This window comes from Stegostoma tigrinum, chromosome 24, assembly GCF_030684315.1.
Source record: "Stegostoma tigrinum isolate sSteTig4 chromosome 24, sSteTig4.hap1, whole genome shotgun sequence".
Lineage (NCBI taxonomy): Eukaryota > Metazoa > Chordata > Chondrichthyes > Orectolobiformes > Stegostomatidae > Stegostoma > Stegostoma tigrinum.
In genome coordinates, this window is record NC_081377.1 from 7,105,001 (window position 1) to 7,229,231 (window position 124,231).

At 42.3% G+C, this 124,231-nt stretch overlaps 1 protein-coding gene across 2 annotated transcripts; it reads right to left on the reverse strand.

Moving 5' to 3' along the window:
- Positions 1 to 42,826: 42,826 nt before the first annotated feature.
- Positions 42,827 to 105,418, reverse strand: stk40 (serine/threonine kinase 40). Of its 2 annotated transcripts, none has more exons than XM_048558101.2 (11): positions 105,048 to 105,418; positions 86,174 to 86,300; positions 84,543 to 84,628; positions 82,393 to 82,533; positions 81,847 to 82,068; positions 81,076 to 81,128; positions 66,712 to 66,827; positions 56,461 to 56,605; positions 51,661 to 51,780; positions 50,340 to 50,424; positions 42,827 to 46,703 (listed from the first exon to the last, which is right to left on the reverse strand). In XM_048558101.2, exons 1-11 carry the CDS (start codon positions 105,048 to 105,050, stop codon positions 46,488 to 46,490), a joined length of 1,314 nt encoding a protein of 437 aa, XP_048414058.1. In that variant the 5' UTR covers positions 105,051 to 105,418; the 3' UTR covers positions 42,827 to 46,487. The 2 variants fall into 2 exon arrangements, with proteins under 2 accessions (XP_048414058.1, XP_048414059.1); XM_048558102.1 differs by lacking the exon at positions 105,048 to 105,418 and adding an exon at positions 103,441 to 103,787.
- Positions 105,419 to 124,231: the final 18,813 nt, after the last annotated feature.

The following is a 124,231-nucleotide window of genomic DNA, read 5'->3' on the forward strand; positions in this document are numbered from 1 at the left end:
TTACAGCACTTTCTGCTTTTATTTCAGATTTCCAGCATCTGTAGTATTTTACTTTGATTTAAGAAAATGGTGATTGCTTCAACAACAGGATGGAGTTTTTTCTAACTGCCAGAGAAAAATAGCTCTTAAAGGGGAAGTGCAGCCAGGTTAATGCTGAGGTATAATCAATGGGAAATGTGTTTTATGTTAGGCTGAGCATTCTGGACTAGGGAGAATGAGTGTGGGACTGAGATAGCAGCGGGGACATCAATGAACGCAGTATTTTAACAGAGACAGCCATAGAGTCTACAGCAGTGAAGTGTGTGGCCTGACTGTACAAGGCTCAATACAATCCTCCTATCACTGTACTTCATCTGTTGATCAGTATTTCTTTTCATTCCTTCCTTCCTCCCTCATGTACCTATTAAAGTTGCCTTTAAATGCAAATCTTGAGTGGAAGTGAAGCTAAAATCTGAGAATTAGTTTCCCTCTCTCTCGCTCTCTCTCTCTCTCTCTCTCTCACACACACACACACACACACACACACACACACAAATACACACATCGACACACACAAATACACACACCGACACAAATACACACATATACATAGACACAAATACACAGACAGACACACACAGATATATACACGGACATATACATACACAGACATACACACACACACAAAGACACACACAGACATATGCATACACAGACACACACAGACACATATACACACACATACAGATATATACACAGACATCTACACACACAGACATATACAAACACATATACACATATACAAACACAAAGGCAAACACGCACACCACCTTAGGTCTGTATCAGGAGAACTCTCCATTTTAATGTTTTAGCAAAAATCTGTGGCTGGGATTGTGACTGGAGTCAGCAGTGATTCAAGCAACACCACAGCTCATCACTCATCGAGTTATTTTTTTTTGAGTTTGCTTACACACGGAATTCACAATCCAGATGTTTAATTTTCCAAGCAATCGTCAACTTCTCAAAGGTCAGCAGCGAACAGCGAGAGCGGATTTACAGCAGGAAAGCGGGTCACAGATTGTTTTTGGAATTGAGGGAATGCATTCCTCTCTCTCGGCACGCACACAGATCACAGCCAGTGGACTCAAATGTTTTCATAAACCCTTGTCTACTTCCTGTAATACTGCTGCTAACAAGCTTCCTGCATTTGAGCAGCTTGACTGCATGAGAGGTTCCGCATTGCCCCACACATTACAACAGGCGTGTGGAAATACAGCACCCCGTTGCTGCCTGAAGACCTCACTGTAAGAGATAATGGGAGCTGCCGATGCCGGAGAATCTTAAATAACAAGGTGTAGAGCTGGATGAACATAGCAGGCCAAGCAGCATCAGAGGAGCAGGAAAGCTGATGTTTCGGGCCTGCTTCAGAAAAGCTTTCGCTCCATTTCTTTCAGGGGTGGGGGTCCAGGCCCGAAACATTAGCCTTCCTGCTCCTCTGATGCTGCTTGGCCTGTTATGTTCATCCAGCTCTACACCTTGTTATCTCAGACCTCACTATAACACTGATTTACGCTGAGGCACCCGACATCATCTTTACTGTAGAGACCCAAACTTACACAGGGCTGAACAAATGGAACTTAAAGGGTCCATTGCAGCACACAACCAATGAGATAAGGTTTGGAAAGATGGAGCTGGGAAAGAACCTCAGCCTCACGTCTAAAGAGAACCTTGCCCACTTCCCATGTCCCCAGCACACTGTATATGCTTCCCACTGGCATCACCTGGCAAGATTGATCACCGTCTTCCTCATCGACCTGAATGCCAATTCATTAGCTGCCCACCTTTTCCCATAGTGGCCTGATACTGAGTGGCTGATATCCCACCATGAAGGAGCAGGGGGCAGTCCTGATGCTTGCTCCCTGCCCAAAGTTAGATTTTACTGAATTTCTGGGACACTGTATCTGAGTGCCATCCACCTTAACTTATCTGTCATTAACAGGTCAGTAAACTAGAACACACCAACAGCAAATATCACCCTGGGTTTTGGAATCATTTAGCTAACCATAACTTTTTTTAAAAAATGAACGATAACTTTATAAATATATTTTCACAATGAGAGCCATGTGTCCCTTGTGGCTCCCTAGTTAACACAATCAGCTCGGGATCGCTGTTGTAACCTAAGGCAGACCAACAGTTGCAAAATAGAATGTGAGTACAGCACCTCTTACAAATGAAAGGCAGGACTCAAGTTTCTGTCATGCCTTTCACAGGATGCTGTAAAGCCAATGAAGTGCTTTCGAACAGCCTCTTAGTATCATAGAATCCCCACTTGTGTGGGAAGTGGCTATTCACTCCATCAAATCTGCACCCAGCCGTCCCACAAAGCATCCCGTCCAGACCCAGCCCCTTACCCTATCCTTGCTTTATCAATGGCTAATCCACCTAGCCTACACCTCCCTAGACATGATAGGGCAATTTAGCATGACCATCTGGACATCTTTGGGCTGTGAGGAGAAACCTCACCCAGAGGAAACCCACACAGATTCAGGGAGAGCATGCAAACTACACAGAGACAGTCATTCAAGGCTGAAATTCAACCCAGGTCCCTGGGCGCTGTGAGGCAGCAGTGCTAGCCAGTGAGCCACCATGTCACACCATCTTTGTTGTAATGTAGTAAAAAAAACAGACAATTCCCTTCCCCCACTGCATCCTAAAACCAGCCCAGCTTGCCCCCTCCCCCCACCGCATTCCAAAACCAGCCTAGCTCGTCCCCTCCTTCCTAACCTGTTCTTCCTCTCACCTATCCCCTCCTTCCACCTCAAGACACACCTCCATTTCCCACCTACTAACCTCATCCCACTTCCTTGACCTGTCTGTTCTCCCTGGACTGACCTATCCCCTCCCTATCTCCCCATCTATACTCTCCTCTCCACCTATCTTCTTTTCTCTCCATCTTCGGTCCACCTCCCCCTCTCTCCCTATTTATTTCAGAACCGTCTCCCCATCCCCCTCTCTGATGAAGGGTCTAGGCCAGAAACATCAGCTTTTGTGCTCCTGAGATGCTGCTCGGCCTGCTGTGTTCATCCAGCTCCACACTTTGTTATCTCGGATTCTCCAGCATCTGCAGTTCCCATCATCACTGGACGTTACATATATGGGTTAGGGATGAGCTCTCTGGGGGTGCCATGATCCCAGAGTGAGTGGGCCTGTGGAAGTGTGTTTTGTTGGCTGTAGTAGAGTCTGTGAAACTCAAAGGTGAAAGCTATCGCCAAAAAGGACTCCTGGTGTACCCTGTGTGACTTTTTTAGGATGTGGGCATTGTTAGCTAAGCTAGTATTTATCTCCCATCTCTTATGGCCCTGAGGACATTTAAGAGTCAACCACATGGCTGTAGGTCTGGAGTCTGGAGCGGTTGGTGAATCAATGGATTTTTTTTGTGACAGAGGAATGTTAAGGCTGGGTCATTCAGTACAGTCAAGGCTAGATAGAGAGGTTTTTAATCACTAAGGGAATCCAGGTTGATGAGGTAAAGGCAAGAAAGTGAAGTTGCAGATTATCAGATCAGTCATGACCTTGTTGAATGGCGGAAGAGACTTGATGGGCTGAATGGCCTACTCTGCTCCTAAGCATTATGGAGTCACATGTAGGCTGACCATGGCATAGTTCCTTCCCTAAAGAACATCAGTGAACCAGATGGCTTTTTATGACAATCAACATTGGTTATACAGTCATCATTAATAACTTATAATTCAAGACTTTATTGAATTCAAACTTTCGCAATCTGCCAAGGTTAGATTGATCTCCATGCCCAGAGTTCTGGGTTACTGTTCGAGTGACATTACAACCAACAACATCACCTCAAATTAAAGAATACAATACAGTAGATCCGTGCAACTTAATTCCAGTCATACTGAAGGGGATGTGTTTGATGGTGTGTGTAGTGTGCATGTATTTTAGTTATATAGGCTATTACATTGGGACTTACCTTTTTATCTGAAGTATTATTTTGCCTCAATTCATATATACACTGGGTAGGTTCTGATTCTTGTCAATGTAAACATCACAAAAAGTTAAGTCTTATTAGCAATTTCTTCATTTGGAGGTTGCTTGATAACTTTCGCTAACAGTTCTCAGGGAGATTTGATAACAACTTCAGGACTAAGATCAACAGATTTTTATTGGGTAAGGGAACTAGGAGTATGGAGCTGAGGTTGGCAAATGAGCCATAAACTCACAAACTGAGAGAGTAAAAGGGTGTGGGATTGAATACTCTACTCCCACTCTTTTGTCCCAATGAGGTTCTCCCCAGATTTTTGTTTAACTTATTCTTCTAATCAACTTGTTTGGAGATGATATTACATACCACTGGAGCAACAGGGAGGTGATGGCTGGTGGTATTATCATTGGACTGTTAATCCAGAGACCCACATGATGTTCTGAGGCCCGGAGTTAGAATCCCTCAATGGCAGATAGTGGAATTTAAATTCAATACAACAAAAAATCTGGGATTAAGAGTCTAATGGTGACCATGGAACCATCGTTTATTGTCAGGAAAAAGCCTATTTGTTTCATTAATGTCCTTTAAGGAAGGATTCTGCCATCCTTATTTGGCCTGATCTGCAAGTAATTCCAGGCCTACAGCAATGTAGTTGACTCAACTTTTCTTTATTCAATCACAGGATGAGAGTATCGCTGGCCAGGCAGCATTTATTACCCCATCCCTAATCGCCCAGAGGGCAGTTTAGGAGTCAAGCACATTGCTGTGGGGTTGGAGTCACATGTAGGCCAGACCAGGTAAGGATGGCAGTTTCCTTCCCTAAAGGAATTAATGAACAGCTGGGTTTTTCTGACCATCGACAATGGATTTGTGGTCATTATGAGATTTTTAATTCCAGATATTTTATTGAATTCAAATCCCACCATCTGCCACGGTAGGATTCGAACCTGAGTGATTATCTGGGTCCCTGGATTTAACAGTCCAGCGATAATACCAACTAGGCCATCACGCCCCTGTGGTGTGGGTGATAAATGCTGGCCTAGCTAGCAATGTCATCATCCGGCGAATGAATAAAACAAGTGAGCCTTGAATCTGGAGCTCCTAGTCCATGAGGTGCAGACACTACCACTGCACCATTTGTGCCTCTCCCTGGATTTTCAATTATACCTATATTTTCAATCAATCCATTCAGAGATGTTGTGACACACCTCTGGAGCAGGTGGGACTTGAATGCAGACCTCCTGGTCTAGGAGTAAGGACACTACCACTGTACCACAAGAGGGCTCCGGCTCTGTTTTATCTTAAATGTGGTCCCATTTCTCTATTTAATTTAATTTGTTTTTAATCAACCCATTCAGAGATGTTGTGACACATCTCTGGGGCAGGTGCGACTTGAGCCTGGGACTCCCCGTCCAGGGGTAGGGATGTTACCACTGTGTCACAAGAGGGCCCCTCCCAGGATTTTCAGTTGAGCGCCTCCCATTGTTTTTCAGGTGTCAGCAGCCGGTGAAGATCTTCCAAAACCTATAAACAAAATAAGCTAGTCAGCGTTTGTGAGCTCCTTTTTTCTATATCTGAGAGATGCTTTCGCTGCACTTTAAGCCCAAGAAGATTGTCACTGTGTTTTCTGACGCATTTCATTTCCTAACAATTAAAAAAAGTTTCTTCACAATATGATCCACTTCTTGGAATGTGCCAGCCTGCTTATTTACAGATGATGATGGCGATTGATAACTTTGGTATGCTTGATCCATTATCAGAGCGCGTCCTGTGCTGACGTCAAACTGCCTGTTGCAATGATTGGGTTTGAACATTCCTGCACCCAGAGAATTTTCACTACTGCAGCTAAAAATGTTCCAGAACAAATACCTAGCAGCAAGAGCAGAGTTTTTACAATTTTGCTCTTGTTGATTAGGAACAGGAGGCCATTAAATCTTTCAAACTTTTCCTAACACTTCAGTTGAATGACGTCTGTCTGCGTCCATAACCCTCCTTAGTCAAATCAACAGCTATTCATTTCAGCTTTGGCATTTTCAATTTGGTCACACACTTTCCCCAGCTTTTTGGAGAGTTCCACATTGCCAACAGCAACTGTGTGAAGAAGAGTTTCCTGAATAGCCCAGTTGGATTGTCCAATAATAGGAATTATTTTTTTCTCAACCTATTCAATCAAATTCTTTGATCAACTTCAATATATTGCTGATTAATCTTCAAAGTTCAAGCAAATACAAGCTCAGTCAATGTCATGATCATGGGTCATAACACACTTCAATTGTGAAAGAGGGCTGATGCAACCAAAATAACTGAGGATGTAATTTCAGTGGCTGCCTGGTGAAAAATTCTCAAATGTTACATCTGTACAGAGTCAGCGAAGTTTCAAAAGGATGGACTCAAAAGGGGATCAATAAATTTCAATCTCCCGTGAGTTTGTGAACAAGATGGCAAAAAAAACCAAGCAGTCTGGCTGAGAGAGATTGTAAGAACTGCCAATACTGGAGTCAGAGATAACACAGTGTGGAGCTGAAGGAACACAGCAGGCCAGACAGCATCAGAGGAGCAGGAAAGCCGACGTTTCAGGTCAGGACCCCTTTTCTGAAGCTCCTCTGTTGTTGCCTGGCCTGCTGTGCTTCTCCAACTTCACACTGTTTAGTCTGGGTGAGAGACATGTTTTGTGTCTTCCACTTTCAAGAATTTGCAAGAATGGAGGTTTAAAGCCAGTTCAAAACTGGTATGTTGTGGATAAACATGTGGTGGTGAGCTGACATACTCATGTGAACTAGCCTGCATACAAGCAGTGGTGCACTGGAAAGGCCATAGGTAAGAATCACTATTGAGTCATCCTTGCATTACAAGTAAAGAATTCTCTCGCTCCGATTGCTAGAAGGCAGTGAGTCAGCAACTCATTGTGGGAAGAACACATTGAAAGAATTTTGATTGATCTGAAAAACCAGGAATCTTAAAATTCACTACTCATCATCAACACTCCCGACAATATGCACTTTAATGACTGTAATATTCTTCCTTCTGCTCTTTGTGAGTGTTTATTTTAACTTTTAACTTTATTTGAACTCGCTTGTTATTCCTAATCCATGTGTACAAACGTTGTATTATGTCTTCTCAAGTTTAGTAGTGAACAAACTCACTCTCTTGTGAATTCAAGAAAGCTGGGTTATGTTGGTTCCTTTCCAAATGGTTCCTTTTAGCAGTGGCTTGCTGGTTGACCGGATTATGGGGTAATGCAGTCCAACCCGTCCATGCCAACCAAGTTTCTCAAACTAAACCAATCTGATTTGCCTGCATATACCTATAAACATTTCCTATTTATGTACCTATCCAAATGTCTTTTAAATGTTGTAATATTAAATGCTGCATCTATTACTTCCTCAGCCAGATCATTCCACACCACCCTCTGTGTGAAGAATTGCCCTTTAGGTCCCTTTTAAATCTTTCTCCTCTCAGCTTAAACATATTCTCTCTAACTTTGAACTCACCCACCCTAGGGGAAAGACTCTTGCTATTCATCTTGTCTATGCTCCTCATGGTTTTATAAATGTCTTTAAGGTCAACCTCCTACGCTGCAGTGAAAAAAGTCCCAGCTTATCCAGCTTCTCCTTATAACTCAAACCCTTCAGTCTCAGCAACATCCTCATAAATCTTTTCTAGACTCTCTCCAATTTAATAATATTCTTCCTGTAGCAGAGTGACCAGAACTGTACACAGTATTTCAAAAGTGACCTCATCAATGTCTTGTACAACCTGAAAATGATGCCCCAACTCCTCTTCTCAATGGATGTAAGCATGCTTAACATCTTCTTAGCCACCCAGTCTACCTGCGACACAACTTTCAAAGAACCATATCCCTGAACCCCTAGGTCTCTCTATTCAACAACACTACCAGAACATGACCATTAATGGCATAAGTCAAGCCCTTGTTAGTTCTACCAAAATGCATTTATTCAAATTAATCTCCATCTGTCACTCCTCAGTCTATTAGCCCAATTGATCAAGATCTCTTTCTACCCTTAGATAATCTTTTTCACTGTCGACTACACCACCAATTTTGGTGTCATCCGCAAACTTACTCACCATGTCTCTGAAATTGTCATCCAAATTGTTTATATCAGTCACAAACAACAGTGGACCCAGCAACGATCCCCATTGAACACAGCTGGCCACTGACCTCAGGTCTGAAAAATAAGCCTCAACCACCCTTAGTCTCCTAGTATCAAGGCAATTTTTATTCATTTGGCGAGCTCTCCCTGAACCTCATGTGATCTAACTTTACTAATTAGCCTACCATGCAGAAAGTTGTCAAAGGCCTTACTAAAGCTCATATAAACAACATCTACTGTTCTCCCTTTAATGTTTTTGGTTACATGGTCAAAAAACTCAATCAAATCAGTGAGACACAAATGCCCCCGCACACAGCCATGTTGATTATCCCTAATCATTCCTTGCCTCTCGAAATGTAAATCCTATATCTCAGAAACCCCTCCAACAACTTACCCACCACTGATATCAGACTCACCAGTCTATAGATTGCAGGCTTCTCCTTACAGCCTTTCTTAAATAAAGGGACAACATTAGCGACCTCCAGTCCTCCGACACCTCACCGTTGCTGTAGATGATTCAAATATCTCTGCTAGGGGTTCCACAATTTCTCTCCTAGTTTCCCACCTTTGTCCACTTCTCTGTTTTTAAGACTTCCAGCACCTCCTCCTCTGTAACGTGGGCTGTTTTTAAGGCATCAGTATTTATTTTCCTGAGTTTTCCAGCATTCACAGCTTTCTCCACAGTAAAACTGATGCAAAATATCAGTAGTATCTTGTTTGTTTGGCCATGATTTTGACGCACAGGCAAAACAAAAGAATTAGTGTCACTTCAAAGTCAAATTCTAAAAAAACAGCAAAACGCTTTTCTTGAGTTTGCTCTGCTAGAGTTTACAAATGTCTGTGTTCTAAGCCAGCAATTACCTCACAAAATTTGGGTAAGTTACTCTTAAGTAACTGAAATACTCCTCTGTCCATCAAACAGTTAAAAGATTTAGCGAGGCACTAGGGGTTAGAATTTCACTCAGAAGCCAGGAAACCCTGAAGTCTTCCAAGTGTAAAGCGAAAACCTGAAATGGATTGTTTTGTGATAGTGAGATCGCAATTGGAATAGCGAAAATCAGGACATTACGGAGAAAAGGAAATATAAGTGGAAGAGAGGAAAGAGAGAAAGACAAAGAAAAAATGAGAAAGACAGTGAAAAGGAAGAGAAAACAGAAGGAAGGTTCAGGAAAAAAAGAGGCAGAGTTTGAATAAAGATAGCTCAAACTGAAGAGCAAACATTCCACTGAGTTTCATGAAGACAGGGTTGGCTCATACTTAAAGTCACCACAGTGTTGCAAAGTTCAGTAGACCATTTGTGGATTAGGAGGCAGGACATTAGAATGTGGTGTTTGTAAAATATTGGTGTTTGTAAAATGCCAGTGGGGCGGGGGGGGGGGGGGTAGTATTGTGTGGTCCCTTTAAAAGATGATGTGCTTTCTCTTTGCTTAGAGTTTCAAAAAGGATGTCAGTGGAAGCAGCTTGTCGGTTTGCAGGTGCACAGAGCACTTGTGAAATTGAAACTTTTGTATTAGAAGGCCGTACAGTTAGTAAGCCAAGCATCAGTTTTGCTCTTTTTTTTAACCAAGACAACAAGGATTTGAATTTAACCAATCAATTTGAGCCAGGCACTTAGATACCAAAAATTAGTTAAATTTAAATCTGATGGTTTTGACAACATAGGACCAATCCTACTGTAAGAAATGTTGATATGTCATCAAGACTATATAATGAGGGGCAGTAGGGCAAAGACAGGAAAGCAAACAGCCAGCTGCCAGAGTTAACTGTTCTCAGCTCTCAAGAGAGAATTGCTGGCTCTCACAGTCTTCTTTAGCGAAAGCATCATCTAAATCAATAGTACTTATGGCACAAGTAGTTAATATTCCTGACAGAACTTTTGACAGAGAAGGCGCTCCTGACAGAATATTTCATGGAGAAGGCACAGAACATTCCAGAGACACGTCATCTGGCTGTAATTTCGAGAGACTAAATTCTTTTTCTTTATTTTGTTTTAAATAAGTGGGTCTTATATTTATTGGAACAGCATATTATTAGAATCTTGTTTTATTGGGAAATAGTTAGTAGTTACAAGGGGATTATGCAGTTTGTTAATAATTTAGTTAATATGTTCATTGTTAGAGTTAGAGAAATAAATTGTTATTTGTTAATTGTAAAGTGAGTATCAAATTATTTTATTTAACCACTAGAAGTTTCTGAAAGGCAGGTTACACCACTTTTCTCCCTCCTTTTTAACAGATAATGGGGCAAGGTGCTTCTCTTTGGGTGTTTCAGTTTTAGTTCTCAGAGTGGAGTCAACCTCTGCTTTATAATAGTAACCTTACCAGACCCTCAGGCCTGCTCTTCCATTAGAGAGTTGACTGGTGATGGTTTAACTTGAGGATCACTACACGTCAGGCAAGAGAAGAGGTTGACAGGGAGTGTCCTTCATCATAACCTCAGCCAGTGTGAGAATTGAACCCACACTTTTGGTGTCACTCTGTATCATAAAGCAGGTAGGTGCCTGTCCAACTCGGCTAAGAGACTTAAGGGTGAAGTTAACATGATGTGTTCACTTGATTCCTATTGGGAGCAGAGGTGGAAGCTTTCTTTGGGGTGGGTAGCATAGCAGTTAAAGAGGCCAGTCCAACATTAGCCCTTATTAGTACAGATCAAGCATCTAGGGAAAACACACAAGATTTGTGAAAGCTCACAAAATCATAAGGGGAGGTGACAGCACAGGAATATTATCACTGGGGTATTAATCCAAACTTTTAGGTATTGTGTTGGTGACCTGGGTTCAAATCCTGCCACGGCAGATGGTGGAATTCAAATGCAATACAAATCTGGAATTAAGAGTCTAATGATTGACCATGAATCCATTATTGATTGTCAGGAAAAACCCATTTGGTTCACTAACATCCTTTAGGAAAGGATATTTCCATCCTTAGCTGTTCTGGCCTACATGTGACTCCAGACCCACAGCAATGTGGTTGACACTTAACTGCCTCCTGGACAATAAATACTCGTCTAGCCAGCAATGTCCGTTTCCCAGGAATAAATAAAAAGAAAGTTTTTGTCCCTCTCCACTGAAGGAAATGCCACTGATTCCGAGGTAAGTTAAACATTTCATGTACCCATATGCAAGTTTCGAATTCCCATGAGCAGCACATGCTGGTCAACATTGATCTTGCTGAACTGGCTCTCTACAAACCAATGAAGGCACCACCTTCAATCCTGTATCTCACAGCTGTACTGAGGGGCCATATATTAGAGGACTTGTGCAGTGAGGCAGTGTGGCTAGAACTCAGGAATGGGAAAGGTGAAATCACTGCACTGGGGGTATACTACAGGCCTGCCAACAGCCAGCGGGAGATAGAGGAGGGAAAACATGTGGACAGATTTTGGAAAGATGTAATAACAGCAGGGCTGTTGTGGTGGGTGATTTTAACTTCCCCCACATCGACTGGGACTCACTTTGTGCTAGGGGATCAGATGGGGCAGAATTTATAAGGACCATTCAGGAGAGATTCTTGGATATGTAAACAGTCCAATCACAGAAGGAGCTGTACTGGACCTGGTTTTGGGAAATGGCCCTGGCCAGGTGTGAGAAGTTTCAGCGGGAGAGCATTTCAGGAGTAGTGACCATAATACCATGAGTTTTAGGTTATTCATCGATAGCGATAACAGCAGTCCTTGGGTGAAGGTGTTAAACAGGGGGAAGATGAACTATGGTAATATTAGGCAGGAATTGGAGTGTGTTCATTGGAGGCAGCTATTTGAGAGTAAATCCACATCGGACATGTGGGAGTATTTCAAACAGCTATTGATATGAGTTCAAGAGCTGCATACTCCTTTGAGAATGAAGGATGGGTATGGCAAGTTACATGGACTTTAGATGACCAGGGATGTTGTGACCTTGGTCAAAAAGAAAAAAAGAAGCATATGTAGGAGGATAGAAACCTAGAAATATATAAGGGAATTAGGAAAGAAATTAAACAAGAAATTAGAAGGGCTAAAAGGGTCATGAAAAGTCATTAGCAAACAGGATTAAGGAAAATCCCAAGGCATTTTATACACTTATAAAAAGCAAGAGGGTAGCCAGTGAAAGGGTTGGCCCACTCAAGGACAAAGGAGGGAATCTATATGTAGAACCTGAAAAGGTAGGTGAAGTACTAATGAATACTTTGTGTCAGTATTCACCAAAGAGAAAGGATTGGTGAAGGATGATCTCAGGAAAGGGAGGGTCAAGTTTCTAAGCCAAGCTGCTATTAAAAAGGAAGTGAAGTTGTGCATCTTAAAAAGTATTAAGATAGATAAGACCCCAGGTCCTGACGAGATCTATCCCAGAAAAAATATTGAAGGACGCAAGAGTACAAATTGCTGGAGAATTAACAAACATCTTTGTATCCTCTCTGGTCACAGGTGAGGTTCCAGATGACTGGAGAATAGCCAATGTTGTCCCATTGTTTAAATAGGGGGACAGGGACAATCCAGGAAATTACAGGCCTGTGAGTCTCACATCGGTGGTAAGTAATTTACTGGAAAAGATTCTCAGGGACCAGACCTATATGCATTTAAAAGCAAATGGACTGATTAACAATAAACAGTATGGTTTTATATGGGAGAGGTCGTGCGTCACTAATTTGATTGAGTATTTTGAGGACGTGACAAAGGTGATTGATGAGGCAAAAGCAGTTGATGTCGTCTACGTGGACTTCAATAAAGCCTTTGACAGGGCCCCTCATGCCAGGGTGATACACAAGGTTAAGTCAATGGTATTGGGATGATGGTTACAGAACTAGCTTAGTCATAGGAGACAGATAGTAGTGATGGAAGGATGCTGTTCGGAAGGGAGGGCTGTCACCCGTGACGTTCATGGTCTACATAACTGATTTGGACAGAACCGTAGCTGGTCTAATTAGTAAGTTTGCGGATGACACAAAGATTGGTTGAATTGCGGGTGGTGAGGAGGCTTGTCAAAGGACACAGCAAGATATAAATCAGTTGGAGGCAAGAGCAGAAAAATGGCAGATGGAGTTTAATCCAGTCAAATGTGAGGTGATGCATTTTGGAAAGTCAAGTACAGGTGGAAATTATACAGTGAACGGCAGAACCATTGGGAGTATTGATATACAGAAGGGTCTGGATGTGCAGGTCCACAGATGACTGAAGGTGGCAGCGCAGGTAAATGAGTTAGTAAAAACGGCCTATGGCATGCTTGCCTTCATTGGAAGGGGTATTGAGTATAAGGATAGGCAAGTTATGCTGCAGCTTTATCAAACTTTAGTTAGGTCACACTTGGAGTATTGTGTATAGTTCTGGTCATCACAGAAAAATGTGGATGCTTTGGAGAGGTTTACCAAGATGTTGCCTGGTTTGGGGAATTTTTGCCATGAAGGAAGGTTGGATAGACTAGATTTGTTTTCATCGGAATGCAGGAGATTGAGAGGCAACCTGGTAGAAGTTTATAAGGTATTGAATGGCATGGATAGAGTGGAAAGTATGAGGTTTTTTCCCAGGGTGGAGGGGTCAATTGCTGGGGGACACAGGTTCAAGGTGTGGGGGGCAGTTTAAAAGAGATGTGCGAGGCAGGTTTTTCTCACTAAGGCTGGTGAGTTCCTGGAACGTGCTGACAGAAGAGGCAGTGGAAGCAGACACAATAGCAAAATTTAAGAAGCACCTGGATAAATAAATGCATAGGAAAGGAATAGAGGGATACAGATCCTGTAAGTGAAGGCAGTTTTAGTATGGAAGAGCAAAATCAGTCGACACAGGCTTGAGGGCCTGTACTTGCGCTGTATTTTTCTTGTTCTTTGTTTGCTCTGTCGTGTGCTGATTGCCGAAGTAATTAAGGCATTACAATTGGCTTCAGCATTCCTGAGTTAGGGATGCAGTGAGTCAGTGTGGGCAGGATTGTACTTGCCATTGCTGGGTGACAATGGAAATTCAGTTGCTGATAAGTCACAGCATGGGCCAGGACCTCTTGGGAATAGAGGAAAGAATATTTCAACAATGGAAGCATAACACTGCTGAAGTTCCACGCAAGGGGATGGAGGGCAAAGTTCATTTCACCATCCGTTCTATTTTTAGCAAAACATTCTGCAAAAATAGCAAGAATGGTCAACACTCCAGGATATCTATTGTTTCTCTGCCAATTAAGGTAACATGGAAATATCTTCGCCCAAACAATCATGAATCTTTGGAATTCCCCACTCCAGAGGGTCATGGTTGGCTAAAAATATTTAAGATTGTGACATTAAGACTCTTATCCCTTGGCGAATCCAGAGAAATGGAGAGCGGGCAGGAAAATGGAGTTAAAAATCAACCATAATCATATTGAATGGTAGAAGACACTCAAAGACCTGAATTGTTTTCTCCTGCTCGTACGTCTTATTAACTGATCCAGACAACTCTGCTTCCCCGCACCCCGCACCCCCCTGCCAAACTCCCACCCCTCCACCCACTGACCCAGATACCTGTCTGCCTGTTGTGAGGAGACATGGGCACAGGGGAACCCAACAGCTCTGCTGTAGATTTTCTATTTCATGTTGCCTAGTTGATTATACAACCACTTTGCCAGCGAGAAAAGACAGTGAATAAGATATCAACAGGCTACTGAAATTGCAACGTCACCAACTGCAGAATGTTTGGATGACATCTCCCTGCTGCGCAGATTCTGAGGACCCAACTTGTTTAGAGGTTGAGGCAACACCACCATTATTCCTCATTACTGTAGAGTAAGCATTTGTCACAGGGTTTCCTCTGTCTTGCCTGGGGAAAGAGCCACTGATTTCAAGTTGCCAATGAGCACAGTTTGAGATTAATCCAGTGCCCACAATAAAGGTTCACTCTAACCTACCAGGAGTTGTTATTACATTCGCAATAACGTGGTAACTTTAAAAGGGTGGCCTGTACAGGAAGTGGAAATTGGTCAAATAAAACTCAGTCAAGAGCACACTTACAGGTGGTTGGTGTCAAGTACAGGGAGTTCAAACCCACAAGTAGCTGAGAAATGCTTGATACTAATAACAAAGGCAAAAATTCTACTCTCCTAACAGATGTCTCCTGTGAATTTCCTGCAAGTCCTCAACACTGTTCAATGTCATATTTTCCAAAACCAGCAGCTTGGACCTAGAGGTGAAAAAAAATCAACAAAATTAAACTAATTGGTTTTCATTTGCTTTGTGAGAGAGGAAAAAGGGACTGGCTTGTTTACAATGGAGATGGGCATTGTGTGAGCATGTGAGGTAGCCTCTCAAAACAAAAATATCACTTGCTCATGGCAAGATGGTGTATGCAGAGGCTTTTAACATGAGAGACTGTTTTGCTGCAGCTAAACATTGTTCTGACTGACCAGGAAGGCCTCTCAATCTTACTGCCTCTCATCAGTGTACCAGGAGGAATTGCAGATAGATCATCAATCTGTCTCAGAGATAATGGGAACTGCAGATGCTGGAGATTCCAAGATAATAAAATGTGAGGCTGGATGAACACAGCAGGCCAAGCAGCATCTCAGGAGCACAAAAGCTGACGTTTCGGGCCTAGACCCTTCATCAGAGAGGGGGATGGGGGGAGGGAACTGGAATAAATAGGGAGAGAGGGGGAGGCGGACCGAAGATGGAGAGTAAAGAAGATAGGTGGAGAGGGTGTAGGTGGGGAGGTAGGGAGGGGATAGGTCAGTCCAGGGAAGACGGACAGGTCAAGGAGGTGGGATGAGGTTAGTAGGTAGCTGGGGGTGCGGCTTGGGGTGGGAGGAAGGGATGGGTGAGAGGAAGAACCGGTTAGGGAGGCAGAGACAGGTTGGCCGCGACAAGGGCTTGACCGCGTCTCCCGCATTTCCCGCGACACATCCCTCACACCCCGCCCCCGCCACAACCACCCCAAGAGGATCCCCCTCGTTCTCACACACCACCCCACCAACCTCCGGATACAACGCATTATCCTCCGACACTTCCGCCATTTACAATCCGACCCCACCACCCAAGACATTTTTCCATCCCCTCCCCTGTCTGCTTTCCGGAGAGACCACTCTCTCCGTGACTCCCTTGTTCGCTCCACACTGCCCTCCAACCCCACCACACCCGGCACCTTCCCCTGCAACCGCAGGAAATGCTACACTTGTCCCCACACCTCCTCCCTCACCCCCATCCCAGGCCCCAAGATGACATTCCACATTAAGCAGAGATTCACCTGCACATCTGCCAATGTGGTATACTGCATCCACTGTACCCGGTGCGGCTTCCTCTACATTGGGGAAACCAAGCGGAGGCTTGGGGACCGCTTTGCAGAACACCTCCGCTCAGTTCGCAACAAACAACTGCACCTCCCAGTCGCAAACCATTTCCACTCCCCCTCCCACTCTCTTGATGACATGTCCATCATGGGCCTCCTGCACTGCCACAATGATGCCACCCGAAGGTTGCAGGAACAGCAACTCATATTCCGCCTGGGAACCCTGCAGCCATATGGTATCAATGTGGACTTCACCAGTTTCAAAATCTCCCCTTCCCCTACTGCATCCCTAAACCAGCCCAGTGCATCCCCTCCCCCCACTGCACCACACAACCAGCCCAGCTCTTCCCCCCCACCCACCGCATCCCAAAACCAGTCCAACCTGTCTCTGCCTCCCTAACCGGTTCTTCCTCTCACCCATCCCTTCCTCCCACCCCAAGCCGCACCCCCAGCTACCTACTAACCTCATCCCACCTCCTTGACCTGTCCGTCTTCCCTGGACTGACCTATCCCCTCCCTACCTCCCCACCTACACCCTCTCCACCTATCTTCTTTACTCTCCATCTTCGGTCCGCCTCCCCCTCTCTCCCTATTTATTCCAGTTCCCTCCCCCCATCCCCCTCTCTGATGAAGGGTCTAGGCCCGAAACGTCAGCTTTTGTGCTCCTGAGATGCTGCTTGGCCTGCTGTGTTCATCCAGCCTCACATTTTATTATCATCAATCTGTCTGACTGCTTTGGGACACCTTTCACTGCTCTCATGTCCTGAAGTGGGACCTGAACCTGGAGCTTCTGGTATCCAGTTAGGAACACTACCAACTGCAAAACAAAGCCTTCAAGTGAGACTCTCACCCCTTGTTTTAAAAGGGAAACCATTGTAATGATTGACAAAGAAGCAAAGCATTGTTCTTTAGTTGGATAAGTGACATATCAATCAGTCTCATCTCTGAGGGCCCACATCAGCATCTCATACAGTGATATTGGGAACTGCAGATGCTGGAGAATCCAAGATAATAAAATGTGAGGCTGGATGAACACAGCAGGCCAAGCAGCATCTCAGGAGCACAAAAGCTGACGTTTCGGGACTAGACCCTTCATCAGAAAAGGGGGAGGGGGAGAGGGAACTGAAATAAATAGGGAGAGAGGGGGAGGCGGATCAAAGATGGATAGAGGAGAAGATAGGTGGAGAGGAGAGTATAGGTGATAGGTCAGTCCAGGGAAGATGGACAGGTCAAGGAGGTGGGATGAGGTTAGTAGGTAGGAGATGGGGGTGTGGCTTGGGGTGGGAGGAAAGGATGGGTGAGAGGAAGAACAGCTTAGGGAGGCAGAGACAGGTTGGACTGGTTTTGGGATGCAGTGGGTGGAGGGGAAGAGCTGGGCTGGTTGTGTGGTGCCAATGTGGTATACTGTATCCATTGTACCCGGTGTGGCTTCCTCTACACTGGGGAAACCAAGCGGAGGCTTGGGGACCGCTTTGCAGAACACCTCCACTCGGTTCGCAATAAACAACTGCACCTCCCAGTCGCAAACCATTTCCACTCCCCCTCCCATTCTTTAGCTGACATGTCCATCATGGGCCTCCTGCTGAGCCACAATGATGCCACCCGAAGGTTGCAGGAACAGCAACTCATATTCCGCTTGGGAACCCTGCAGCCCAATGGCATCAATGTGGACTTCACCAGCTTCAAAATCTCCCCTTCCCCCACCGCATCCCAAGACCAGCTCAGTTCGTCTCCTCCGCCCACTGCACCACACAACCAGCCCAGCTCTTCCCCTCCACCCACTGCATCCCAAAACCAGTCCAATCTGTCTCTGCCTCCCTAATCTGTTCTTCCTCTCACCCATCCCTTCCTCCCACCTCAAGCCGCACCTCCATCTCCTACCTACTAACCTCATCCCACCTCCTTGACCTGTCCGTCTTCCCTGGACTGACCTATCCCCTCCCTACCTCCCCACCTATACTCTCCTCTCCACCTATCTTCTTTTCCCTCCATCTTCGGTCTGCCTCCCCCTCTCTCCCTATTTATTCCAAAACCCTCACCCCATCCCCCTCTCTGATGAAGGGTCTAGGCCCGAAACGTCAGCTTTTGTGCTCCTGAGACGCTGCTTGGCCTGCTGTGTTCATCCAGCCTCACATTTTATTATCTTAGCATCTCATACAGTCTTGTGTTGTACTGAGGGAGTACAATATTGCAATCGGGCTGCTCTTCACATGAGGCATTAGAAATTCAGAGTCACCGGAACGGCAACCGGTGACGAGTGGTGTCCCGCAGGGTTCAGTGTTGGGGCCACAGTGTTCACTTTATATATTAATGATCTGGATGAAGGGACTGGGGGCATTCTGGCGAAGTTTGCCGATGATACGAAGATAGGTGGACAGACAGGTAGTACTGAGGAGGTGGGGAAGCTGCAGAAAGATTTAGGCAGTTTAGGAGAGTGGTCCAGGAAATGGCTGATGAAATTCAATGTGAGTAAATGTGAGGTTTTGCACTTTGGAAAAAAGAATACAGGCATGGACTATTTTCTAAACAGTGAGAAAATTCGCAAATCAGAAGTGCAAAGGGATCTGGGAGTGTTGGTCCGGGATTCTCTAAAGGTTAACTTGCAGGCAGAGTCCGTAATTAAGAAAGCGAATGTAATGTTATTGTTTATCTCAAGAGGGTTGGAATATAAAAGCAGCGATGTGCTTCTGAGGCTTTATAAAGCTCTAGTTAGTCCCCTTTTAGAATACAGTGTCCAATTTTGGGACCCACACCTCAGGAGGACATACTAGTCCTGGAGCGTGTCCAGCGGAGATTCACACGGATGATCCCTGGAATGGTAGGTTTAACGTATGATGAACGGCTAAGGATCCTGGGATTGTACTCATTAGAGTTTAGAAGGTTGAGGGGGGATCTAATAGAAACTTACAAGATAATGTACGGTTTAGAAGGGGTGGACGCTAGGAAGTTGTTTCCGTTAAGCGGGGAGAGTAGGACACGTGGGCAAAGCCTTAAAATTGGAGGGGGTAAATTTAAAACTAAAATGAGATGACATTTCTTCAGCCAGAGAGTGGTGGGCTTGTGGAATTCATTGCCGCAGAGTGCAGTGGAGGCCGGGACATTGGATGCCTTCAAGGCAGAGATCGACAAATTCTTGATCTCAGAAGGAATCAAGGGCTACGGGGAGAGTGCAGGGAAGTGGTATTGAAATGCCCATCAGCCATGATTTAAATGGCGGAGTGGACTTGATGAGCCGAATGGCCTTACTTCCACTCCTATGTCATATGGTCATATGGTCTAAAAATGGGACATTCTTCAACAAACAGTTTCCTATCATGTTCTGAGAGATAATACAGTGTGAAGCTGGATGAACACAGCAGGCTAGGCAGCATCAGAGGAGCAGGAAAGCTTGACGTTTCGGGTCGAGACCCTTCTTCAGAAAATTTGTCAGATTCTCCAGCATCGGCAGCTCCTACTATCTCGTATCGTGTTCTCCTGTCTTCACAGACCCATGTTTTTTAAACATTTAGAGGAAGTATGGTGTCATTACATTCCTTAACTAAATTCTTCAACTGTTGAAAAGTTTTAGTCTGTGAAGCTACTTGCTTAACATTTCAAATGATCTGAGGGCTAGCCCAATCCTGTTGCCCCATAATAAACCTTCTGGCTGCAATTGAGCCACTCACTTGTAATTATGACTGAGAGACACTGAGTGTTTGACATGGATCTGTATAACTTGTCTCCTGGGGCAGGTTTTATACTGAGCACTTAATGTGCCCTTGTTAAACTTGACCTATACAGGTTTGTATCGGTTCTTTGAACCTCAGGGGAAGGTGTATTTCCAGAATGTTGAATGAAGGGATCACCTGCACCAAGCTGCTGGCTTATCCAATCTAATTTTACAAGCTGCCACGAGCCACAAGCTAAATGCCTTGCTTTGCAGAAGGCTGTACAGTCCTGACCCAGCTTCCGCAATAGCTTGCTCACAGTTAGCTCGCATGACCAGAGGATTAAAGCTAATCAACTGTGTGTATCATGTTTTACTTAATCCTCCTGAAATAAATATGATCAATTCTTCAAGAGATTCAATAGGAAAGAAGTGCTGCCCCTGATAAAAATGACACCAATGCTCTTTGCTGTGAGTTAGTGTCGACGTCATTTGGAATTGCAGTATATTTTACAAACGGCTTTCTCACACTATAACTGCCAACAAGCAGGCCTCACCTCCTAGGATCTGTGTGGCTTAACTTGTACACAGTACTTCCACGGTAGGTGTACATTATCCTGGCATTAACTAGCTCTCAGTCTGCAGTCATCTGAATATTACATGGTCTCTTACACACACAAGACCAGAAAACTCTTGAACATATGGGGCAGCACAGTGGCTCAGTGGTTAGCACTGCAGCCTCACAGCACCAGGGACCCGGGTTCGATTCCACCCTTGGGCGACTGTCTGTGTGGAGTTTGCACATTCTCCCTGTGTCTGTGTGGGCTTCCTTCAGGTGCTCCGGTTTCCTTCCACAGTCCAAAGATGTGCAGGCTAGGTGGATTGGCCATGGGAAATTGCCTGTAGTGTACAGGGATGTATAGCTTAGGTGGGTTAAAGGGGGATGGGTCTGGGTGGGATGCTCACAGAGTTGGTGTGGACTGGCAGGGCCAAAGTCCCTGTTTCCACACTGTAGGGATTCTATGATGATAACGAAATACTCATTATGTTGTGTAAACTTGTCAAGGGATTTTTTAACATGTCAAGCCAACTGATATCTACATTGATGCATGCCTACAACCTCATCCACAACGCAAACTACAAATATTCTCAAAAACTTGATATTGACATTAACAAATAACAAGTAAAATGAAACAATTTCTGCCAATGGGTGAAAATGTTAAAGAGAGATTAGATAGAGGTATTTGACATGAAAAAGGGGATTTAGCAGAGTAAGTAAGGAGAAGAAGCTTCTGCTAGCAGGAAGATTAGTAATTAGACACAAATTGGCAAGAACAAGAGCTACTGGGAATTGGGAAGAATTGTTTTAAGCAATAGGTTGCAGTGCGGAATGCACTGCCTGAGAAAGAGGTGTAAACAGACTTAGTAGCAACTTGCTAAAGGATACATTTTCTCAAAAGACTTTTTGGAAAGAGTGGCAAAGAGGCACGAGTTAACTTGTGCTGTCAAAAAGCAATGAACAATTGGAAAAAATGTCTCCTTCTGCACTGCCTAAATCCAAGTTCCATAACAACTAACTTCATAAACAGAACTGGAATGCTTTTAGTGAGTTGAAGTATGAACAGACCATGAATACTAGGCCCTAAGTTGTCTGTATAACAGAAGCAGCGCAGTCGAATCTAACCGATATATCATGTATCTACATCATCTTTCAATCGTAATTCACAATCTAAGCTTTTTCACTAAACCAAAGCAGATGATCAAACATTGTGTTACAATTGCTTTCAGTGTCACTGACTGAAGGAGTAGAAAAATAGAGCAACAGAATTCCCCATTTTTTCCCTGGCAGATCCAGTTCTAAAATATACACCAGGTGAGAATGGCAGTGCCATTGAAAGAACCCAGTACGTAGTACTTTTCCATTGATTCAGAGATCACATATTCAAATCAAACTTCAGAAAATCTGGATTGATAGCTGAGGGAGCGCTGCCCTGCTGGAGTTATTGCCTTATGTTTGATTTGTTAAATCAAGGCCTTTTCATCTTCGCTAAATGTAAAGACCCTAATCCTGATTAACATTTCTCAATCAATATTCTTAAAACTGATTAGTTATTATCACACTTTTGTTTGTGGGAACTTGCTTTGTACAAAGTTGCGCAAACTGCACCGTCGACTTTCCACGGCAGTGACTAAGCCTAAAAGCTTATTCATAGGTCGCAAACATTTGGAATGCAATTCAAGTCTTTCTCTCTAATAACACTAATTGGTTTCAGTTTTGAAGGATCAGCAAAGTCACCTAGCTCCCCTCACATTCTGCTAGTGAAGAAGTAAGACAAACCAGGGCAGGACCTACACAATTAATGGTAGGGCCCTTGAGAGTGTTGCTGAACAGACAGACTTAGGGGTTCAGGTACTCAATTCCTTGAAAGTGGAGTTGCAGATAGACAGGTTGGTGAAGAAGATAACAAAGTGTGTAGCTGGATGAACACAGCAGGCCAAGCAGCATCTCAGGAGCACAAAAGCTGACATTTCGGGCCTAGACCCTTCATCAGAGAGGGGGATGGGGAGAGGGTTCTGGAATAAATAGGGAGACAGGGGGAGGCGGACTGAAGATGGAGAGAAAAGAAGATATGTAGAGAGGAGAGTATAGGTGGGGAGGTAGGGAGGGGATAGGTCAGTCCAGGGAAGATGGACAGGTCAAGGAGGTGGGATGAGGTTAGTAGGTAGGAAATGGAGGTGAGGCTTGAGGTGAGAGGAAGGGATAGGTGAGAGAAAGAACAGGTTAGGGAGGCGGGGACCGGCTGGGCTGGTTTTGGGATGCAGTGTGGGGAGGAGACAAGCTGGGCTGGTTTTGGGATGCAGTGGGGGGAGGGGACGAACTGGGTTTTGGGATGCAGTAGGTGGAGGGGAGGTTTTGAAGCTGGCGAAGTCCACATTGATGCCATTAGGCTGCAGGGTTCCCAAGCAGAATATGAGTTACTGTTCCTGCAACCTTCGGGTGGCATCATTGTGGCACTGCAGGAGGCCCATGATGGATATGTCGTCTGAGGAATGGGAGGGGGAGTTGAAATGGTTCATGACTGGGAGGTGCAGTTCTGCAAAGCGGTCCCCAAGCCTAGTCTTGGTTTCCCCAATGTAGAGGAAGCCACACCGGGTGCAGTGGATACAGTATACTACATTGGCAGATGTGCAGGTGAATATCTGCTTAATGTGAAAAGTCATCTTGGGGCCTGGGATGGGGTGAGGGAGGAGGTGTGGTGGCAAGTGTAACACTTCCTGTGGTTGCAGGGGAAGGTGCCGGGTGTGGTGGGGTTGGAGGGGAGTGTGGAGCGGACAAGGGAGTCATGGAGACAGTGGTCTGCACATCTGCCAATGTGGTACACTGTATCCGTTGTACCCGGTGTGGCTTCCTCTACATTGGGGAAACCAATCGGAGGCTTGGGGATCGCTTTGCAGAACACCTATGCTCGGTTCACAATAAACAACTACACCTCCCAGTCGCAAACCATTTCAACTCCCCCTCCCATTCCTCAGACGACATGTCCATCCTGGGCCTCCTGCAGTGCCACAATGATGCCACCCGAAGGTTGCAGGAACAGCAACTCATATTCTGCTTGGGAACCCTGCAGCCTAATGGTATCAATGTAGACTTCACAAGCTTCAAAATCTCCCCTTCCCCCATTGCATCCCAAAACCAGCCCAGCTCGTCCCCTCCCCCTACTGCATCCCAAACCCAGTTCAGCCTGTCTCTGCCTCCCTAACCTGTTCTTTCTCTCACCCATCCCTTCCTCCCACCTCAGCCGCACCTCCATATCCTACCTACTAACCTCATCCCACCTCCTTGACCTGTCCATCTTCCCTGGACTGATCTATCCCCTCCCTACCGCCCCACCTATACTCTCCTCTCCACCTATCTTCTTTTCTCTCCATCTTTGGCCCGCCCTCCCCCTGTCTCCCTATTTATTTCAGAACCCTCTCCCCATCCCCGTCTCTGATGAAGGGTCTAAGCCTGAAACGTCAGCTTTTGTGCTCCTGAGATGCTGCTTGGCCTGCTGTGTTCATCCAGCTCCACACTTTGTCATCTTGGATTCTACAGCATCTGCAGTTCCCTTTATTTCTGGTGAAGATGATGTTTGGTATGATTGCCTTCATCGGTCAGAGCATTGGGTATAGGAGTTGGGATGTCATGTTGCAGCTGTACAGTACATTGGGGAGGCCTGTTTTGGAGCAATGCGCACAATGCTGGACACCTGCTATAGGAAGGATATTATGAAATTGAAAAGATTTACAAGGCTGTTACCGGGACTGGAAGATTTGAGTTGTAAGTGGAGAGGCTGGATTGGCTGGGACTTTTTTGCCTAGAGTGTTAGAGCTTGACAGGTGAATTTACAGAGGTTTTTCAACATCATGAGGGCCACAGGGTGAACAGCAAAGTTCCTTTTCCATGAGTAGCAGAGCTCAAAACTAGATGGCACAAAGTGAGAGGGGAAAGATTTTAAAGGGACCTGAGTGGCAACATTTTCACACAGAGAGTGGTGAGTGTATGGAATGACCTGCCAGACGAGGTGGTAGATGCAGATACTGTTACGTCATTTAAAAAAGAAATCATTTGGACAGGTACATGAATAGGAAAGGTTTAGAAGGATTTGAATCAAATGCAGGCATATGGGATTAGTTTAGTTTCGGCAACCTGGTCAGCATGGATGAGATGGGCTGAAAGGTCTCTTTTCGAGCTGTATGGTTCTATGGTTCTGAGTTCTTTGTGACCTTCAGGCCTCAATCTTATTCAAATGTGGTCGGCCAGCGGCCAAAACTGAAATGGCAGTGGGGGTCCCATTTACAGAACAGGAGTCTGACATCAGTATTCAATGGGATCCTGTTTCCTGAAACAGAGAGCACTTTGGACATTTGGCAGTAAGCCAGGTGAGGTGACTCAACACCAAACCCATTGTCTTGAATCAAAGTCCAGTATTTGGGTGAGATCCTGCAAATGAACTCTCCAGGGGAGAGTACATTTGCAAAAGGAGGGTGGGGGTGGAATAAAGAATGACATTCAGGTCTGAGAAAAGTTGAACAGTAAAACAGCCATGGTGGAGCAATTGCTGTACAAATAAATATTTCCCAATCCCGCACAGAAGAGGGAAGTGTCCCTTCAAGGGGAAAGAGAAAGCCAAGTCCAAACAAGTCAGCCATTCAGCGTGTACTGAGTTCAAGGTGCAGTTTGTTTTGGCAAAATAAAATTTGAAAGCGGTAGGCTTTTGAGATCTCCCTGCTCCTGTCCTGACCAGGAGTACAGCAGGTTAAAATAAATTGTTTGTGCACAGTCAGCAGAGACCACTCAGTGAACCTTTTCCCTTGAGTTAGAGTCCAAGAGCCAGAGAGCTGAATTACTTTCAACTCAGATACATATCGGGAAATCCATACGTTATATTTTCTGAGCAATTGAGATCAGAATTACAGGTTGCTGCTGTTCATGCGACATGGGAGGCACAGGTTTGTGGGCATGGCTTGGGGAAAGAATGGGTTTAAATTAATCAGGTCTAAAGGATAAGTCACTGAGGCTTCTGGCTGACTGAACGTTGTAACCTCAATTTACTTCCCCCTTCCCAGAGGGGCAAAAGCATAAAACAAAAAGGGTAATACTTGGAAATGTAGGTTCTGCTCGATATGGACACCATTTTGAAGTATGTGAGTCAGAACAATGGGCAGAATCTTATAACGGGTGTGTGCTTTGGCGAGATGTGTGGCAGAATTGGACAAAAAGTACAGCAAAGCCGAACCCATCTGGACATTGAGATTGTCTCACTTCATGTTTTACTCATTTCGCAAACAGTGAGGTAAGGTAGGAAGTGGTAAGATGCAGAGCTGTTAAAACACTTTGTTAACTCCACACAGCCGAAGTCCTCCCAAATTCTGATTCCAGCCTGAGTCAGCCAATCACGATTGGGCAGGGACTTTCCCGCCACTTTTACCCCATGTCTGCAGACAGTGGGGCCTAACTGCACTGCTGGGACTAACTAACTCGGTGTAGGCTGCTGATGAAGCCTCAAACATTCTGGGTCCATATAACTTGTTGCCAAATTTATTTTTAAACTAAAACGAAGGAAATTTGTTTACCTAATAAATTCCTCCATCAATTTACCACAAAAACAGTGAAGTCTATGTCCAGTCTCAACCTGTAAAAGTATTGACAGTGAATTCATTTTGAGTGTTGTGGGGTCAAACTAAACAAGCTTACTTATGGTAACTGAAGGTAAAGTAATCCTGTGGCCAGTGATGATATCTTCTAGTTCTAATGCATTAGTGTTTCCACCATTTTCTTTTCTCCTGAAACAGATGAAATTGAGCAAAAACCTATCAGTTGGATAAAACCTATCCAGAACTAGGGGTCACAATCTAAATAAGGAGTAAGACATTCAGGACTGAGATGACGAAGAATTTCTTCACTCAGAGAGTTGTGAACCTGCAAATCCTCTCCCACAGGAAGCTGTTAGGTCCAGTTCAAGAGGGAGCCGGACGTGGTCCTTGTGGCTAAAGGGATTAAGGAGGGTGGGGAGAAGGCGGGAATGAGATACTGAAATTGCATGGTCAGCCACATTGAATTGTAGTGCAAGCTCAAAGGCCAAAGGGCCTACTTCTGCACCTATTTTCTATGTTTCTATAATGTGGAAATGTAAGGTTATACACTTTGGCAGAACGAATAAGGAGCTGAATATTATATCAATAGAGAAAGATGGCAGAAAGATGCAGGACAGAGGGATTTGGGCACACTCGTGAGTAAATTGCCATAAGCTAGCATCCAAGTTCAGTAGGTAACAGAAAAGGCTAATGGAATATTTGTGTTTATTTCAATCAGAAAAGACTAGAGAAGTGGAGCAATTTTGCTCAAACTGCACAAGGCTGTAGTCAGACCACAACTGGAATACCGAAAACAGTTTTGGACCCATTGTCTGAAGAAAGATAAATTAGAATCGGAAGCAGATCGGAGAAAGTTCACTCGACTGAGCTGAGGTATGAAGGAACTGTCTTACAAGTAGAGGTTGATTGTGTTGGGCTTGTGCTTGTTGGAGTTTATGAGAGGTGACCATATTGAAATCCATAATGTTCCTGATGAGCTTGGCATGTAAATGCGTTCCCCTAGTGATAAAGTCGAGGAGCAGAGGGTATAGTCTCAGGTTAAGGGGTTACCTTTCTTCCCTCACACGCATTGAATCTGTGGGATTCATGATCATAGAGGACTATAGATGCTGAGTCATTGAGCATATTCAAGGCTGAGATGGGCAGATTTTTAATCAGGAAGGGAATCAAGGGAATATGGAGAAAAGGCAGGAAAATGAAGTGGAGGATTATTGGATCATTTGTGATTTCATTGAGTGATGGAGCAGGCCCAATAAGCTGAATGGCCTATTTCTTCTCCCGTGTCTGTGGTCTTAAACTATCAACATGCCCATCACTGCCAGCATTGACTGCTGAGGCTCACATGTAAATAATGACCTTTTTGGGGGGTGGAGGGGGATGTTCAACTGGAGTCAAAAAAAACAACAGCAAAAATCTTCTAGAAAGTGCTAAGGGAAAATCACTGGGGAAACAAATATAAAAAAGGTGTCTTTCTGAAGAGGGATCTTTCAGAGAAACAAAATTTGTGTGTCATCGAACAGTAATCCTGTTATGTTAGTGCAGATTCAACAGGATATTATGAATCTGGCTTTTCAAAGCCTGTACAATCCATCTCAGAATGGGGACATTTGGTTCACATATGGCACAAACCTCCTGATTCAATAGAGCATTCATTGAAGCAACAAATTTCAGGATGGTGGAAGCCTCTGCTACAGCAACCAGGGAGCGTTTGTGTTGAGGGTGAGCACAGTTCCCAAGGTGAAAGCAGGAAAAGTAAATAAAATGGTGGGCAGTCCGTCCTGTTCATTATAGATTCTCTGTGTTGGACACGTGGAAAGGAAGTGCAGTCACATGTAGTGAGGGAACACCACTATATGCAGATAACACCTCACTCTTAGATTGTGTTTTGGGCAATAAGTCTTTCACAATACCGAAATAGTGTCCAGGGATGTGCAGGCTAGGTGCATTAGCCGTGGGTAATACAGGATAGCATAATGGCGTAGGACTGGGTGAGGTGCTTTTTGGAGGGTCGGTGTGGACTCAGTGGGCCGAATCGTCTCCGTCCACACTGAAGGGATTTTAAGATTCCACGAGTGTGGTAGAAGAATGGGTGGCACAGTGGCTCACTGGTTAGCACTGCGGCCTCACGGTGCCAGGGACCGGGGTCCAATTCCATCCTCAGGTGACTGTCTGTGTGGAGTTTGCACGTTCTCCCCGTGTCTGTGTGGGTTTCCTCCGGGTGCTCCGGTTTCCTTCCACAGCCCCTTTGTGCAGGTTGAGTGGGTTGGCCATGGTAAATTGCCCAGAATGTTTCAGGGATGCGCAGGCTTGGCGGATTAGCCATGGGAAACACAGAATAACAGGTATAGGGTGGGATACCCTTCACAGGGTTGGTGTGGACTTGATGGGCTGAATGGCCTGCTTTCACTCTGTAGAGATTCTATGAAATGAATAACAGAGACATAGATTAATATAAACAGAGGATCCTTGGAGTCTATAGACTCACTGACATTTACAGCACAGAATGAAGCCACTCAATCTATCATTCCCCAGCACTCAAAGATTTAACTACACTAAGAGATAGTAAGAACTGCTGATGCTGGAGTCTGAGATATCACAATGTGGAGTCCTGCTCCTCTGATACTGCCTGGCCTGCTGTGCTCCTCCAGCCGCACACTGTGTTATCTCTGACTCCACTAATCTCATTTGCCAGCTCTCGGCCATAACCCTGGAGGCTATGGCAACGTAAGTGAATTTCTAAAGACTGTCTGGATGTACGAGAGTTTCTGACTTAACTACTCTTTCAAGTAATGTGTTCCACACTCCCAACACCCTCTGGGTGAAAGACACTTCTCCTCAATTCTCACCTTGATCTTCTTTCTCTTACTCCCTGGGTGTGACCCATCAACCAACAGTACGAGTGCTTTAATATCCATCCTACTTATGCCCCTCTAAACCAAAACACCTCGATCAGGCCCCTTCTCAACCTTCACTGCTCCAAGGAAAAGAGCCCCATCCTATCCAATCTTCCCTCATAGCTCAGACCCTCCAGTCCAGGCAGCTTCGTGGTACATCTCCTCTGTGCCCTCTCCACTGCTATCACATTCCGTACACAGTACTCCAGTTGCTTCCGAACATTTTACATAGTTCCAACAAAACTTCCCCACGCTTATTTTTGCCTTGGCTAATAAAGTCAAGTAGCCCATATACCTTCTTAGCCACCTTATCTACCTGCCTTCCTACCTTCAGGGATTCATGGATATACACAACAAGGTCCCTCTGATTTTCAGTTCATTCTAGCCCCTATCATCTATGGTGTAATCCTTGCCTTGTTAATCCTTGCCCAAGTGCAGTGCCTCTCACATTTCCTGGTTTTCAGACTTTATCTTTTGATTTCAATTTCTTGCGGTATTCTGGGACTTCTCCATTCTTTATATCATTTGTTCACTCATGCAATGTGGGCATCGCTGGCTGGGTCAGCAGCTATTGACCTGGAGGAGATGGTTGCTTTGTTCAAGTCAATTTGGTGTATGTATACTTGCGATACTCTTAGGGAGGGAGCTCCAGGATTCAGACCCAGTGAGACTGAGGGAACGGCAATATCTTTCCAATTCAGTAGAGTGAGTGGCTTGGAGGGCAACTTGTAGATGATGGTGTTGCCATATATCTGTTGCGTTTTTCTTTCCAAATGGTAGGGGTTATGGGTTTGGAAGATGCTGTTGAAGGAGCCTTGATAATTTATTGCAATGCATTCAGTAGCTGGTATGCACTGCTGCCACTGAGCGCTGATGGTGAAGAGGGTGTGTGGCTGGGCTGGTTCAGTCCTGACTGATTATCTGCCACCATCAATAAGAATCTGTGCTACATTGTGGTCCAATCCAGTTATTAAGAACTGACCAGTGAGCTCCTCAGCAAATCACAGGCCTCCTGCCTCATCAGAAACTGCCCACCAATCAGACACCATCAGATTTTGGGTTGTAGTGACCATTCTTGAAGTCTAATCTTCAGAGAATCAACGATTGGAAGGTGAGCCATTTGCTATTGGGACAGGTTGTGGAGAAAAGGTGGTCAGGGGTCAGAAGCAAATGTAAGGGAGGTGGCTTCCAATGGTCACGTCAAGCCCAACATCCCAGTTGGTGCCACAGCAGGGCAAATAGGAAGGCAAGCCCAGCCAATCCAGTCCCATCAACAACTGACATATGTTCATCCGACCAAATCTGGCTTCTTCATAACTGTCAATGCCATTCATCTCTCACTATTAATGGCTGAGTCTTCATTTACCGAAAGCTCTAGAAACCCTTACACAAACCTCCTTATCTCTCTCCATTGCTCTAAAACTTACTTCTAATCTCATTTTATATTGTTCAGTGTCAAATTGTGCTTGGTAACTCTTCTGTGAAGCACCTTGGGATGTTCGCTGTGTTAAAGGTTCTTTACAAATACAAATTGATGGTATTTATTTAGGTGGGTTGTAACTTAGTTTAGCACCACTTCTTTCTCATTTCTGGAATTCTGCTCTGTTGTCCAATCTTGGAGAAAGAATGTAATGAGATTAGTTGCCAAGTGGCCTTGAACAAAACCCAAAATGAGCGTCATTGAACAAGTTATGTGTGAGTAGGTGATGCGCGGTCAAGAATACGCCCATCACATGGTTAATGACTGAGAGTGATTGATGGGACAGCTGTTGATTTGTCCTTTTGCTTTGTGGACAGGACATACCTGGGCAATTCTCTACGTCTCTGAACTGGAGCAGCTTTTGCTAGAGGTTGCCTCGAACTGCAGAACGAGTCTTTACATTGTCATGCTTTTGATTCATCCCGTGCCTTCAGCCAATACTTGATGTCACGTGAAGTTAAACATTCTGCAAGTTGACATCTGTGAAGCTGGGATCCTCCTGAGGAGACCAAGATAGGTCATTTACATTGCCACATCTGGCTGACGATGATTGTAAATGCTTCAAGCTTGTCTTTTGCCCTTGTGTGCTGGTCTTCCACCCCCAGCATAGAGAATGAAAATAAGTGTGGAGCATCTTTCTCCTGTTAATGGTTTAATTGTCTGCCCTCATCCAGGAGGTGGCAGGACTGTAGAGGTTAGATCTTATTGGTTGGTTGTGGGGTTACTCAGCTCCGCTCCTACCCTTTAGGCTGCATGCTGTCCTGATTTATGGCTTCAGTGTGATTTCACCTGGTGCTGTCCTGGGAATGCTCCAGTGAAACCTACGTTGAACCAGAGGTGTGTGAGAGTGATGGAGGCCTGAGTGAAATGCAGGGCTAGCAGGTTTAACATTCTGCTGTAATGGTTCACAGCATTACATCAACCCTCGAGGGTAAATTGCTCAATCGAATCTGAATATCTAGCAATAAAGGTGACGCTAAATAACTCAAGCATAAGGATAGATCTTCATCTTCACAAAAACTGTGAGGTTGTCACCTCTACCAACACTCTCAGGCATAGAGTGTCTGTGACATGTAAGTTGGAGAGGACAAATCAAGCAGTTTATTTTTTCATATTGGTTCTCTCACAACCTGCAAATTCAATTTGATAGCCATGTCCATCAATTCAAGCCACTCTTGGCAATGGACATCGACATCTCCCACCAAAGTATATTCTGTTCCCTTCCTAACCTCAATGCTTCTTCCACGTGATTTAAAAGCTCAAGGTAAGTGTGAAATGTGTTTCGCCAGAAGCCACAGAGACCCATCATTGTTGTGGATTCCCAGAGACAGTACCATCAGACCGTAAGTATCCCACCCTCTCCTTTAGGGAGGGCAGGACATATTCATAGAATCCCTAGTGTTGAAGCAGGCCATTCAGCCCATTAAGACTGTACCAACCACCAAAAATCATTGCATCCACAACAAACCCCCTACCCTATTCCTATAGCCCTGCATTTCCCATGGCTAATCCACACATCCCTGGACACTATGGGCAATTTACCTAATCTGCACATCTTTGGTCTGTGGGAGGAAACTGGAGGAAACCCACGGAGACACGAAGAGAACGTGCAAACTCCGCACAGACTGTGACCTGAGGGTAGAATTGAACCTGGGTCCTTGGAATTGGAAGGCAGCAGTACTAACCACTGGGCCATTGTACCACCCAGTAACTGGGCATAGTGATGGAGATGTTTGGGATGCCAGTTAATATATGGCTCAGGAAGTATGATTATGTCAAGCTGTTAGTTAACTGACTGGTATAAGTTCTATCAATGGAAATACTAGGTCAGTCTCCAGATGTTAGTGAGGAGGACTTTGCAATATCAACTGAGCCTAAAGTGCATCTGTTGTGTCCAAGTCAACACCTGGGTTGCAGCTGAGTGCTCCAACCCAATTTTATTCTGGTGTCTTTAGAGCAATTTGATACAACTGAGTGATATGATGGTAGTTAAGAGATAATCGTATTGATCCGAGATTCCTTACACTTACAACCCTTGTCCCTGTTACAGAATGGTTTTATGCATCAGTATTTTAGAAGAACAAGGACAGCAAACACGTGGGAGCACCACCATCCGCAAACTCCCCTCCAAACCACTTACCATTCTGACGTGAAAATATATTGCCGTTCTTTCACTGTTGCTGGGTTAAAATCCTGGTGCTCCCTCCCTAACACATGGACTACAGCAGTTCAAGTAGATGACTTACCACCATCTTCTCAGTGGCAATTAGGAGATGGGCAATAAATGCTGATTTTGGCCAGAATGTCTACATCCCAAATTTGAATTGAAAGAAAATGATCTATAACTGTGTAATGAGAACTTTTATACATAAGTACAACGTAGAATGATTATAAATGCCTCGTCCACATCTATTTTGTGGAAATGCTGGCTTTCCATATGTATTCGTGTTGCCAAACAAATGTATGATGCAAAACAAGGCATTTCAGCTATTTTTTCCCTAATCAACCTGTTCAGAGATGTTATTACACACCTCTGGAGCACATGGGGCTTGAACCTCGAACCTCCCAGTCAGGGGTGAGGACAGAACCACTATACCACATAACTGTTGGCTAATTGAAGTGAATGGCCCAGGCCAGTTGTGCGCTATTCTGGTTTTTTATCCCCCATTTGTTGACGAGGTGTGGGCATCACTGGCTAGGCTAGCACTTACTTCCAAACTCTAATTCCCCAGGGGCAGTTATGAGCCTACCCTATTGCTGTGGGTCTGGAGTCACGTGTATGTCAGACTGCGTGAGGATGGTACATTAACAACACTAAAGGTCATTGTGAAGCAGATGGGTTTTTTTTAAATGACAGTCAGCAGTGGTTACAGATAATATCCCTGAACAGGTTGATTCAGAGAAGTATGACACACTTCTGGAATAGGTGGAACTTGAACACCAGACCACCTGGCACAGAGATAGGAACACTGCCACTGTGCCACAAGTGTCATTTTGATAAAGGTTACACAGTTTCGATTAGGTCAGCTTTTTACTGAATTCAAACTTCACCATCTGCCGGGGTCCAATAGTTACCCGGAGTTTTTAACCACTCCTGTGCAGCTTTTAATCCTATACGAGTTGGAAGCTTTCGAATTCTACTATTTTAGGATTTTACTGAGGGTTCCAGACCCAGGGAATTCCCTATCAGAATTATCAACTTCCCAGGTAATTTTCAAGGACTGTGCTGCATTAGGAATTCTGCACGGTCCCAACATGCAACTCCAGTCTGTGCTGTAAAAGCTAATATCTGCGCATCAAAATATCTGAACTAATGTGCACTAACTAATGCATTAATGTCTAATAGCAGTCTTTCAATGACTTCTTTAGTGACAAATGAAATAGATTCAGTAAAAGGCCTACTGCTTTTGATTTGATTTAATATGACTTATTGGCACATGTATTGAAATACAGTGAAAATTTGTTTTGGATGCTGTACAGTCAGTACCGTACAAACTGTTTCATAGTAGCAGAACGGAGTGCAGATTACAGTGTTACAGCTGCAGAAGAGGTTTAGAGAGATCAACATTAACATTTCAGATGTCCATTCCGACATCTGATAACTCCTACTGAAGGAGACAGCCATAAGCCCAACAGCGCCACCGTCTGGTGGTTTGCAGTATCACAAGAACAGTCCATATTGTATAAATCTTTTCCTCAAAGTGAATTGTTCACTGGAGAAGGAAGATCTTGATCCATTTCACAATCCTGAAGCAGGCAGTCACTGCTTTGCAGCTGAGGAAAGGGGGCTATTGCATTGTATTTCCCCCTTTCCTAGCTATTCCCATGAAAGGCTGAAACAAAAATAGAGATTGCTGGAAAAGCTCGGCAGGTCTGGTAGCAGCCGTGAAGAGAAATCAGAGTTAATGTTTCGGGTTCAGTGACCCTTCCCCAGAAGGGTCAGTCGTGGCAGACCTCTTTAAAACCTTCTGAGCTGGTTTCTATGTGGGTAATATGGGAAACAAAAGGTGTGTGTCACTGAAACAACAGACAGAAAACCCCTAAAACCTCAACACCAGCAATTTCAATTGGATTCAAGCTGTCTGAATCAAAGTTACAGCTCATTCGTTAGAAATTATCAGTCACAAAATCAGAGGATATGATTTAAACTTAATGATTGGGAAACTGGTAGGAAAGTATTCCTGCCAAGTAATGATACATGCTTCTCAAACATTGGGACATGTGTCAGTTGTGCAAGCCAAATATGTTAATTTATTAACAAAACGAAACAAAACAACTGCGAATGCTGCAAATCAGAAACAAAAACGCAAATTGCTGGAAAAAGCCTGCAGGTCTGGCAGCATCTGTGCAGAGGAAACTGAGCTAATGTTTTGGGGCCAATGACCCTGCTTCAGAACAAGTTCCTTTCTTGTCGTGTTTTTTTTTCCCCCCCAATTCCTTTGGACCAGGAATTTGCATCCAATCCCTTTCTATCCCTGCAGCATTAAAATGGGATTTAAAGTTTAACTTTTACCAAGTTATTAGTCGACTTGTTTGCTGCAGTGTCAAGTTTTGTCTGATTCGTTTCATAAGGTTCTTGGAATGTTTTAGTGTATGACATAGGTTGTGGATGCTCTTTGTTAAATGAAATGCTCTTAGCTGTGGTATGAGTAGGTGGTACCATCAGCACGGAATTTAGCCCAAGTTCCAATTCCTGCTGTTGACCCTGTGCGGGTGTAGGCTGAGCTCCAGCCCTGCTGTCTCCCACAGTACCACAGCTAATATTCATGGGTAATGAGGAGGTGATGGCCTAATGGTAATTATTACTAACAAAAGCATAGTTGCTGGAAAAGCTCAGCACATCTGGCAGAATCTGCGAAGAAAAAAAATTGGAGTCAACATGTTGGGTCCAGTGAACAGAGGTCACCGGACCCGAAATGTTAACTCTGAATTTTCTTCGCAGATTCTGCCAGACGTGCTGAGCTTTTCCAGCAACTTATGCTTTTGTTAGTAATAATTACCATTAGGCCATCACCTCCTCATTACCCATGAATATTAGCTGTGGTACTGTGGGAGACAGCAGGGCTGGAGCTCAGCCTACACCTGCCGCTTTTGTTCCTGACTTACAGCACTGCAGCTCTTTCAGTTTTGATTTAGCAATTATCACTAGACTATTAATCCAGATACACTAGTAATACTCTAGGGACCTCAGTTCAAATCCTAACACGGCAGACGGTGGAATTTGAATTCAATAATTATCCAGAATTAACAATCTAATGATGACCATGAATCCATTGTCGATTGAAAGGAAAAACCCATCTGGTTCACTAATGTCCTTTAGGGAAGGAAACTGCCATCCTTACCTGGCCTGGTCGACAGGTGACTCCTGGCCCACAGCAATGTGGTTGACACTTAATGCCATTAGGGACAGGCAATAAATACTGGCTTGGGTCAGTAACACCCACACCCACATCCTGTAAATGAATTTCGGAAAAAAAACTATCGTTACTTTATCGAGATACTTCAGTGCTTGTGGAACGCAGCCCAGCTGAAATCCACCTCATCTTCAAGAGATAACGGGAGAACTTGGAACATCATTTCGAAGGTGGTAAATAGACTCCATCACCATAAATCAGTATAGGTACCTCACTCCCTTGGAATTATTTCCTGACTTCTTGAGAGAATGGTATTCAGAATAAAATGGTTGAAAAGTAGAGTCTAATGCAGTTGGTTACAAGGGTGACTGCGTGAGAGGACTGGAGATGAGCTCAATGAACTAATGAAACTTCTTCATACTTGAATGCCTTGGACAATGCACCACTGAACGGACTCAAACAATTCTCATCCTATGTGGCTCGAGCTTCAAACAGGTTCACTCGGGTCGTTTTCTAATCACTAGTTTGTCTTTGAAAAGTGACTCTGCTGGTTAGCTCGCTATATCAGTTATGGGTTTGTTGCAATGTCAGGCACTGCTAATGACTAAAAGCTGAAAGAACTGCGGATGCTGTAAATGGGAGACAAGAACAGAAATTGCTGGAAATTCTGATGAGGTGGTGCCAGTTTTGGACTGGAGTAGACAAGGTCAGAATTCCCACTCCAACAGGTTATAGCCTCGATATTCTGAGGGTCACCGGAACCAAAATGTTAACTCTGATTTCTCTTCACAGATGCTGCCAGGCTTGCTAAGGAGTAGTTTTAAGACTGGGTTTTTGTAACAATCAGCTAATTTATACACATAATTAGTAGTTCTACTACTAGTATTCAGAACAAAGGATGTTGGTGCACAACTTTGTATCTTGCACGTAAGAACAGTTGATAACCCCAACATGGCTCAAACGGAGTAATTAATTAAATCTCATGGTGCTCATCAAGTTCCTCTTGGATACCCCTTCAATTCCCTTGGAACAAGCAATAGCCTGTTATAAAGCAGGCACTTTGTGACTGCCTGCCCTCCTCTGCGGTTACATTCATGCCTGTGTGTCCTTTGAGAGGGAGCATGTCATCTTGCTCTTGATGCCTTTAGAGAGAAGTGGGTAGCACAGGGTATGGAATGCTTTATTTGCTCCTCCATTTCAATTTTGATTTGGTCCCTCCCTGCTCTCCGTACCTCCCGCTCATCTTTTGATGGCTAACAGTGCCCATAATGGGCTTTACATGTAATTAGCAACATCAGTGATTTATTAGTGCCGATTAATAGATTAAGAATAAAATAAAAATGTCATGGTGGTTTGGTGATGGAGAAAAAAAATTGTTCAGTTACATGTAAGACGACTTCTGGATATAAGTCCCAAAAAAAAACTTACAGCAGAACCTCCCTTTGTTTTGCTTTGCAACATATGATGATGAACAATTTCCCACCACATGCTTTAAAAGGAACCAGCTCTCGAGGGGCAAGTCCCCAGGCGTGGACAGGCTGGTCACCAAGTTATTCAGGGCACTTCGAGATGTCCTGAGGAACGACTATGTGTGGGTCCTGCAGGAATATTTTGCTGTTAGAGAGCTGCCCCTTTCTTGATGCAGGGCAATCATCATCCTATCGCCCAAGGAAGGGTATTTTTATTTCTTAATCCTCAGCACAGACGACAACAACTTAAAGGTTTTGTCATCTTGCTTGGGATTGGTGCTGGCCCCTATGAGCCACCCTGACCAGTCATACACAATCCCACGAAAGAAGATCCACACTAACATCCATTTTGTCTGGGACCTGAGAGAGATAATGGGAACTGCAGATGCTGGAGAATCCAAGGTCAGCTTTTGTGCTCCTGAGATGCTGCTTGGCCTGCTGTGTTCATCCAGCCTCACGTTTTGTTGTCTGGGACCTGATCCATTTTTCCCCCCCAGAGGATTGGTCTGCTGAACACCTTCCTATCCCTTGAACAGAAGGCATTGAACAGGGTTGAGAACTTGGAGAGCATTCAGGTTCAGGACGCACTTTGTCACATGGATCTGACTTTTGTTCAGTGCCACCGAGGGTCTGGTTAAAGTCCCTGACAGCACCCCTTCAATTTGGGAAAAGGAGTATGTCAGGGCTGCCCCCTTCTCCAGCCAGCTGTTTACCCCATGTGTGGAGCTTTTCCTGTGCCTGTTGTGGAGGAGGTTGTTGTTAGGAGTGGTTCTGCAGGGGCTGGGCACATATAGTTCTTTCACCTACACCAACGACAGGCTCCTCATGGTCACTGAGCTGGGGAAGGATGCATGGGTGCAAGGGAGTCTACTCAGCAGCGTCTTGTGCCATGATCAACTGGGCCAAATCATCCAGACTTCTGGTCAGGCTGTGGTGGTAAATTCTTTGCCAGAGGTGTTATGGGGGAAGTTGGGTGTCGGGCAGGGTGGGGTTCAGTTTGAACACCGCCTTCTTCCCTACTTGGGGTCAACCCAGCTGAGGAATGCTGGCCAATGCATTAACAGTAGTTGAAGGCCAAAGCCGTGGCCTAGCTAGACTGGTACCTCAGGGACCAAGTGCTGGGCAGAAGCTTGGTAGTCATCATGGACAGAGGTGCCTTTTGTCCAGGTTACCGCTAAACATCATCCACCTCAACTCCTGCATCCGCTGCTGGACACCGCTCGGTGCAGTCAGTGGTAACTGGGTGGCAGCAATCCTCAGTGAAGGGCTCCCTACACCAGAATTCTTCCTGTTCCATTCACAGACCTGGGACAGATGGTGTTGCACACAGCAGTCCCTTATAACCACACAGACTGTATCTGCTCAGAAACTCCCAAGCCAACTGTTTTACTTTTATTGAAAAAAAAATTCTACAGGAGCTTTTAAACTCACAGGGGTTCTTTCCCCCAGCAGCCACGTGCACTTGGAGGTGCAAGACACAGTAAAAACACTGAGTGAACAATAATATTAATTAACATACCATGACCAGAAAAGACATCCTTGTGACCAAAGAACCAGTAATAAGCAGAGCTCCTAGGGGCAGTGCTTACGTGAACTAAAAGGTGAAGGAGAGAATAGGGATTGAGTCATAAGAGTTAGGGGGGGAAAATATAGCACTCCACACCTCAGAATGCCCACCTCTGCCTAAAGACAGTAACAGCAGTGATAGAAACCATGAGCTCCTTCCCAAGGGACATCCAGGCCTGAACACAATTGTCTATTGTGTGGTGCTCCTCATACGGTAGGGTGTTGTAACAAGTTTATGGCAATGCCCTATAACATCTCCTTCAGCAGGGGAGACATTATGCAGTGAATACAATGGTCTTACAAAACAGAGCCATGAATGGACGGTGAAAAAAGGAACGTAGAACCCACATGGAATTGAAGAATTCTATTACCTAGGAACAAAAGGAAGTTATTAAAAACCATATACAAAACACTGTTCTAGGCTCTGCACTACAATCAGAGAAGGCCCCAGTGTGCCATTTGGCCCATTAAGGCCACAGCAACCCTCTAAAAGAGCATCCTCCTACACTATCCTTGTAACCTAGCATCTACCATGACTAATCTGCCTAAATTGCAGATCTTTGTCTGCGTGGGTTTCTTCCCACAGTTCAAACTCCACACAGGAGGTGCCAGACAGCAGAACTGAAACCTAGCACTGAGGCAGCAGTGGTAAACCACTAAGCAACTGGGGCACCTGCAGATGGGAAGGATGGAGAGGCACTGGGGAAGAACTCAGAACAGGTTTATGAAAATGATTGCAGGGATGAGATGTTTCAGCTATCAGGAAGGATTGCAGAGGGTGGAACTGTTCAGTTTGGTGAAGAGAAAGCCAAGGCGATTAAGATGTGTTCATAATCAAAAAAGGGTCTAGACAAAGTGGCTAGAGAAACTGAGAACCTGTTCAGTGAGTATTTAGAACTTGAAATATACTGCCTGAAAGTCACTGTGATGGAACATGTTCAATTGAGGCAGTAATTATTAAGCAAGCAAGAAAGTGCAGTGTTGCAGAGATAAGGTAGGAAATGGACACCAAGTTAAAATGCTCAGTCAACACAGATACAATGGGCTGAACGGGCACCTGCTGCTATGATTGACAGCATTTCACTGGGGTCAGGGGTTTCTGATGCCAACAGGTGAGGGCTCTTTTTCCAGTGGTGGGAGGTTCCTGTCTCCTCAACCACACCCCTTGCCCGAGCTGTCTTCCCCCTTCTTTCACACAGCAGTTCTCTCAGGACATTGGTGGCTTTTTAAATTCAAAGTTCTACTGACAGTGTTGGAGTCTTCACAGGATGAGGTAGTGAGGAGGACTATTCCTACACAACCATCAGGCAAACCCAAATCCTCCAGAACAAAATCCACAAAGAGATTATCATCAAGACATGGCTAAATGACACCACATCCAAGATCCAAGAATAAAAACTTTAAAGAATGGTATGATTTACATTTAAGATACAGTTCAATCTCGCATTTAGGGAACAGGTTAGATATTAAAGCCCCATGAGCCAGCTCAGTTAAATCAATAGTCATGGTTAAATTTCTGGAAGGAAGGAGCTATGCTTGGTAGTCCATTCTAAAATGAACCGTAGCAACTTTCTTCTCCAAGTGTTTTCTCTCACTCGCCTTCATCAAGCATAAATACTAATCTACAGTGCAGGGCTGGCCATTTGAGAGCGCAACACGAACTAAAAATGAATACAACTCAGCGGGGGAGTGAACTTATCTGGGTGGGAGATTTACTGCTAATTAGAGCTGGTAAAAGTTAATTGAAAAGGAATGATGAAAATATTCACAAACATCTGCACTACTTTCATGACATTTGTTGAACTTGCTATCAGTTTATGGCTTGAATGGAAAACTGATGCTGCTTGAAACGCTTGGCAGGTCTGGCATTATCTGTGAAGAAAAAGAAATCAGAGTTAACATTTCAGGTCCGGTGAGCCTTCCTCAGAACAGGTTCCTCAAATCCAGTTCTGAAAATGGAGCACCGGACCTGAAATGTTAACCAATTTCTTTTTTCTTCACATATGTTGCCAGACCTGCTGAGCTTTTCCAGGAACTTTGGTTTTTGTTCCTGATTTTACAGCATCTGCAATTCTTTTGATATTATTTTTAACTTCATTGTTACAGTGCACGGTGCATATCATGTCATAATAGCACATTGTCCCCAGAGGGCGATCTGTACCTGTAGCTACATCCAAAGCTGCCTTTGCAGCCACATGTAGTTATTGCAGAGGCACTGAGAATGAAGTTAAGACATTAAAGTTAGTGCAATGAAAATAAATAATATTAAAAACTTAATAGAAGCTTTACAACAACAAAACATTTAAGGACACTAAGACATTGCAAGGTACTGTTGGTCTGAAGTGACTTGAAAACATAGGCATAGCTTCAACTTTGGGTCAGCATGGATTTACGTGCAACATCTTCATTCTTGCACTGCAGCAGAGTAGATTTTGCACTCAGTTGATTTAAGTGGGTCTTCGATACAGCCTTCTATTTCACAGCAAAAATGGAGTACTGTAGTTGACCACATCAACAAGGAGTGAAAAGCAGAACAGCACAGCAATGTGAAGCAGACTCCATCACATGAACTGTACAGAAAGGCAATCGCTGTAGGGAATGCAGACATTATCAGTCTTGCATGAACAACTCAACATATTTTGTTAACACAGCATTTGTGTTTTGCATAGGACAACCTAGAACTTTAAAAACTCCTAAACTTGAGAGAAATTAGAGATGCAGATTTTTGAACAGTATAGCAGAGAACACCACTAACATCAAAAGTATTGTTACTTTTTCATGTGTATGAATGGACTCTGAATAAGATATGTTCCGGCTCTTTTGAAAAATAAATCTGTAGAAAGTCAGGAGTGGAACAGACCAGCAAAGGCTCTGACCGATTCCCTGCTTTTAGCTAATTGGCTGATAGAACATTAGTGTCACACTGCTACTGCTCTATTTCTCAACTAAGGATTGCACAAGTGTTGGTGGAATGTGGGGACAATTCCCACCTGTACAAGTGGTGAAATTTAAATTTCCTTTAGTCAGTCAAATAAAAAACTGAGCTTAATTTTAATAAAACCCCACCTGGTTCATAAATGTCCTTCAGATAAGGAAATCCTGGCCTAAGTGTAACTCTAATGCAAGGCAATGTGGTTGACTCTTAGCTACTTGCTGAAATGGCTGAGCAATCAACTGAGTGTTGGGACAATTAGGGGAGGACAGTAACTCGGTCTCAGTGATGCCTGTGTTACAAGAAAGAATAAGCAATTGTTTCTTTCACAAACTTAAAGGCATCCCAGATGCTGTTCAGTGACTGATCTCTAAACAATGCAGGGTGATTTTACAGAAAAATGAACCAAAAAGGAATACAGCAGGGGTGATAAAATTACCTGGGAGAAGGGGAGATATTGCCAAATGAGGTTGGTAAGTTCAATAGAAAGGGATGGGAAAATACTCACTAGTATATTCTTAAGTATATTCTAAGTACTAATAAATATTTATTCATTTTGTCGGAAAGGTAGCATAAAATTTACACACACCAAGGTCTCAAATTGCAGTGACATAAATGACTGGGATAATAATTCCAAGGAACGCTAGTTTTCCCATTTCAAAAAAGAGAATACACAGCCTTAGGTCGAATAAAATTTGTCACTCGAGCTCAAGCACTAAAAATACAGCCATGCAATAATAATGTAACAAATAAAGACCATTTCAACTGCAGGCATCTTACAGCCTGAATAACAATAGAGTAGTTTTACAATACAGTCCCATGATCAAAGGACACTATTATAGAGGAAATTTTAGGCTGTATCTGGGCAACATCTGGCTTGGAAGTACGGCTGAGAAGACTCATGACCTGAAATGACAACTGCCTCATTCAAAAGGAGCCGCGTCCCTGAACACCATGGTCCGAGTGATTGACATCACCTATGCATCATTCCATTTGAGACTAATAGCCGGTAACTTGATATGGACCCATTCAACCACAAGTCAAAATGAACATCTCTACAGTATGAAATTTATTGCTGACATGCAAGTAGATTTTAAATGAAGTACAAAAATATGTCATCTTTATTTATACAAATTTGTATACAATGATCACAATTCCTTTCTACTGACATCTTACACGACGTACTTCAATTGGTACACCCAGAGGCAGCTCAAAGCACACAAATCAACATGCATGGGCTGCTGCATTATTCCAGTCTGATTAGATAATCACTTTTACCATAGAGACATAATAATTCAAGGGCAACAAAATAATTGCTCAATAAAAAGATTTCCCAGGATAAAGTAAAAAGCCACAGCTCCTAATTGTGACAAATTGGAATACTTTGCCTTTTCACTGAATTAAACTTGTTATCAGAAATTATGTACAAGTTATTGTATTACAAAAGTAAAAGCAGCCAGACTGGAGTAAGGCTCAGAGAACTCAGTGAATGAGGAGTTGAAGAAACAGTCTACGATGCCACAAGCGACGGGGCTACGCCTCTGCTGACTTCTCCATTGGGCTCAGCACTCCCCGAAGCAGTTATTTTTGGATAACCACAAGCCAAGACCCAATAGTAGCACAGCAGGGTCTTTGGTGAAACCCTTCATCCTTTACAGCTGTGATGTGCCCCAGTGGCAAAATTATAGTTACCTCACCATTAATAACACATACTACACAAAGCTGAATTCCAGAGCACTGACGATGAGGGCCCAGAAAACCAACTTTCATGGATCCTGAGCACTGTAGTTAAGAGACAGTTACAGCCAGATTCCAAAATGCAAGCTTCCAACTAGAATACATTAAGGATGAACGAGTGCAAAGTTCATGGATTGAGACGTCAACTTGAACACCACTCTACCAGCATCACAATATCTTCAGATCCAACTCAAGCTGGTCAGTGAAATTGGCACTGTTTCTTCAACAACCCTCCTGTCGCACCATTTAGAGCTACCTTGACCTTTAAAAGGCCATTCAAAAAATTATTTATTTATACATTTTTAAAGACCTTCTATACTTTATTGCATTCATATTGGAGTCTTATCACAAACTGCTACTGTATTCCACTTAAACTGATTAAAATACCATACTCAAAATGAGACACTCACTCATCCAAGTTGTCCCCCAGTGGTGGAATCAGGAGCTCTTCAAACTCATTTTAGTGAAGCACTGAATGGACGGGTGAGACTTCCATGAAAACTGTCTCATTAATACAAGCAAGCATTTGCAGTACAGGGTTTCAGGACTTCACCTCTGTATGCGTGTTTCTGTTGCATGATAATGGACAGGCATTGCAGATTGTCCCAACAATATACACACTAGCACCAGAAAAGCCACTTCCACAAGGACTCAAAAAAATCTGCAGAATGTTATAAATCAAAATAAAACCAAACTTCACCCCACCCAAGCATTCAATTTGTTCACCCAATCACACAGTATAAAGCTTTGTGAGGAGTACACAGTATTTAATAAATATAACTTTTGACCACATCACAGCATTTCTCTCTCCTCCCAACAAAAACAAATCTACAAGTTCGCACTGACCAGAGATCACTTGTGATCATCCCTGAATGGCAGAGGTTTCTTTGTATAACCACCAGTCACACAAGGGACCAAACCTTCCCTCAAATGTTACATTTAAAACAAACTGACTTGAATCTACTCAAGTCCTTGTATATTTTCACAGGTTCAACAAACTTGGGCAAGACAGGCATTTCTCACTGGTTTCAATACTAACCAAAATTCTCAACATTGAGGAAACTCAAAGAAGTTGAAAGCCACCACACACAAAAAGTGTACACCAAGCTCCATGTTACTTCAGGCTGCCCAGGAATTTTTGAACATATCCTCCCATCATTAAAATGGGGGACCAAAAAAAAACCTCAATATCATTCCAAAGTCACTTTAGGCAACATTTGGCTGGCATAAGTAATTTGTGTTACAGTTAAATGATACTCCCAAGACCCAGCGTTGAAAACAGATCACCAAAACAAGGAGTATGGACTGTCAATCAGGATGAAAGCATCTGACCCTCAATCTTTGTACGGCTGGAGTAGCATTATCTATTACTCATATTAAAAGGGTCTGTGTACGTTCTTTCCTAGTGACTCTTCTGGAACTGACAGCAAGCTAACACAGATCTGGAAAGATCAGACTGCACGAGCCTATCATAATAGCAGGCCTGATGCATTGATGGAGCCCCAAAAAAGGTACAAGCTTTATACCCGAGCCAAACGAACTGAATGAGGTGGCAAGCAACAGAATCATTCCCCAATATGTGCTAAGTAGAGGATGGTCTGAGCATGGCCATTGTTTAATGTGACGGCCACTTAAAACAGTAAATCAAAAAGTCTATCACTGCCTAGAGAAAAGAAGAATGCACACCACCAGAAAACAGGAAAGGGGCAAGAGGCAGACACGAGACAAAAATGGTCCATGCAGCAGCACAAAAATCTGTGCAAAAGTCACAGTAAAATAAAGACTTGCCTCATTATTGTCCAGTTGGCCACTTTTGCAGATGAACATTTTACAGTTTCAAACCCTGTGCACTTAGTGCAGTGAAACCAAAACTCAAAGGACTCAACAAATATGCAGAATCACAACCATGTCAAGTTGTCACCAGGTCTACTGATATTAGAGCAAACTACACTTCTGTCCATCCACTGGACTATGAGATGACCAATTCATCTCAAAATTATTCCCACCAGTCTTTCATAAACGCGAAGACTATATCCACTCAGATGTATGAAAAAGGGCAAAACCACTACTGGGTGCTTAAGCACCACATGTGGTTGTGTGGAAATCTCTCACGTTCAACGCTTTCGTGAAATCCTAGCGGCAATGCTGAATGTTCTCCCTGAGCTTGTAAAATAAAAGAAATGGCACACCCAACTGTTCTTTAGTGTTCTAACAGTTTCTGCAGCTCAATGAACTTGACAAATTCCAGTGGCTCTGGATTACAAACAACTGAAGTATGTCATGACATTTTTGTTGTAAAATTCAACCTCCAAGCTGACAGCTTTCAAATTCTCAAAATAAGAATGACTCGAACATGGGACAAGCCAACTAACATGATCTTTGCTGTTAAGCACAGTACAAACAAATCTGCAAATCAACTGATTTTCTTTCCTTCACATTTTCCTTTGTTGGGCATTTTGTACCTCACTGAATTCTTCTTGAAAACCTTTCACAAAAAGGGGGAAGAAAAAAACCCCAACAAGCTACATTTTACTCTATTATTCAGCGGGTAATGCAGGCAAAAGGGACTCCACAGCAAATGAACACGCCCAATTCTTAATGCTCTCAAAATCTCTTGCAGTACGAGTTCTTTTCAGAATCACAACATAGGACGAAAAAATACTTAGCTCAGTCTATAGTTCTGAGAATGTCTTGGTTAAATGAAGAAAGAGGTAGATTATATAAAGTAAAAACTAAACATCTACTACCGCCCCAGACGATGTTGCAATACTGTCCTTTCTTTATATTGATATATAAAAAAAGCCATCTTCAGTCATCTCTTAAAATAACAGTTATCCTTTCGAAGAGATTCTATCCAATGCTACATATTGGTCACAGAATACTGTATTGCTCAGGATTGGTACTACGTGGCATGAAGAGTATTACTGTGCTGTGAACTTGGCTTGTGGAGCTTCAGGTACTGTGTCCAGCCGTCATTTCCGCAAGTAACGCTGAGCAAGGATTGCTGCATCGAGGGGATTTACGGGCTGAGCATCGTGGCCCAGTCGTCGCACAGGTGGGATGTTGCTGAACTGTCGCTTGTGTGCGAAACTCTTCACCTCATGCATAGTGTTTCCCTCAGCCAGCATCAGCTGCTGTCGCATGTAGTTTTCAAATTCATATTGTGAAGACTCTTCTGTGACTTTTGCCTGAGAAGGAAAGCAGAATGTTTTTAAAAAGTGCATTTTTTCATGGCCATTCCCCCTGCCACACGTATACACACACACACAGCTGTGGTGTAAATATAGAGGATGGAAAACTTTGGTACTATCTGGTGAACCTGACTTGGTCCCAAGATAGCAGGACTATCCAATGAGGAGGAGATTGGACAAACAGGAAACATACCCTTCAGAGGTTCAAAGACCGAGAGGCAACCTCATTGAAACCTACAAAACATTGACAAGGTTGAGACATTTTGGGGGGGGGGGGGGGGGGGGGGGTCTAGAAGCAGGGAGCATAATTTCAAGATAAAATGAGTTGGCATCGAGGAGAATTTACATTAAGTCACAGGGTTGTGATTCATTGGAATTCTACACTCCAGAGGGACATGGAAGAATATAGAGGCTACAGACTTTCTGAAAGGGTTCTGGGGTTAGAGTGGGTAGAAGGCACTGAAGTGTTCTGTCAGCCAATGCTTGTATTAATGGTAAAGCAGAATCAATGGGCTGAATGGTCTACTCCTGTTCCTGTGTCCAGGTCTTTTGCTGAGAGTACGGCTATGTGCTTGCCACCTTATACTTCACACCTGGTAATTCAAATTCCTGGTGCAATCTACATTTAGAACCAAATCTTAAGTGCACTGATGTGTGTTTTCATAGTTTATTTGGATATAGTAAAAAGGCACCATTTCATTTCAATGAAATGATGAATTTCTCAAAAAGAGCATTTTAAAAAAGTGACTTTAAGCACATCACATTAAACCTGGAGTCTGAACGTATCATGTCAGTAACAGGGCCACAGTGCGGGTACAGGACGCAGTTAAGAGGCGGCATCCGAACTTGCGTGCGGTTTTGGTGAAATTTTTGTTTAGCACAGCAAGTTAATATTAGAAAAATAGTACATTTTTTCCATTTGTGGTATTTAAATCACTCGAGGCAGAGCAAACTGTGGTACTTAACTCTGCAGTGTCCCAACGTGCCTCCATCCAAACAAGTTGGTGGTGTGTGGCCCTAACCCACAGAAGACTGTAGTCCTTGAACGCAAGAATAGATTTACAGCAAATGAATGTCTAGTTCTGTATTTGAAAAGAGACTGCCAATATTTCTTTTACATTAGAACCCTCTTTCAGTCAGAGATGGGAGAGGGTTCAAACTGCGATTCTTGGCTGGATTTAAGCTCAGACACTACAAATGAAAAAGTACAAGTTTGATTGCTGGCAACACTATTCATCAAGTCTACTGCCTTCCAATGTTCCTTCAAGCTCGACCGAAGGAGTGGTCAGAACACATAGCTCAATCTCTTGCATCTCAACTTGTGAATCCACCCAAATCATCATGTATATAACTAAAACACAAGATTGCACACGTCACTAGATCAATCGTATTGTCCCATCGGCAGTGGAAAAAATTCCCCATTATAGAAACCTCAGCTTACTTTAAGGGCAGCTATTGAAGAACAGCAACAAAAGTCAAGGCGGACAAGGCTGAGGGCTGGTCTCTAGCATATAATTCAATGATAGTGACGACTGAAAAGGCCAATTAACTTACTGGTTTTTGCAGAGTCCTTCAACACTGAGTAATCACCAATTCCAATACATTGCTAACTCTGGGATCAGTGATGACTGCACAACATCACTGTTAAACCAGGAATAAATCTTGAATGTGAATCCAAATTCAAAAATATAATTTAAAAAAGTGCTGGAGAACACAGCATGTCAGGCAGCATCCATAGAGAGAGACAGAAAGTTAATACCTTGAATACAATGACTCTTCTGTGAAGTTCTCCAGCACTTGCAGTTTTTATTTCCATCAAAACTACTCATAGCTCAACATTCAATTAGAGACTTCATGGATGGCTAATTTATCCTCTTTCTTCTAGGGATCTGGATGGAGGCTTTTCTTTGTAATCTAAATATGACTGGTTAGATTTACAACTTGCAGGCTATTTTTCAATCAAAGTTTACAAATGGCACTAAATTTGGAGGCACAGCAAAGAGTACAAGTGGTAGTGGAAATGCAAACAGACAAAAAGGGAATAACAAAACTATGACAGGCAAGACTCACTGCAGGCAAGTGAGAGGTCATTCACTTTGAACCTAAAACACTAAATCAGAACAAACAAACAGCTTAGACCTGTGGATGAGTGCAGGCATTTAAGAAAATCTCAACACATCACTAAAACCTACTGCACATACACAGTCAAGCACCATGGCAAATGGACTGTTGGCCTCTAACTCAATTTAGAGAGTGAAGAAGCAATTGGTTTTCATCAAGCCACTGTGGCACTCAGCTTTGTTCAGCGAGGGGGCTGAAAAACTATGGCCATGGAAGAGTTACAATGTTGGTACACTGGAACAATCAGCTTCAAAAGGTTAAACTGAACACAAGTCCAACATATAAATATGACCTGAATTCCCTGGAGTTTAGAAGACTGAGTGATGTAATCACCAAGTTTAACAATAAAGAGCTAAGTCAATGCAAAGAGACACACATTGCATTTGGTGAGGGGGTTCCAAAGAAAAGCAGCCACAATATTTTAAAAAATAATTTGCACTAGGCTATTGAAGAGGAATCAGGAAGTATCACAATTGTCATGGTGCAAATAAAGGGCATTCAGCCCATCATATTTGCACCAACTCTCTAAAATGAGTATTTTGTGTAATTTAATTCCCCTGCCTGCAGGCTATAGCCATGTATTTTGTTCCTTTTCTAAATAACAGTTGAATTCCCCTTTGAATGCAAAATTTGAACCTGCCCCGACAACTCTTTCAGCCAGTGCATTCCAGAGTTTAACCATATACTGCATGAAAGAGCAGTCGCTCATCTCACTTTTGCTTTTTCCGACAGTTTCATTAAATTTGTGCCAACCCATTTTCACATTGGAAAAAAAGTAACGCAGAAATAACCAGGCATAGGTCAGGGTGCTGAGACCAGAGAGTGTGTACAGTAGTTAGAAGCTCATTGGCTACGATGCCCCTCATGGGCAAATAACAACATTCATTGCTTGGTAGTCAGCACTCACTGGGAATGAAAAAGAACAAAGAATAGTAGCTTTAATGAGTTGCCAGCGGATCAAGGTAACAGTCTTCAAAAGAGAAGTGATGTCATCAATCTGCTTGACTGACTGAAGAGATCATGATTCAGTACCAAGTTCAGGGACATACTGCATGGTAAACTGGTCAGATCAACCCAAGCACATACCCTGGTCGAGTCCACGCCCAAAATCCTGGACTCTTTGCAACTTAAACCAAGCAGTAACTGCCAAATTAACAGCAGAAACATAAAAGGGGCCAAAGGCAATTAGCAGCAAACGAAATGGCGTCAAGTTAAGAAATTTGCAAAACTGCTTCATGAAGCTAAACAGCAAACTTTACAGATTCAATGACAAATAATATTACAAATCAGGCTTAAAAACCCCTGGGTCATAAAGCAGTATAACAAAAAATTGCTTACTTGCAAGGTTGTGCTCATGCTATGTGCAAATAATTCCAAGCTGGATTGAATCAATTCCTAATTACAGAAGCAAACCTAACACACAAATAACTTGATTCAGGGTGACTCCTGCCGTTAGCAACCTGAAAAGGTACAATATATCAGACACAGCAACACAGGTTTAAGGGTTCTTACCTCCTGTAGGATTTCTGGATTGTTGACTTGGTCATCAATATCTGGCACCACCTGTAAAGGGCCATGAAGTGAAGAAAGAGATTGCCTGTAGAAGGATATAGAAGCACTGTATTAGAAAAATCTGTTGTTGTTCATCAACTGTTTAGGTGAAGTGCAATGTCCCAATTTGCATTTTAATAAAATAGCAAGCACTGAGCAACAGTTCCATTAGCAGAAACTTGAGGAAACCAACATCTTCAGGGAAGCAGGTGTAAACTTAGGAACCTGGGGCAGGAAGAAAGTAGTGATGAGAACTACTCTTAGAAGTCAAAGAGGTGCACTCAATGAGGCAGTATCAATGGACTCACAGGGCAATGAGATATCTTCCATAAAATTAATCGACATGGCAAGCAGGGAAGTAGTGGGAATTGAGATTTCAAAAAAGGTGGTTTGGCTGAAGTGACAACAACTTACATTTGTACAGCACTTTTACAGATGCACTAGAGGTCTGAAGATATTTTATAGCTGAAGTAATAAGTTTTGACGTGTGGCTTAATTTGCACACAGCAAATTCCCAGAAAGTGCAAAGAAATAATGACCAAATAATCTGTTTTTGTGATGACCAGGACACAGGAACAGCTCTCAGCTTTTCTTTAAGATAATACCATGGGACATTTTTATATCTACTCATGCAGGCAGGTGAGACTTCTGTTTATTGCCTGGGTGGAAGAATAACATCAACAGTGCAGTACTTCCTCCATATTAAAGTGTCAGCCTCAATTTTAACGCTCAGCTCCTTGACTGGGGTTTGAATCTCATGACCAAAAGGCAACAAGAGAGTGTTCTCTCACACACACACACACACACACGACCACATGGCTAAAAACTAGTGCATCTTGCCAGTTGGCAACAAGCCATTAGCAATGGATCAAAAGTGTTTTCAAAAATTGTTTAAAAAAGTGATTCTCATGAGAATGTGCTGCATGTTCAACTTTTCTAATTGGGCTTTTGCTGCAGTCATATTTAGCTGCGCAAGTTTAAAATAGTCAATTCTTTATGAAATGACTCAACAGAATTTACAACTCCAGGCGACAAAGGTTCCCAGTGGCATTTGATGAGGGAAAAGGAGACACGAGGCTTTAGAAGGATCAGCCTGCCGGCAAATCTCTTCCTGAATGCAAGTGCACAAGCTGGACAGGGCCTCAAAAAGCAGTTCCTCTGACAGTATGGGTTTGGAGTAAAGTGTGCAGAGAGGAAGGTAAGAAATCCAGAGCCGTGTTGAGAGATGACTGGTTTCGGGGTAGGATCAACAAAACAGCGACATACAACATAACAAACTCACCATGTAGCTATGATGGAGCTCAGTGAATCTAGCACTTCGGTTGCTGTCAGCCTTTGCTGAGGATCCAGGAGTAACAACTTTCGAATCAAACAAACTGTATTTTCTGATACACGGCAATCCCTGCACGACAGAAGGGCAGGAAAAATAAAGCAATCAATTCTAGCCAGACATTATTTTTTGTTCGGAAAAAGACAACATACATTGACCACGTAACAATAAAATGGTGCCAGCTGCCCAACAGAACTCGAATCAATTTGAGACAAAGCAGCATAGAACATGTAAACCTATGAGTCACAAAGCAGCACACCCAATACCTCAGGCACAAGACAGGCAACTAGAAACTGGTGAGTAATGCTCACAAAAATCCACTTCCCCAAACCAAACAAACCCTACAGATCTACACAGCAATGAGATTTTTCAAAACACTGCAAAACTAGAGATTGTAGAACTAATGCTCTCGCATTTAGAAGCAGAACAACATTTCTGACAAAAATGAATACCGGCCATAACAAATCATTGATCAATAAGTGAATGGTTCCAAGTACTGTTTTTGCTTTTAATTATGAAGCAGATGTCTTTGAAATGGCAATTTGTTTCCTTTAAAAAAAATCACTCAACCGTTCTTAAAAAAAGGCAGGAACAGAAAATTGCCATGTTGGCATATAAATCTGAAGTAGTGAACATGGAGCAAAATATTTTTTGTAAATCTCAAGTCAATTAGTGAGCAACAAAGCTTTAAATTTTCACTCTACATTTACAGTCAAACCTAGGGCAGACTTTTCTCAAGTTGTACTTAGCATCAGACTCCACAATTAATTATTACAAAACGATTGCAACTAACATGCTTAGTTGTGCCTCCTCCATCTGATTATCTTTTAACTTAGCAAGGGGCTGGCGCCATCAGTGTACTGCCAGAGGGAATGATCAAGTCTTCAGAGTTGAATCATTCTTTTAGAGAGTCACATCCAAGCATTATTCAGCAGTAACACACCCATTCATTTATCACTCTCGCATCATAGTTACAATGCTGATGTTCACTCATTCCAACCAAAACTATTCTTCAGTCTGGAATCAGAGGACTTTCTGACTAGTACAAAAATTTTACAAGATTACTGACCTGAGAAGCTTTTTATTCTTTACACCACCGCACTCTCACTTCAGTAGAATGTGGACACAAGACATACCAGAAATGGAGTACAATTTGTGGCAACACATCACTACAATACCACTAGTGTGCGCAGAGTTACTGATGCGGTCTTGTAGGAGACACATGTCTGCCTGTACGTCTGGATAAAGGAAAGGCCATAGCAGTTTGAGTTATCAGAAAGTGCCATCATGGCCAGCAACATTCCTTCCTCAATTTCAAGCAATGTAGAGTATAGGAATACAGCTGACAGATGATACTGCCAGATGGTGCATCAAGTCACTGTGGAATCCTTTTAGGACTGCCAATAGCTAGTGCACCAGAAAATGGCTGACAGTAGTCAGAGGGGTTGGGAAAGTATTTGCTTAATGCAGTCTTCACAAGTTGAATAATAGTAGCTCTGTAGACACAAGGTTACTGGACTGAGATAGAACATGCAACTGCACATATTTAGGCACAAGACATAGATAAGAATATTTCCCATTAATGAATGTTCTTGAATTACTTAATTGTTACAATACCAAGAGTGGATCTTAGTGAAGATTCTTCAGATAATCATAAATATAGATTCTGTAGTAGTTACAGATCTGCTCATATACCAAAAAACTTGCTAAAACACATTACGGGAAAATATTCAAACTAGTCTCAGACAGTAAAAGCAGCCCCATATCATTAAAGGAAGATAACAGACTGGTGACATCATGAAACCATGGAGAACCAGGGTGGGCCACGAGCTTGTCCATCTCTTTGTTCAGTGATATGATTAGCTTAATTGGAAATACAGTGAAATTGCTGAGTTCAGCATACTTCCTTCGGGTTAAGGATGATCAACAACTAAACAGCGTGCAGCAAGTAAATTGCTGAAGCAAGCTAGAACCATACAAGATGCTGCACCAGTGATCCAATTACAATGGGTTAACACAGCACTGCTGACCAACAGTAAATTAGGGTGGGATGTGGTAAGGGATGCACTTTCAGCTGTATAAAATAAGCTACTTTTCGCATGCCTTATTGCTCAGGAGAAAAGATGTACTCAAAGCAAAGCTGTAAAAGGTTAACTGAAACTGGTGGGCGGCACCGTGGCTTAGTGGTTAGCACTGCAGCCTCACAGCACCAGGGATCCAGGTTCAATTCCAGCCTCAGGCAACTGTCTTCGTGGAGTTTGCACATTCTCCCAGTGCAGTGTGGGTTTCCTGCGGGCGCTCCGGTTTCCTCCCACAGTCCAAAGATGTGCAGGCTAGGTGGATTGGCCGTGCTAAATTGCCAGTGTGTTCAGTGGTGTGTGGGTTATAGGGGGATGGGTCTGGGTGGGATGCTCCAAGGGGCGGTGTGGACTTGTTGGGCCAAAGGACCTGTTTCCACACTGTACGGAATCTAATCACCCCACGATTCAGACTCCTCTTAGAAACTAAGATCTAACAAATCCTTTGGGGAGGAATTTACCAGTCTTTGTTTGATGTTTTCATTCCACTCCTAGCTCATGCAACTGCACGATTTGAGCGCGGGGGGGTGGGGGTGGGCAGAGTGGCAGGAAAGAGAAAGACGACGACAGGGCCGTTTACAGGAAGATTCCAGTTGCACTACTGGGGAAAAAAAGAAAAAAAAAAAAAGAAAAAGAAACTTTCCCCAGGTTTCACTTTCATCAGTTTGCAACTAACCACCCAAAATGGAACCAGTGGTCATACACCATAATTTCTGTTTTCAAAAAAAGAAAACAGAACTTTGTGCATAGACCGGTTATTGCATTTGCCCACAAATGAGTGATCTAGGTTTGAAAAAGCAATTTACTAACTGCAAAAAGAATTCAAAACTAACTCTTTGATTTCACAATTAAAAAGTGAAGTGTTGAACTGTCTTTCCTTAAGGTACTACTAAATTTCTAAAGTAATCCTACAGGTGCCACAGCATTCCAGCATCTTGCCCAACTAGCAATTCTTCACAAGCTAGCACAAACATTGTTCAAGAGGCTACAAAATCATACGGGCTGGCTTTCAGGACTGAACTGGATGAGGCAACACAGTAGTGTATTTGTCCTTGTGTTGCTGAGATCCTAAAGTGCTGTCTCTGAATTACATCATTTTAACAATCAGCTGAATAGGCTGACAAAGTGCAGTAAATCAAACACTCCCAAAGACAGTATACAGAGAAACAAAGACAGATTCATCACGTTCACAAAAGAAAACTGAAGCATTTCCAAATTCCTTTAACAGTGGAAGCATGTTTTAAAGAACTCTGAAGACATATTTCATGGTGTTTGTTTTGAGTAGTGCTGGCTTAAACACTGACTAATAACCAGAAAGCCGACATGTGTGGCAACTGACTCATCAGCGATAAAAGCTACACAGTCACCAATCCCACTCCCAGAAATTTCAGCAACTTTGTTCATTTCAGTTGTACATGCAATTCTGTCCCTTCAGATTGTCAGGGTCAGCAACACTTCCACAGCATTACAAATTTGCATCATATGTAAGCAAAAAAGAAAAATCAAAAAAGACAAGTCAGCTCATTAAAAATAAAATTTTATGAAAGCAAAAAAAAGGAATAGGAGGCTCTGACTCGGTGCTATGCATTCAAGAATCAATGCAAAGTGGTCAGGTTGGAAGAAACAAAACGAAATGGATCCACAAGCCTTCATAGATACAGCTTTCAGCAATGGGCAAACAATGCAGTAGTGCAAACTAGGCTCATTAATTGCTGAATTGCAGATCCAATACAAGAAGAAATAGTGCTCAATTAATGCAGTGCTCTGGTCAGACAGCACCTCAACTGCATCCAGCTCTGTCCACCAAAACATTCAAGGCCTGGAGGAAGGACCGGCCCCACTGAGGCCTCAAGAGAAATTTGACCTCTTCGGCTTCGAAGGCAGACAAAAAGGTAATATATCAGAGATATTCAATATTGTTAAGTGGTTCAAAAAAAAAAGGCACATCCAAAGAGTGAAACAAGGTGACAGATCTAAACCAAAGGTAAAAATTGAAAATACTTCATATGAGGTGTGATCAGATATGGATAGACTCCTGAGCAATGAAATAAAAGCCACTGAATCACTGAAGTTACTTGTTGCAATTAAGACTTTCTACACGGACAAGCTAAATTGGTTAAATGTATCTTGATCTATCTGTAACGAAAGGGTGGCTCAGTGGTGAGCACTGCTGCCTCACAGCACCAGGGACCCAGGTTCAATTCCACCCTCAAGAAACTGTCTGCACGTTCTCCCCATGGCTGCGTGGGTTTGCTCCGGTTTCCACCCCAGAGTCTAAAAACGTGCAGATTAGGTGGATTGGCCATGCTAAAATTGCCCGTGGTGCTCAGGGATGTGTAGATTGGGTGGCTTATGGGGGGGGATGTGTCTGGGTGGGGTGCACGAGAGTCAGTGTAGACTTATTGGGCCAAAGTGCCTGTTTCCATACTGTAGGGATTCTATGAATGTGGTGACATGCTAAAACAGGCTTGTGAAAACAGCAACAAAAAAAAAAAACACACCTAGGAGGGTCTTTTTCAAAATACCTCATAGCAAGAATTGTTCCATGCAGCTGTCTCTTATGTATTACAGACCACATCCAGAGGATAGGACAGGATAAAAAAAATTAAAATGAAACCACAATTATAAAATACACAAGATATTTTTGAGCCAAAGACAAAAATTATCAACTTACTCTGGGATGGTATATTCAGCCGCTTTTATTTTCCTGAAAAGCTCTTGAGGTATGCTGTCATAAAATGGAAACTGCCCATAAAGCATGGTGAAGAGCACTACGCCAAGTGCCCACATGTCACTAGGTTTGCCCCTGTATGGTCGGCCTGAAAAATAAAGAGTACAAAATAATGTACTTTGGCTAAAACTGCAAAGGCCTCAACATATATGACTAACATATATTAACTGCTGCATAAATCCTACATGTCACTCATTGACCAAGTCTCTTGGTGGTCACACAATCTGCTTCCAGGCCTGTCAACACAACGGTACAACAGGTTGACAGTGTAAGCAAAATATTGTTTTTTAATTATTGTCACTTCCATGACATCAGATACCATTAACAGTGCAGGCACAAAAGCCCACAGGCTTTGAATGCTCACTGTTGTAACATTCCCCCACCCTTAGCCACTGTGGAACATGGAACCATTGCATGGAGTCCTACTTGCAATAATACTGTTCTCTCCAGATTTAATAGTGTTAATTGCTGCTTAAATCACAGAAGCATTTCACAATGATTCATTTATATGCAAACATTAAATAAGACCTTAAACATTTACTCCTGAGACCTTCACAATTTGGCTTCAGAGTACACTATCTCCGAGACACATTTTGGAAACTCCAAGAGCCCTTCAAGAACATCTTAAAAACTGTGACCTCTACCACCTAAAACTGGGAATGCAATTCAGGAGCTGCAGGTAGCTCCTTAACATCTAATTTACTGATCCCAAAGTTTTCCTGTAGAGTGTGTCATCAGGAGTAAAAGTCTTAATTTTTTTTTCCAAAAAAAAAAGCATGAGGTGGAGTCCTTATATTGTGGGAATAAAGGAAACTCACGATCCCCCATTTTCCTGTTTAAAATAATTATTTTAACAGAAACCATCATGTTCTAAATAAACCACTGGGTGGTACAGCTACACCACAATCATTGGCCACAATCATTACTGTTTCTAACACATAGAAGACAGTTATTTCACATTCTGTAGCTATGTTTGGCTCTAGAGTAAGTAATGAAAACATTGTCATAACTCTATGCACCTTAAGTAAATGTGCTTTAAAAATAACTTCACTGAAAGTCGTACAAAGGAAGTATAAGTGACAATTAAGTCTACTTCAATTTCATTTTTCTTCTGATGTAAAACACAACATATTGCGTTTCAGTTACTCCATATGCAAATTAAGCATCATACTAGAATTTGCGTCACTTTAGGTGTTTGGTTTAGAAATGCAAATTTTCAGCACTAGTTCCCAACAGTCTTTACTTTCAGCAACTTTCCTGGCCTTAAACAAGGGCCACAGGCACAAGGCAGCATCACCTGAAAATTCTACCCCCAAAACAACGAGGGGAGCATGGTGGCACAGTGGTTAGCACTGCTGTTTCAGAGTGGCAGGGAGCTGGGTTCAATTCCACCCTCGGGCGACTGTGTGGGGAATTTGCACATTCTCCTTGTGCAGGTTTCTTCCCACAGTCCAAAACTCTGCAGGCTAGGTGGATTGCCCATGCTGAATTGCCTGTAGTGTTCAGGATGTGTAGACTAGGTGAGTTATGCAGGATGGGTCTGGGGTGCTCTGAGGGTAGGTGTGGATTTGTTGGATCGAAGGGCTGTTTCCACACTGTAGGGATTCTATGATGATTCTGATACAGAACTTAAAAACTGCATTCGCTCCACTTTCAAAGTCAAAATATTGTAGCTCCTAATTAAACAGCACTATAAAAGTACTTTCACCGCATGGACTACAGAGATCAGTGTTTTTTTCCCTCCAAATTAATTCATGGGACATCAGTGTTATTGGTTGGCCAGCCATTATTGCCCATCTCTAGTTGCCCTCAAGGTGCTGGTGCAATTCCTTCTTGAACCACTGCAGTCCACGTGGTTTAGGTTGACACAAAATGCCCTTAGAGAAGGAATTCCAGGATTGTGATCCAACAGCAATATTGCCAAGAAATGATAGCAAGAGGCTTTGAGGGGAATCTGCAGTTGGTATCCCCATGTATTTGCTGTCCTCATCCTTGCATATGGAAGTGTTCGTATGTTTGGGAGGTGCTGTCTAAGGATCTTTGGTGAATTTCTGCTATGCATCTTGTAGATAGTACACACTGCTCTACTGGGTCTCAGTGAAGACGACAGTGGAGGTTTGTTGATGCGGTGCTTCAAGTAGCCTGCTTTGTCTTGGATAGTGGCAATCGTGAAGTGTTGTTGGAGATACATCCATCCAGTTAAGTGGGGGAATACTCCATCACACTCCTCACTTGTGCTTTGTAGATGGACAAGCTTTGAAGAGTCAGGTGGTGAGTATTCCTAGCCTCCAACCTGCTCTCATAGCCACTGCTTATGTGGCAAATCCAGTGGAGTTTCCGATCAATAGTAACCCCTAGGATGCTGAAAGTGAAGGATTCAGTGATGGTAACACCATGGAATGTCAAGGGACAGTGGCTCGATGGCCTGGCATTTGTGTGGCACTAATGGGACTTGCCATTGACAAGCCTTGATATTGTCCAGATCTTGTTGCATTTGAACATGGATTGCTTCAATATCTGAGGAAATGCAAATGGCACTGAACATGTGCACTGCTGATTGAATAAAGGGCAGAAAAAATGTTGCATTCACAGATGTAGGCATTGCTGGCTAGGCAGTGTTTATTGCCCAGAGGACAGATCAAGAATCAACCACATTGCTGTGGCTCTGGAGTCACATGTAGGCCTGACCAGGGGAGGATGGCAAATTTCTTTCCCTGAAGGACACTGGCAGGCCAGATGGGTTTTTCCAACAATTCATAATGGTTTGATGGTCAACAGTAATTTCTGCCATCTGCCGTGGTGGGATTTGAACCAGCTCCCCAGAACATTAGCCAATTTGCTGGATTATTAGTCTACTCTGGTGAGAATACCACTACTCAGCCATTGCTTCCTCCTAACTCATTACAATCTCATGACAGAAATGAGTGCTAACAATTTAGCACCAGTGACACTTCCAAGCCTGGTTACAAATGAAATTACTAAATTCTGGGACAGCTGGTGTTTTTGTGGTTTGTGCATAGTCTATTCATCATGTGACACGTGACATCCTGACTCATTTCTGAAGAGAGAATGAAAAAGAAAACAGAACGTTCAAACCATATTTTGAGTTTCAAGATGTATTTGATGTAATAAAAATTGGAGTGAGTGAAAGGTAAAGCAATATCTCAAAATAAAATTGAAGGCCACTGCTCACCTAATGTGCTCATCTTGTATCCATTTGGGGGTCAGAATAGCCAAAATTGAGACCAACTACACTCAAGGCATCAAACAAAAAAGAACCTCTCAAGCAACAGCAAGTTGACCCTCAGCCTGCGTAAACTACAGGACATTTCTTCAGTTCAAAATTGAACCCAGTCCACACAGAATTAAAGTTGCTCGTGACAGTTTTCTCCTCAGGAAATCTAGGCAACTATCTAAGTGAGAACAGAATATGCTGACAGGGTTAGGTAAATTCAGGAGCCTTTTCTCCCTCCTCTGACTGTTGTGTGGGATGCTGTCAGTGCTCCTATTTAGCCAGCATTTGTTGCCGATACCTAATCGCATTGAACTGAAAGACTGGCTAGGCCACTTCAGAGGATAGCCAATGTTATCATCTGCACTGCCTACAATGCCAAATAGCTGTCAATCAGCAAATTTGGACTATGACTTTGGCTGTGCTATTATTAATGACTTGAATAATGAGAATAAGTGACGGCCTAACAGATCTGTGGAAGCCAGTTACATCCAGCCAATTTAAGTACCTACCCATTCACCCTACTTGGTCACTTCCCATTCAACCAATTCCCTAGTCAAATCAGCTATTTGCACTCAATTCCATGGGCTTTTACTTAAAACTAACAGTTTCTTCTTAACAACTTGATCAAATACCTTCCGGAAATCCATAAAAACAACATCCATAGACATTACCCTGTCCACTACCACTGTCCCCTCTTCAAAAAATTCAATGAGGTTTGTTAGGCAAGACCTAATTATCATGAATCTATGCTGGCTCTTCCAGATTAACTGAAAATTTGAGTGTTCAGTTAACTTGGTTCTTGATTTCAGACTCCAATTTCCCCATCACAGATGTTAGGCTAACATGTCAATACTTCATTGGTTTTTGCTTATTAAGAAGGAGGAAAGAGGAAAAAGTGACATGTAATTTTACAGTCCAAAAAGGAATGACACCTATATCTAGGAAACAAACATTATAATTAGGGCATCTACAATTGCTGTCCCCTCATCCTTTTAAAACACCTGTGGATGGATATCATTAGTTCCATTACTAGTAATTTAGACTCGAAACGTTAGCTTGCTCTCTCGCCACAGATGCTGCCTGACATGCTGTGATTGCCAGAATTTTTGTTTTCAGTGTCATTCCAATACTTTCCTCATGATCAATGTTTTACTTGAAATTTTGATCAGTCCCTGTCCCCCATCCACTATTAATTTCCTCAAGACTTCCAGCAAACCCTTTCTTTTCTACTAGCAATACTAAGGCAAAGTAATTATTGAACACAACTGCCACTTCCTGTAGACACTGAAAACATCGCACTTTCAGAAAAACTAAAACAAAAGCAAATGTAATACTTTGATGTCTCTAAAACAGTTCCAAAACAAAACAAAAAGCATCAACATCAAGGAGAAATCTATTTTGCATCTATTCACTGTGCTATGACTAGGCAATCAAGCCAATCCAAATTTTTACTAAAATGCGTTGGTTTTTGAAAATAAAAAAGGTAATAATTTTGATCAGGTTCACACAATTTCAAAAATCTTGTTCAGAAACTATTTTCCACTAAGTCCAGTTATCTCTTTCACAGCTCCAGCCAAAATAAAGATGTAAAGTGGAATGCGTTATGCAACGATTAAGCAACATACAGAAGTGACCAACATTTCCACATGTTCACAAGTTACTCAGCCTAAGGTCTTGTTTATTCCGGGCAAAGTTTTGTTAGTTTCTACACTGCAATCCAAGGTTTTATTGCTAAACCCGTACCAACTGCAATTACCTAAAATGTTAACAACTATTAGATTTGCTATATAACTAACATATTAATAATTGAACTAAATTAGCAAAATTTTAGAAGAAATTCTGTTCTAAATCAGAAGTATTGAAAGGAACTACAGATTGAAAAGTCTTTGCTCACTCTTGTGGAATCCTGAGAAAAGGAGGGGACTGAATCAAGGTCAGAGGACGCCAAGGGATCATCAGTGAAATAAACAGCCAGTAGGTAGTGTTATGAGTGCTCAGGTTGTTTGATTTCAAGTTCTTGCTTCAAATGGGCAGAAGTCCAAGAGCGTAGAGCTTGGCTCAACAGTCCCAGGAGTGGAATCTGTAACATTAGCCAAGTTTGGTGTTTTGTTTTACTCCCCCTCTCCATGTCAGACAGTTTGATTAGAGATTCAAATTTCAAAAACCACACAGTATTCAATTTCTAAACAGGTCGTTGATGAGGTTGGCCCAGTTGACTTATTGGTAATGATAACACCATGTCATTGATGGTAGAGGAAAAAATATTGGTGCCAGGAAGATTGTGGGGGTGGGACTAACCAATGCAGTTACAAGCTTGACGTGGGTTGTATCCTGCACATGACGATGGGTTGCTTTCCCAGAGGCTGGGACAAATAAACAAACAGCCTCACAGTTAATGAAAGGGGCCTTTTGATGGGACAACTCAAGATGGGCAGATTGAATTTGCTGTCGAGGTTACTAGAAACAACGTCCCTGAACCACAGTGAGCAGCCTCCAACAGCCACAGCCATCTTCCTGTGACAACTACAACTGCAGCCACTCAAGGTTTCTTTCCTTCAATGGCCTCAATCTGACTAACATCTCCCGATGCAAAACATTAAGCTCTTGTCCACAATTTCTGTCAGACTTTTCATGTACTAGCCCAAAGCCACATGTTGAGTCACTTAATGGGGCTGAGACAAGAGTGTCAATTTTGCAATCCTTTCTTCTGCCATACTGCCTTCCCAACAATAAGTATCCAACCCAGTCCCTCCAACAACCAACATCAGTCTCAAGTGGCTTTGTTGGTCTGACAAATAATCAGATTATTCCAATGCAAATTCCAACAAGCATAACTCAAATATTGGATGCAGAGAAAACGAAAAACCAAATCTAAACAGTGAGAGTAACAAGGGACACAGGCATTTGCTTGGGACATTATATTACAGGAGTTCTGTCAGGAAAGGACATACAAAACAGATAATCCAAATGAAACTGATCAATGATCACTAGTGTCCAATATTACAACTGCTTTTCCTGGCATCCCAACTATTTCACAGGAAATTGTGTAATTTGACACCTGCACCGCAGAAAACAGTTTTCTAGCATGCACTTGACACAGTGTTAATGAAAGATAGGAAATGTTATCACAACAATTTGCTACGTTCAGAAGCTGTCCCTCTTATTAAGCTGCTCATTCAAATCCGATCATCTGTCACAACCACAGGGCCATTATGTCAGCTTTTGACACCTAACTAGTTTATACAAAACCAATTACGCAGTTAACAGCTGGTTCTTGATAGGTTGAGAGATTGGATTTTCACTCAAAATGTCAGTGTTGCTGGTGAGGCCAAAATTTCTTGTTATGTCTTTAGACAACCCAAGTGGCTTCCTAGGCTATTTCAGCTAACAATTTAGTCAACAACGGCATGTGTTCGATATCATATACTCACCAACTGAATGGATTTCCCACATTTGTTTATGGGAAAAATGACTTTGGGGGCTATCAACAATTCAGACAGCAACTACCGTCATGTTTCCCTAAAATTTGTGAATACATGGCGTCACTTTGGAGTCACAACTGAGCAAGTAGATAATGAACTGGAAACACTCATTTCCAGCTGACTTATTCTGGAGATACTACGCTTGAGGTTTGGTGTTACTGGACACAGTATTTGCTGATTAGGTTTGAAACCTAATTTCTTGTTCAGGTTACTGAAGTTTAATTTGCTTTGCAAGGTCAGAGTGATTAAACGGATTGCAGCTCTTTTGCCCAAGACAAATAAACTTTTAAAAATCTTATCTAATAGTCCCAAAATTGCCAAGTAAACAAATTGTGCTAAACCCTCAGATACTCACATCCAAACATGAAGGTTCTCCTACTGCTTAATTAGTAAATTTACTAATGCAGCCACAGAGCTGAAGGTGCAAAATTCAAACTCTGGGCTTTAACTTGATTTATTAAATTTCACCCAGTGTGGCAAGGTATTCAAAAAAGTTGCCTCAGTGACAGGGGTAAGTCGGGGCAAAAGAAAATAAGAACAATTCCTGCTCCCTAAAGCCCCCTTGTGGATATGTATCAGGTGCTGGCTGTGATGTCTTCCTACTTACTACTAAGGCCTGACCTTTAGGAAACCAGTCTGAAATCTTGAGCAAACATTCAGCACAAGAGGAAAGAAATGGAGTAGAGAAAGAATACGGAGCAGCCACAATTCAAGTATGAACCACACAACTTCCTCTAAATAATTTAGAAAGGAAAAGTAGCATTATCAGAACACAAAACAGGAGTTAAGTGCTCTTCAGATAAAGTGTGGAGCTGGATGAACACAGAAGGCCAAGCAGCATCTTAGGAACACAAAAGCTGACTTTTCAGGGATGAGGAGGAAAAAGAAAAATGATAAACACTTTGTAAATAAAGGAAACTGCTGAAAATTCAAATTAGTAATGCAATAAAAAAAACTTATTGCTATTTCACCAGCCCAGACACATTAAGACAGTTAACTGAGAAGTTTTTGCTAAGACAAATTCAACAGACTTCATACCAGAAGAATTTGATTTCACTTCTTAGTTTCATTGAAATCCTATCAGAATTTATATCACGCCAGGTACACAGAATGCAAAATCAATCAATCTGTAAAGTAACCGCTATTCACAAGATTGAAGAATTAACATGGGGGGGGGGGGGGTGGATGTTGCAGCAACAGTATTGTATCAGAAATATGCACACTCAGTTCCTATCATGACAAGACAAAGCATGCAGACTGCCAATTTCAGGCAGAATATTGGTGGACCAGAAAAGCAAACATGGTACTACAACACAATCATACATGTGACACTAGCCCCAAACTGTACAGTTGACTTGTGTGCCCAGCAATGCATTCAGCCACAAAAAAGTCACTTCAAGGCATTGGGCTGCAAACCCTTTTGGACACGGGGGCGGGGAATAATTCAACTTCGGCAGCAACACAGCCACACCAGGAAACACATGATAAAAGAACAAACAGCTCAAACAATCAGGAAAATCCCAGATTTAATTCTCACTTTCTCCAATGAGCTCGTTGCTGGACACAACCTGAGGTGCTACAACTGGCTTCAGCATTTGTGGAAGAGAAACAGCCTAGCTCCATCTTCCGGTCACTTACCTATGATTCAATGGTGGAAACTGCACAGATGCAGGTGTCAAAATATAAATGGAAATAAACTTCAACTGCAAAATCCCCTCATTATTTATTCCTGGCTCTCGCGCTTGCTGGCAAGGCCCGCATTTTATTGCCCATCCTTGACCTTCCATAACTTGCTGGGTCTTTTTCAGAGGCAATTAAAAGTCAAGCACTGCTGACCCCAAGGTCACATGCTGACCAAGTTGGATAAAGACAGCAGATTTTCATCTCTGAATGACATGAGTGAACAAGGTAGGTTTAACAATAATTCAACAATTTGATGATCGTTCATGAACTTGATTTCAGACTAAATTAACAGAATTTAAATTTCATTTAAAAAGGTTCTGTCTCTGAAACTCTGGATTATCCAGAGGTATGGCAGAAGACCTGAAAGCGCCTTTGTGATAAAGAATTATGCAACTATTGCACTTCTGCAGCAAAATGCAAATACCTCTTGGCACACATGCACAAGCTCTTTCCAAACTCATACCTCAGTGAGCAGTCCCACTTCACAACTCCCTCCTTTCCACTCTAACATAACTAACATCAAGCTATTTGGGTTTTTTTTAAAAACAGTCGGACCACAATTACTGACCCTTTGGAGCCAAGTTGCACAGAATCTTGTTTATCCTCTCCTGATTTCCCTGCTTTCCTGACTTTTCAAACACAAGTCATGTGACCTGCTCTGAAGTCTGCCTGACACCAAGTCTGGTGGTTTGATAGAATCAAAAGGAAGGCTCATTTTATGCAGAAGGTTGTGCAAAGCATTACATTGTATGACAATAGTTGCAGATCATGAGTTTAAAGGAAAAAATACTCTCAAAACCCTGAAAAGGTTATAGATATCAGGTTTCAAACAGTTGCATTCAGAATTGCCTATTCATTTCAAAAAAAAGGAGTTGAGAACAAGACAAGCTAAATCAGCAGAGGTTTTTTTTGCTGGATAGAAGTTCATGTGTTTCACATGGCCAATGAGGAAGTGGGCAGGGGAAGTCAGTTAGCTTTGTATTGGCTTACAAATTTCCCACCAAACCAAAGAACATCAATGACTACTTCCATGAGGTCAGGAAAGAGAACTCGTGAGATTTTGCAAGCTATAGCTTCCGGGGGCAAAAAGGAGACTAGCTGAAGCGCTGCATTCAGTGGCCACCTAAAAGATTCAGTGAAATCTGTCCTGGCAAGCTGAAGGAAAAAAAGGAGCAGCAATAGATTTACTAATGGCCAGGGATTTAAGAAGTGTTCCTAAAACTGACAAAAGCACCTTGGGACAGTCATTAAAAATTACTACTCAACCAAGTGAGGTTATAGGAACTCACTAAAAGTTGGCCTGGACTGTTTGCTGTCAATGTAATTCTGCGGTGTGTTTAAAAATACGTTTGTTAAAAAGTAATGTTTTTTGTCATTAGTACTTTTAGTCAGTACAGGTTTTAAAACATGAAAGCCTGTGTTATTCTTTCAACACGGAATTCAAATCTGAGGAGTCACAGGCCTCTACAAGAACTGAAACAATCTGAATGTTCATAACTGAGCTAGAATTAAGATCTCTTTTCAAAAGAAAAAAGTTATTGTTCTTTCTCACATCTCCTGTGGCTGTTACACCATTTATGGGGCATCTAGATGATAAATATGACTACAGTACAGAAACACTTCACTGGAAGGATTGAACAACAGGAAAAAAAGTGGGTGTCGAGACTGGAAAAGGTTTTCCTATCTCATTACTGTACTCAAACACTGATTCAAGAATACCAGCAGCCTTAACACAGCAAATTACCCACTCTCCTGCCAAGAGTTTATAGTCATCAGACAGAATTGGGTACTCACCACTCAGAACATCAGGGCTAATGTAGGCAGGGCTCCCCCGCTGATCTTTCAGTAAATCATCCTCACTAACTAGATGCTTTCCAAGACAGAAGTTAGTGATGGTGATTCTATGAGTCCTGTGGGCAAAAAAAAAAAGTAGAGAGTGTGCATCAAATGTATTTTTCTTCCAAAGCACTGAGGGTGCTGAACAGAAAGAAGACCAGAGAAGCACATTAGAAGCTGCCTGCCTTTAAACGAGCTGTCAAATAACCTATGAACATCCAATTAATGTTTTATTTCCAAGAATGAGAATTTGAGACTTACAACCAGCTTCACAGATAAAAAGGCAACATGTCAGAGTGCCCAGGCAGCACATCCAGATTACATTGTGCATTATACAGTAATGGATGTTTCCAGTTGACAGCTAGGAAGAGCTTCAAAACCGCGAAGTTGTTGAATCAGTAGGTTCCCTATGTCATTAATGCATTTGGTCACAGACACCACCCAAGAATACAAGTTGGCCAAATACATAACTTGGTATATTAACACACAATCCTTTGGGCAGATTTTTGACTGTGTGCTAATACCAGCAGCAATTTTCAATTAATTGCTCTTGTGGCACACTATGTGCAACTCTCCAAATTTAATGGGGGAAAAACAGGTCATGTAAATTCTGTTTCAATTTTATTCTGAGGAAGTACCAACACAGCAAACCAAGATCAAGGCTGGAGTTCACTGCTAAACAACTGGGCTGAGACAACAATTATTGGCTCAAAAAAAAAAGGACACTGCAAAGCAACTTCAGATCAACAGGACCGTAAAAATCCTACCCTTTTCATTCCTAGGATATTTTGACAGGAGACACAAAGTTGAAGATTATGAAGATTTAGCTGCCTCAGATAACAGAAAAACAATAGGCCATTCAGTCCTTTAAGCATGCTCTGCAATTCAATGTGATTGTGGCTCATCTAATTCAGTGCCATCTTCCTGTTTATCCTCAGTCTTTGTTGCTTTCAGCCCTACGAACTTTCAAGTTCTCCCTGAATTCCACAGGCTGATTAGAATTGCACACAGATCCATCGGTCCAACTCATCCATACCAACCAGATATCCCAAATTAATCTAGTCCCATTTGCCAGCATTTGGCTCATATCCCTCCAAAGCCCTCCTATTCATATCCATCCAGGTGCTTTTTTAATGTCGTAATTGTACCAGACTCCACCAATTCCTCTGGCAGCTCACTTCATATGTGCACCACCATCCGCATGAAAAATAAACTGCCCCTTAGATCCCTTGTAAACATTTGTCCTCTCAGCTTAAACCTAAGCCCTCTGGTTTTGGGCTCTCCTATGCTGGGGAAAAGGCATTGGCTATTCACCCTATCCATGCCCCTCATGATTTTATAAACATCTAAGGTCAGCCTTCAGGCTCCAACATTCCAGGCAAAAAAGCCCCAGCCAATCAATCAGCCTCTCGCTGTTAGCTCAAACCCTCCAAATGTGGCAACATCCTTGTAAATCTTTTCTGAACCCAGTCAAGTTTCACAACATCTATCCTTAGCAAGGCGGCCAGAACTGCATGCAGTATTCCAAAAGTGGCCTAACCAGTGTCCTGTACAGCTGCAAAAAGACATTCCAGCTCCTAAACTCAATGCACTGACCAATAAAAGCAAGCATATCAAACACTTACTTCACTATCCTGTCTACCTGGGATTTCACTTGCAAGGAACTATGAACGTGCACCCAGTAGGTGGAGAAATTTCTCCACTTCAGTCCTAAATAGCCTATCCTGTATCTTTAAACTGGGCCCCTGGTTCTCGGCTCCCCAGTCGTATGATAATAGGGGTAGAATGCTCCCTTATCTAGTCCCGCTAGAATTTTATAGGAGATTTCCACCCTTATCCTTCTAAGTACCAGTGAATATAGTCCCAACTGATTGGGTTTCTCTTCATGTATCAGGCTCGCCATCCCAGGAATCAGTCTGGTAAACATCCTTGCACCACTTACATAGGAGGAGCATCCTTCTCCAAACAAAGAGACTAAAGCTGCACACAATATTCCAGAGTTGTCTCAAAGGCCCTGTGCAATTACAGAAGATATCCCCGCTCCTGTACTCAAATCTTCTCACTATGAAAACCAACATACTATTTGCATTTTTCACTACTTCCTCATCCACATGCCTACTTTCAGAAACTGATCTACAAGAACACCCAGGTCTCATTGCACCTCACCCTTTCCCAATCTACTGGAATTCAGATAACAACGTGCCTTCCTGCTCGTTACCAAAGTGGATAACCTCATTTATCCACATGATACTTGATTTGCTATGCATTCACCCAGTCAATCCGTCCAAATCACATTGATGCATCTTTGCATCCTCCCCATAGTTCACCCTTCCAACCAACTTAGTCTTGTCTGAAAAAAAACTACAAAGGTATTACATTTAGTTCCTCATCTTAACATCAATACATACCACAATGAACTGGGGTGCTAGCATCGACACCCTGTGGTACTCCACTAGTCACTGGCTACCAATTGGAAAAAAAGAGAGCAGGTTTGTCCTATTTTTTGGTTATTGTCTGCCAACCAGTTCTCTATACTGTCAGTATACTGTACCCAATCCCATGCACTTGTATTTAACAAGCTAATCTCTGATGTAGGACTTTGTCAAAAGCCTTCTTGAAGTTCAAACAAACCATGCACATTGGTTTCCCCCTTAGCATTTCTATTAGTTAGATCCCCAAAAGATTCCATTACATTTGTGAAACATGATTCCCTCTTCGTAAGTCCATGGTGATTGCACAGAATCATGTCATGGTTTCTAAGTGCTCTGCTGTAAAATCTTCTATAAAGGGACTCTAGACAATTGGAACATTTCCCAAACCATTTCAATAACTGACATTTATGTAGCTCAATGACGGTGGCATTCAGTTTAAAGATCTTGGAACTCTCCATTGAGATCGCATGGTTTCACCCTTTCTACTTGCAAGCTTGTCAGTCAGACATATACATCCTGCTAATTTTAGCTTCTTGTGCATCCCAAGTTTTTCACCCCATCAGCTGTGGTTGTGCTTTAACTCCAAGCTCCAAAATTCAAATCCCAACCTTGACGACATTCCTCAGTGCAAGTGTTTGGTCTTAACATCTCCTTACATGGTTCAGTTTCAAAGTTTGTGAGAATGTGAGATTTCTCCACCCCCCTGCCTTATAGACACACTCTAAAACAGACCTAAAACTGGTTTCGGCCAAACACTTGACTTTTTAAAAAAAGATTAATGCTTTATCATTTTAAACCATTCACCCTAATGTAGGGGAGTTAAGAAAGAGTTAGTCAATCTAATCCATGAGAAGTGAATTAATGTCAGCAGCAACATGGCCATTATCCTGAAATGCTTTCCCTATCTCCCCTATTATCTGGGATAAAGTATCTTAATCCAAATTAACAATGCCAAGTGGCTTTTCTTTCCCTAGAAACCTGCAAGCTCTGAAGTTTGGCAAGGCCATGATCCCAAGACTCCCAGATTGGCAAAAAGCAGACTGTACACAAAAAAGGCACCATCTAAATGCAGATTGTCATTTGGGGGAGAACTTGGAGAGTGGAGAGAGATTAGAAAGATGGAAATGTCTTAAAAAGTGAATTTGATAGATCAAAAAAAGGATTACTGACACTTCCACCACTAATGGTCAATTGAAGGAATTCAGGAATAGGAGGATGAAAGCAGCTGAAAAAAAGTCAGTGGGTCAACAGAGGGAGAGCTGTGACACATTGCTTTTACTTTCTCTTTGGACATTTAAGCTAAGACAGGAGGATTCCCAAACCATCCTCACGTTAGCCTGTTTTTTTTTGGGGGGGGAGGGGGGGGAAGACGACAAAGACAAAGACAAGACAAAGACGCCAGTGAGTAGAAGTGGACATGAGAATAAGTCTGAAAAATTGAGAGTTGAGTTCTTAATTCATTAAAATTTACTGGATGGAGCTCAACTGGCTAACAAAAAGGCAGAGAAAGTAAAGCTTGGAGATGCTGAAGACATGAATGGACAAAAATTACTAACAGTAATGAGACACCCATGGAGACACAACAGGTATTAACGTAGAAACAGATGATGTTAGTAATGGGTACAATATTGAGTTTGAAGCTCAGCTCAAGATTGAGAACAGTCTGAGCAACAGCAGGGAAAACCTCAATGCAGATTTTCTGGCATCCATGAGCTGCTGTCAAACAAGCAGTCACCAAGAGTCTTCACATAAATGTGAAATAGGAAGGTTGAACAAAGATGATGTAGTGGATTCTCTGAATGCATGGGGATCAGCAAAACCACACATGACAAAGGAGAAGGAACAGAGCAAGCAGATCAGCAAACTTCAATTTAAAAAAGAAGATAAATAGACTATTGATTCCAAGTGTCATTGCAATGGTGTGAGTAGGGCAAAAACAAGCTGTAAAGATTGAAGAGATAGGTCTTGGTGTTAGGTGGCAATGACACATGAATGGGACAATCGCTGGGAACGCAGTTACAGCTGTTTTACAAAGGAGAAGGGAATCCAACGCTGAGGTTCATGAGAAGCCTGGCATTATTCCACAATAGTGCAGGCAACACCCGAACAGCTGAGCCCTAGCATGAGTCAGTGCCTTCAGGAAATAAGACCTTTTAAAACTTGAACTCGTTTTTCCATCTTTTAGCTTCTCAAATACAATTTCATATTTCTAAGCAGACCAACAGAGATTGTTTTCACAAGGTATGGAGGTAGTGCCAGTGTAGGATACGTGGAACAATCCCTCTTTCACAGCCACACTGGCCCCATCCCCCATCTCTTCCTTTGTTACATCGATGACTGTATCGGCACCACCTCATGCTACCATAGGGGAGCTCGGACAGTTCATCCACTTCACTAACACTTTCCACCCAAACCTTAAGTTCACCTGGACCATCTCTGATACCTCTCCCTCTTTCCTAGACCTGTCTCCACCTCTGGTAACCACCTGGAAAGAGATATCTATTTCAAGCCCACCGACTCCCACAGCGACCTCGACTACACTTCCTCTCATTCAACTTCCTGCAAGAATGCCATCCCACATTTCCAATTCCTCTGTCCCCACTCCCGGACATCCCAGATGTCCTCTTTCTGGCTCTTCAAAATTTTTCTGAAGAAGGGTCTTGACCCAAAACGTCAAACTTTCCTGCTCCTCAGATGCTGCTTGGCCTGTTGTGTTCATCCAGCTTCACACCGTGTTATCTCTAATTTTCAAAGTGGCAATCTAAGTTCTTATTCATAAATTCTGAACACTTAAATCTCCCCTTAATCTTCAGTGCTATGGAGAACTATCCCAGCCCCTCTGCTCTCTTGAAACAAGCAGAAGTAATTCTAGGGGAATGGTCACTAGAATTTGAATGAAGTGTAATGGAACACGTGCCCATGTGAACTGTACAACATCCAGCAGTGCAAAGACAGACTGTCCAATTTTAAGCTGCGCCTGCCTGGAGCAATGCAACACGAGAGTCAAGGACTATTGATGACAGATCCAGCTGAAGCAAGTGAAACATTCAAGGCAGTTAAAAAATCGAGGATCAATATAAAAGCATAGATGGCTGAACTTTCCACCCACAGGCTAAATAAGCCTAATGGTCAGAAACTGACTTTTGATGGAAGCTCATATTTCAATTATGAGGTTCATTTGTTTGACCAGGGTTGGGGGGGGGGGGGGTTAAAATACCAGGCACATTGTTTTATGAACAAAGCGGTAGAAACAAGTGTTAAGTCCTTCCAATGGCCGGGAGGCCATCACATGAACAAGCTTTTCCTAGAACAAAAAGACATAATTTAACAATTCCAAAGTGTTCTGTTTTGAAAGCCTGGAACAGGTACAGAGTCAGTAACTCAAACCACAGATGGCTGCAATTAACTTGCATATGTGACTCACCTGTCAGCAATGCCCCACCACAAAAACAACCAACACCAAATATAAACCAATGGCCTGAAGCTAGATTTGTATTTCCAAACATGAGCCTGGTACAGATTAGGGAAATGATAAACACATATGCAAGAGATTTCATAGAATACACATTTGACGACAGAATCTTAATATTGCAAGGTTGGATTACTGGAGAATAGGAAGAAGCGAGCACCTACCCCCAACCTTCAACCAATAACCTCTTGCAGCTAGTTAGTATGTATTCAACTCACAGATAAATCGAGGTGTATGATCCTGTGAAATGCCAATATAGACAGTCGTTCACATTTGTAAATTACTGCAATTACCCTCAAGGGCGAAATGACATAACATATACGCTGGGTCTGGATGAGAGTTTGCTCACTGAGCTGGAAGGTTAGTTTTCGGACGTTTTGTCACCATTCTAGGTAACATCAGTGAGCCTCCGGTGAAGCGCTGGTGTTATGTCCCGCTTTCTATTTATCTGTTTAGGTTTCCTTGGGTTGGTCATTTCCTGCGTAGGTGATGTCATCTCTGTTCTTTTACTCAGAGGGTGGTAGATGGGCTCCAAATCAATGTGTTTGTTGATGGAGTTCCGGTTGGAATGCCATGCTTCTAGGAATTCTCATGCGTGTCTCCGTTTGGCTTGTCCTAGGATGGATGTGTTGTCCCAATCAAAGTGGTGTCCTTCCTCATCTGTACGTAAGGATACAAGTGATAGTGGGCCATGTCTTTTTGTGGCTAGTTGATGTTAGTGTATCCTGGTGGCTAGCTTTCTGCCCGTTTGTCCAATGTAGTGTTTGTCACAGTTCTTGCAAGGTACTTTGTAGATGACGTTCGTTTTGCTTGTTGTCTGTATAGGGTTTTTTTAAGTTCATTAGCTGCTGTTTTAGTGTGTTGGTGGGTTTGTGGGCTACCGTGATGCCAAGAGGTCCGAGTAGTCTGGCAGTCATTTCTGAAATGTCTTTGAAGTAGGGGAGTGTGGTTATGGTTTCTGGGCAAGTTTTGTCTGTTTGTTTGGGTTTGTTGCTGAGAAAAGGGACAACACATCCATCCTAGGGTAAGCCAAACAGACACGCACGAGAACGCCTAGAAGCATGGCATTCCAACCGGAACTCCATCAACAAACACACTGGCTCCAAATCAATCTACCACCCTCTGAGAAAAAGAACAGGCAATGACATCACCAACCCAAGGAAACCTAAACAGATAAATAGAAAGCAGGACATAACCAGCGCTTCACCGGAGGCTCACTGATGATGTTACCTAGAATGGTGACGAGACGTCTGAAAACCAACCTTCCAGCTCAGCGAGCAAACTCACATTCAGAAACTCAACCTAAGCTACAACTCTTCTCAAAACTCGCTAGTACACTCTGGGTGGTAAGTGGACTGGCGTCCGTGAAATTAGAAAATATTAACGTCAAATCTCAGTGTCAAAGCCACAAAACATTATGTATCAAAACGAAGTCATTCATAACACAAAAGGAGGGTTTGATGGAGGTCAGGCAATTCAGTTACAGGACAACTCTGTCGGAACTCCTCAAAGATGTGTCCCAGACCCAAACATCTTCAGGAACTTCAACAAACTTCCCGCAAAACACAAGGTCAGCGTAGGGATGTTCTTTGACTGCAACAGTACCTTTCATGAGCCCTCCGACTCTGAAGTAGATAATGCTGACACAAAAAGACCTGCACAACATTCAAGCTTAGGTTGACAAGTGAGGACTAAGAAACAACTTCTCTTGATGTTCGGTGGCAATGTCATTGCTGAAGTCCCTATCAACAGACCAAAAGGTTATTAAGCAGAAACAAGATGAGTCATTAAAATAATGTGAACAGAAGAGCAGATCAGAGCCCACAAATTCCGTGGCAAGTGATTCACTACCTGACTCCAGAGCCTAACTGACATCCGTGAAGGCACACGTCACATGAATGACATCCCATGAAAGCAAAAAAGGTTTGGAGGAGTTGTACTGGTTAAACAAGCTAAAAACAGGTTTAAAATCTTAAAACTGGTGTATCCTTACTTGACTTGCACGCTAAGGCCTTGCCAAAAAGTTACTGGCTTTTGGAAAGGGGGCATACATAGCAGGGAGGATCAAATCTACTTGAATGATTTAAGTCAATACAAAAACCAGCAAGTTATGATGAATGTTATAACATTTGAGGCATGTAACTTAACCATATGTTAAATCTAACTCTCAGACAATGGGCTGTGTGTGCTGCTAGAACTGCAAGGGCTCAGCATAGAAATTCTTCATGTACGTGAACGTAATTCATTCAAGACTCAGCATGCCTGCATCCAAACAGTGTTGCTCACAATCATACTGCAAAAATAAATAACAGACAGGATTTCTAAAATAAGGAATTCTAACTTTAGCTCCACAGACGGATTTTAAATTTGGAGGTGGATATGGGAAGATGTTCAGGCAGGAAGGAAAGAACAGGAAACTGCAACTGCAATGACATCATTCCATAGTTAATTCCCAGATGAAGGAGACAGAGTCTCTCTCTCGCACCTCGTACTCAAACTCTCTGGATTAACAATCTATGCCTCTGCTCATCCAACAACATAACTGCTCTCTCATTATTCCAGATGCTCATGGCTTGCTGCACTGGCAGAAGTGCTGTATTTCAGAAAAATATAACTAAAGCAGCTCCATGTCTCCCCTCAGGTGGGGAGAAATGTCCTACAGTACTATTCTGAAAGAATTATCTTTGTTGTACTGGCTACTATTAATTCCACAAATCAGGCAGGTTATCTGTAAGAACTCTATTGCTGTTTATGGGAGCTTGTTATGTACAAATTGGCTGCCACATCTCCTTTGTTATAACAGTGAATGGACTTCTAAAGAATCTTGGTATCTGAAACTGCAATGTGACATCTTTTGTGAAAAGCACCATATCGAAGTCCTTTCCCTTTCCTTTCTGCCTGCTAAAAGGAATCCAGAGCTCGAGGAAAGCCAGATGAGAGGAAGGAGTAATACTACATGAGTTTCAGATCAAAACATTGAAGATATTTGACACCTAGTTAATAAAAAGTGACCTAGATATGATGCATTCTACTTGATTGGTAGAAGTTTTTAATAGTATAGCAACATTAAAGAATTGTAGTCGTGCCTATTTTCAGAATAGTTTCTAAAGATGAATCGTCAATAAACATGGCATGTTTACTACCTCTGGAACCCTCCCCACAGTATATTTCACATATTTTGAAAAGTAAGTTCTGTTTAAGTCAGAGAGTTGAGAAGTTGGAATCTACCACTCAAACAATGCAAATATTTTTGCACAGTTTTCACCTTTCTATTGCCCTAACTTCATTCCTTCCTCCTGCTCACAGCCCACACCTCCACAAGTGAAGAGGATCAACTTACACACATCTCTCAACACACAGATGGTCCTATTAATCCTTGAGCAAACATAAACAATGGAGGAGGAATCCATCCTATCAGGATATCCATCTAAAACGTAAAATCCAGAAAATGTCAATGGAAGCAGAGATGGGGAAAGTAAAAGTGGAAGCAAACAGCTTCCATTGAAGAGTTCAGCCAAAAGGCACTTCGTATATCTAGAAGACATTATATTTGGGATATTAGAAGACAAGGTTCTAACAGGAAGTTGTGCTCATGGACACACAACTGCAATCATGCCTCTGGCAGAATTCCTGCATCAGGACAATAAAAATAGAATAAAATCACATTGTTAAAGGCAACTATGCATGCCATCATTTTATTAGGACAATGTGTTTGATTCCCGAACTCTTGAAATCAATCCCAAAATCCCTTTCAAAATTCCAGTTGAGCCAAATGGAGTAGTTTCAACTCAATGTCACAGACTAAAGGAAGATAAAGCAAAAGAAATTACACTTTGCTAATCAGAGTCTAGATGCCCATGCAGGAACTAACTCATTCTCATGTACATTTAGATTTAAAAAGGGAAGATGCTAATGGGGTCCTCAGGGAGCAAATGTAATGCCACAGTGAGCCAAATATGTTGGAATTGCTGAGATAACAAGGTGTAGAGCTGGATGAACACAGCAGGCCAAGCAGCATCAGAGGAGCAGGAAGGCTGACGTTTCGGGCCTCAAACCTTCTCCAGAAATGAAGAATATGTTGGAATTGCTCTCTGTCAGACAGTGATTTAGGGCACTAAGTCAAACAACAATTAGAACACCACTGAAACAACATTATGGTAGAGAGTTCACTCACCACGCCAAATCCATTTTGGGTATATGGGTTCAACTAGTCAGGCTGGCATTTATTATTCAGCCATATTATTGCAAAAATGCCACTTTATCGATAGTTTTAGTACAGTTGAGTGACTCGACACTAATCTGGAGGAAAGTTGTGTCACTGATATTGATTTGGAACTGTACCACTTAGTAAGAGCACGCAAGGACAGCAATTTTCCTCCTCTTCAGGACATCAGTGCATTTGTCAGGTTTTTTTAAAAAAAAAGTGACACCCTGATAACTTACCAATTCAGACTTCATTTTTAAAATGTGAATTCAAACTCACTTTTTGTAATTACTGGTCCAGTCATCACTATTCTTAAAATACAGTTCAAATGATCAAAACAAAATAAGCTGGTCTCTGCTAATTCCTATGCTTCAACTTGCAAATACTCACCATCTGGCTCACATATGAAGAGTAGGCACCTGGGACTATTGAGATGCTGATGCATGTAGAATGAAATCCCCTAAAAGCAGTCTGTGGCTTGAGAAGAGACAGAAAACAAAAGTAGAAATGGCAAAGAGAAACTTCCAAAAGTGGTCAGATTTTAGTCTTCATTTATAAATAGTAATTGGAGTTTGCAACACCAGGATACCCAGCATTTTGCAGTCTCAAAATAAAAAGGGCTCCTGGATGTCCGGTTAAAAAGGAAAAGAAAATATCATACTGGCACAATACAGACTGGCCTTCTGCAGTAGTGATTATTTGTATTTGTTATGGGCATAAATATATCACGTTGGAATTTACACTTTAAATTATAGGAAAATAATACCTGTAGAGAAGAGCATGAAGTTGTGGTATAACCACAGCAGAACAAAGTTTAACAGAAATAATCGTTACATTGAATTTATCACTATCTAAAACCCCTTCGTGACCAGGACATTTAGAACAGCTTCTGCCCTACACAGATCTAGTCCAACTCTTCAAAACGGAAGTCATACTCAACACGGGCTCAGAAGAAGCCGTGTTCAACTAAGACATTCAAAAGATATGTAACAAAAGCATTTCAACGTTGCACTGTGCTACTGCAAAGGAAAAAGAGATCAAATTGCTGGCATGGTTTTGAAAAAGAACAGAAGCATGTATGAGATCGCATTACTGCCTACAAACTGCCATCAGCTTAAACCTAACATTCAACTACTTAAGTGTTTAAGTAACGTGTTTGCATGACTTTAGAAACTGGAATGCTTCAAGTACAGTGTACTTCTTGCTGTATCTGCAAGTTTACCACCTCCCCCATTTGCTTGTAATGGGTGGGAAATAGAAGGTACATGCACACCCCCACAGAGGGTAGGACACTTGCTGCTTAATTGATCCCTGTGCTGCATTATCCAGAGTTATAAATATGAGCAAGCCTTCTCTTGCGTCAGCACAATTTACACTGTGAGTCATCCAAGCCATGGTTCCTCTGGCAAACGACTATTGTTTGTTTCTAGTGAAGGATTTGGAAAGCCTCTCCCTTTACTCAGATTTTGGGGGGAAAAAGGAAGAAAAAAAAAGAGAAAGAACTTTCATCCTTCAACTACCTAATTCTGTTAGCCTCCCACACTGCAGAAAATGTTTCCTTTCCTGTCTCCAAAAAATTGCCAGAGCAAAATCAGAACACTGAATCAAGGTGGAGATACATAGATGAATGTGGAACAGGAAAAAGTCAGATATGCTTTTAAAAAATATTTTTCTCACTAGTATGCACTGTCAAAAATGTTATCTTGTCTACAAGAGAGTCACGGAAATTTTATCCATTACACAATTAAATTGAAATATTCAGTAAATCAGAGTGAAACAAAACCAGTGTACACACTGGTTTCAATTTAGCATTGTGGATAGATATTATTTCCTTTCCTCTTGCAAAGGTACTGTGCAGAGTGTGTGCTTCTCAGCTAACAGTAATTAACTGCAAAACTGGGTTGTTTGCTAATCCAACATTTAAAACAAAACAAAAAAATTGACATGGTGCTCAACCTATACAATGCAACACAAGTTGCAAGCTACTTATGGTCAGTTAAATTAAGATTGCACAAATTTCACAATGGAAAATGTAAACTATATTCTTCAAAGGCCAAGTAGTTCCTCCTCTCGTTAACCACCAAAATACCAATTGGATCATCGCAGCCATGGATCAAGCCGAATTCCTGAAGTACTAAATGCAGAGACTTAATCCTGTCGTTCAGGAGTTATGACTTGACAACTGTTTAAAAATTGACAGCCACATTCAAATACATTATTCCCTGTTTAAGGAATGGAAAAACAAATTCAAAACATCTGCTCTTCCCAAAGTTAAAAAAGCCAAAAACAAAAGCAAAGAACACACTCAAGGAACTTGCACATGTACTGCACAGTAAACGTTCAACTGTAGGATGAACCTCATTGATTTTTATCTGGCAGCAAGACAATCTTTTGATGAACTTTAACACAAAGCAAAAGAAACCTGAAGATTTTTCAGCAGACAGCAACTGTAAATTCTACCATGTACTCTCATTTGATTCTTCATTTCCTTCCTCTTATGTGCTATAGACACACAGCAATTTACACCAGCATTGTGCAGATTCTCTGGCAGACTAACAGAGATAGCCAAGCTATCCTGCTTAAAATCCAAGTCTACAGAATACTGGAAATTGTTCTCTTGACAACTGAAATAAAAAACACTCGACTTACTGATCTAAATAATATTAAGCGCATGCTCTGTAAGGGGAGAGTCCCTCCAACTGTGACCATTATAGTACAGTATTAGCCTACATTGTGTAACCTGCTGCAGGCAGGAGTAATATTGTGGTTTTCAAAGAGACAGGACCATTGTATATACATAGGAAAACCCATAATTTTTTTAATAAATTGACCATGTAGCTGGAAAATTTGTCCAGTTTACAGACATTGTTAAATACATTTAATGAGATGTGTATAAAGGAACAGTAAGAGAGTCCAAACACAAGACAGACTTATTCTCAAAACTGAATGTTTTAGCAAATAGAGCATCCTTTGGTTTACCAATGTAATTCAGTTTACTATGTAGAAGCAGGTCCAAACCTGCTGTTCTTTTATGGATGCAACAGCATTATTGCTCCAGGCTACTGAACTCAGACTTCACAAGTAGTCATTTAAATGGGTGGTGTAGGGAGGGTGGGAAGTGTGAAGACAAGGAAAGTAAGATGCAAAGGGGAAACAAAAAGGGCTGCAGTGACAACAGAAATCAAACATCAATCCTGATACAAGGAAAAAATTCTTCGTATTGGTTGAGCTGAGTAAATATTTGGTTAAACTGGTCTCATATTTCCAAGCAACCAGAGAAAACCATTCATTACAATGTTTCCCCTCCATTAAAGGCATGCGTGTAGGTTTTTTTTCTGGTTAGTAATGGAGGATGATGTGAAAACAGAAGACCAAAGCTATATAAAAGAAATAATAAAACCAAAAGAACACACCACATCACCTGAATCTGGAAGAAAAAGACAAATTTCCTTTCAGACACCCACTGACCAGGTTTATGTTCAGTAATTGGTGGTTTTATTGCAGATTTCCATCTCATGTTTTCTTTCTGCAATCTCTGAACTGCTTTAGTTATATGCATCAGCAAATAGAACGGTCAAATGAATTAGTGTTTAAGTCTCATATTTACAGCTAGAATACCAAGACTCATGATATTGTCAAGTGTTGACTTTTTGTTGCCTCCTGGTAAATGCAAGTCAAGTCAGTTACAACTGGTTGCTTAACAGAAACACTTATTAAATGAAGGAGCAATGAGATCTAGCTACGCGTTGTGTTAGAGAAAGGCATTTGATTTTTGGAGCTGGGTGCAAACCTTGTTTAGGGAAAACCAGTTAGAGAGTTGTTCTTACTGACTGCTTATTTCCAGTCTGGGGAGAGATTATTTTTAAGTAACCTTAGCCTAATCCATGGGGAGTATTGGCAGCACAGTGCACACTTATTTGCAACTAGCACGAACTGACAATCACACACGGAAAAGCCATGGGTGACTAATGCAAGAAAAAAAAAAGGGAAAAACCATCAGTGGTGCAACAGACTGACCCTTCAAAGCTTTGAGTCAAAGTATACCAAGTGAAATAGAATGAGTTTAAAATTAGCAGTGCCAGATCAGATCTTGGAATGCTCGATACTGGCAGACAGCAAGTCTTCCATTCTCCCTGCGCTAATATCACTCAACAAAAGGATCCATGTATGAACATAATATTGATTCACTAACTGGTACAGAGTCAATTTCAAATTACCTTTTATTTAGCACCATGTTCCCCAACTTCAGGTCCCTGTGCACAATGTTCTTCTGTAGAAGAAAGGAGAAAACAACTAAGAAAAAAAATTGATCAGCCTTCAGCAACGCAACCTGCCTAAAACTTAATATAAATGAACTTTAGGATTCACGCAGTCAGAAGTTCAATTCTCAAACTACACAGCCACAGAAATAATCCCAAAGATCAGGCCTTCTCCATATCACAAATCTAAGGGGTGGAGGCGGAAAATAAACACCAATGGACAAATCGGAAAGAGTAGATTAAATACCAAATACCCTCAGAAATGTAGCTAATCTTTCTAACAAGGTTAGGTGTTTGGTCCCCAAAAAGGTGCTAATTGCATATTTAAAACAAATTACACTAAGATAAACTAATGGAGGTATTTACTCCAAAAACTAAGTCAGTGGAATGATGTGGTCATACAGTGAGGCACATCAGGGAAGTTCAAAACATAAAACGGAAACTAGGCAGCGTGAACTTGTTTAGTACAGCAATGAGCTAAATGGAAATCTTACACAGGTTTATTAGTTACAACTATGAGATATAAATCAAGGTCAAGGTACATAACTGCAATCTAACTATGTTCTCCAAAGGTTCGAATGAGTGGGCAGTCTATTCTTATTGCTTTGTACTTTCACCACAAAAAAATCTCAGTGAACAAAACAGGACTAAGGAAAACTGCATCTTCTGCAATGTCAGCAACCACCTGATCAGGAGTGAAAAAGGAAAAATGAAACAAAATCCTTTTACCTTATGTAAAGCTTCCACTACCCGTACCACATCACAGAATATTGCGATTGTTTCACGCTCACTGAGCCTCTTTTCTTTGATGACATAATGTTGTAGATTGATGAGATCTGCAGTTTTATCACTAAAGTCATGGGCACAGAGGCAGTCGAGAACTAAACAGATCCTTTTCTTCATCCTCCGCACAAGCTTGCTAGATTCAAACTCTTCTACGACAGCCCTATCCTATTGAAAAAAAAAGAGCAAACATTGGGAATCAGTCCATCTTTTGAGCCACTTATACACCACAAACATACAAGCATTTCCCAAGTGTTTGAAAATGTTTTCTCAAGAATTTGCCACAATCAAGAAAACATTGGATTATTGTTTGATATTCCAAACGTATTGGGCTATAGGGGGAAAGCAGCCGAGTAACACTCCATAACTTGATGTATATGAGAGTCAACAGACAAAAACAGGTCAAATGGCACCTGTATTATAACATTTTTCTTCCGCAAACAATGGTTATCACAGTAGTAAAAAAATGTAAACCGTGTTTCTCATACTTACCTGAAAGAGGCCATGGTGATGCACCACTCCATCTTGATTAGGAAGTAAGGACAGAAGAGAGTATTCTGTATGCAAGAGCATCTTTCCTTGTCTTTCTTCCTGAGTTTCCATTCTCTCACCTCTATCTTCAAGTGTGAGAATCTGGGGGGAGGGGGCAAATTGGCAGAGTTCATACATTTTAGGTGTATTTTTCTTCATTTTAACAACTGATTGTGGCTAAGTTTTAAAACATATTGAAGCTCTAACATAGAAAAAATAAAAAACCTTCATTGTAGGAAATGTTGCTTCCATAAGAATCAAAGATACAAGCATTTTTCAGTAGATTCCCTACAGTGTGGAAACAGGCCCTTCGGCCCAATAAGTCCACACCACCCTTTGAAGCATCCCACCCAGACCCATCCCCCTATAACCACACACCCCTGAACACTACAGGCAATTTAGCATGGCCATTCCACCTAACCTGCACATCTTTGGACTGTGGGAGGAAACTGGAGCACCCAGAGGAAACCCACACAGTGGCCCCAGGTTGGAATCGAACCCGGGTCCCCGGTGCTGCAAGGCTGCAGTGCTAACCACTGAGCCACCGTGCCGCCCCAAATACGTACCCTAAATAATAGAATGACAAATTCAATACAGTACACAAGCCACTGGAATCACCATGCTCATTATCTCCACATTTAAACTACTTATCCCAATCCAACTTAGCAGTACTTTCCCCAAGCCCTCGAATACATTCTCTCCTAAACAACCAGTAACATCTTTGAGAAAAATAAATTTGTCGGTACCAGTTTTCACGCTTTGACCAACCTAAATGTATGGCTACTTACAATCTTGCTCTCTCAAAACATTTGATCCTTTCTACTGATTGACAAGTTAGGGCTATGTCCCACCATTCTATTAGGTCAATCGTGCACCTTTTGGATTGCTCTGCTGTTCATGAAGGTCTATTGTACTTTTATTTATAATTTCCTTACAAACAACATGCAGAATACTACTCCACCCTACAATCATGCTCTTTATTCTGTCACCATACTTGACAATTTTACAGTGACCAAAACTTAGCAGGCCATTAGGCAAGGTATCTGACAGTGTATATATTATTTTGTTGAAAGAAACTGGACAGATCACAACCTAACTTTAATCAGTTTTCCATAATTAGGGAGAAAAACACAGGAAACCAAACATGTCATGTTTTGTAACAGGTGCATACCACATTTACGTGTTTCTTTCAGGAATTCTGCATTTATTTACTTTGAGGCAAATAGTATTCTGGTGTTTAATCCTGATAGCCATTCATCCTGAGAAAACCTGGACAGCAAGTGCCTCAGCAAGGAAGCACCAAAGTTCCACTCAAAAAACACTTTCTAATGCAGACTTGTCGTTTTGTTTCACCATCCCCCACACCGGAGGAGGGGAGGGGGGTGCCATTTTTTTAAATGGCACTGTAGTAACTGGATACAACAGTAAGTAGTAGTTACAAAGAATCCAGACTTGCTGGCACTTGAGGCTACAAGCATCAGTGAATGAAGTTTGGCCTTATGTGAGCACCTTTCTACACAAGGAGCCTCAAAACCAGCCCAAATACAAATGAGGAGACCAGAATGGCTTTGGAGCTCAACTTTCACTGGGTTAAATGTAACACACTTAACATGTTAAGATAACAAAGCGTGGAGCTGGATGAACACAGCAGGCCCAGCAGCATCTCGGGAGCACAAAAGCTGACGTTTCGGGCCTAGACCCGTGCTCCCAAGATGCTGCTTGGCCTGCTGTGTTCATCCAGCTCCACACTTTGTTATCTTGGATTCTCCAGCATCTGCAGTTCCCATTATCTCTGATCACAACACTAACATGTTAATACTGCTTTTACCATAAAATATTGTTTAGCATCCTGTGCTAAAGATAAGTGAGCTTTGGATTATTTTTGATGTGTGATGGAAAAGTTTATAATCGAACACAAGGGTTTTTGTAGTGCAGCAGTAGTGTTGCTATCTCTGAGCCAGGAGGCCCAGGCTCAAGTCTCACCTGCCCTGGATGTGTCAACATCTCCAAAGAGATGGTTTACAAAAACATCAGTAATTGAAGATACAGAAGTACATTTATTCTTCCAGTAAATAGGCTTTAAAATGCGTTAGTCAGTTTTCTTCACTCACTTTTAATTGATAGAAGTCATCTGTTCCATCTTTTCTCGCCAAACACTGGACAATGCTCTGTACAGGCGAATTTCCCAAACGAGGACCTAAACCAACAGAAATAAAAACTGCTTTAAAAACAAAGCACACACCCTAGAGGTTCCTTTCAATGTAAATGGAAGGCCTATGACTAACTCTCAATTACCTAAAAGACTTCCCCAATGTGTAGGGCTTCTTACTCATTTTAAAAATCAAGTCATTTTGTGTAATAAGCGCCACTGAGAACAGCTCAGTGGATGACTAATCGTTTGAGTCATTGAAAACTGTCAAAACAATATACAACCGATAAGTCCTGCTGAAGGATAAAGCTCACTTTCCAATCTTCAGGACATAGGAAAGCGAGTGTATTGTCCGTTTCAAACATGCTGTAAAGCAAAAATTGACAAGTGCGAGTGATTCTTTAATCAGAATAAAATTTTCTTCTCTCCTCTGCTGTTCAAGTCAATATCTGGATTTGTGTGGCCTGGTCCTGCAGTCAAATTCTATCTGGGCCTCAGTGTTGGCATGTTTCTCAACTGCTTGTGACGTTCAAGCTTAGTCCTGTAGTCAATCAATACTTCCAGCAGATAACCAGACAGAAATCCCACATTATACTCCTCCCCGCCACCCGGGCCTTTCAGGTTCTTATGCCATTAGCTTGGAGTTTTAACAGGTTTACTTCAACAAAACTGCAATCGAGCCTATAGAAACGTTATGGCATAGAAAGAAAGTCAGCCAGTTCAAAGCATCTGAAAAGGAATTAAAAGCTAGCCACCCATTGTCAACCCATCTTACAGCATTTGGTAACTATGCGGGTTACGGCATTTCAGATCAGCTATTTCGCACAGGCTAGGGATCAAACTGGGATGACTGAGGTACTCCTAGCCCAGCAAAATGCACCACAGATTATCCTCCGTATTTTAAACAAGCTCAAAATGATCCATATTCACTTACCTATCTTTGGGGCAATTCACCAAACCCGTCATCATTTTGGCAAGAACAATCAGCCAATGCAGCTTCACCTTCAACAAAAAAAACACTAAAAGTGCAGCAAACACCTCATCCTCTAAATTCTACTACTCAAGCCTGGACATTGGGTTTGCAGGATATTAGAATACAGCTGATTACATTAGAGCAGAATCTCTGGTTAGTATTTTTTAAAAAAGAAAAACAGTCCGCACACAGACTCAATTTAGTTAATGAGCTCCTTTGATGGTTTCATTCAGAATAGCAATTGGTCTCCAAGCCACCAGAAACTAACTGACTCAGACAGGACTCCCTTTTTAATTGAATTGAACTCACACAAGCACAAATACTGACCTCAGCTTCCTAAGCAACTGAAAGAAGGGGGAAGAATCTATGGTCAAGTTGATCATAATCAAAGAGTGAAAACTGGGGCTTAGCAGGAATATGCTCGACAGCAGAATTCATCTGTCAACACTAACCATCCTCGTCTGCTCATGAGGAGCAGCAAATAACAGAGGGTAAAGGGTGCCCCTGGAATTGAGCTCAAAATAAGTTGAAGGACAAGAGGAGCAAAACCAAAAATGTGGTCACAATATCATTTGATGGCACACACCAATATTCAAAGAACTGAAATTGGATAAACTCACCCAAGATGAATGGCCCAGCCCTTTTGCTATTACTTCCAGAGATTCCTGTAGAAAGAGCCTTGGAGCGTGCTGAAGATTCACCAGCTCCTCTGTCTGCTGCTCTCCTCTTCATCCTGCAGTCTCCACTCTAAAGAGAAATAAACATTTTGAAACACTTGCTACACCTAGGTTTATTCAACTGACCAGAATTATTTTAAGATGACCCACAGCAAGATGAAAGTTATCAAATTCATGTACACAAAATTCATCCCTAAAAGGGTCAAAACGGGTTTGGCAGCTCCAAGAAGCAGAGGCAGTGATGCTGTTTCTCTCAGTGGTAGTTGATGCGATGCAACCAGCAATTCCTAGTCATGAAAACGAAGAGTGAGTAATCATTGCTGAATCTCTTCAGTATCATACTGGGCAGGGCTTCTCCACAAAATTGTAGATATTTAAATATTCATCGGATTACTCACACACACACAATATGTCCTTTGTTATGAATGTCATAGCCAATTAACTGGTAAAATTAAAAAGTCAATGCAGTGTCAGTTTCTCCTTTAAAGAAATAATTGAACAGCTTCCAAAAAAAACTATTTAGCACCCTGTTTTGCCTTCATCTGCTAATTCATGCTGTCTGAGATTATTTGTCTATCACTGTCCTTTCCTTCGTTACTAATTACCAATACAGTGACAAGGAACCATTCTATTTCCTTTTCTCGGTGTACGAGCTGAAGTAAAGTTTTTACTCAACAGAAAAGTGATACTGCTCCCTCCTCAAATGGAACACTTGCAACTACATTCACCTAATGTGCTGACAACAGCAAAATGATTTCTGATTGTTCATCCGGTTTAGGATGATCATGTGGTTAACTTTCTAACTTCAGTATTTCCAAAAGGTAGTTATCTCCATTTATGATTCAAGTAAACAAAAAAAGACTTGGGAGGTGCTTACTTTACAAAGATTAAAACTGCTCAGTCTGTTTTACTTAAGGTGGAAATTTGCTGCAATCATGTTTATAAAGAGCTAGGTTTTCACTGATTTTAAAAAAGTACATACACCACAATTTGTGAGAAAACAGGATATGACTGATCGAGACAAACTGACTTTCAACAAGCCTGAAATCTCTCTCAGCTTCTGCTGTCACTGCATCAACTATGAAGCTTGCAGAGGAGTTAGGGGTCTTTTGAGTACTTACACAACTTCAAATCTGCGCATGTTCTCAACCACCAGCTGCAAAACAGTATAGCTCTCATTAAAAGAATTTAAACAATTTAAAAACATTCGGAATTAAATACCAAACATTAAATTTAATGAACATTCAAATCTGAAAAAGAAAATAGAGATTAAAAAGAACCTGCAGCGACAGTAATGAACTCAGTCAAGCGGACCTCAGAATAGGAGTTGCTTGACTGGACCACATTAATAGCCCCAGAGAGTCCTGGCGGACAGATAAATGGGAGTGTCAGGCATCCTGTTCACAGGGCTGGATCAGTAGCAAGGGCTCTCCATGTGTGAATAAAGGGGGACTTGGTGATGGAATACTGGCCTCCATGCAATTAGAGCAAAGTGCACTCCTGAAGAAAGTCACTTACAGCAGTTGTTTGAGTTTTGGTGAGCATTTCTGGCATGACAACATTATTTGGGAAGCATGACTTCTTCAGTTTTGCCACTGAAGTATGTGGGGGGGAAAAAAAAATGTGTGACTTTTTCCCTAGCAAGTGACGTTGAAGCAGATGAAAAGCAACAAGCAATTCCCCTTACAGCCTGTGGACCCACAGCTTCTTCAGTTATTAGGAACCAAAAGTTTGAGGCACAACAGACTAACTTTCAGGAATTGATGGAATTAATTAAGGAATATAATGACTCCAAGCAGCCTCTAATTCTGAGATGCTATTGGTTTTACTTGGCAGTTTGAGAACAGAGGGAATCTGTATTGGGACTTTTTGATGAGGTTAAAACAACTAGCAGACATAGGACTTGGGTTTAACCCTTAAATGAAATACTGAGGCACCATTAGGTTTGTAGGATTAACGATGTAACCATGCAAACGCATCTAGTAGCTAAGTCCAACTGGACTTCGAACAGGCACTACAACTGTCTTTATTACTGGAAAAAGCAGCAAGGGGAACGTGAGTTTCAGGGTATTCTGACGAAAATAAACACCATCACCAGTCTGACTGAACTTAGGGCACACCACTTAAGTGAAGGCAGTTGCATAGTCTCACTCAGGAGATATGATCAGCAGAGGGGCTCTACTTCTGTTCACAGTAAAAACCTCAAAAACAAATACAAGCCTCAGCCAAATGGTTAGAGTTTTTTCAGGATCCAGGCCAGCAAGCCACTGTAGTTCCTGCAGAGTGTTTAGGTATCTACCTAGCTCCAAGAAGCAGTTTACCATTTGTTTAAAACAGGCCCACTGGGCTTCACATTCAGTCCAAACAAGGCTGCCCGTTCGGCAAACTAGACTTGTTTAATGATTCCTTTCCAGACTGATTCCTGCATCTACTTTTGCAAGTAAGGCAAATAGCACCGGTGGGCCTTGAATCATGGAATCACTTCCTGGTCAAGGTGCAAGGTGGCCTTGGCTCATCTGATAGTCCCTGGAAATATTTTTGGGTATTTAAAGCTTCACTCAGGCAGCCAATTTCTAATCAAAAATGTTCAGCCAATCTAGGCGAATCCTTCTCGATCAATTTCACCCTATCACTTCTACTACAGTGGTAACTGAGCTAGGTACTTCTCATACAAGACCAGCACCAAAGTTGTAGCCTTAATCTATAAAGGTTCCCTGGTTATAAATTCTGTCTAGCTGAGGTCTTGCGCAAACTTAAGGGTTGGAGTCTAGAGTGAATTTTGTTAAAAGATTGGTTCTGCGGTCACTGAAACAGCCAGACTAGTGCAGACTGTCGTCTGAACTGGGTGGCTGTTTAACATGACATTTATTTTGATTGGTTCTTATTTAGATATCGCTCAGCAACTTCACTGTTCCAAACTGGACATCGGTGGATTTTCCAGGGTGTGCACACTCTTGGACACCAGCCTGAGTGTTTGGAGAGTCAATTTAGGTCTAGTGGAACTCTCTTATCGTCTCAAGTCTGCAAAGCTGGCACAGGCACTGTTCTTCACGAACCTGGATAGGAGCCAGGCATACTTGTAATTATGGTTAATATAGGATTCCCAGAAGTATGCTACCCCTAAGGATTTGTTACCAATACATGAGACTGCATTTGAAGTATCAGCCCATGCCATTTGTCAGTGGACGCTAAAGAACATTTTACAAGGTCTACCCCAGGTTGTCATTTATGTAGGTGGCGACGTGTTACTAACAAAGCAAACCAACAAAAGGAGCACTTAGAATTTGGACACCCTCCTTAGACATTTCTCCCAGGAAGACAGGCATACACCCAAAAAGGGAAAAACATGTTCCAGGTAGCCCAAGCGAGCTACAGATTTGACAAGACTGGAATACACATATTAGAAGATAAAATGAGAGAAATCAAAAAAAAGTGCCTGGGTCCCACATCAGAACTGGAGCTGAGGTTGTTCCTTGGGCTCGTGAATTATGAAAAGCTCATACATAATCTGGTCTCCATGCTGGCACTTTTGCATCAACTCTTTTCAATATTAAAAGAAAGGGTCAGACTTGGAAATGGTTGTGTCGCCAAGCCACAGCTTTCAACAAAGTGAAGGAACAGCTGTCATTCTCCAATGTGTTGGCACACTAGAGTCCCAAGCGAGACTTGGTATTGATATGTGATGCCTCCCTAAATTGGATTGGGGTAGTATTAGCTCACAGGTGGCGCAGTGGAGGGGAACGCCCAACAGCATATGCATCCAGGATTTTGGCTAATGCGGAATGTACACACACACACAGAAAAGGTAGGTTTGGTGGTCATATTTGGAGTTAGGAAGTTCCACCAATACCTTTACAGATGTGAATTTTTAATAACTGGACCAGAAATGCCTGCTAGGTCTCCAAGAAAACAAGGCAGTGCCCACCGCCGAATTCAGCCTGAAGCCAGGTACGTAGGACTACAAGTCGAAACACCATCCAGGAGACCAAGGGGAAAAGTAGAAAATGTGGAGGCACTGAGCTGCCTCCCAATGTTACCATCACTGGAAGAGTTCCTAGTGGCTTTAAATTTTCCGTGCACACTTCCAGTCACAGCTACAATAATCAGGCTTTGGATGCAGAAAACTCCAGTACTGACAAAAAAACAACGAACAGCTGCTGGCGATGGGTGAAACCGAACAGCCATCACTGGAACTCAAAGGTTTCTGGATCTGGAGAGACCAGATTACAGCACAGAGTGATTATCCCAAGCAAAGTTCGCTGCCAGATACTGACTGAAACACAGAACGTTCATCCAGAGGTTTTCAAAATGAGGAGGTTGGCGATAAGTTGTCTGGCAACCAGGACTGGATGTAGACAGCTGCATTGATTGGCTCTCTGGGCAGAGGCCCATCAAGGACAAAAATAACCAGATGGCTTGACCACATTTGTGGGAATGGCCCGGGAAAACCTGGATTTGGTCACATGATGACTATGCAGATCTTTTCACGGGCTCATTATTCTTAGTCATGTGGACACCCACTCAGTGGTAGAATGGTCAAATACAGCACGAGAATAGAAAAACTGCGCACATTTGGGCAGTACGCCGACTCCTACAAGTGTCAAAGAATGGGCCATCATTTATCAGCAGGGAATTTGAGTATTTCCTAAAGTTGTACAGCATTCCTCATCTAGGGACAGCTCATACCATCCAATGAACTAGCAGAAAGAGCAATCCAAACATGGAAAGCAAATGTTACTAAAAACAGCCTATAGCTCCACTAGATATAAAGCGGTCATGCTTCTTATTTGAAGATAGGACAATCCCACATGCAACCATAGGGATTGATCCAACAGAACTGCTAATAGGAAAAAAGACTTCACACAAGGCTAAATCTGATCTTCCCAGACCTGGGGCAGACGGTGAAACCGCATCAGGGATGTAGTGAATTTAATGAGGTCAGCCAGATAGACCTCACAGAATAACTTGAGTATGCACTTCCTCTTCAGAGAAGAGTGAGTGAGGGGAGGGAAGAGGGGAAGAGACCCTTGTGGTCATAAAATTTTCAGCCAGTTTCTTTTTAAGATAATGGAGGAGTCCTGTTCACGCTTGTAGATGTGACATTGCACTTGATTTATAAGAGTTTTGTGCGCCTCTTGACTAATTTGACTCAACCTTTATATTTAAAATGCATCTATTGTATTCTTCTCATAACATCAGTATACTCTTGGCCTGTATTTGTAGGCCATAAGATAAAGGGGCAGAAGTAGGACTCTCAGCAGATCAAATCTGCTCCAATCAATGAGATAGTGGCTGATCTGATAATCCTCAGCTCTACTTGCCTGCCTTTTCCCCCTCCATAATCCTAGATTCCCTTACCTGAAGAAAAATCTATTGCAACCTTGAGAATACTCAACACCCAGCCTCTGCAGTGGTAAAGAATTCCACGAATTCAATACCTTCAGAGTGAAATTCTTGTTCTCAGTATTGAAGAAGTCACCCTTAAACTCAGTTCCTCCACTTGGGTCCCAGGAGATTTCCAAAAGGGAGAGCCAATTTTTTTCCCCCACACCTACCCTGTCAAGCCTTCTAAACATCTTACAACAGGTCATTCCTGTATTTATATCAAGATTATATTTCAAAGTTACATTAACATTTCTAAAAATTATGTGCTCGCAATCTGCGCACCAACTCAAACTGTCACACATGGGATTAAAGCAAGCATAGTGATGTTTATTCAGAACAGCAGTGTAACAGAGCCTATAAAATCTGTACTTGCACTACAACACAGGAGAATTCAAAAGACAATATCTATAAAAATTGGCTACAACAGATGTACGTTTAGTTTTCATTAACAAGGTAATGCCTTTTCCTACCACTACAGACCTATAAATGCCTTTGGGTATTGGTTTTCTTATTCAGTGTTCAAGGCTTAAATTCAAGCTCACACGTACTACAGTATAAATTACACTGACTTCTCCATTCACATTTATTGGGTAACCAAGTTAAAAAGGTGTTTGAGGCACCAGTTGGTCGTTTACTTCACAAGAGCAATGGTGACTAGGCTCATGTAAATTTTCCAAGTAGTAGCTGAAAGCTTCTCAAAACTAAACTGCTGGTTCCCACATAATCACATGATTTAGTTTCAAAATAAGTCGTGTATTAACACACTGCTTCATACGAGGTGAGTGCCCGTCCTGTCCTTCTACAAGCAGCTGTATATTTCTGATAACAGGCCGCAGACCCGCTCATTCCATCTACACAGATGCTTCCTGAGTTGCTGAGTACTTCCAGCATTTCTTAGAATAAAATAATGTTAACAACAGGGGCCCAATCAAGTTCACAAAACTAGCAAGGCGGCAAGCCAGGTTTAGAGAAATTAGTTAAAGAACAGCTGAGATGTTGAGAAGTAAAACTGAGAAAAGAGGTTGGAGCCAGGAAGTTGAAGAGGTACCAAGAAAGCTAGAGTCCAAGGACTACAAAGTGCTATAAGAGAATGAGGGTAAATGGATAAATGCATTAATGTTAGGAAGGTTAGAGCAGATGCAAATGATGGACAAGCAAGGTTATAATACAGATGAAGATACATGCATCTGACTTCAAAAGATGATTACAAGATTCCAAAAGGGATGGGGAAATCAGAGACTCTAAGGACAATGCTGGAGAAGCAGAATTCACAACCTATGACTGCTCCATACCTGTGTACAGTTTACAGTTTCAACCTGGCAGAGCAGTATAATGAAATCCAGAGAGGCTGCACCACATTAACACAAACAATGCAGCCATTTACAGTTTAAAATGCCAGCAGGGCACCAGTATCTCTTTTGTATAAGCTGAAAACAAGCTTCATATGGTAAATCAATCCCTTGCAACTTGCTATATTTTAAATGGCATTAAATCAGTTAATTAAATGCAAATATAGCCTCTCTGTCAGTTTAAAACATCAAACATTTACAGCTGCTTCTGTTTAAAGGTGGTGATTTGGTAAATTCTCATGCTTCAGTGGAGTTTAGTACAATGGGTAGAGGAAAAACTAGCCCCACAGGCTGATGGTTCAAGAACTGGAGATTATAGATTAGAATCATTGACCAAAGATCTACATAGAAAATATGGAAAACAGATAAAAAAAAATATGAAGAGACACTAAACATACCAACTCTCACAAAAATCTAGCAAAGACACAAAAAGCAAAATGGCCTCTTTTCCAAGTGTAGACTTGGCAAACAAAGGTTTCCAATTGTGGTCAAGTCCAAGACCAAAGGGATGAACTCCGAAGAAAGAGTCAATGATGTGAAACAGAGATGAGGAGGAATACCTTCAAAAGGATAGTGAATGTGTGGAATTCCATACCGCAGGGGGCTGTCATGGTTGAGTCATTCAGTATACTCAGGGCTGAAACAGCTTTTTATTCAGCATAGGAAATTGAGGTTATTAGGATAAGGAAAGAAAGTGGAGAAGAGAAATGATCAGAACAGCCATGGTCGCATGGAATGGCAGAGCAGACTCAACTGGCTGAACAGCCTACTTCTACATCTTTTACACAATATTAGTAGCTTCAGCCACTTAAAAAAAAACAGCTATTAAATCTACACACAGGAAGCATGGAATCAGAATTATCCACGTACCCCGCATGTTCACAACAGTCAATCATAAAATAACACATCTGAGAACTGGAGTTCTATCCAGCAGTCTACAAAACAACAGTAAAAAAGTAACAAAAACCGAAGTTGCTGGAAGAGATCAGCAGGGTCTGGTAGCTTCTGTGAAGGAAAACACAGTTAGCGTTTCGGGTCCGGTGACCCTTCTTCAGACTGTAAAAACAAAACATTCAAAGCAACTAATTATGGCACTTACTGAAACCTTAGGTAAAAATTATTCAAATCCTAATTATTAAAATTATGCCAGAAATGTATTGGTAGTAATCTGCCAAAACAGAAAGGCAAGTTATAAAAATCAATTGAGACTACACAGGAGGCCACAATCTAACCAAACATGTTTGAAAGAGATATCCAATTAAGTTGGTTTTGCTGTTCATTTGTCAGCACTACGAAATTCGCTTAAAATACATACAATTTCCTTTCAAAAAAGTTATTCAATTAGCTGCCACCGTTTTTTCAGGCAGACACTTGTTATCATCTGCCAGGTACACTTTTTAAAAAGTTTTCTGCGCATTGCATTTGTGTGTTCTATTGCCACTCCTTCCTCCTTGTAACAGAAACAGTTTCTCCCACTTAGTCTACCAATAACCTCCAATTTTTAGCAACAGTTCCCAATGTCCCTCAACATTTTCTGCTTTTTAAAAAGAGGAGAGCAACTCTGGTTTCACAAGCTTCACCATACAATTTAAAATCTCCTGGGATGTACCAGGGATTAGGAGAGATCAAATATTATACTCAAAAATACTTAAGTTTTTTTTAAAGTACTGATTGTTGGATTTTGTATTTCTAGCATTTCCTGTCCTGTTTGCAATCCATAATTTTTTTTTCTTTTTAAACTGTTTTAAAAAAAAACAGTTCAAGTGTGAAGGAGTCTCTGATGTGTGTCATACTGACAGAAGCCCAAGTTTGAAAGTTCCAGTCTTGAGTATTGAATTCACAAACATTCCCCTGGAACTGCAACCTATCAGTGAAACACAAAAACTACAGCGAAAGACTTCATTTTGCAGTTCATTTCAATCAGCTATAATCCGAGTTTGAATAATGCAGATTCAAATTATAAAGGAGATCAGATCTCTTAAATTCACCAAATTGCACTAGTACATGTCAATTTGCTTTCTAAAAAGGCAGTGAGAATATTTTAATTGCTCCTAGGCATTTCCTCCAAGTACCATAAATGGAACTACTTAGTCCTTTCGCAGGATTAAATTCCTTGCGGTTAACGCTCAAAGCAACAACTTTTGATGAGTAATCCTGTGAAGTCATTCCTAGGCAACAGTAGTATTTCTTTCTTAATTCAGTATTTATCTCAGACTGGATTAGCAAGATGAGCAAACTCCTCCCCCCCCACCCCCGTGCCACCACCGCCCCCCCCCCCCCCCCCCCCCCCCGATCAAATTAGGTCTATGTAGTCACATGCTTTGGAACTGCAATCCATACAATTTGTAAAAGCACGGAGGGGAAAGTATCAAATAACTTGATCTGACAGACACGACAACAAGCAGGTCAGAACACAAGTTTCAACTACACTGAATTCAGCTTGTCAATGCTCTAAACGATGGTTACTGAGAAAGAACATCCAAGTTTTTAAAGCTTAACCCAGTGTGTATATAACCATGGAAATATGCACGATGGGTTCTGAGGTGTCAATGCTAAAGCCATTATTTCACAACTGATTTAGTGGTCAGCTTTGCAATTGTGGGTACTTACCAGTTGTCCAAACAATACTATGCATTACTCCAGACAAAGCATTAACAGCTATCCAACATGAAGGGAATAGCACCAAACTCAATTTTTCACAATATATCTCCTGCTCCCAAATTATAGATGCACTAAGCATAACAGCAGCATTGACCAATATCAGCTAATACAACTCAAAGAGGTGTGGAGCCAGTAATCTTCCAGTTCAGTGCAATAAGCAGTCTAAATTGAGGGGAACACCCAAGGAAGACAGGGTGTGCATGCATATGTGTAAGACAGTTTTTATGTCACTTGAACACCACAAACCCTATACTATTGTAGCCAACCTGGACGGAAGGGACTGCACCATTTGTGGCTCCTGTCAGTTCGACTAATGAAAGCTAGTAGTTTGTCGTCAGGTGTCATTACAAAAGGATCCAAAAATACAAAACCATCAGGCCCAATATGACACATGACTGCAGTTAGTACCTGTTAAAAGGAACAAGGTGTTTTGTCACAAGTACATGACTTTAAGGCCCAGCCTCCATCTTAGGAGAGAAAGTGAAGCCTTGTCCGAAATTGCCGTAACCTAGAAAAAATTTTAAAACTGATTTGATGAGTGCATTATGTCTGTTTGTCGTCTGAATAAGCCCATTATCCTCAAAAGGATGACCGCACTATCATACTTAACCACAGACTCATCAAGAGATTAAAAATAATTGGCAGTCTGGTTGGATGCTGACGCCATTTACTTCCCAAAAAGCCATTCACACTTTCACATGATAAGCAGTTGCAATGTTCTACAGCCAAAATTAAAGGGTCATAAAGCATGCAGCTGCATTTCAATCAAAACTGTGCTCTGCATCTTCAAATCCAGCTGACATTCTGGTGCACGTGGCAGGCCCTTCAAACCCATACTTGACTCAGCTTGAGCCCAAATTTAAAGACCATACCTATTTTTCCGTATGTTTGATTGCAAACTGAAATGGAAGAAAACAACTGAACAAAAAAAAAAGGATTTTTGAAGGAATACGGCATCGTTTTTGCAGGTGGCACTCATTTAAAGTGCTGTTCACTAAGCTGAGCCAGAACCAAAGACTGTGTTAAAACGGAGGTTCAACCAGCCACAAGTTACCGATTGATAACTGATAAAAAAAAGTCACTCGTCTACAGACCAATGGCCGAGGTCATCTGCCTACCAATAACTATATGAATGGGGTCCCAGGTAGGCGAACAGCCCCAGGCTGTGAGCAGGTTACTAGGAAGGCACTAGTTCCCTACAAGCTCAGGAGCATACATAGAACATAACAGCACAGTACAGGCCCTTCGGCCCTCGATGTTGTGCTGACCTGTCATACCAATCTCAAGCCCATCTAACCTACACTATTCCATGTACGTCCATATGCTTATCCAATGATGACTTAAATGTACCTAAAGTTGGCGAATCTACTACCGTTGCAGGCAAAGCGTTCCATTCCCTTACTACTCTCTGAGTAAAGAAACTACCTCTGACATCTGTCCTATATCTTTCACCCCTCAGTTTAAAGCTATGCCCCCTTGTGCTTGCCGTCACCATCCTAGGAAAAAGGGTCTCCCTATCCACCCGATCTAGCCCTCTGATTATTTTATATGTTTCAATTAAGTCAGTCTTTTAAAAAAAAGACTGAATTCCAAAGAATGCCAGTTGTTTTTCCTTCAAGTGCTTGCTGTAAGCTGTGACTCTCAATTAGAAAATCAAAAACCTTTTTTCATTGTGAACTAGTCAAATCTGTTTTTTACAAACTCGTTACAGCATCCACAGAAGGAAGATCAACACCACTGTATTTGTGCTGATACAGTCTCGGCAAATCCTATTAAGAGGGACCACTGAACTGCGTTATCAAACTTTCTCTCTGCCCTTACAATCCAGGCTTTTTCCTCTTGTCTGTATATAAAACGTACAGGGAGAGTTTATAACTACTGGTTTAAACTCTTACCCCCTTATGCACCAAAAGTGCACAACTGTCTACCTGCAGCTCTCATCTAGTCAGTTACAAGAATTTGTAAATCTTAATTATGTGCTTTCTGTTAGTCCGAGTCTGAGATTCAGGTATGTTTTAAAATTGTGTACTTTTTTAAAAAAACTTTTGTGACGACTCTAGCAATAGTGGGGCTTGATTTCCAGTATGTCAACCAGTGAGGCATAACACAAAATAATCAAAGTTACATTGGGTCAAAAGGTTCCCGATCCCACAGCTCGCCTGAGCAGCTCAAAAGCAGTTTTAGCACTGCACCATGAGAGCCAGCTCACATGCTGAGCACTTGGCAAGAAATTCTGGGTTTAAGTCCTACCTGCCCTTGAAGTGTGCCATGACATGGGCAATTTGGTTTATTGAACATGATTTATTTATAATAGTCAGCAAATTTTAAGGAAAACACTCCAGAAAATTTATTTTGTATTTCAAATGGAAAAGACAAGAAATCTAACTGGGGACATGTTGTGAAGAAGAGAGATGCCACAAATTTTATGTATTGTAATACAATCTCAAGTCACAAAAGATTATTCTATAGTAAAGAATATTCATTGTCAAATTATTATGGTCCAAGAGACTTTTAAAAACAAAACAGAATACCAAACTCATTGGTCTCAAATATTAGCAAGAGTCCAGGGCCAGTCAGACTCATTACTCAGTTGCAGGGGCTGAAAATGGAGATTTTGTTGACAGCATTCAAAGCATAACAATTAGCAGGTAATAAAATTGTAGAAGTGCCAAAATATATACAATAAAACAGAAATTCAAAGGGGTTAAACAAGGTAAATGGAAACTATTAGCAATAATCCAGGTTGGAGTATATGTACTAGAGATAATGGGAACTGCAGATGCTGGAGAATTCCAAGACAATAAAATGTGAGGCTGGATGAACACAGCAGGCCAAGCAGCATCTCAGGAGCACAAAAGCTGACGTTTCGGGCCTAGACCCGTCAGAGAGGGGGATGGGGGGAGGGAACTGGAATAAATAGGGAGAGAGGGGGAGGCGGACCGAAGATGGAGAGTAAAGATAGGTGGAGAGAGTATAGGTGGGGAGGTAAGGAGGGGATAGGTCAGTCCAGGGAAGACGGACAGGTCAAGGAGGTGGGATGAGGTTAGTAGGTAGATGGGGGTGCGGCTTGGGGTGGGAGGAAGGGATGGGTGAGAGGAAGAACCGGTTAGGGAGGCAGAGACAGGTTGGACTGGTTTTGGGATTGGGCGGGGGGGGGGGGAGCTGGGCTGGTTGTGCGGTGCAGTGGGGGGAGGGGACAAACTGGGCTGGTTTAGGGATGCAGTTGGGGAAGGGGAGATTTTGAAACTCGTCAAGTCCACGTTGATACCATTAGGCTGCAGGGTTCCCAGGCGGAATATGAGTTGCTGTTCCTGCAACCTTCGGGTTGCATCATTGTGGCAGTGCAGGAGGCCCATGATGGACATGTCATCTAGAGAATGGGAGGGGGGAGTGGAAATGGTTTGCGACTGGGAGGTGCAGTTGTTTGTTGCGAACTGAGCGGAGGTGTTCTGCAAAGCGGTCTCCAAACCTCCGCTTGGTTTCCCCAATGTAGAGGTAGCCACACCGGGTACAGCGGATGCAGTATACCACATTGGCAGATGTGCAGGTGAACCTCTGCTTAATATAGAAAGTCATCTTGGGGGCCTGGGATAGGGGTGAAGGAGGAGGTGTGGGGGCAAGTGTAGCATTTCCTGCGGTTGCAGGGGAAGGTGCCGGGTGTGGTGGGGTTGGAGGGCAGTGTGGAGCGAACAAGGGAGTCATGGAGAGAGAGTGGTCTCTCCGGAAAGCAGACAGGGGTGGGGATGGATAAACTTCTTGGGTGGTGGGGTCGGATTGTAAATGGCGAAAGTGTCGGAGGATGATGCGTGTATCCAGAGGGGGATCCTCTTAGGGCGGTTGTGGCGGGGGCGGGGTGTGAGGGATGTGTTGCGGGAAATACGGGAGATGCGGTCAAGGGCGTTATTATCTTGGAGTACATGTACTAATGATTTTCAATTCAAACAGTAAACCAAAAAGAGAGAAAAAGTGTGATTATTATCTGGCACATCAACTGGCTAAGGAAATAAAATTCTTTTCAGTAATTCATTTGTCTTTTCCTGTTTCTTTTGCTCTCTCAAAAGGAAACACTTATTAATTCTTGTACCAACTACTAGCCAGAGAAAGCATCCTACACAGACATCAGACTTCACACCTTTACACCAAAAAGGCAAAGGATTTTCAATCCCGTGGTTTTATTCTGAAGTAGGCTATGCTCCCCACTGTTCCGTCTGGTCTTTACCCCTCACTGACCATGAACAAACAACTTATTTGACCATTATTACACTGTAGTCTGCGAGGCCTTGCTAGTCACAAGTTAGTTGTTGCATTTTCTACATTACAACAGTAAGCTTTCCAGATGAGCAATACACTTTGGTTCTTCCAACATTTATTTATAAAAACTGCAATTAGCAAGCCTAAGTCAATCTCTGTCTAGAGCATAACCAGCTCAATAAATTCAAAAACTTTACCAAAGCAACTGAATGTATGAATGAAGCTTTATGCAAAACCAATGTTCAACATACTAAAATATTATGAACCTTTGCACTTAATATTTTGTTTGAAAGTGTAAACATTGTACAATTGTTCATAGCTAGATTTTGGTGATCTTCAATGTAACTGAATTTCCAATTTAGCTGCAGATAAGCAAACTATTCATATAATGCGTATGTAATGAGTGAACAATATCCAACAGCGAATAGCTCCTTCCACACTTCAGTTCTGCCTGGCGATTTAGCCGTTCAAAATAAATGCGAGGTGTTGATATTTGCAGATCTGTCATTCATAGCAATAACATTACAGGCAATTAGAGACAGAAAGCACGATTACAAACAAAACTAAAGATGGGATTTGTTCCCCTCAACTATAACTACATAAACCTAAAAGTTGCTTGGAGTGCTTTACACAAGGAGCAAAAGACTGCGCTATAGAGGTGGTGATTCCAGATACCGGCTGAATTGGACTAAACAAAAAGGATTTGAAGCAAACGTTTAAATAGTGACTAATTACCACAAAGCTCCCAAAGGAAAACTCCCAAAACCACCAAATAACCTTACCACAGCCAGCCCCCTCTAAATACTTCCAAGGAGAAAAAAACCATCAAGATGTAATTCCTCACGATCCTTAAAACTCACGTTTGGGAGGCCAAATTAGACATTTTATCAACTAATTTTTAATAAAATTATACAGCCAACATTCAAAAACTTTTGGTCAATTATTTTTAAAAAATTGCCACGTAGATCAAGGCAGAGACTATTGGTACTTTTACACCACAAGTGCAGCTAAGTTTCCTTTTGTCCTGATCAGAACAAGTACAGGTCTCAATGGCAAAGCACAGCTGGCTTCTCGTTTTGGCAAAGCCAGTTGCGCACATTCACCTTCTGTATTTATAGAGGAACAGCAAAGACACCAAGGGTCCTCACGGCCATGTGGAGGCAACTCTCACTTACTGGGGTACAATTTTACATGTGAAATACATTTATGGGTGGGATTATGCTTTGAGCACACAGTCATTTTCTAAAACAAAAAGATGGGTTACATGATTATTGCACCCAAGTACAACACCAGTATCAATGTTCACAGTTACAAACAAATACATGATTACTATTTCTGTCACTATCACACAGTGAACAGTGAACAATGTCAAACTGATTCAAAATTTCAGGGGGGAAAAATAGCAAATAGCACAAACCTTCTTGGCAGGAACACACAAAGCATAAAGCAGTCTTTTTGCAAACAAAAAAACAATAGCCATATCTTTATCCTGCTTCTCAGGAACAGACCACAATTTCTCACTCACCACAACTACCTTATAAATGCCACAGCCTACAATCAAAGTGACCACAGCTATGACAGGAGCTTAAACTCCTCTGTTCCATGTGGTCACTTGCACAATCCCCAACATTTTGAGGAGCAGCAATTAACAAAAAGAAATTACAAAGATCAAGATCATTCACACCAAGTTGTACTAATTTTTTCGGCACTCACCCTACAAAAGCATGAAGTACAGGCTTTAACTGCTATTCACAGTCCAGGGGCTCTCACTCCATGGCCCTCAAAGATAGCTATTCTGTACCCACAAACCATTTATACCTGCATAAAAAGCACCATAAACAAATCTAATATTTCTTTTATGAAGGCACTGAAACAGGACACTTGTAATGTGTGTCTGCAGTCATTTACAGGAAGCCAATTATCACACACTTAGCTGCTGCCAAGTTCTGATCAACTACACCAGCAGAAACGATTATCAAACCCAGGAATTTCTTTTGCCCAGTTATAGAATCTGTATCAGCTGGGCCTATTTGTGGAGGCTAAACACAAGTGCCTCTGCTTGTTACCTTTGACCCACGCTGGCCATAGGTATTGCTTATCATTTAAGAAAAGCAAGCTCCAGTTCTGACTGTCACAAATGTAATGAAACAATGCCTAAGAACTGCGGGTGCTGGAAATTTGAAACAAAAGCAGAAGTTAAGGGAAAAGCTCAGCACATCTGGTAGCATCTGTAGAGAGAAAGCAGAATTAATACTTCAGGTCCAGGTCACTGTCATGAAGGCCAGAACAGCCATTACTAAGTTTGCACTTCAGATTCTTGGTTTGCAAGTTTGAAATTCTGATGTCTGCACGTGCTTAATATATCCTGAAGCATCTTACACTTCAAGGCCACACACTATTGAGAAAACAGGGCCACAGCAGTCTCAACAATCAAAAACAAACTATTGTGGCCTTTGCCCCTTCTAATCAACTTGCATGAGAAAACATATCACCAAGGGGGCATTTACCAGCAAGCATCACAAGAGTAAAGCTGAGCCAGCAATCACTTATGGTCATGTGCTGCTCCACTGCATGCTTGAAATCCAAAGACATCAGACAGTGACACATGCCCATGTCTCCAAAATTGAAATCTATCCTTTCAGCAAATGCAAGTGATTCAAAGCCAACACTTTCCTGATGTTAAATCAACATCAAGGCTCAGAGTTGTCCAGGATTATTCTAACAGGTGCCATACCATCACAGCCGTGCACCTGTGAACTACACACTGGATGAGGATGGGGATGAGCGAGAGCAAGAGAGACTTCAATGACACTGCAAAGGTGTGACATAAATCCAAACAACAAACAAATTTCAAATCTACAATTAAGATGAAGGAATAAAGATACTCCTTCCAACAAAAGTCTTTGTTACAGGCTTTATGTAAAGGATGTGGCAACAGTGGGGGTGGTTGAATAGAAGGATGAGAAAATGATAAGAGATAATGGATTCTCCAGCATCTGCAGATCCCATGATAAAGTGTGAAGCTGGATGAACACAGCAAGCCATGCAGCATCTCAGGGGCACAAAAGCTGACGTTTCAGGCCCGAAACATCAGCTTTTGTGCTCTTGAGATGCTGCTTGGCCTGCTGTGTTCATCCAGCCTCACACTTTATTATCTGGGAAAATGATGTTTGGTTGGGGAGGGGGTGAGCAGGAGTGAGGAGAGCAGGGCACATGTGCAAGGGATGCCAGGGTACCTACAGAAGATAAACAGGGGGGGCAACAGGGAGCCGACAGAGGGGTAACATGAGAGACTGTAGATGATCAGGGAGACATACACAGAAACAACAGGGGATCAGAGGCATATGGGGGGGCAGGGTAGGGGATGCCAAGAGCAAGGGAACTGGGGATCGGTGGGCCAGGATTCATACGAAAGTGTTGGGGGGAGGGAGGAGAGAAGTGGAAGGCTAGGAGAAGCAGAGAGTACCCGGGGGCGGGGGGTCGTCACCCTCCGACCCCTTTCCCCGCTTCTTCATCACCACCACCATCCCCATCACTCGGGCCCACCCCAAGCCACTCACTCACCCCGTGTGCCGGCTCCGACTCCCCTAAAGCCGCTCTCCGCCTCTCATCGCCAGGGGATCGCCTGCGCTGCGTCGCCGCACCAACCTCACTCGGACAGGGGGCAGGCTTTTTGTGTTCTCTCTCTCTCCCCCGTCCGCAACGTAAACCCGGTGCAAACGTTGGCAGCGGTGGGGCCTGGGGGAACGCTGCAGGGATTCCTATTTACACCTGGCTAGAGTGGATGGTGGAAACCATCGTGCGACAGCCCGAAGCCGGCGGGACGACGCGACACTAAGAGCCGCAGCCTCAATCTCCATCCCGCCCCAGGAGCCTCGCCTTTGCCCAGGCCATAAGCAGGGGGCGGGGAATATCACTTGACAACGGAAATGACGCACGGCCCATCGCCGGGACCTCCCGCGCCCTGCCTTGATGAACAGACGGCAAGCAGCAGCTCACAGCCAATCGCAAACCGATACTCATACTGGGGCGGGGCTAGCCTGGATGCCAGCTCATTCCGTCGCTGTCCATCATCGCGATTGACAGCCCTATCTACCAATCAGAGCCGACACTGAAGAAAGGCACGCGGCCTCCCTGGAAGAGGTGTCCAGTGCTTTCACAACATAATTTTGCAGCATGAACCATAATCGTTAGGTTTTAAATCTTAAATGCATTCATTTATCTGCAGGTGCAACATTTCAAAGTTTAAAACCATCGCATCCATCACCCTTGGGACCTTGCTGATAGTGCAAGCAGGTTGTTTCAGCAAGGTGGAAGATGTCATTTGACAGTAGTGCTTTCAGTGGAACCTGAATGTTGACCGAATTAATTGCACCTCTTACTGCATTAGACTCTGCAGCTGCAAGAGTTATTGTTGGGGGCAAAAAAAAATTCGGCTGCATCAGCAGAACTTTGGAAGTTTTGCAGCGTGAGCCTATCAGCTTGCCGCTCTGCTTTAAATCAAAGTCAGGACCTTTAATCCAGCATAATTTAATTTTTATTGCCCGGATCACTGACATTGCCAACTGATTAAAAACATGTGCCTTCGCAAGTGCCACTTCTCGACTTTACTTGTGATTAAACAACGACAGCCAAGTTACTATATGTTTGTGAAACACTGCTTTTACAATGGAGGCGACTTCTCGACAACCTGTCACAGAAAAATATCTTCCAGAGGAACAGGAAGAGCCCACACATAGTATTACTTGACAAATCCACGTACATCCCAAACCTGAGGAACGGTAACTCGACCCGAAACGTTAACTCTGATTTCTCTCCAGAGATGCTGCCAGACAGAGATTTTACAGCAATTTCTATTTTTGTCTCTACATCCCAATCCCCCTTTTCAAAAAAAAAGTAAAGCACCGTAAATTTTCTTGACATCATAACTGAAATCAAATCCTTGCGTTAACCAGCAAGTGCTGGGAGAGGATAAAATTGAAAACACATGGCTTTGATCGACACTAGACCAGAAAGTCAGTATTTCCAATTACTCCTGAGAGCTCAAAAAGCCTTGCAATTTATAAATAAATCATGCCGAATTTAGAGACGGCGGTGATATTTACAGACTAGTCAAATTTCCCCCCTCCCACACAGCCCGATGTAAGGTGAAACAGTTTTGCTGTACGTACCATCGCAGTCTCTCCTCCCGCCAGCTATATTAGGTACAAAACTCAGTCAAATCTTGAATAGCCGTTCCAATCAGACTGCTGTCGCTGACCCCCGCATTCTGAAGTAGCTGGAAGGTCGCAGAGCTATTTTTTTCGTCGAATGAATCCGATCACATTTCCTCTCTTTAAAAAAAAGGTCCTCCCCTTCCCTGCTGCTACAATTGCTTCCTTCTCCCAGGTAGGTGCAAAGCGCAGACACAGACAGGCAGGTTAGAGCCAACCAACAGACCATTTGCCCTCTGAGCAAATTAATAACTGTGCGCAGCTCCAGCCAATCCAATCACCTCTGATATCATAAACCGTGCCCTCTTGCTGAAGCAGATATATCAAATCTCTCGCCATTCGATAAAACAGGAGTTTAATAAAGGAAACATGTTTGGACTTTAAAACAGGCTGTGACAGCATGAAGATACAGCCGAGAGGAGAGGTGTGCCAACGCATTTAACAGCAAAACGTCAAAAGTGCAGATTCGTCTCAAATGTGAATAGCGGTTAAAAAAAAACTGGGAGGACTGAGTCACAAATGGTTGTGACTATCAATCATTCTTGAGAAGGCGCTGCCATTAGCCAAACTGAGGTGCGTGCAGTAACTGAAAAGGAATCTGCATTTATATGTTACCCTTAATATGGTCAAATATACCCAGGTGCTTCACAGGAGTGTTATCAGTTAAAATTGAGAGCTGAACGGACTCGGTGGGCCAAATGGCCTCAATTCTGTGACATAATCCTGTTCCGATCCTATGATTGGCCTGCAATAAGGACAGGCAACAAAAAGCTTCACAGACCAGACCAACTACAGGGGTCAACTTTATGCAGCATCTAAATAGAGGAGAGAGAGGTTGAGAGTCGTGTTCAGAGTATGGGTAGAGGCAGCTGAAGGTATGGCCATCACTGGCGACTTGATAGAACATGTAAGGGGCTAACATTTGAGGGAAGTTATAAGCTGGAAGCAGGACAGAATAAAAGCAACTTTTAAATAGTCCTTTAAATACAGGAGATAACAGTAAAGCACGAAAAGAAACAGGACTCAGCATTTCAGCCTCTTAAACCTGCAATGAATGTCATTAAATTAGATCAAGCTCATCTCAGAATCACAGCATTATTATAGTGGAAAATGAAGCTGTTTGGCCCATTGTGTCTGTACTGGTTCTATTACCAAATGCCAATCTGCTGCCTTTTCTGTAGCTCTGTACACCATTTCTATCCAAATTACCATCCACTGCCCTTGTGAATGCCTCAATTTGTATTTTTGCTGAATTTAACTTCCTTACACATGCTTATTGAATAAAAATAACCACTGTTAACATTTTAAATTCACATCATGTCGGTACTGTCAATCTGATAGAAATGTTAGATTTTTCAGTACCCTTTCGGGTTCTGAAGACGGGTCACTGGACCTGAAACATTAACTTTGCTTTCTTTCCACAGATGCTGCCAGATCTCCTGAGATTTTTCAGCAACTTCTGCTTTCTGAATACTCTGCTCCCCACCATTTCCAAGATAAATATATCCTTCCTGAAATAATATTTGGAGTACACAAGGCACTTCTTAAGACCTTTCCTGCTGCATATGCTTTTTAACATCTGACAAAAGGTCATTGTGGGGAAGTCTGAGCTTGTGCACTTTGGCAGGAAGAACAGAGGAACAGAGGAGCTGAATATTACTTAAATGGAAAAGGGCTACAGAAGGCTGCAGCACAGAGAGATTTTGAAGTCCGCATGCATAAATCTCAAAAAGCTGACGGGGAAGGCAACTGGAATGTTGGCTTTTATTTCAAAGACAATGGAGTTCAAAATATGGAAGTCTTGCTAAAACTGTTCAGGGCTCTAGTTAGGCCACACCTGCAATATTGTGAACAGTTTTGGACCCCACATCTAAGGAATGCTGCACTCTGTAGCTTTGAGTGATTTATGCAGAAGGACTTTCAAATCCCTCTGTGCTACAGCTTTTGGCAGCCTTTTTCCATTTAAATCATATTCAGCTCCTCTATTCCTCTGTTCTTCCTGCCAAAGTACATAAAATCACATTTCCCCATGCTGACCTTTGGTCAGAAGATATTAAAGATACACCAGCATTGGATGCAGTCTGGAGAAGACTCTCTAAGTTGATTCTGGATATGAAGGGATTGTCTTGTGAGGAGATTTTGAGTAGGTTTGTAGTCCTTGGCATTTAGAAGAATGAGAGGTGTCCTTATTGAAACATGCAAGGTTCTTCGGCAACTTGTCAGGGTGGATGCAAAGAGATTGTTTTCCTTGTGGGAGATTCAAGGATCAGATGGCGAAATCTCAGGGTAAAGGGTTGCCTGGTTATGACAGAGATGAGGAGGAAGTTTTTCTCTCGGAGAATAGTGAACATGTGGAATTCTTTGTTGCAGAGGTCTGTAGAGTCTGGGTCACTCAGTATATTCATGGCTGAGAAAGGCAGACCTTTAAGCAGTAAGTGAATCATGGGTTAAGGGAAAAAGGCAGGAAAGTGGAACTGATGGTTGTCCAATCAGCCATGGTCTCACTGAATGGTGGATCAGATGCAGAAGGCCAAATGGCTTGCTTCTGCTTCTATGCCTTGTGGTCTAATGTACCTCTGTTTCTCTCTCTACAGGTTCTAACAGACCTGCTGAGTAGAACATAGAAGATAGGAGCAGCAGTCGGCCATTCTACCCCTCAAGTATGCTCTGCCATTCATTATGATCATAGCTGATCATGAGCTCAACACCCTAATCCCACCTTCCTACTCAATATCCATTGACCCCTTCGGCCACAAGAGCCATTTCTACATCCTTCTTGAAAACACATAATTTTTTCAGCCTCAATCACAGGCTCACCACTCTCTGAGTTTAGAAATTTCTCCTTAACAATCTTCCAATATCCATAAACTATGACCCCTGCTTCTGGACCACCCCCCCCCCCCCCCCCCCCACCATAAGAGACATCCTTCCTGTTCTAGTCTGTCTAGTACTGTTAGAATTTTATGGGTTTCTGTGAATATCCAACCTCATTAAGGGGAGGTGATGGCTTAGTGGTGTTATCACCAAGCTATTAAACTCATGTTCTGGGTACCTGGGTCTGAGTGAAACCGTTGTCATTTGTTGGACAACCATTTGATTCAATAATGTCGTTCAGGGAAACAAATCTGTCATCTTCACCTGGTCTGGCTTGTGTGTGACTTCAGCAGCATAGTTGACTCTCAGCTGCCCTCTGAAATGGCCTAGTAAGCCACTCCGTTCTATCAAACACAGCAACGTCTCAACAAAGAAATAAAATTGGATGGACAACCTGACATCAACCTAGACATGAGAAAAGACAACAGCAGAAACAGGATTTGAGCCCAAAAGGTCCTCCTTACTAACATCCTGGGGCTAGTGCCAAAATTGGGAAAACTGCAACAGCCTAATATATCCATACTCATGGACTCATAACTTACAATGTCCCTGACACCACCATTACCATCCATGGATATGCCCTGTCCCACTTGTAGGACAGACCCCAGCAGAGATGGCAGCACAGTGGGATATAGTCGGAAGGGAGTTGCCCTGGAGTTCTCAACAAGTCTCATAGCTTCAGGTTAAACATGGATAAGGAAACCTCCTGCTGATATCATGTATCACTTGATTTGATTTGATTTATTGCATTCACTGTACCTCAGGACAGTGAAAAGTTTTGTTTTGCAAGCAGTACAGACAGGTCATAGCAAACAAGGACATATAGATCATAGGTTGCTTAGACAGAGCGAGACATACAGGTTACGACTGCCTCCTTTGGCTGGTGAATCAGTGTTTCTCCATGTTGAACAATTCATGGAGGAAGCACCGAGGGCACAAAATATACTCTGGGTGAGGAATTCCAATGTCTTCCACAGAATGTGGCTCTACTGATCAAGCTGTATGGGTCCTAAAGGACATAGCTGTTAGTCTGGGTCTGTGGCAGGTGGTGAGGGAGCCAGGAGGGACAAACGTACTTGATCTCATCCTCACAAATCTGCTGGCTGCAGATGTATCTGTCCATGAGCATATCGGTGAGTGACCACCACACAGTCCCCGTGGAGACAAAGTCCTACCATACCACTGAGATTATCCTCCATAATGCCATTAGGGAGGCAATTCCAGGATTTTGAACCAGCAGCAGTGAAGGAACTGCATCATATTTCCAAGTCAGGATGTTGAGTGACTTGGAGGTTGCAGCTTTTTAAGATGGCAGCTCACCATCATCTTCTCAAGGACAACTAGGGATAGGCAATAAATGCCAGTGTGCCCACATTCCATAAGTGAATATAAAAAAATCGTCTGAACTCCAGTGAATACAATCCTAACTTAATTGCTCCTCATGTGTCAGTCCTGCCATCCCAGGAATCAACTTCGTAAACCTTCAGTGCATACTGTCGAAAGCAAGAATCTCCTTCCTCAGATAAGGAGACCAAAACTGCACATAATATTCCAGGTGTGGCCTTGCCAAAGCCCTGTATAATTGCTAACATAGACGTTACCTTCCTTACTGCCTGCACACTTACTTTCAATGACTGATGCAAGAGGACATCCGAGTCTTGTCGAACATTCCCCTCTCTCAATTTATAACCATTCAAATAATAATCTGCCTTCTATTTTTGCTACCAACCTCACATTTATGATACAGCACCTGCCATACATTTGCCCACTCAGTCAGCCTGTCCAAATCACATTGAAACATCTCTGCATCATCTTCACAGTTCACCTTTCCACCCAGCTTTGTCTCATCTGCAAATTTAGAGATATTACATTTAGTTCCATCATCTAAATCATTAACATATATTGTGCATAGGTGGGGTCCTCGTACTGAACCCTGTGCTACCCCACTAGTCACTACCTGTTATTCAGAAAAAGACCCATAAATTCCTATTCTTTCCAGTCTGCTAACCAATTTTCGAACCTCTCAATACACTAATCCCAATTCAATACACCTTACTTTTACACTTTAGTCTCTTATGTGGGATTTTGTCAAAAGTCTTCTGAGAGTCCAAAAGCATCACATCCATTAGCTCCCCATGATAAACTCTGCTAGTTACGTTGTTGAAGAATTCAGGTAGATTTGTTTAGCATTATTTCCCTTTTATAAATCCACACTAACTGTGTCCGATTCTACCACTATCTTATAGGGGCTCTGCTATAAAATCCTTGATAATGCAGTCTTCCCCACAATCCATATTAGACTACTGGTCTTTAATTCCCTGTTTTCTTTCTATCTCTGTTTTAAATAGTGAGATTACATTCACTACCCTCCAGTCTGTAGGAAATGTTCCAGAGTCTAAAGAATCTTGGGATGACCACCAATACATCCATTATTTTTAGGGCCACTTCCTTTAGTACTCTGAAATGTAGATTATCAGCTGTGGATCTGAATCCAAATGCCGAAGTTTTGTGAAGGATTGATTAACTTTGATATGGTGTGTTGATCTCAGCTCCTATGGTGGAATATATCACAGCAGGCAAAATGAGAGCAGAGTTTTCAGGACAAATTGTTTGATTGGATTGCCTTGAAAGCTCTTCCATGAGGTGGAAGTTCATCATAAAAAGATTTTGTTTTCAACATAGTAGTTACAAAGCATCAATGAAGCAGAGAAGAGCTGTGCAACTGTAATGATGCTGAGTTAACACAGCATGGCATGTATGCACTGCAGAGTGCAAAATTTACTTGTTATTTACCGTAGCTGCTTGCTAATATTTTGTGATTTCTGTATAAGGACATTCAGATTTCCATGCAGAGCAGCATTCTGCAGTCCCTCTTCATTGAAATTATATCCTGCCTTTCCAGCCTTCCTACCAAAGTGAACACTCTCACATTTTCCCACACTATACTACATCTGCAAAATTTTTGCCCACCCACTTAACCTATCTTTATGTCTTTGCAGACCCTTTCAATTCGCCTCACAATTTGCTTTCCTGTTTATTATTAGCAAATTTGGCCACAAAATCTTTTGTCTTTTCATCCAAGTTATTGTATGGATTATAAACAGTTGAGGCCCCAGCACTGATTCCCATGACACTACAATAGTTACAGTACTGTTTCTTGTGAGTTAGCCAATCCTCTATCTCTGTTAATATATCATTTTCCCACACCATGAGCACTTTGGTAACCATTCATGTGGCATGTCATTGAATGCCTTTTGAAAATCCAAACATACATTAAATCTATTGTTAGATAATAAAATGTGAGGCTGGATGAACACAGCAGGCCAAGCAGCATCTCAGGAGCACAAAAGCTGACGTTTCGGGCCTAGACCCTTCATCAGAGGCAGGCCCGAAACGTCAGCTTTTGTGCTCCTGAGATGCTGCTTGGCCTGCTGTGTTCATCCAGCCTCACATTTTATTATCTTGGAATTCTCCAGCATCTGCAGTTCCCATTATCTCTTAAATCTATTGTTGCCTCTTTATCCACCTAACTTGTTTCTTCCTCAATAACTCCAATAAATTTGCCATACTTGGCTTCCCTTTCACAAAACAGATTGATGCTATCTGATTGTATAATGATTTTCTAAACCTACGGCTATCTTTAATAATAGATTATCACATCTTCCCAATGACAGATGCTGGGCTAACTGGCTGAAGGTTTTCTGTTTTCTTTTCCCCTCTATCCTTTGAATTGCATTTGTATTTACATTTGCAGATTTCCAACCTGGTGGGGCCTCTCCAAAATCTAGGGGATTTTGAAGAGTACAACCAATGCATCACATTGTCTCTGCATCCACTTCTTTCAAGAACCTAGGATGAAAAATTCTTGCTCCAAAGGTATATGTGTCCAATAATGATGGGTTTTGTGGTATATTTCATGTCACACTTGGTTACTACGCTGCAGAATGAACAGGCATATGGCCCTTTTCTCAGTATGTGCCAAGTGCTGAGGTCATGACTATTTAATGTACATTTAATGTTTCTTGTGGGATTTTTAGACAAAAAGAAACTAGCCCTGTAAATCTTATTTATAACACATCAACCTTAAGCAATTAGCAACAAACATTTTAGATCTAGAGACAGATAACCTTTCCTTTAACTGGGTGATCTTCAGCTCAAAGCAGTTTGATTTGCATAGCAATGATAAGGACAATTAGGGAATAAAATTCTCAACCACTTACAATTTGTTATCTTACACTAGGGAAGTTTAGGCATCTTCAGACTCTAAATATAGTCTAACTCTCAAACCGACAACCATTTTAGCCCAATCAGACGCTGTAACTTGGCAAGTTTGAATGTAGGAGAGTTTCAGCCACATCTAAAGGCTTTAAAAAGTGCCCAGTGACCTTTAAGCCCATTGAGATGCAGCCTTACAGTTATAAAATGTTTGTTATTACATGTTATAGTTCAACCACAAATTAATGACTGGGAAACATGAATCATGAGCAAGGTTATTTTTTATGCTCCAAAAGCACGCCTACTTCTTTTCAGCCTTTTAAATTTCTTTTTCTTTTAGTAAGAAAGAGCATTATCTGTCTGAATGGAGACCGAGAGTGAACATTTTAATTTTCCCACAAACCCGAAAATTGAATTGCAAGTCATTTTACCGTAGGTAGGGCCATTGTTTGAAAAATAGTTCAATGCCCAAGTACATTGTGTTGTTAAGAATAGTAGTTAGATCGAGGATTGAGAATGTTTCGGGATCTAACAAGGACCATCAAAAAAAAGCAGGAATATGCAAGTAAACTAACCAGAAGTACAGAAACAGACTGTAAGACCTTTCTCAAGTACAGGGAAAGGAAGAGAGCAGCTAAAGTAAGTGTTGGTCATTCAAAGCAGTTACAGGAGAGATTAAAATAGGGAATGAGGAAATAGCAGAGGCATTGATCAAATGTTATGTACCCATCTTCACAGAAGTCACAAGTTACATAGCAGAATTGGAGTTTAACTCAGGGCAAACAGAGTGTGGAAACTGAGGTATTTTCAGAAAAGACAAAAGCGCTGAAGAAGGTTCAAGAGACTAAAACTCTGACAAATCCTGAAGGATTTAAGATTGGAAGTTAGTACATGTAACACTTCTCTTCAAGGAAGCCATGAACATGCAGACAGGAGCTACATGTGAGATGGACTGACATCTGCCAACAAGAAAGAGCTGACATCTAACATTGGAGGAAATCTTAAAAAAGTATAGTGAGAGTGGAATAAGTCAACTTATTGAAGTTATTTTGAGGGTGTAACTGATGACCTGGTGAAGGGGGACTAGTGGATGTAGTGTACTTGCATTGCTATAAGTTATTTGATGAGAGCTACTCAAGAAGTGAATAGACAAGATCAGAATTTGGGTGAAGTATCAGCTTGGAAAGATGTTTGCTTTACAGACAATGTATGTATTATGTATATAGGAAGCAGAGAACTATTATAAATGGGGCACTTTCAAGTTGGCACACAGTAACTAGCGGAGTGCCAGAAGTATCAGTGGAGCCTCAGCTATTTATAATCCATTTTAAGGAATTCAAATTTGCTGATGATACAACATTAGGTGGGATTGTAAGCTGTGAGCAGGACATGAAGAGGCAGCAAAGACATACAGACAGGTTAAGTGAGTGGGCAGCAAGTGAGAGATGAGGAGAAATGTGAAGTTATTCACTGTGGATGTAAAACCAGAAAAGCAGAATATTTTGAAAAGGTGTGAAACTTTTACGTTAATGTTCAGTGAAACTTGGATGTCCTCATAGAAGAAATACACAAAGTTAGCATTCAAGCTTACAGCAAGCAATTAGGAAAGCATATTGTATATTGTCCTTTATTGCCAAGCGGTTAGAACATAAGAATAAAGAAATCTTGCTGCGACTGGACAGGGTTTTGGCGAGACCTCATTTAGAATACTATGTGCAGTTTTGGTCACCATATTTAGGGAAGGATGTATTTGCATTAGCGATGGTATAGCAAAGGCTCACTAGATTGGTTCCAGGAATGAGAGAGTTATCCTCTGATGAGCAGTTGAGTAAACTGGACATACACTCTGAAGTTTCTAAGAATGAGAGGGAACCTAACTGAAGCTTCTATGATGATGAATAGACTTGGCAGATTACACACTGAGAGGTTGTTTCCCTTGGCCGAGGAAAGTAGAGATAGATTCACAGATTCAGGATAAGGGGTTAATAATTTAGGACAGACAAAAAGGAGAACTTTCTTCACTTAAAGGTTTGAGAATCGTTGGCACTTTCTATCCCAGAGGGTTGTGCATGCAGTAGCATTGAGTACATTTCAGGCAAGTAGACAGAATTTTGATCTCTTGGGAATCAAGGGAGTGGGCAGGAAAGTGCAGTTGAAGCCAAAGATCAGCTGTGACCATGCTGAATGGCAGAACAGACTTGATGGGCCATATGGAGCAAGAAAGCTGACATTTCGGGCCTAGACCATTCTTCAGAAGGGTCCAGGCCTGAAACGTCAGCCTTCCTGCTCCTGTGATTCTGCTTGGAATGCTGTGTTCATCCAGTTCTACACCTTGTTATCTCAGATTCTCTAGCATCTGCAGTTCCTGCTATCTCTGATGGGCCATATGATTTACTTTGGCTCTTATGTCTTATGTTCTTATGTTAATATATTTAAAATCTGCAGCATTAGAGACTTCAGTGAGGCTGAGAAGCAACATGAAGGTAGATATTCTTGAAAAACAGTGCCCTTTTATTTGAATATAACATTGTTTTTAGTTCCATGCAAGTGGTGGGCATTAACTAGGATTTCACTTGAATGAGTATAAACAGACACATTTAAAATTGTGGCCAAGGGTTTGCGTAGTGTACATTTGCAGTTCTTTAATAAAGAGAGAAGCATATAAATATTGGTTCTAGTTCTATTCTCTACCAATGGGCTTCCCAGAATAAAACACCCTGGCAATCTCCTGAACAAACTGTCTTGTTGATTTGATGCAAGTAAGAATTTCAAGTTCTGTCATTTCTTTTGGAGACATCATTCCTAAGACAGCTTAGGTCTCTGGGGTTGGTATGGATATGGGGAGTAATGTAAGCAGGTGCAGTTACAATGCCCATCTATTATATGGTCTATCTGAGGTTCAGTTACAGTGAATTAAACAAGTGAATGAGCAGCATGTTACATAACATTCAGCAAATGTGATTGCACATCTTTTGTCTCCATAGCTATGTGAACACGCACTCCACTGAGAAATTAGAACTCTCTAAGGACATTGCAAGATATGTGTACAGAGTTAGAAGCCAATCTGTGTCTCTTTTACCAACTAGACAGCTCTTGTGCTTAGTTCTCTACTTTGTAACAAACAGACCACAAATGCATCCGTAACTCATGAATCACAGCTACCTAGCTTAGTCCTACCTATCTGCAAAGAAATGAAGCAAAATGCGTCAACTGGATCCTCCAATGGAGCTGGAAAAGAAAAGTATTCTGTGGGGATTTGCATGGAAATTGGCCTGTCATGTGAAGAATCGCAGAAGAAACTCAAAATACTGAATAGATATCATCGATCGACATTGACAGCCACAGCTGACATTTTACCAGCTTCTAGGACCCAGCAGAGTTGCAAGTTGTGTTTATCAGCAGGGCCAGAGAATTCTCGGGGCCCAGGCTGAAATAGCATTGCCCTATCTCGAGTGGCGGCCAATCAATCTTATATAAGAGAGAGACAGAAAGTTCAATCAAAGGCTGTTTCTCTCCTGCATTTGGCTGCTGGTAGATACATGAATGCGTTTCTCAGCAGTAAATATGTGAGGGAGGGGGAGAGAGAGAGAGACAGAAAGTGTAATTGAAGCAAGAGCCAAGAGGCTAGGTGGCTGCGATGAGTGAACCACTGGGATTGCTCTTGGCTAGGTCTGAGTCCAAGTCCTGTGGGTTGCAGGGGATGAGGGTTCCCGCAAAGTGGGTGCACTGAGCCAACCTGGGACTGGTTATTAGTGGTGGTGATGGCGGGTGAGGTTTGAAGAAGGTTAATGTTGTGCTTAAGCTAGGCCCAGGTCTCAGATATTGTCACGGCCAGGTCTGGACCTTAGTGCCGGCTGCCTCAGGTGTTGGTGCTGGGAGGTGTGGGAGGGGCGTCTGTTAGTTGAAAAGGGAGGGTGTTCCAATGGGTGGTCCGGCATTGGAAATTGAGGAGGCTACAATGCAAGGAGTGATAGAAAGGAGGAAATCATAAGAGCGGTTAGTGGAAAAAGGGGACTGAAAGGGGTTGGCGTAGGATAAGACAAGGCTGCAAGGATCAGGAGGTAAGCAGGAGGCTGGAAAAGGAGACAGAAAAGAACTCTTTGAGGTTCAGAAAAAGAGGAAGATCGAAAAGTAGCAGAGATGAAGCAGGCTGCAAAGAAGTCAGAACAGTTTTAAATTTGTTAACAAAGGAATACTGAGACAACCAAGAGTCGGTAAAACTTGGAATCACTGAGATAATGAATTCCTTGAAAATGAATGTGGAATCTCTGGCTTAAGGCTGCCAAAATTCAGGAGATACTCTATTTGATAAATGTCATGATGTTACTGAAATCGACACTGTGTCAATTGCTACATTTAAATCAGGGATTGAGATCTGACATGCAGTGAATGGGGGAGTAACTGCCTGGTTCAAATGTTCCTACATGGAAGGAAAACACATCCGTATGGCCTTCCTTTTCAGCGGGATAGGTGTGGCTGGGGTCAAACCTTCCTTCTGCATAACAGGTTTTGGACTGAAGTCTTTGACTCATGGCTTTTAGGTTATTTGACGAGATTTTAAAGATCAATACTTCGAATTTTATCAATGTGATAATAGTACAGATTTACTCAATCCAGCATTTTTTTGTTTTCTTTGCTGGGATGTCCAGGGTTGATAAATTTTAGGGTACAAGATTGACTTGGTCACAATGGGTATGGATGCTCTATAGGTAAGAGAGACCTGGAAGAAGATGATAGTCGTCTAATGATCCAGAGCAGAAGGCCAATATGTATTTAAGGAGCTTCCAGACAGTACATCAGACTTTGATATGGCGAGCTCAAAGAAAAGTATGATGATCAAATGATATACATTCTGCCAGAGATGCCAGGGCAATGGTGACCCACTGACACGATATGTAACAACATTGCATCAATTGACATCTGCCTGTGGCACAATAACTAGAAAATTAATTTGTGACCAACTGATTTAAAAAATGTCAATTCCACAAGTTGGGTAACACCGCTTTGTGAGGGATGTTGATTTAACTTTGGAAAAAGCCACTGTCTCGATAGTCTGAATTAAATCCACAGAGAGTACAAGGCTACAAACTCTGCTTGCCCAATGAACTCATTTTTAGATTAGATTACCCACAGTGGAGAAACAGGACCTTTGGGCCAACAAGACCACACTGCCCCGTGAAGCATCCCACCCAGACCCATCCCACTATAACCCACACACCCCTGAACACTAGGGGCAATTTAGCATGGCCAATCCACCTACCCTGCACATCTTTGGACTGTGGGAGGAAACTGGAGCGCCTGGAGGAAACCCATGCAGACACAGGGAGAATGTGCAAACTCCCCATAGACAGTCGCCTGAGGCTGGAATCGAACTTGGGTCCCTGGCGCTGTGAGGCTGCAGTGCTAACCACTGAGCCACCGTGCCGCTCATGTTCAAGGATTACTGACAAAGAGACTTTGGTGTCTCAGGAAGAATCCTTCATCACAATAAGATGTCCTCATAAATGTGACCAAATTATGGAGATATGCTTTAATTTACAACACAAATCCAGCTCAAATGAAAAAGTGTAGGTCATGCTCAAAAATGAATCACACGGTCAAGGTGTGCAGGTGACTGCAGAAGAACACATGTAAAAAACAGAAAAGTGGGAGAAATGAAGGATGCTGCAAAGGAGCAAGAACAGCCTTAAACCTGTTAACAAGGGAATCTGAGATAACAAGGTGTAGAGCTGGATGAACACAGCAGGCCAAGCAGCATCAGAGGAGCAGGAAGGCTGACGTTTTAGGCCTAGACCCTTCTTCAGAAATGGGGGAGGGGGAAGGGGGTTCTGAAATAAATAGGGAGAGAGGGGGAGGCGGATAGAAGGTGGATGGAGGAGAAAATAGGTGGAGAGGAGACAGACAGGTCAAAGAGGTGGGGATGTAGCCAGTAAAGGTGAGTGTAGGTGGGGATGTAGGGAGGGGATAGGTCAGTCCAGGGAGGACGGACAGGTCAAGGGGGCGGGTTGAGGTTAGTAGGTAGGAGATGGGGGGTGGGGCTTGAGGTGGGAGGAGGGGATAGATGGGAGGAAGGACAGGTTAGGGAGGCAGTGATGAGCTGGGCTGGTTTTGGAATACGGTAGCGGGAGGGGAGATTTTGAAGCTTATGAAGTCCACATTGATACCATTGGGCTGCAGGGTTCCCAAGCGGAATATGAGTTGCTGTTCCTGCAATCTTTGGGTGGCATCGTTGTAGCACTGCAGGAGGCCCAGGATGGACATGTCGTCTGAGGAATGGGAGGGGGAGTTGAAATGGTTCACGACTGGGAGATGCAGTTGTTTAGTGCGAACCGAGCATAGGTATTCTGCAAAGCGGTCCCCAAGCCTCCGCTTGCTTTCCCCGATGTAGAGGAAGCCACAACAGGGACAGCGGGTACAGTGTACCACATTAGCTTGATGTGGAAAGTCTTCTTGGGGCCTGGGATGGGGGTGAGGGGTGAGGTGTAGGGGCAGGTGTAGCACTTCCTGCAGTTGCAGGGAAAAGTGACGGGCGTGGTGGGGCTGGAGGGGAGTGTTGCGCGAACAAGGCAGTCACAGAGACAGTGGTCCCTCCGGAAAGCAGGTAAGGGTGGGGACAGAAAGATGTCTTTGGTGGTGGGGTCAAGGAACAACAAGGGAATTTAGTGGGGATAGGTTATTTTTAACAGTGTGTCTGTGTTCTAGTCTCTCCAACAAAAATAAACGTCCTCTTGATATCTGCCATATCCACATCTCTTCAGGATCTTATATGTTTCAATAAAGTCACCTCTCATTCTTCTCAACTCCCATGTATATAAGCCTATCCAATTTGTTCTTAAGATAGGTCTTCATTCCCAGGAGTCAGTCGACTGCACTTTATCTGAACTGAAACTAATGAAATTATATCCTCTTCTCAGCAAGTCCAAATTGTACCTCATACTTCAGGTGTGAACTCCCAAAAGCTCCGTACAATTGCAGCACAACATCCTTACTCCTAATTTCTATTCCTCTTGCCAAAAACATCAACATTGCATTTGTCTTTGTTTTATCACTTGCTGTACCTAAAATACCTTTCCATGGTTCATAAAGATGGCAACGCAGAGGCATAAGGGTCAACAGATTGAGCCAAGTGCGGGGGAGAGATCGAGCCCTCGTGGGGGAAACCCAGTGTGGAGCGACTGCAGCCCATGTATAAAGAAGGACTGTAATTTGGAACTTTTAACATTAACTTTTAATTTTAATTCCTACTACTTTATACTGAGAAGAGCTATAATGTTGAACTGTCAACTTATATCTTTATTTTTCTACTCTTTAACCTAAGATTTTGTACCGAGGTACCTTGTACCTAAGTTTTACCATGAATGGTAAAATTATATACTTTTCACTGTACTCCTGTATCTCTGTACTTGACTCTATGTGACAATGAAACCTAATTCTAATGCTTATATATAAGGGCACCCAGATCCCCTTGTACTTCAGACTTCTGCAGTCTCTGTCCGTTTAAATAATACACTGCTTTTCTATTCTTCCTGCCAAAGTGGACAAGCTCATGTTTTCGCACATCATACCCCAACTGCTATCTTTTTTATCCACTTATTTAATGTATCTATATATCCCTTTATTAATACTTTATTTCCTCTTGACAATTTACTGAGCTACCTAATTTGCTCATCATCAGCAAGATTAAGATTTACTAAGCTCTCCGATCATGTCCAGTCTGTATATTGTGTTATCCTACAATTACCACGGCTAAATCAGGCCTGTAGAATCAACAGCACACTGTCCATTCATTGTTTTAAATGATTTTGGAGTAATTAAAAATGAAACTCTTCAAAATTGAACCCTTAACTCATTGGGTTTGAAACCCATGAAATATCTTCTTTCTGAAGCATTTCTATCATTGCCATGAGCCAATACTTCATACAGATTCCTTTTACAAAATTGGCTCCTTTTCGTATCTCTCTTTACTGGAGAGCCTGAGACTGGAGTTTCTGTCGATCCTCTCCAGGTATCCGACTGTCATTCTGGTAGATCCTGGTTGGTTGGGGAGATATGGGCCTTCTGTCTCTCAATCAGCCTCCCTTCCCAACTTTCTACTATTATTTGCACAATGCACTCGTCCTCATAATAAACAGTCTTCCCTTGTGAATTGGAAAGTACATTCTTACTTAATGGAGATGAATGACGTTTGACTCAGAGTCAAAAGCCCTTTACTTCCTACCTCCAACATGTTTAGAACAAATAAACTCAAGTGTTAGAGCAGGGCTCTTGTGGCACAGTGGTAGTGTCCCTATCTCTGAACCAGGAGGCCCGGGTCTCAATCCCATCCATTGCAGAGGTATTTCACAACATCTCTGAACAGGATGATCGGCGGGAATAAAGAGCCTTCAAAAAAAAACCTGTGAAGGAACAATGGTGTTTTTAAAAATGTCTCCCGATTTTCTTCTCTGTTTTGTTAATCCAGTGCTTTTGGGAAACGAATCATTGATTACTGGAGACTCCTTTTAGAAGGAGAAGCATAACGGACAACTGATTTCACACACCCATTTTGACCGAATGTCCCAGTTGAATCCCGAATACCTGAAATGTTGACTTCTCCCCCTCCTGATGCTGCCTGGTTTGGTATGTTTTTCAGCCTTCTGTTTGTCTGCCCAACTTGAATGTTTACTGCTGTAAGCACACTCTCTGTCGGTTCCAATGTAATTATGATAACATTTTATTTACACAGACTTAATGAAAAATTTCCCCAAACCTCACACAATGATTACCTTTGGTGTGTAGTGACTGGCGTATAGGCCATTTCCTGTATTGTTTTGACCGATCTCAGCCACAGGAATCAATAGAGCTTTTCAGTCTTGCCCTGTTGAGAAATGAGTCTGCTTGCCTTATGGTCCTGACGATAATTGAGTGCAACATTCAGGGAGACCTTAAAGAAGGCTGGTGAAAGGCTACCCTCAAGTGGCTCACTATCAAGACCCTACGCATGGAATGACGCCACTTTTGAGTGAGTTGGTGGAGGCCATGTTCACCATATCATACAACTCTACTCCAATTCACTGAAACATCTTCAGCAGAAAAGAGATAAATACAAAACAAATGAAAATAAGTCAAGATCGTCCTCAGTGCAGCGGCATATTTAAGTTAAGGCCAACCCTGAAATTTAATCTACAGAAGCACCTGCTCAGGTGCTAATTCCTGATGGTGCAAGGCCTTGTTACACAAGGATGTGTTACTTTGAGCAAAATACGCAAGGACAATGTGAGGAAGAACATTTCAATCAGCAAGTTGTATTGACCTCAAATTCAGTGGTTCTGAGAGAACCCAGAGGGAGAAGAAGTAATACTTTGAAATGAATGTACTGGTTACACTGGAAATCTTTAAGATAAAAGGGACCAGTACGAGTTATTCACAAGATTTACTGGATTTTCCTGCTGGGAAGCAGAGATAACGATTTCAAGAGGAAATTTGCACTCGAATAAAAGAAGCTTTGTAAGCTTACTGGAAATGACCAGGGGATTGGGACTGAAAGCATTGTTCCACGGGAAGTCAGTATGGTCTCCATGGACCAAATGTATTCTTTCTTCACCACATATGATCTGCAACTCCTGTGATGAGAACCAAGAATCTATAAAAGGTTCATTTTAAACCGAGAAGTATCTGGGATTTTTAGCAATGACCAAACAGGAGATTGGATCTCAAGTCTCTGCCTGAGGATGCCAAGCACTAGCTGTTTCCGGATATAAAAGACATCTTTGTATCCTCTCTGGCCACAGGTGAGGTCCCAGAGGACTGGAGAATAGCCAATGTTATCCCATTGTTTAAAAAGGGTAACAGGGATAATGCAGGAAATTACAGGCCCGTGAGTCGGTGATAGGTAAATTATTGGAAAAGGTTCTCAGGGACAAGGTCTATTTGCATTTAGAAGCAAATGGACTAATTAGCAAGAGACAGCTGGGTTTTGAGTGAGTGAGGTCATGCCTCACTAACACATTGTTTGAGGAGATTGCAAAGATGATTGATAAGGGAAAAGTGGTTGATGTTGTCGACATAGACTTCAGTAAAGCCTTTAACAAGGTCTCTCAGGGCAGACTGGTACATAAAGTGATATCACATGGTATCAGAGATGAGCTGGCAAGACAGTTACAGAACTGACTTAGTCACAGGAGACAGAGGGTAGCGGTGGAAGGATGTTTTTCGGAATTGAGGGCTGTGACCATTTGTGATCTACATAAATGATTTGGATGAAAATGTAGCTAGTCTAAGTCGTGAGTTTGTGGACGATACAAAGATTGGTGGAATTGCAGATAGTGAGGAGGACTGTCAGAGTATACAGCAGGATATAGATCAGTTGGAGGCATGAGCAGAAAAATGGCAGCTGAAGTTTAATCCTGACAAATGTGAGGTGATGCATTTTGGAAGGTCAAGTACAAGTGGAAATTATACAGTGAATGGCAGAACTCTTTAGGTGTATTGATATGCAGAAGGATCTGGATGTGCAGGTCCACAGATCACTGATGGTAGCAGCGCAGGTAGATAAGGTAGTAAAAGATGCCTATGGCATGCTTGCCTTCAATGGAAGGGGCATTGGGTATAAGGATAGACAAGTTATGCTGTAGCTTTATAGAAGTTTAGTTAGGCCACACTTGGAATATTGTGTACAGTTTTGGTCTCCATATTACCAGAAGGATGTGGATGCTTTGGAGAGGGTACAGAAAAGGTTTTCCAGGATGTTGCCTGGTTTGAGGATCTTAACTACAAAGAAACATTGGATACACTGGGATAGTAGGAACTGCCGAAGCTGGAAAATCTGAGATAACACGGTATGAAGCTGGATGAACAAAGCAGGCCAAGCAACAGCAGAGGACCAGGAATGTGGATAGACTGGGTTGTTTTCACTGGGATGCAGGAGATTGAGGGGCAACCTGACAGAAGTTTATGAGATTGTGTATGGCATGGACAGAGTGGAAAGTATGAGGCTTTTACCCAGGGTGGAGGGGTCAATTGCTGGGGGACACAGGTTCAAGGTGCGAGGGAGGAAATTTAAAAGAGATGCACAAGACAAGTTTTTCACACAAAGGGTGGTGACTGCCTGGAATGTGCTGCCAGAGGAGATGGTGGAATGAGACACAATCGCAGCTTTCAAGAAGCACCTGGACGAATACATGAATAGGAAGGGAATAGAGGGTTACGGATGCTGTAAGTGAAGGCAGTTTTAGTATGGAAGGACAAAATGTGTTGGTGCAGGACTGTGGGCCGAAGTGCCTGCTCCTGTGCTGTATGGATTTTTCTTCTTTCTTCTTTGAAAGGGAGGAATAAAGAGACACAGTGTCTCCTTTATGCTAACAACGAGTGATCCTGTCTCCCTTAGAGAAGAAGTGAGATACTTATCAGCAAGAGATGGCCTGTATGCTAAAGTGTTAAAAACACAAAACAGACTGATTCCCTATCTTGCTGGGCCAGAGTTGGGAAGTTATCCATTCTGTAGGACAGTGAGAAGAACAAGGCCTTAGGCCTCATGAAAAACCACTCTCTGGCTGGAGAATCAGCTGCAATGAATCAAAGAGCTTATGAAGTAAATTCCTTTATCAAAGGGAATAGTGTGTAAAATAACAAGGTGTGGAGCTGGATGAACACAGCAGGCCAAGCAGTATCAGAGGAGCAGGAAAGCTGATGTTTCGGGTCTGGACCCTTCTTTAGAAATGGCATTTCTGAAGAAGGGTACAGACACAAAACGTCAGCCTTCCTGCTCCTCTGATGCTGCTTGGCCTGCTGTGTTCATCCAGCTCCACACCTTGTTATCTCAAGTTCCAGCATCAGCAGTTCCTACTATCTCTGAGTGTAAAGTATAAGGAAGTTTTGCTGAAACTATACAAGGCACTTGTCAGCAGGAATACACTGAACAGTTTTGGGCCCTTTACCAAAGGGAAGATCCGTAGGCATTGGAGGCAGGTGCTGCTTTGCTAGGTTGATACCAGCTACGGAGGGATTGTCTCATTAGGATAGTGTGTGCAGGTTGGGCCTGTACTCATTACAGTTTAAGAGAATGAGAGGCATCC

Excerpts from the sequence above, each read along its gene's own strand:
- stk40 (XM_048558101.2), bottom strand. Across the intron at positions 66,828-81,075 it reads AACATGGTGCTAAATAAAAG|GACTCATAGAATCACCATCA; the intron begins GTAATTTGAAAT and ends TTTTGCCCACAG. Across the intron at positions 46,704-50,339 it reads ATCCAGAAATCCTACAGGAG|GCAAAAGTCACAGAAGAGTC; the intron begins GTAAGAACCCTT and ends TTTCCTTCTCAG.